Raw genomic sequence first — 139,744 nt, forward strand, 5'->3', positions numbered from 1 at the left:
TTCATCCTTTAGTATTCTTCATCCAGGAAATTGCTCATAAAAAAACGCTACACAACTAGTTTGTTAGTTATTTCATGCCCAGAACAATCTATTGTTAAAAAAGACTCTAACTTAAAAGAGAAATCCTGGAGAAAAACAAACTAATCCTTAGATGAGAAATATGAAGATTAAGCAAATGAAGTAGCAATAATTCTATAAAAATATACTTTCTTGTATATAAAATCCATTTTAGATATATAAATCCATATGCTAAAAAAACCCCACAAGCTAACTCCTTAGTCTATATACCAGAAAATTATAAATGTGTTATAGAACTACTCAACAATGATTTCTTTAGACACTTAAACTTTTGAATAGATCCATTAGGAGATGGCTTTGGCTAAAAACCTCAGAAACTTGACAGCTGAGATTGATCAAAGAAAATTATGTTAATCAATTTGAGAATAATAAATTTATTTTAACTGTTAAGGTGATCTTTTTTTGGAGCAACTAAATAAGATACTATAAGTAGACTGATGTCATATATGTATTAGTGAGGTTGGATCCCAGCCCAAAGCTACAATTTTGGCTGTTAGACATCAAAGCCTGAGCTGCTCATTGTAGATTCTTTTTATATTGATAAACAAATAAACATTTCAAGACATCAATCCTGAGAGAGTGTCTAAGTGCCATTAAATCACACTCTGGAGTTGCCTATTTACCTTCATTGATTGTTAAAGAAACCTCAGATGACTAACTCAGAGTAAGGGCATATTAGTGTTTTGGGTCAGGAGTGTGTTTCTAAAACAAATCTCCTGATTGGAAGTGGGGACAGTGCTTTCATCTGCATCACAGGGTCACCTTGCAGCATGTGAACTGAATTCCTTTGAGAAGAAAGTAAACCAGAAGATGCATTCCAGGATCACAACTGAATACTTCTTTGCTCATTATTTGACAGAATGAGACTAGAGTTAATCAGGAATAACCGCTCCAAAACTTGCATAGTGTAGATCTCCACTCCTCAGAATCAATTGTTTTGGTTCTACAGATTCATTCCTATTGCTTGCATCATTTTCTAATGAAGACATAGCCCATGACTGAATTTTAGACCAGTATGTTTAACAGATATTAATCTCGTTTTAGGAATCCAGTCACTTACAACTCATTCATGTTTAAGACTACTCATTTATTTCACTATGAGGGTACAGCTTACCTTGTATTTTCAGAATCGGATGTCACTGAAGCTCTCAATCAATTTCGTGATTTAGAATTTGTCTTCACTTATTGACTTAAAAGAAGAAACACTGACATAAACATTTTTATCTGTAAATATTACGGGATGTACAGAGGCCTTCTACTGACGTTTGGAAGGTTCCCATGAATGTCATATTAACGTGGGCTTTAAGAGACATTTGCTTCCCAGAGGGCCCTTGGGGAAGCAGTATTTTTTCTTTTTTCCCTCTCGAGTTTAGTTGTCCTGTCTCCCACTTTACAGGGAATTTGAAGCCAAAGTAACTTTCCTATGACTGACAACGCGGAATACTATGATCTTCTCTAGCTCCCCATGTTCTTCAGTGACATCCTGTCTTGTAGACATGATAATGATTCTAATAAACTATTAGACAGGTGATTAAGCTTCACTTCAGGGAGGACCAGTCAATCAGGCCTACCAGACTTGAAACAGAGTTTCAAAAGTCACAGACTCCTGGTATACAATTCAGATGAAAGTGAGTGATAAATGAAATGACTGAATCAAAATAATTTTACCTACTGGAAATCTCAATGGTGGATCACAGGAAACAGATGGGGGCAGAACTCACTGGTAATGGATTTAATAATTCATTTCCATATGACTTTTTTGTATGTTTATATTTAAATTATTGCTTATATTTTTGTTATTGTTTGCTTCATTTTTCAAGGTTTATTCAAGTTCTGGTGTTCCTTTTACCTTCACTGTAACATAAATTTGTATAATAAAACAAAATAACTCCACTTAATAAAGTTGTATGAGGTTTTGTCAGGTGACGTTATCATTTTAACCTGGCATGACACAATTTAAAAACGTTTTTTTTTGCTACTTTTAGTATCTAGTGGAAAGTATACACAGCAATGGTGCTAAACATTGTAAGAGTTTTTCTGTCGAACTACTAGGCCAGTGAGAAGGCTATGCAAAGTCCTGTGCCTTAGTAAAGTAAAACTTAAGTGACTTACATTTTCAGCTCAGTTATATACCAGGAATATGAAGAATAGCCATCAATTGCAACTTGCAAGATCCCCCAAGATCAACAAGTGACAAACACATCAGTCCTACATGGAACATTGCATTTTGAAATGCAGCCTTGAAACCAAGTTGAGATGATCAGTAAAAGTTATGAGTACCTTGTAATGGCACACCTTGCCACTATTCAAAAGATATTCTCTGGGGTCCTGAACCCCTCACAGACCAAATTAGGCAGCTGATCTAAGGGTTACAAGGCTTTCTTCCAGGCCACAAAACCCAGTCCTACCTACTGAACTTGGTATATAGCAAGGAAACGGCCAGGGGTAGACTGGAAGGAAAGGAAAGTAAATGTGTCAGACTTTATCTCAATACAGAGTCATGAAGTGTGGGGTAGCTGTGAAATTCCCCAAGTCTCACTGTTATATCATGATCAGAGAAGTTTCACTTATTGCCAGGAAACCCATTAATGGAATTCAGTGAATTAAAAAAAGAAATCAACCCAATCTGGAATTGGCAGGAATGCAGTGGACAAACAATTGTCCATTTCATGAAATGGAACTATAAAACAAAACAAAAACTGAGTTGGGCATTAAAAAGCTTCTGCAAGTTATTGTAAAGTGAGGTGTCTAATTTGTAGGAAGGGTGGAGACCATTTTCCAGCCACTGGTTAGGAGTGAAGTGAAACCATTCAGTTCTACTCTGAACAAGAAAAATGAAAGCTAGGAATTGAACATCATGATTTTGCATAGTGAAAAATAAAGTCCGTTAGGCAACTGGAACAATCTAAAGCATAAGAAATTAGAAAGTTTGCTATATAAAATGTTTTAGCTATGTATATATAGGAAGATTGTGTATAACTATCCATGTCACGCTAGTGACACTGCTTTCAAAGCCCTGGTAAAGCTGACTAAACATTTATTACACAGACATAAGTTTTTGTACTCAGAATTAAGGATTTTTTAAAAAACCTGGTAGCTTTTTCAGCCTTGTTTATTGGTTTTCTTACCAGCTTCAGGCTGTATTTATCAACAAGTTATGACTTAACAACTTTTAAGATCTCATTTTTCTCTGTAGTTCAAAAAAACCAATCACTATAAAAGTTTGATTTAAAAAATTATAACAAATGCCATTCTCAAATCTTCTTGCAAATTACTAATTTTTTCTGTATAGTAAATCAACAGTGCAACCAATATTTTTATGTATGTGTGTATATTTATATACATACACACCAGTTTAGAATATCTCGCAATTGTATATTTAGCATTTAAAATATCTTCCTGAATTCTGATAACAGCAAGAATGAAAATAAAAATATCTAATTTTATCTTCAATTAAGAGATGGGTAAATCTGCTACTTTACGCTACTTTGAAAGATTCTGGGATTTGGGGAAAACTATATTTGTAGTAAACTATGAAAATCATAAAGCTTTATAATATAATAATAATTAAATGCTATTTCAAATACCTCTTCTAAAAAACATGAACATCTCTGTGCTAAAAATTTAAACTCATTGAAAGTAGATTTGTTAAATATTTTCTATTCAGAAATAAAAGTTTCATACTTCTAACTTTCTAGGTTGTGTGAAAAGTCAGGTATAGATTTCTAAGGCCAGACTTTATAAAATGCCTTTATAATGATGGTGCTTTTTCCCATAAGTACCCTGTTTAAAAAAAAAAAAAAAAGACGACACTCAAACTTGTGATTGTTACTGCAAGTCAAGACAGAGCTCCTTAGTACTGACAATCTAAAAGATTAAGTAGACCACACATATCTTCTAAAAGTCCATTTCTGGGAACTGAAAATAAACTGGCTTTATTCTCTCCACATTTGTTACCTCCTCTTCCTCTTCATTTTGCACTGAAGTTAAGCTTTCCTAAAGTACAATGACTGGAAGGAAACAGAAACTGCAGAGTGCTTAATATATATAGCAATTTAAAAATTATCTTTTATAATTTTTCCATCTGCAAATGATTAACAACATTAATGTTTATGAAAATCTCATTAATTTAATTCAGTCTTGTTATACAATCAATGGGCATAGGTAGTCCAAAACCCTGTATTAACAGTTCCCACACTACCCTGGTTCACTTACCACATTGTGAAAAATCTGTTTTATTATACTAATGTGCTTGCCTTGTGTGCACCACTCCTCAATTTAAGCTTACCTGCAGAAGTGCCACAAACCTAAAATATTTTATTACAAATGAGGCTGGCACTGTCTGGATGATGAGGCCGCACTGTGTTAAGCAGAGCAGAGTTCTGACCTTAGGTCTCCTACATTCAGGCTGCAGGTTTATTCACTGGGTTTTACATAAGTATGAGTGACTTGCTATGAATTTTTAAAGAAATGAGTCCTCCTAAGTTTTCCAAAAAAAACAAAACAAAGGTGCTTAGTCTCTGGAGACTTTCAATTACACTGTATGGCAGAAAAAATGAGGCATTTGTTTTTTACCACACACTCAGCTAGTTTGTCAAATCTACAGATAAGAATGTAAAACAGAAGCAGCAGTCACTGTAACAGAAACTGTTTCAGATTTGTCCATATTATTCTGCTATATTTTTATAGATTAAAGAAAACTCATTTCTAGAGATGTACTTGAGAACTGAGGACATTAAATTTTGACTGGAAAAAAACTTTTCTCTTTGTATTGTATTATCCATTCTTCCTGGTTGACCCCTTTCATTTTTAATCCTCAAGCTTTTCCATGCAATAATTTTTAATTAACTACCGGCTTCTAAAAGGCTGAAAAGCCCCTGGACATTTCTAGTTTCATTCACTGTTTAAATGTCAGAACTCATGTAATGAAATTTTCCTGCAGGTGGGTGGAATCTTGTGAATAATAGAGTTTTTTCAAGTTACAGGTTAATGCATTTTGATCAGCTATTACAGTGTACGTTACATGTATATTTGGAGGGGGAAAAAAGGATCTATAACAGTAGGCAGTAATGTCTGCTTCTATAAAAAGGTTTCTTTTGGAACAATTCCAAAAAGGATTGAATTAATACTAGATTCATGCATTATACATGTATGTTCAGAACTTCAATTCTGGAAGCCTTAGAGATGCCTGAATTTAATAGAATCTCAGCTTTTTGACATTCATTTATTCCAGCCATTTAATGTTCTTCTTCAGCAGTCTATGAGCCTGTCCAGCATCTATCTCATGTTTAAGCATGGCATGGATCCAGTGTCTGAAACTCTCAAGGGAGCCAATCTAATACTTTGGGAAGACAAAATGGATGGGCTCTCTAGAGAAGTCAATGAAGTTTGCTTTTAAAGCAAATCTGGGGAAGAACAGTAGTGCCTTTTCCCTTTTGTATGATAATAAACGAAACACTTATTCTTGAACTGGAACACTATATGTCTCTCACATTGCCTGTAGCTGCCCTAGTAAGCAGTTGGGGCAGGTACAAGACTTAACTAAAAGTAACAGTTAACACAAGTTGGATGGTTATTATGTTCATGCCAAGTTGGTACAGCCTTCCTGATTCACCTGGTTATAGTGTAGTCTAAACTAAGGAACAAGACCCATGTTTCTGGCTGTTCCTCTGTACACATACATTTCTTTGGAATAGAGATATCAATTTAACATAACGGTTAGCATTTCTTTTTGGGTGAGGGTGAAGTTCTGTTATAGCATCTCCAACAGTTTTCTCCAGGTCAGGTTTTCCGAGTGTCCCTGCTGACTAACCGTCACAGGTGCTGGGCTGATCTACTACAGGGGAACATTCAGGAACACTGAGCCTTTCTAGCATTTGGCAAAGGGAGCTCATAAGCAATGCTGACAGCCCACTCTGTGAAGGACTCTGCCTTAGGTCTTCTTAATCCACCAAATCACATCCCACAGTTGTATGTAATGACTTAAGGCCCCACACTACATGCCAACCCTCATTGTCCTGTGCCCTACATACGACATGCTTCTGCAGGGCCCTCACTGCATAGGCACACAGAACAGCATTTATAACAATGAAACCACAATGAATGAGAGATGTCAATTAATGTGAACATGTCAACCAGCCAGCAGATGACACAGAACAAGTAATAAACCTTCACTCTCCTCTCCATGTGGATGTGGTAGTCTCAGGAGACGTCTGAGATCAGCACTAGCATGCACCAACAGAATACAAGTGTACCAATGATGAGTGAGAGAAGATGATGAAAGAGACAAATGATGCCTGCCCACATAGGCCTTTTAGGTTTATGACCTACACTGTAGAGCAAAATAATTGTTCTTTGCCCTTGTATCCAAACACAGAATCATAGAACGGTTGAGGTTGGAAGGGATTCTGGAGGTCACCTGGTCCAAACCCCTGCTCAAGCAGCATCACCTAGAGCTGGTTGCCCAGGACTGTGTCCAGATGGCTTTTGAATATCTCCAAGGATGGAGACTCCACAATCTCTCTGGGCAACCTGTCCCAGTGCTTGGTCACTTTCACAGTAAAAAAGTGTTTCCTGATGTTCAGAGGGAACCTCCTGTGTTTCAGTTTGTGTCCATTGCCTTTGGTCCTGCCACTGGGCACCACTGAAGAGATCCTGGCTCCATCCTCTTTGCACCCTCCCTTCAGCTATTTATATACGTTAATAAGATCCCCCCTGAGCCACCGTCTTCTCTAGGCTAAACCGTTCCAGCTCTCTCAGCCTTTCCTCATAGTAGCAATGCTCCAATCCCTTAATCATCTTAGTGGCCCTTTGCTGGACTCTCTCCAGTAAGTCCATGTCTCTCTTGTACTGGGGAGCCCAGCACTGGATACAGTACTCCAGCTGTGGCCTCACCAGTGCTGACTAAGACACCTCCTTTGACCTGCTGGCAGTACTGTTCCTAAGGCAGCCCAGGATACCGTTAGCCGCCTTTGCTGCAAGGGCACATTGCTGGCTCATGTTCAACTTGGTGTCCACCAGGACCCCCAGGTCCTTTTCTGCAAAGCTGCTTTCCAGCTGGGTGGCCCCTGGCATATACTCGTGCATGGGGTTGTTCCTCCCCAGATGCAGGACTTTGCACTTCCCCTTGCTGAACTTCACAAGGTCCCTGTTGGCCCATTTCTGCAGCCTGCTAAGGTCCCTTTGGATGGCAGCATGACCCTCTGGTGCATCAGTGCTCCTCCCAGGTTGGCGTCATCTGCAAACCTCTTGAGGGTACACTCTGTCCCATCATCCAGATCATTAAAAAAGATGTTGAACAGGACTGGAGCCAGTATTGACCCCTGGAGCACTCTGCTAGTTACTGGCCTATGACTAAACTTTGTGTCACTGATGAGCACCCTCTGGGCCTGGCCGTTCAGCCAGCTTTCAACCCACCTCACTGTCTGCTCATCCAGCCCATACATCAACAGCTTCTCTATGAGGATATTATGGGAGACGGTGTTGAAAGCCTAACTGAAGTTTAAGCAGACAAGATCTATTGCTCCCCTCCATCTACCAAGCCTTCACAATACTTCACACAGATTTTTAAAACTACTACTTTCAATTTATATTAACCTATTTCTTTCTTTATTCAATAGAAAGCAAGGGAACTTGCTGTGTGTCTGGGAATCTTGTTGCACATGCAAGCCACACCTGTCCTCCAGCTGCAGGAGTAAAAGCACAGCTCAGTAAGTAGCAGACACTATGCATCTCAAGGAAGAATGCACAAATTTCCTTTATAGCTTAGTCTCTCAGTGTACCTAGTGTTTCAAATCTGCTTTAAAGCAGCTGATTTTTCCAGTTAACATTTCTGGAACCTTTGTACCCAGCTCAGGAGACCAGACTTCACATTAGGAATCATGTAAAGATAAAGAATATGATGAGGCTTAAGAAGTTTGTGGAGATTTGAAAATTGGTAGAGTTTTCCTATTAATAGCTTTCCCTGGTTTACTTCTGTTTTTGTATTTTATTGGCCTTTCTGCTCTTTTATTAATTCTTTCCCAAAGCAGGAATTTCATCTGCCAATCACAAAACATGAGGTCTTCTGATGAGAATTTAGTGGTTTTCCACCATTTTTATACTCCTGTATGGAAGTATAGGTTTTTCATATATCTTGTCATAAATGTCAGTCATTTATGTTTGTTTTCAACATTGAAGGACATGGCTAAATCCATCCATGTTTTAATTGCATTTACCTTTAAACAAGTGAGAAATCCTATGGAATTTGATGGGAATTAAACAGTTAATTAATCACAATCTTAATTTTAAATTTTGAATGAACTGTCACACTCCACTGAACAGCTGAACTGTACAGCTAATTAACAGATTTTCCAAAAATATTTTTGTATTATTTTCTGACAGAATTGAGTTAATTAATAAAAATTAAGTGCTAGCAGGGCTTATATTCATGCATGTTTTCATAGAAACAGGGTGAGTTCAAAGTAAGTTTTAAGAAAAAGTGCAAGATTAGACATGGCCATGATATTCAAAATAGCTGATTTTTTTAATATTTTAATTATTAAAAGCATGATTTTCAGAGACTGGGTGATCATCACTTCCAGGAAGCCAGGCCTTTTGATAATGCCTCCATCTGGATGCCAAAATAATGGCAACTAAAAGGCTTCATATTACAATATTGGTAAAGAGATTATATAAACCACAAAGTTCTTCCAAACATGAACTCAGGAATATCTGGCACATAGAGCTTGGTCATTGCATGAAAAATTGTACACAGAAAGAAATGGGTGAGAATTCTAAAGCAGGTCCATAAACTTCAGGAATAGAAAGCAATGAGTATTAAATGCTATGGAAGGAAATGATACCAAAAGTGGTAAGGATTAACCATTCTTAAACGAGGTTCAGGCCCAACCAGAAACTCTGCCTGAGTTAAAACATTCTAAAGGATGTTTACTCTAGCCCACACCTTTAAAAAAAAAATGACAAAACTTCTAAAATCACCAAATCCACCCTCCAGCTCCGGCACATGTTGGATTACATTATACTTTTCACCAACTTAAAAAGCTTGTATGCTAATACAAAATATAGTTTATCACTACTCCAATTAGAAAGATGTTCCAGAATCCAAGAGCACCAGAGATTGGGAACTTTCAGAACAACCATTAAATATTAGTATGTTTAAAATGGTCCCTCTATAGTGGAGTATCTCTCAAAACAGCTGTGCTAAGTATCCTGGAAGACCTGGCCCTAATGAAATCAGGAAGCCATCAGTCCTCTGCTCTATTTCGCTAAATACAGGAAGGTTCCTTCAGCTTCCTACAAATATGAAGGCACCTAACTTGAGATCTGAGGAGTGACATCTTCAGGCCATCTCCATAACTGTCACTCTCCATAACCTACCCCTGTCACCTAGTGATGCCACGTACTCAGAGCTTCAGTATTCAAACAATACCTTGCTTTCAAAACAAATAAAACATTGGTATGCAGTGCAAATTTAATCACATTTGCTTTTTCCTCTATACTAAAACGTAGCATGCTGAATCAAGACAATACTAATGGTCAAATAAAATAGAATTAAAACCCTATAATTTTAATGGCAGGTTATTAAATCACCATTGGTCTCCTCCATTCATCCTCTGTATTCTTATATATTTAATGTCCTAATAGTCACAAAAATATAACAACTTGTTACAAAATTTCATTTAAGTTAAAAAGTGAGACAATTTAATAGGTTTTTTTTAAGCAATCCAAATTTATTACCCATGAAGCATCAGGGACCTATAGCTGTCACAAAATACTAGTATTCTCTCCCCCTCCTGGTAAATATTTTATTTTTAGTATTTGTCATTCTAAGCTGTGATGAATTTGCAGGACAATTACCTTATGGAAGCCAGAAAGAAAAATGTATACCATGTAAACATGTCCATGGTTTACATCATGCTGCAGCTCCCCCCACTAAGAATGGTACGAATGGTTAAATTATGATAGGAAAGAGTCTATCCATGTTCACATTGCTGAGTCTCCAGAGAGCTTGCTGTTCTTGGCTATGCTACGAATACAAGCTTTAGCCTAGGTTTTTCTGCCTTACTTTGTAACAATATTTAGGTCGCTTGCTGCAGACAGCAAGCCTTCTGTTAAGCTCTTCCAAGTCAACACAATCCTAAATTTCCCTGTGGACACTCTTCTAGAGATAAGAATTAAAGTACTAAAGAAAAAAGTGATTGCACAAAGGTCACCAAAATAAAAAGCCTGGATGTCCAGATCTTCCAAGTTCCATTTTGGTGCCTTAAAGATGATTTATAACCTATATTTATACCAGGCCTAACAAAGGTTAATAATTTTCTCACTATCCACCTTCTCAAACTAGTGAAAGTAAAGTTTTTTGAGAGCTACAATGCTATCATTTCATTTACAGGACTTTAGTCTGAAATTCTAAGCAGTGAGGTTAGATGTTTAATTTCCAAACTTTTTGGATTACTTTTCCTGATCAACAGGAAATTACTTTCTTCCAGGTGTGGCTTTCACTTTCTGCAGATACACTTTATACAGTAAGGTGTGCCTTTTCAAAAAAAACAGTTCACATCCACTTGAAAAAAAAAGGGGTCAGGGTGGAACGGAAACACCTCTCCCACACACATCAGTCCCAAACAGAACGGGATCTTCTAGCACAAGGAATTTTTATAGTTACGTAGCTATAATGACACTATTCAATTACCTCACTTTGAGAAAACGAGGTGCTGTTTCCTCTGGCAAACCAGTAGAAAGGGCCCAAAACCACAACAAAGACTACGGTTCTTATGTTCAATAAATATTCTGTGAAATATTTTTCTTTAGTTAATTCTGTTACAGGTCTTTTTGTTTGTTTGTTTGCAAATTTTTTAATTAGAAACACAGCAGAGCAAAAGTTTTACCACATTGCTGCTGAGCATATTGTATAAAGGAAAACCACAATAGAGGGAGAAAACAGTAAAGGAAAAAAGCTGAAGTATTTTAGATGCCTAGCCCTGGTAATTCACGGAGTTCCAATGCACAAAAGGAAATGACAACATTACGCTGAAGTGTGAAACCTAATGCTGAAAGCTAAGCAGGGTGGAAAAAATGAAGTGGCAAATTTCAAACACAGATATCTGTCAGTCATCTTTCAGACCAAGAAAAGTCTATCACTCTAACAACAAACAAGTAATATCTATGCTTTTCTCACTAAGATAGTCTAATTTTAAAGAGAAATAAATTTTTAAAAATCTGGTATTGAAAGATTTGTAGGGTCAAATAAGATTATTTACACAGCTAGGAAAAAAAATGATGTTTCCTCTCTTCATTTTTGTGTTGGTTTTTTTTCCTTCAAAAGAACATATTTGAATTCCTGTGTCAGACAAATGATTACAAACATTCAGAGGTGAATTGCAGGCTCACAACATGGTTACTTCATCAGTCTTCTGAGAAATAACCTCTATTAGCAAACATAACATAAAGAAATATCTTTTGAAAGCTGACTTCTTTTAGATGCAGCCCCGCTGCACTCCTTCTTTGAATATTCTCTCCGAAGTGGTCCAACCAAATTTTATTGTAGGTACAATAAAATTATAGAAAGAATAGTTATGATTTAGTCATGAGATACTACACAGCAATAATTGTGCATCTTCTATTCCGTAGTCTTGATCTCTCAAGAAGCCACAGTGGGAAAAGGAAGAAATGAGAAGACAAAGAGTATAGGCAATTTTCATGCAACTCTCCTCCTCCCCCCCCAAAATGCTTCTCTAAATTTTTCCTATGGAAAGTCCATTGAAGATGTACTATATAACGTATATTTTCCAATTTTTACTGACGTTGAATCAAAAGCAAACCTGAGACTAAATATCACATGAAAAATTTAGGGTACCACTGTTTAGAGATATTTATATTAACATACATAACATGCATGTTAGAACCTAAAGCTTAACCAGCATGGTTCCCTACATGCGGAGTAATATATATTTAGCACCATCCAGTCTACTTAAAACATTTTACAAAGTTACTTAGTTCAAAGGGAAACCAATATTTTCAATCTTAAAAACAGGATCCACCATTTTAGAATTTCAGAACTGTTCCTTTATATGGCTGGTTGTTGAAACTGAGTATCCAACTAGTACGCAATTTCCTGCGCTGAATGCTAAGAAATGCACAGTGAGGTTTGCATGCAACTTCAGTGGTCTAAAATTTCATCCTTGAAATTTAAATGACTAATCAGTAAATTATCACCTTTCTTACTTTTTGTTAGGCATTGACAAGTCAACACATCTGAACATAAATGAATCCCTAAGATTTAGGTCCACATCTGTAGCATCAAGTTAGGTAGCCAGGTGGCTCACACTGGAAGGTGTGATTACACTGAAATGGGCAATCAAGTCCAAAAATGCTCCAACTTCCAGCACAATACTGTTCCTGATGTCCTCTTTGCCCTATGAGCACTGCTCTCTATTCAATCCTGACATGGCATTATGCTAAGACAGCAGTACCCTGAATTTTACCCTTCCCTAGTGGCTTCATGTATCTTACGGCAAATATTTAAGTCCTGTATCCAGAATCCCCCGCTGAAAAGATGTTCATGAAACATCTCCAAGACAAGATAAAATGAGGCCTGTCTTACCACACCCATCTAGCTACTTATTCTCCGAAAAGTGGCAAAAATTGCCCTTAATTCCAGATGTTAGGTTTCTTATTACAATTCCTGCAGTTATGACTGGCACATAGAGAACAGACGTACACTAGCATTAGTAAAGTAAAATTATTAAAGATGGGGAGGTATTCTGTAAAGGGATAAATTGACAAAATGTTACAGATGAAAGATACAAATATGATCTTAATGAGCTTTACAGAAGTTGTATGTTAGCTATCTAAGGACATTTAAAACTACAAGCCAATCCATCTAAAAAACCCTTTTAAAACCTAGTGCAAAATCTTTCCTGTCTGCAAGTAATGCAGTGCTTAACATTTGGACAAACTATCACAGAGAAACTTTAGGAGCAAGATGAAGGGGCTCAGACTGGTATGAAATACTAAGAAGAACACATTTGGATGCTAGAGTTGCTTTGAGTTTTACTGGGATATAAAAGCCCCAGGGAGAAAATTTAATGAAAATATAATATTATTATTAAGAAGTTTTCTAATTTGGTAGGGATTAGCTCTCTTGGAAGTTAATTCTCTTCAGTACCTCCAACCTATAGTCAATGAAAAACTTACGCTGATTACTTCATAGTACTTGGTTTAACTTGGGGAAGTAACATATGTGTATATAAATGTATGTGTATGTGTGTGACATGTACGTATCTGTGTGTGCATATGATTTTGTATTTTACATTTGAAAGTAAACATAATACTTATAGAACTATAAAGTTAGATGTTCACATAGAATAAATATAGTTAAACTTTACTGTTATGTTCAATATTACTTATACAAGTATAAATCACATGAAGTTATATGAAATTCTACATTCATAATGTAAATACAGAAGACAGTATTTGTTCATATTGAAAAAGTGGTTTATATTTTATCACCTGTATGTGAATATTTACAAACTGTTAACTGTAAAGTTGTAAAATCAAGTAAAATAAACATCATCATTTTGTTCGACAGACTTCAGCCATCTAGGTTTTTTCTGTTTAAATAAAAACTGTAAAATGTGGTCTCTATGCCACCCACATATAGCCTCACTATTGCCTGGAAATCAGCATACCTGAAGAGATGGAATACTGAAAGAAGGAAGTTTCACTCTGCATCATCTGCTGAGTGGAGGTGGTCAGAGATTTGTAAAAGTGGGAGAAGAGCATTTAAAAGGGACTGAGATAGCTGACAGAATGGTACCTCAGGAGCCCTACAGAACTGCACAATCAGGAGCTCAATATTATCCACAAGGTAGGTTTCTTTGATTTTATTGCTGATTTTTCTAGATGGGATTAATTTACTCATTTCACTGTTCCTTTTTACTTTACTACTGTAATGCCAAATGAGTTTTATGAAAACAAAATCTGACTAAAATATAACCTCACATTTAGAAGCAATTGCTTTAAATAATGTTATGAGTTACAGGTAACAAGCTTACAGGTATTACTACACAGCAAACTGCTGGGGAAAAAAAAATATCTATTTTTTAATTCATGATTTAGTAGGCAATAGTTTACATTTAGTCAAATTTACTACAGCAAATAATGCCAGTTTTCTAGATACTGTATGTGGTTATCCATACAGAAACAGTGGGAAAATAAGTATTTCAGAAAATCAGAATAGGATATTTAAAAAACACATATAACCATTTACATATTATATGAACAGTATAAAAAAGGTTTTGTTATATGTTTATTTTTTCTCTTTATACATTGTATAAACATATTTAACTTTAAAATGTTCCACCCTAAAATCTGAAGTCATTTGGCCTATCACAGCACATCAGTAAACACAGAATAAAAGTAAACAAGCAGGACCAAATGATCAACTGTGCTTGTGTGACTTCACAAAACTGTAAAACTATCCTGATTCTATTAAGCCTTCTGTCTTCCTATTGTTCCAGAACGAGATAATGTATTGCCCCGGCAGATGCTTCTTCCTCTTAATTGTCTGCCTTACTGCTACATCCCTTGGTAATCACCAAAGCAACAGTCATCAGTGCTTTGAAAGCGTGCAGTGGAGTGAGCTCTTAAAGGAGATGGAGAAACTGGTAAGTCAAAGTATAAAATATTGTCACAATTTATAGATGTTGTTTTCAACCTTTCTTCACTTTGGGTGTAAGGAATTCTGAAATGTGTAATAATTGCCTGATTACAATTTTTTTTAGGTTTTTCAAAAATTATGAGCTACATGTTCATTCTCTACAAAGCCAAAAATCTTAAATTTAGAGTTTTTAATTCAAGCTCATTCTGTTGAATATATGATATTTGTGTGTCTTCCCAAGAAGAGCTCCACATCCTCCACACAGAAGTCACATATTTCAGAGTACACAGTCATCTGGGGTTCCTGCTAACTGGCATCACCTGAAACCATAACACCATAATTTACTTTACCATGATATAACCCCACTCAAAAAAAGGGCATCCACTGTCACAAAGTTTTTGGTACAAATACTGTCTGAAGGTGTTTTTGGAAATCAGCTATATAGAAAGCATGTTTCCTTTTCTAATTTGGTTTCTTTTGTGGCCTGCCCTTTCCTCAACACCATACAGACTGAGCTTTCTGGAACATTTGAGAAAAGGTGAAATAGGTAACAATCAGCTATTTCTTCCATTTTAGATAGGCTTGGGAACATATAAGCAAATGAATCTTCTTCACACAACCTCATGAGATATATAGTGTCCTCCACTGATGTAGTCATTCATACACTTCATTGTTAAGAGACCAACCAATAAGTGAACTCTTCTATGAATTGTTTCCATAATAAACCTGGTTTTGCACATGCTTAAAATTTCTACACTGATGTTTTCTTTAAGAACAAAAGAGGCTTTTCTTTGGAGTGTGAGGAAGTGAGCAACGAAGATTTGTGTTTCCCCGAGCAGCTGCTAAAAGCAGTAAGTAGAAAAAGATATGTACTTGACACTATCTCATTGTAAGAGCTCTACTTCATGCAGCATATGTACCCTGTCACGAGACTTTTATATTAGAATTTTGACATTCTAAATTACAGGTTTAAATGATAAATCTGACTGTTGACTTTTCAGTCCAAATTCTTTTCCCTGAGACATTACTTGTAGAAATCACCATTTTTTTTTGTTTTGTTTTTCCTATTATTTAAGTTACGATACCACTTTTACAAGAAAAAGGTTAGATGCTTTTTTCTGTTAGTCCTGCTGTTTAAAGTGGAAAATTAGTCAGAATCCGTCTGGTAGCCTGGATACTACCCGTATGGCATGCCGACTTCAGTTTCAGTCAGACCCCATAAAAGTAGCGCAGGGGTAATTTTATGTACTAGTCAGCACACGCATGAACTTCACGTGCACAGTTCACTCTCAGTCCGAGTCGGCAATGCCGCAAAATAAGAAGGTACTTGTTTGAGAGTGTGCTACTGCACCAAAGCGATTCATTCAGCCCACTTCCAGCTCATCTTCTTCAATGGAGTTTCTAAAATGCGACCAGGGAACAAAAGAGACAGACAGCATTCTCAGTCTCTCTTGTATTTCCATCTTCCCTGAGACAGAGGGAGCTCCCCTTCATCAGATCTGTACTGTGCTTGTGAGGAAAGAGCTGCATACTCTTAGTCTATTGTCCTGGGTCTGAATTCAGAAGATCCGCTTTTGACTCTTGGCCTCTTGCTGACTACTCCTCGTACATTGTATATATCCAAGAATATCAATGCAGTCCAAAAATGCAAGATATGTTTACATTACAAAATGGGGTCCACCTTATGAAAGGAAAAATTGCAACTGGGAATTACACGTACAATTCCCAATTTTCAAATAAATAGCATCTTTGCAATGCATATTACTTTCCATAACTTTTGTACTAAAAAATTTATAAGACACAAGGAAGTGGTGAAAATTGTTTAAGAACTTATGATAACCAGACTCAGGCAGCTGAAAAATGTACCATTAACTGAAACTTAAGTGCAAACTTCAAAACCCAAATTTGTCTATGTTTGGTTTTTGTCATCACAGGTTAAATATGATAATGCAGCCATTGTTCATATAGTGCATGAAATTGCTGAGTTTTTCAAGAGAGCAGACACTCCTTTTCAAAATAAGAACATTTTTCTAAGAGGAATGTATGAAACTCATGCTCAGCTCAAGACTTGTGTAAGTATAATTTTTTTTTTACACTGCATGATATTGAAGTCAGATATCAATGGTGAATAAAACTGATAATATGTATGCTGAAAATGCAATAGAAAACTTTAAAGACTACCTTTTCAATTAATGGCACCTAAAACATCTGTATGCAAGTAATGACAGGCACCTTCCAGCACTTTTACTAACCTGTACGATACAGGTAGTTTTAAATTCACACATATATATTTGTGGGCTTACTTTGAGATGTGATGCCTAATGAGAAGTGGCTAAGCCAGTATTTAACTTGCTTTTCCTTAAAAACCACACTAGTTCTACACAGTACTTACTATTCTCACTAAACATCAGTTTCATGTGCTTTTCTTCAACTACTTATGACTTCTGTCAAGACAAGCTAACATAAAGAGTTACATGCAAATTGTATGCAAAACACTTCAGGAAAATATTTCGATCTGCATTCAGCCTATTTCAGCTGAGTAAATTACTTAAACATATGCGCAAATGGTTCATTCAGTTGGGGTCAGCTTAAGAACTATTTAGAGAGGACAAATACTCATTTATTATAGCTTGCCTTGCAACTAACACCTACGCCAGGCACAAGATTTGCTAACAAACCTGCAGGAGAACAAACCTAGGCATACAAGGTACACCTCATATACCCTTCCGTGCTGTCGTGGAGGGAACCCACTGCACTTTTCTGCAGGACACACTAGAGATATGCCTGGGCAGTAGCATATAAACATTGAGCTCCAAAACCACACTGCTGCTTCTCATCAGGCCAGACCCCAGGACAAAACGTGTGTAACAAAGGATAATAACTACTGCTTACTTAAGCACTTCTTTTTTTTTAATGAATGAACATAATCACATATTACATCCATGACATGGTATGTCAAATGACCACCAGTTATTCTGAAATCAGTTTCCTTCAGAGACAGTATACAGAAACAAACCCAGTACTGTTACAGAACAAAAAAATCCATAGACCCCTTACCTTGCTTTGAACACCGATATATTAATTTCCTGATCTCTTTGTAGACATAGCAGTTGTGTGCTACACTACCTTTAATATTAACACATTCAGCAGGCTTGTGTACAACAGAAGCACTACAATGCTGTCAGTCATGACCATGTCTATCAGAGGGTACTGTTTTACTGAGTCATGTTGAACTTCTATTTACTTCTCACTGTTCAAACTAACAGTTTCTTTTCTTTTCCACTAAAATAACAGCTGAAGTCCAGACTTAACATTAGCCATGAGTCTATAGTGAAAGACTGCTTCCAAAAAATGGATAAATTTGTGGCCAAGGTAAGTAGGCTGTTTCTTTACTTCCAGCTTACTTTAAGTAATTTTAAAGATACAGAAGAGCTTCCTATACAAGCAGTCCCACTGCTGATCAAAGCTGTACAAATCTGTGGGATTGTGCGACATTACCAAGCACTATGGATTTTCACTCACACAAAATCTTTTGGCCCACATCCATTTCAAGGTCAATGTATCATCACGGGCTTTTAAAAACCATTTGATTTGAATTCAGCACCAAACCCCATAGCAGTATGTGCCTTTTTAGAAACACTTTACATGACATGGGTCAGGATTAGCTGTGCATCTGATGATATCAATTTCACCTAGAAAAGCCATGATCATTTTGTATACCAAAGAATGTTTGAATCTTAACTACACTTCCTAAAATTATTCATTTTTCCTTAAATTTCTTTGAAATAAATTTTTACATGCTTGTTCTCAATTGACATTTTGCTTGCCATAACATTGGATTTTTTATAAAACAGCGAATAAACACTTCTTAATAATCTTTTCTTCACAGTCAAATGATCACTGTACTTGGCAAGAGATCCATGCACAATCCAGAGAGATACTTCAAAGAATTGAAAACTACTCTTTCAGAAGAAGAGAAAGACATTAGCAAAGTAGTTTCCATCAAATACTTTGAGGATCTACTATCACGTCAAGATAAATTATCCTATTTTTCTAAAAATTAAAGGAAGTAGTACACACATAGTTCCTATTTAAAACTATAAATTGCTTAACTTATTTTTGTCAAGATATTTTTTCTGAACTACTATAATACATTTAGCCTTAATAAAAAGGATGCAAACCAGCATGTAAATATGTTCATGTTTATTTGTTTTTTTGTTTTTTTTTAAAAAAAAAAAGGGGGTGTGTGTCCATTTTTCATAAAATAGATATCATGGATACAGCCCTCCAAATCTTGCGTTCAGGCTAAAAAGCAAGCATATCAGTTACACTACTTGATTTCACAGTACATTCATCAAGTTATAGGTATATGAACCTTTGACAGCCTAATGCTTTTCCAATGCACATCTCATACCACACATTTGCACTGCTGCACTTTTACCACTGCAGTTACAAGGCTAACTAGCCATTCATGTGTGAAAAGATATGCCTGTTTCCACAATGCCATTCTGCTAGGCTTCCAGGTCATTCATGAAGAATTCTGAGATTTCAGTTTGATCATCCATATGTAAATTATGTATCTATAAAAACACAACAACAAACTAACCAAACAAAAACCTCTGCATTCCATTAGACAGACAAGACCCTAAATAGCGAAACACCTTTAAATGCTCACATAGTATTTAACAGGCATTGGCAGCACTGCATACTGGCACGTTTTTCCAAACAGCTCACTGATTATTTGAAATCCTATATAAGAAGATAACATCTATGAAACTGACAGTGTTGAAGAAGAGAAAGAGGGATACTGTGAATGAACAGTGTTTCGTAACATCTTGGGCAGTGAGATTTCTAGGCACTGGTTTTCAACCTGCCTCTTCAGAGAAACACAGATGTTACAACAAATCAGGAGACTTTGAAGAAGATTCTAATATTCATACTTAATTTAGATTGCACAAGGATGAAAAGGGTAAAAATATTTGTAATACCATATCCGTCTCATTTCCTTACCATTCTTGAACTTTTCTTTTTTTTAAATCTGGTGCAAGTCTTCACAGGCAGCCTCGCACCTCATTTCAGTATGACTTTCCCAAATCCCCAAGATCCCCTCAGAAATCCTTTCAAAAATGGCTTGGGAAAAAACCCTTATCTTTTACAAAGAAAATGAGAATAACCAGGTAACTAGTACTAACCCTTTTAGATCTACTACTTTGTCACCAAGTTTAAGAACAAACACAGCTCTGAGGTTTTGATCACCTTTTATGGCACATTCATTACACTGTCTTTTTCACGCTTCATCTGAATCAGAAGCTGTTCACTCAGCTGAGACCTGCGTCACAGGTCAATGTGCAGAGTGCAGACAGTGTTCCAGCAGAAAAAATAACCCCTTCAAGTCACACAGTTATCAATACAAGAATCAAACTTCTTCAATGAATGAATTCAACTAAGACAAATAATAAATTACTAAACAAAATTCCCACATCTTTGAACTGAGGAAGTGCTTTTGCATCTACCACATTCTAAGGCAGATATTGATATATATTACAGCAGTTTGGATATGGATGCAACCTTTCCATCATAAAATATACATTGCCAGTGTAAGCACATTATATATACTGATGGCATTAAATACTAAAAAGAAAATTAAAAAAAAATATAAATTCTCCTACCCTTACCTTTACAATGTGTTCCCTTCAATATAGTTCAAAACAATATATATATATATATTTATTCCTTAACATGTAGACATTTGTAAACTGAGTTATGGTAGCATTATTATGCCAATACATCTGAGTATTAACAACAGCCATTTTACCTCAACCTTCTATGATCTTATTAAACTGAACTTCCATTCTGAGTGTCATAGGGAAAAAGGAAATAAGAAATATTTTATAACTTTCAGGAACTACCTGTTATCTCATGCAAATGAAGTTTATTTTGAAGACCTAACCCACAACAGAGTGGAGCCTGTGCTGCAAGGATGACCATGTGTGAGAGACTGAAAGAGTTAATGTCTCAAACATCGTGGTGGGACAAGTTCTGCTTAAAGACAAACCCTGCACAGCCGGGAACCAAGGTGAAGAGCCCATCAGCTCAGGCATCAGCAACAGGAGGGGGAGGGTGTGCTGGAGGGTCCAGCTCCCTGTTCTGATCAGCTGTTCTGGTACAAAGATCAAACAATGGACACGTCTGCAGGGAAGGAGAGGTTACTCCACAGAAGACCCCCAAGCCCAAAGGCTCACAAACTGCTCATTAGCCTACTAAGTTTGAGTACCCATCCGAAGGAGAAGCAAGGATGATAAGAGGACACAAACTGAAGCCCCAGGTGCACAAGCCCACCAGGACTGGACCCCTCGGCTGACTGAACCAACGCTGGACCCAGGACCGGTGAAATCTTTCTCTCTTCCTTTTTCTCTCTCTGTCTTCTTCCCTCTTTTCTTTTCCACAATCCCTACACCTCATCCCTTTAAGACATAAAACCATTGACCAAGCCTGGGACTAATAGTGGATTCAGCCGCCCCTGGGCCCTTCTCTGAAGAGGAGTCTAGAAAGCAAGGGGGTCTGCTCTGAATCTCGTGACTCAATGGGAGGGATCTCCTTATTCCCTGAACTGATGTATATGGTTACCTTAGGTTACCTGGCTTACAGAAGTAGTCTTATGCCAGTTCCTGTTGTGAGAAACCCTGCCACATACTACCACAACTCCCCAGTTCGCTCTGCTTCTGTCATGAATAAAATCTTTAACTGATCCTTTGGTGTCATTTCACCTTAATTTGGCCCAAGGGAATTTCGAATTAAACACAACTCCCTGGTCTGTCCAGTCCGGGTCATGACACCATGCCAACTCATTACAAGGCTGGAATGGTTGTAAAACTGAATTAGCTCCAGTATAAAGAACAGAGTACAAATCTCTCCCCATATGCCCTCTTAATGTGAACCTTGTACTGGACATGTGTCAGTTGTCTCTCCCTCCAACACCCATATTACGTCCTTCCTATTAAGGACAGTCATTACACTTTCTCCAAGTGTTTGCTGACTGATGGCTGCTCGAGGGTACCATGTCAGGCACTGCTGCACCTGACTCTGCTGCCTGCTGTCAGCCCCACTCTGCAAGTTATCTTCACTTTCATTTTCACTGCTGCCCTGACTCTGTAGCAACATCCTATCACTTGATCATATCATCTACAGCAGCACAGACTGTGGCCTTTTGCCAGTGTGCGTGGCTTTTGGGGAAATTCTGGCCCTAACAATTACAAAGAAAATGACTGCAATTTCAGTTATTTTGGCCTCTTAATGCTTCTAACAATTCTTTAACTTGGATATCTAGGCACCCCCCCTGGGTTTGGCTCTCTTCAAACTATGAAGTGCTGCCTGTCTGCTCATTAATCACAATCTTGCACTGACTCATGCAACTCACCCTGTCAGCTGCACAGTAAGACTTTCCTCTCAGGATCCCAAGCTTCTAAAACTACATTGGTTCTTTCTTAAAACAAAAATATTTTCAGAGCAGCTGCAACTCAGCTGGCAGTCTAACCTTGCGTATAACCTCCTTCAGATGTTTTTAGCCTGTAATTGACACTCTTCTTTTCATGCAAGACACTATACCATACCCCAAAGTACTGTCACATCCTACACTGAGACACAGAGGAAGAGGTCAGTCACATGGACCTTCCAGTTCCCTGGAGAAAAGGTTGAATGTAGCTGTACCATAACACTTGTGAAAGCAATGTTATGAAACCTGTGCCAACCTTCCCTCATCAGAAAAAAAAAAAAATTAAATCAGAGCTTCACTACCCCAAATCTATGACACTGGTAGAGGACCAACCTCTTTCTGTGTTGTCGTAGAGGAGGTTTCTCTGTGCTACAGGGTTGTGGCACACGCCTTGATTCATGGCACTAGACATTACTGCTAAGGAAAACTACTAGAACCATGTTTCTGACTTTTACAGACACAAAGCAGTACTTAATTATCTTGTGTATAGGACTGGGGACTTTATTTATTTGCTTCTGACAATAAATTTCTATTTAAATTTTTCTGTGAAAGCATTGAGTCCAGTGATAGCTACAGACTGAAGCCCAGTGAAACAATAATAAAAGAAAACTATTTTCAGAAAGAAAGTACAAATGACAAGAAGTATAAGAACACAACTATGAGCAGTAGTTTTCTGCTTGTCTTGGAAAGAATTTTCTGCACCACTGTTTTTTTTACAGCTACTTCTTCATACTAGCATTTGGATACAATGAACTTTGGAAACAAGAAGAAAACAATAGCTTCTGAATATTTTAGTAACCAAAGCTTTTATCTTTCAAATTATTTGTAAAAGCACTTAAGGATATATGAATACTTGCCTGCTAACCCATATGGCTAAGAAGGTATTACACACATTCATCTTCTTAGTAATGTACAAAATTGTGTAAAATTTAGAATTATAGAATCATAGAACACTTTAGGTTGAAAGGGACCTCAAAAGACCTAAATTCAACCTCCTGCTCAAAGCAGGGCTAACACTGAATTCTGGGCTTTGTCCAGAATTTGAAACTTCCAAGGTAGAAATTGTAAGAAAAGTAAATATTCATCATAGCAGCTCACATTCTTTTGTGATTGTTGATAAATTATTTTTATTGGTGGCAATATGAAGGTTAAGAAGGCATTAAAATGTTTTCCCTAGCAGACATTATCTCTGCTGTCTCTGTTCCTGTCTTACTTATCCTTATGTGATTCATTTTGTCCTCTGTTCTGCTTATTTAACTTTCAGTAATCCACCCTAGTCTGGCCCTACATACTGGAAAGTATCAGGGTTTCCTAAGGCAGCCACTTGCTTTATATATATGGTACATGTGTCCTTAAGGACTTGCGGATCCCAAGATAAGGACAATGGCATTGCAGCAGAATTGTTTCCAGGGTGGGATGGGAACTCCTATCCCTCTCAGTCACCTAGAAAAATGGAAGCACTTTGCCACAGGAGTCTGGTTCAGGCTTGGTGAGCATCACCTTGTGCCACTAAAACAGAACGAAGCTTCACAGAAGCAGATCTTGACCTCATGGAGAAATTAGACTGGCTACGAACAAGTGTATCAGGGATGAAGACTAGAAGATCTACACCACTGATTCCCAGAAGTAGCTAAAATACTACTAACTCTGTGGGGCTCATCCTGCCTCGAATTCAGTGGATGCCCTTCTAGCTCACCACACATTATTTCCCAAACTCCCAATGACCTTTCCTACTGCCATCTACTCCTTTAGAATTCATTCCAGCATGTCACAAAACTGAGCTAGCTGCTGATGTGAGCTAACTTGCCTCTGGTTTTGATAGTAAAATCTAATTTGATGAAGTTCTGAACTCACAAAAGCAATAACAAAGAGTAAATACCATGACGGATAACCTCTTATATCATGTTAATTAATGAGTTAATTTTTCATCTGTGTAGAATATTCGTTCTCCTTTGTGGTAAGAAGGTTTTCCTTTTAATGTCTCCAGTGAGCTGTTGCTATTGTTCCTTTAGCAGTTGTTTACTTTTTTTTTTAAAGCAACTATTTAATACACAACATTTATATTTTAAAGACAAGATATTGTGTGAAGCATTCAGTCTCAGCAGCAAACAGAGACATTCAACACCAAAGAAACACTGCCTTCCTGGAATGGAAATGGTGAGCCTAAGATAACCGACTGTAAACATTAAACATGCTCCATCTATGTCTGATCACAACAATCACCATTCATATTATTCATAACATACCGATTATTTTCACATAATGATCCTAATGGTATTACTCAAACATATCACAAAAGGACTTTGGTCACGTGCATAAACAATCAAGAAATCAATTTTTCTTTATCAGAATTCTAAGGAATTCCAAGGAATTATAACGCAAGTCCAGAAAAAAACAAATATGTGAGAAGCCAGATATTTAATATGCTCTTAGCACTAGCACATACTCTTAAATACTACAGTCCATATAAGTTTACAACATTCTTAACTTTGTAAATAAAAGCAAAAACAATCTGGTGTTTTGTTTTAGTTTTTTTTTTCCTCAGCTCTGTTCCACAGTTTAATATGTTACTTAACTTCTCAGTTATGCCTGTCCAAGTATTTCTAAACTATAGGTTCTGGTATACGCAACATGTTTTTTGTTTGAGTTTGTTTGTTTGGGGAGGGTGGGGGTGTTGTGCTACAGAATGTGAGATAAGACTTTTTCTGGTGTCACTCTGAGCAAAGGATGCATACATATACATTTTTACAAGAAATCAATATTAAATATATATCTGCTAACTATTTAAATTTCACAGGCCAGGAGAAATGAGAAGATGTTATTAATTCACAGGAAGAAACCAGACCACATTGCTTAAGGCATCCAGACTGGCTTCTTGCAAATGAAAATGACTCTGCTAGTCATTAAAGGCTATTTTTTTTATTCCACAAATGGAAACATTCCATATTTTTCATCATCACTTATGATCTCAAATCAATGTCATAAAAAATATTTGGGAGCAAGAATATGAAATTTGTACCAGTTAACCACCATACTAAAACTATCAATGGGAGTGAAAAAACTCCTGACATTCTTCTTATCTTCAGCGTTAAGAAGAAAGGAAGAAAGAGATGGGAAGGAAACTGCAAGTAGTGAAAGCAAGGAAGAGCAAGGCAAAATAGACAGTAGAAAAATAACTGAAAGGATGAAAAAGAAGGCTGGAGTGGGGAGAAGAAAGAGTGAGAGAGTAAGCACATGCCAGGAAATAAGAGGTATTGACTGACCAGGAAAGAGTATAAGTAAAAATAAACATGTCCTCTTGAAGAAACAATCCTTGCTGTTATATATTATTCATGACACCATAACAGAATACAATAACAAAAAAATCAAAGGTAAAGACTGCTTCTTGAAGTGCAAATTCTTCAGACCAAATACCTAACTTTATTGCTTTCTCTAAGTACTTGTAATCTCTCTCAGAAACTGATGGCTGCTAACACACAAGCTCTAATGATGGCCCCACTATCTGCTTTACTAGCAAAATTGCTTTTCTAGTCTCCTCAGTCCTGCAGAAAGACAACTTTGTGGCACTGTACTCCCTAGATAGTTTGTGGAGGAGACAAAGATGGCTTGTACACTCTGCAATACATTCCATTTCGATCATTTATGCTCTCCTCCCCATCTCACTTCCCCCCAAAATTAACGTTTCTATTAGATTCAGGCCTTTTGAATACTGAATCCTCTTTCCATCCAGTAGTAAGACACCACACTGAATAACAAGAGCCTTTGAAGGACTAGGGTCATAGCAGCTACAATAAAAAGTCCAGTCATGTATCATTTTATCTGTCTGAGCAACCCATTGCTAATGGCTGCCTGAAGTCTCCACAACCACCTAGATTATTTAAGCATTGCTGAAGCTTCCATTTTCAGGCAAGCCACAAAACTGCAAAGAAAATATGTATAACCTCTATTGTAAAGAGTGAAATTTATCCTCAAAGGGAAAAGGATCCCATGAGAAATATGTATCAAATCCACTGTTTATCAGTATTAATAATATAAATACTATAACTTATGCAGAAACATACAGTAAGTGGGAAGTTGAGTATTTACAACGTAATGGAGAACAAGTTCACTTGTTTCTCTCATGTATTATAAAACATGTAAAAATTGCAAAACATAAACCACAGTTTTTTTATTTTACATAAACTAAAATTCTCCAGTGTCATGGGAACTGCTGCATATTTGGGAGAACTGCTGCATATACAAATATTTGGGGGCACTGCATTTTTAATTCATCATATCAGTAACTGTGTAACTACTTTTATATTACCTTAATTATACGTTCATGTTAAATCTGGATTATAAAATTCAAGACTTTGTGGAAGGGAACACCATTGTGATATTTGTAGAACATCAGAGCTTACATTTAGAAATAAAGTCACTTACCAAACCAATCGAATTATATTAGATTAGACCATTACTAGTGGTACCATTTCTTGAAGTATAATTAAGGATATATAATTTTAAGGAGAAAAACATTTCTGTGTTTTTTTTGTTGTTTTTCTTTTCCACATAAAAATGATCCCCAAGGTCATAAAATAGGGGAAGAGGTTACTTTTTTCTTAAGCAACCCTAAGTTACACAAATCATGTAAATTCTTCTTTATCTCTCCTAGTTCTTTCAGAATTTTTTCCCTTGCTGTGATTTCCATCACTTCTGCTGAGGGAAGAAATCAGAGACGGCCTCAGGCCAAATTGTCCATTTGGCCCCAATCCACATAAGCACTTAGTTTGATGTGTCCTGCATTCATGCCTTTTCGGAAACAAAAGACTAAGCATTATTCCAATCAAACTCTGATGAGGAATATGATACAAGGAATCTTCAGAGAACTCCTTAGTATCATCCACTCCTCAACAGAAGTGCCCTCCATGTAAAATTCCACAGTGCTCACCTTTTATACAATATAGCCTAACAATTACAGCATATGACCAGAAAGTGACACTCCTGAGATCAATTTTGCCCAGGTACATTGAAGCCTTCCTCCACAATCTACCCTATCAGTCAGGAGGGTATTTTTCTGGATGAGGACACTCCTGCTGAAGTTGTTACAAGGATTCACTAATCCAGAAGTACTGTACAAAGGATAACACCATCTAATAATCAAGTAGTTAGGGCACTCATCTACAAGAAAATTCTGTGTTCTAGACAATGTTCTAAGGTTATTGATCATATTTTTATACTGAGCATTAAACAAACATATTTCACATCACATAAATAGTAAGAATTCTCCTCAATATCTTAAGATTATTTGCACTGCTTAAGAGAAAGCTGCAGAAGTACTACATTCTGAGAATACCATGATTAGTCTATATCCTTTTAATGCAGACTATGAACATGCATACACGGCCCTACCCATTTCCCAACCAGACATATATACCTTTTGTGGCTCATAGTACAGCAAGGTTACAAATTATCCTGTGGCGCCAAATGACGGCTCACTGGGGAAGTTTTCTAGGTGAGAAAGAAAGGCTTAAGTATTCTTCTCCCCCAAACCAGGAGAAATAACTTGGTCAATTGTATGATTCATTAACCATTTAATTAGCACAAAGTTTCCTTTTAATGAAGTGTCTTAGGCAGTTTTTTCTGTTTCTGAGTTTTTTAAACCTCTGAGCAATTATGATACATGTATGACTAGCATGGCTCAATTATTCCAAACCTAGTATATCTGACACAACATATCTTTCACAATAACACAAATCCTCTTTGATCTGCAATATTTTTGGGTGGTGCTTAGCTCAGTCATGAATTTTCCTACCCAATAAAACAAGAAAAACATACTTTGAAATTAAGAAGTGGACTCCAGGTCATGTCAAACTACAGAAATACGCATTTTTAGGGGCTTAGAACTTTTTTTTTCTTTTTTCCCACAAATCAAAGTTTGAAAGTTAGATAACATAACAATACATAGCATGTTAATAATATTTGTTCAGTGGTGGCACTGAACACTGAAATTAGCAGCTAGCAGCAGGAGGAAGAAAAAACAATGCCACATAATGAACCTGCTGAGCACAAATTAGAAATTTTTGTACATGTCACTTAAGAAAAGACACATGAACTTACCATGGAAGAAATAACTATCAAGCCTAAAGATCACACTGACACATTTTTCACATAACTATTTCTAGAACATTCTCCATAAAAATGTGAAGGCTTCAAAGGTACGAAGAGCTGAACAATACTTCTTGGTTTTGAAGTTATATAACAACATACCCAGTCAAAATATTTTTGCTAGGAATTAATGTGCTATTGCTTAATCATTATTTACATTTAGATTCTGAGTTAAACAAAAATATTGTGGAGGAAATAACATCTAGAAAAATACTGCTCAATCATTGTCTTTTTCTTTTCTTTTTTTTAATATAGAACATTTATAGTTAAGTAAACTTAGGGATTAGATTTGCGCTTTTCTTTTATACATGGCCTGATTCAAGTACAATCAAAAAGTCTTGCCATTTGATTTTAGTGGGAATTTCATTAAAGCCTTAGATTAGTACCTAAACTCTCAATTGATGAGTCAGGTACAGCAAATTCAAAGCAACAGCCATTTAACATTAAAGTTGTAGCTGATGTTCAGTAAGTGATTTTCTTTCACAATGAACATGGTGACATTTTATACTATCATCCCTCACTGAAAATAATAAACATCCTTTATAGCTGACATACTTTCCCACTTCTTGCGCTGACTTGGGCAGTGTAAACAGCTTACACTTGCTACAGTACGTTACTAAGTATTTTTATCCCTGTGTAAGATGGGCATATTCACAGACCAGTGATACAACTCCCTCTCTTTTAAAAACTGATATTACAATGACTCAGGATATTATGCATCTTTACAGTGAAAATGATTTTGATGCATTTTATATGACTACTGGGGAGTAACAGATTAATATTTTGATCACCTTTTCCATAATGTCTGCACTGGCCAGAGTTTTAAGTAAATTCCTCTCCAAAGCTATGTTAATTGCTGCTCTCTCCCTAACAAAATCAATACCAACTGGAGATGAAAACAAGAAAAATACATCAGAAAACCTTGTTTGAATATTTACTAAAAGACTTAAGCTATTCTGGATACAATCGTGTCCCCTTCTCAAATCTGCGTGAGCTTTCCATTGCTCTCATCTCCCTTCCTCATCCAACCGTAATAGCAAGTCCCTTATTAAAATCTCCTGGAGATTTTCCTGTATCTCGTCTCATACTAGTTCTAGATTTCCTCTCATTTACACCCTATATTTCTAGCATAAAGAAAGCCTTGTGTATGTTAGTGTCACTAGGACTGTCATTATGCAAGAAAGAAATGAAAAAAAAAAAACCAAACCCATAGAATCCAGCCCCTGTACTACAAAATTTTTACTGTTAAAATGACACAATTGAAGGATGAAAACAAATAGGAGAGAGACCAAGTAGTACAAGAGTTTATATGCACCACATAGGGCCAGGGAATGTTGTAGTATTAACAGAAGAAAGCAGTCAGTTCTCTTAAAGAAACCACTGTCACCATCTGCCCAGAAATGATATCTCGATGACTTCTTTCCTTGTTTTCATGCTAATCTGTGCATTCCATGACTAAGCCTGTTTCATTTCAAAATGATGGAATTACTGTAAATCCTTCCATCTCATTCTCTGTTCTCTGCCTGTTTTTTAATAATAGTAAAAAGTTGAATATGGAAAAATTAATTGTCTTCATGATTCACAAGTCTCATGAAAAAACAACAGCTGGACAGAAGAAATGCCTCCTATAAGCACCTCAGACAAACTTGAAGCATAAGCTCAGGTACCACTAGATGCCAGAGAATTCACATATGAAAGAAAGGTCTAGCTGCAGTTTCACTTGGCTGGAAATCATTCATTCAGCTCTGTAACTTATGCAATGATCTCGTTCTTTTTGGACATGACTTGTTCTTCATAGTTTAACTTAATTTCAATGGAAGATGTGCCAAATGAAATACTGGATGCATTGGCGACATTATATCCATGATATGAACTGTTTTACAGTTTAAAGGCAGCATGTGTAACAATACTGGCACAGTAAGTTGAGGTGGGTAGCAATCCAAAGTATTTTTAAAGGGTCAATCAGGATTTCTTAGGTAGTGATAAGATTTAAAGATGGGCAGAAAGGCTTGATCTAGATGGCACAGGGAACAAACAGGCAATGTGAAAAGGATACAGCAGAGCATCTGCAATGGTCAGTATCAGGAAAGAGTCAAAACCCACCTGTTCTCTCCCTATCCCATGTAAACTGATTCTATTTAGTATTACAGTAAGAGGACAATTAGAGCACCTAATGTAGTGTGCAAATTACCTGCTGAGGTTTTATTCAGATATGCAGTTTCTTTATTATCAGTTTGCATATCTCAAAAAAGCCTATTCTCTTAGTGTCAGTATGATTTATACGCATGTACCTAGCTGCATTGCAACTAAATCCCACAAAGTTAAATAAGACTGTTTCCCCCAACAACCTTCAATACTTAAGCCAAGAGTTCACTCCTTTTAGGATTATAGGCAATTGTATTGCTGGAAGATATACAAGTATATCAAGACAGCCTCAGGAACAAACAGTTCCACATTCTTTCCTCTCCTCCCACCTCTACTTTAATGACTTGACACAGACAAAATACAATTCTTCCCCAAGAGCTCTGCTGAAGAACAATGAGTAGCTATAATAAATGATGAAAACAGTGAAATCATAGGCAGCTTCCTAGTTAGACAAGGGTGAAAAAAAAAGACATCACTTCTAAGTTCATTATGTACCATAAGGCAATTGGAGAAAAAATACCTTCAGAAAATAATAGCTCCTTAGCATCAATGCTGTATTTGGAAGCACAAGGGACAAGTCTACTTCCAGACAAAGCGTGAATGCTTTAGCTACACTGAATAAAACAAAGTAAGCCAATTCCAAAGAATGGCTAAGTACCTGCATCAAAGCAAACAACCAATGCAAAGCTTCCTCAAAAGTGTTACTCAGAGGACAAACTATCATTGGTCCACTATCTTAAAGTAGTCCTAATAGTTCATATTAGCCAAAGGCCTTCCTACTGATTTTACAGACTTTGGATCAAGCTCCAAATCACTCAAAGACCTTAATTTAGCTTTTGCAGAGCTACTCTCCAAGAAACTACTGTGGTTCTAACTCAAACCAGAACCCTTTGAACAGAGTGGGACTTTATGGCAATTTATACATTTCCGTAACAAAAGTTCACCTTTATTATAATCTGTGACTCAGAGCTCTCTTGAGATTCAGGAAAGAATACAGTAAATTCCCTGTAGAACCACTGTTGTTCATGGTACGCAAACAATTTGGCAATGTGTCTTTTCCATTTTCAAATCACACACTCATTCTAGCCTCTGAGCAGATTTGCAAACGCGAGCTGCCCACATACTAGGTATAGATATCTACTTGCAGGTATGGTTTCTTCGAACATTTATCTATGAGTAATTTTGACTGAACTACTCAAATGACTGTACTTCTGCGTGTGTCTGTGTGAAAGTTGACAAGATGATCACGTGTATTTTTACAATGTGAGTTAAGTCTAAGATGTGATGAAGACGTTGAATAAAACAATAATTATTAGAGCAATTAAAATATAAAACTTGAGTCAGCATTTTGCTGTTCCTGACTCTCCCTGACTTGCTTTATGATTTTGCACAAGTAGCTTAGCCTCCGTTTCTGCAAATGCTTTTACTTATACCAAGTAGCGCAAAGAACTGTATGGGGGATAATTCAGCTTTATTTACTTAAATTAACAAAACTGTGGTCTTAAGCTGTTTCTGTGACTACGCACACTGTTACGCTCAACAGAATTATTCTGTTGTACTCCAGTGCGGCATTACAATACAGCAAGTTTAAGAGGGTGCTTCTCTACCACTACTAAGCACTCCCCAAGAAAATGCATCAGTGCACAACAGAACAAAAGGGAAGGCAGAAAGACTGGGACTCCTGCCTAGAGTAATTTCTCTCACCTGCTTGGCCTCTGTTGGTCCCTCAGACTCAACTTTTGTCTCCAAGCTGTAAATACTTAGGGGAAGTAACTTCCTTTTCCTACATGCACCTGAACATCTGCTGCGGTTTCAGGATGCCAGAGCAGGAAGACATACCTGAGAAGGGATGAGAGAGGCAAAAAGAGAATGAACGGACCTCTAGGCCTTTGGGCTTCCCTACCTGGCAAGGCAGACCTGGACCAGACCCTGTGACACAAACCCTGCCGGACGAGAAACTCTTCGCTTACGCTGCGTTCTTCGCTCACTGATGCGAGTCTTCCGAGCAACAGCTGAGCGTGAGAGGGCAGGCCAAGCCGCCTTACAAGGAGCGGGCAGCGAGCACCCGACACGCTGGAGGCAGACTTCCCACTCGAGCCTCTGGCAGAGGCGGGTGGGCGCCCCCACTCCGGCTGCCCCAGCCGCCCGCCGGGGCCTGCAGCACCGCTCACACGGGACGGCCGGGCCGGACGCTCCCGACCGCCGCAAGGCACACCTAAGCTCACCCCGGAGAGACGAGCCCCGCAACCCGGGACCCCGACGGCCGCCCCGGCAAGGCTCTGACTGGCGGAGAGCTCCCGTGGAAGGGGGCTGCCCGGGCAGCCCGCTCCCGCGGCTCCACACGCGCGACGGGGGCTCAGTCGCTACCGCGGGGAGGATGCGTTCACGCCGGCCGACACAACTCCCTCCCACTCAGACGCCAGCCATGTTCCCCGCATCGCCCCCGCCTCAGGCGCCGGGGGGGGGGTGGTAAAGGGAAGGGAATGGCGCCGCGGGGACTCCCGCCCCCACCTGCAGCCCCTCCCCCGCCGCCGCCGCCCTCTCCCTCAGCCCCGCGCCACCCCCCGCCCCCACCTGCCAGCTCCCTCGGAACGTAACCGCCCCGCCCCGCCCGCCGCAAACGGCCGCCGCTCGAGGCGGCAGCTCGCTTTCTCATTGGCCCCCTGGCCCGCCGGTCAGCCGCCCCTCCTGAAGAGCCGTTGGAGGGCGGGGCCGCGCCGCGTAGGGCTGTCAGCGGGAGCGGGGAGAGGAAGCGGCGGCGGGTGCGGCCGGGGAAGAGGCGGGCGGCTGGCTGGCTGCGATGTGAGAGCTGCCTCTCTCCTCCGCTCTCTACTCACCTTTTTTTTTCTTTTTTTTCTCTTCCCCCTGGGCTTTCTTACACAGCCGCCCCCTCCCCTCATTTTTTTTTCTATAGAAATACACTTGTCTGCGAGTACACGCCTACACTGGGTTTTTTTTCGGGTTCTTTTTCCGCAGAGGCCAAATACTTGATCCATCGGAGCGTGCACCCCGGGTAGCAGGGCAGAGCCCCGCGGCCAAGGGGCTCCCTCAGCGACCTCGCTCCGTCTCGCCCGCCGGTGCCGCCCCCGCAGCGCCATGGATCACCAGCCGAAGTTCTTCGAGAACCTGTCGGGCACCGGGAAGGCCATCGGGGTGCTGACCAGCGGCGGCGATGCCCAAGGTAGCCGCTCACGCCGGGAGCGAAGGAAAGGAGAGGAAGAGGAGGGGCGGGCCTGCGGAGGCGGTGGGGACTGGGGCACCGGTGGGGAGCACCTCGGGGGAAGGTATGAGGGAGGGAGGCAGGCAGGAGCGCGAAGGGCCTCCCGGGCGGGCAGGGCGCCCATGCGGGAGGCCGGGGAAGGAGCCGGTGGGTGTAGCAGCGCCTACGAGGAGGGAGCAGGAAGCACGGGCTGCCTCGGGGGCGGCCGCGGCGGCAGGGGCACGTGGAGGTAGTGGAGAGCGAGGGGGGGGGTCTGGGAGCGGAGCACACGAGATTGCCGCGGCTCTCGGGTTCCTCTCTCCGTCCTGGCCTTCGAGCTGTGCCTCTTGCTAAGATCATTTAAAACAAAAATCACTTCTGCGCGGCCTGGGCGCCTGAGCTCGCCAACTATACCCTCACCCTGCCTCCTCCCTCCCCTTCCCATCACATTTCCTCTGAGCCTGCCTTGGCAGGGAAGAGGGTAGAAACGCGCCAGTAACTTTTACCAGCAAAACGTCTTCACCCCTCGGGAGGTGGTGGGGAGAGGAGAGCGAGGAGGGAGAGCGGATGGCTGATGTGAGCGGGGGAGGAGGTCGTGCCGCCTTGCACGGCGGGTGGGAGGCTGGCTGCGCTGCTGGGGCTCTGCCAGCCCTCGCCTCATCTGCTTTTCACTTCGTTTCGGCACCAGGAACAATTTTACGTTCCTGCCCACGGTTTAGAACGCTCCGATCTTAGTTTACTCTCTAGCCCCGTAGGAGCACGTTGGAAAACGTGTTTCACCTCCTGAATCTCCTAAGTGTAGAGCGAGTCCTAGCTACAGGACAGGGCGAACAAAAGACCTATAGACATTAAAAGGGAAGGGAAAGAAAAGAGGCTTGATCGCAATATACTTAGCCATGAAGTCGTTTTCCTACAGTTTCGTTTCCCCTTTTCTAGCAAATAATCTCATCTATATTAATAGTTTGAAGTTTCCGTTAATAAAGATTTCAAATGTGCAATGCTCCGTGCTATTTGAGAGGACTCTTGCTCCGCTTCTGCCGGGGGAGTTGTTTAGTGATGATTGCTTTTAGCTCCTTCCCTTAAATTACGGGATTTTTTTTGGATTTTTTTTTCCCGTGAGTGTTTCGAAAGTACTTTCGCTTAAAGAAGAAACGTTCGCATTCGTTTGCAAAGAGACTGGGGGGGAAAGCCTCTCTTTCCTTTTTTTTTTTTTTACGTGGGCTCGTTACTTTAATGACCAGTTTCCCCAGCTTTTTTCACAGGGGGACGTGCAGGGACCAGCCCGCCCCCGCGGCTGGGGCCTTCGGTCCCATTTCCCAAGAGGCGAGCGGCCGCAGGCAGCAGCCCACCCCCCTCCCCTCCCTCCCCGCGCGTCCACGAGGCGGTGGTGGCTCGCATGGACCAGCGTCTCCGCGCTCCCTCCCCGCCGCCGGTGTGTACGTGATCCGCTGCGAGTCGCTGCAGATTCCGCCTCTTTGCGTCATCTGGGCTGGGAGAAGCATCCTCCCTCCCTCTGCCCGCCGGAATAACGGGGAGCCCCCGGGTTTACCTGAAACTAATCAGGGCTGGAAGGGATTTGATACCGAAAGGAGAGGAAAATGTTGCAGTTTCCGGAGAAAAAGCAAATTGACGCCCTTAGTTGGTTTATCTTTTGCCCCTCGTGGGGTTACACTTGTTCAAGTTTTATCCACAGTTTGCTCTGTGCCATCAATTCCACTGCCACATGATTCTAGGAGGGACTGTGAATCAAGGCATCTCTGTTTTAATGGTCTGGTCGCCAAATCGCCATTTTAATTTTAAAGTGTGACGGGGCATTGCCTCAAGCAGCGGTAGCGTGTTCAGCGAGAGGCTGAGCCCTGCTACTTGCTTCCACTTGGCTGGAGATTATATAATGCAGCAGCAGATGTATCTCTCTTTATAAAAGCATTAATCTGCACTTGCTACTATGTGAATTAAAGCATTTAAAGGACTTGCAGAATCCATGGGTAATATCTAGACTTTATCTGGCAAATTGCAACTGTGGCATGTTTATGTGGAGGGATAAAGAGTAACAGCCTCTGAAAGTTGCTGTCTCAGGAGTGAGGTTGTCACAAAGACCAAAGTAAACCGGATGCCTTCCCAGTTTTGTAGGCAGTGTTGTTGTCCTAACTTAGAAGAACAAGGAGAAAAAAAAAATTAGAACTTGATAGTTTCAGCTGAGTCACACAACATATTTGAGGTTCATAATCCTTTTTATCTTGGTAGCAGTATAGAAGTGTAAAATATGCAACCTCAAGTCTGTTTGCATGCTAGTTTAGGGGTTAAACAAGGGACAGAATGAGTCATGCCCAGTCAAGGTCATTTGCCCTTTGTGGGGCAAATTTGCGAGAGAAGTGAAGTTGTGAAGTATAAGCAGAAGAAAATATGCTGCTATTACTACAGAGCTGTTTGAAAGTATATGTTTAAGCAAACTGTACATGAGGCAAAACTACTAACTCTGAATTAGGCAAAAAAATACTAATATAAATATATATTAAAAAAAAATAGTTCCAGTCTCTTGGTTGATTTTGGTTGGTTTTGGGTTTTTTTAGATTTGTTAGACACTGGAAATATTCAGAATATCTATAAAGCAAACTGAACTCATAGGAAATTGAGTGGAAAGGACACCCATTAGTGTTGCAGTAAACATGTAATCTTCATATCAATAGGTGCCTTGATTTAGATTGGGCTGTAACTCTTAGCCTAGAACAAAATATGCTTGAAATTATTTTAAAATAGAAGTTACTGCCTTTGCTGTTATTGTACTTTTTAATAATTTAGAAGTAGCATTAGGTAAATTACACAAGCCTTTCTATGTATAGGACATGTTAAGGTTTAAATTACTTCCCCACATTTGTGGTATTTCCTTGCAAGGTTTTTTTTGTTTGTCCTTTTTACTACCCATGCAACATTAAGGACTAGAGAATGTGTATATGTCATACTGGAGCTATTATGGTTTAGTCACCATATTTTAAACACAGGTATATTATTTTGTTTGGTGGAGTTAAAGAATTTATCAGCAATTTATTTCACAGAAAAAAAGATGTGTATTTTGTACACTTAAAGTTTGTAAGTACTAAACGTTGCAGTCCAGCACGTTAGCCAGCCAGCTGTTAAATTGTGAACTAAAACAAGTACTTTCCACCATAATCACAAGTACCTTGAGAGGTGAAAGAGGTTTCGACAACTGATTCTCAAAATTTAAGTGTTAGTTCTGTTTCTGGGCTATTTCTAAACTGTAGCGGTTGCAGTTCAAAGATGGACTAATAAATGATGGACTAATGACTAAGTCATGCTTCTGTCTTTGCTTTGTTCGACTCTCTAGCCATGGTCTGCTTCAGGTCATGAAGTACACTGGTTGTATTTTAGGCTGGTTGCCAGCAGCTGCCACAGACAATTTTGGCCGCCGTAGGTCACTTATGTTCGTACAACCTCCAATCTGGCTGCTTATTCTAGGACCATGATAGGTATGGCTCAGCAGCAGGAACAATGTCATCTGAAAGCTTCTGACAGAAGGTGATTGTGTACTGTTGGGGAATAATAAGTTTGTGGCTACTTAGAGCTGTTGCCCAATTTACTGGCTCAAGATTATTGTCTTTGAATATGACCATGTTATTTTTGAGATAAACTCAAAGATTTAGCGTTGTGGAAGGCAGCATAAGTAGAGGGATTTACGGATTATGTGGTAATGGTCTAGAATATTATAGACCAGGACTGCTGAAGTAAAGATCTACATATCTCTATGTTTGAAGCACTACAGGTTTTCCAACATTTTGAGGCTTATTTAATATAGTAGTCCAGATGTACTGCTCTTGTCCTGGTAATTTATATTGGAAGAAAAAATTCTTCCACTGAACAAATAAAAAAAACCTCCACTCCTTCAGCAAATACTGAATTTAGAAACAGCTAAAAAGAACCCTGTAGCCTCTTGGATTTCAGAGTTTTGGAATACCACAGACCATGACCGTAGAAGCAAAGATCTACGTATTTCTACTCTTGAAGCATTACAGGCTTCCAAGGAACATCACAAAACATATTTAATATGGTAGCACAGATGCACTGATCTTGTCCTGCTAGCATATGATGGAAAAAGAAATTCTGCCACTGAACAAATAAAATAAATTAAAAAAAAAAAAACAAACACAAAAAAAAACCCAAACTAAAACAACCTACACTCTTATGTTGTCCAAATTACAGAGTTTATTTGTTAACACTTAAGTAATTTGAAGACAGTCACAAGGAATTTTCAAATTCTAGCCCCCCAAAAAGGCACCTTTTCCAGCAAATAATAGTGTGTGTATAGACATGAATATAAGATACATACATATGTGTCCATCTATATAATATAAATATAATTTTTATATAAAATTAAGGAATGTAATTATTAATAGATGAGTGTAACTATGTCAATGCATTTAGTATTTTGGAGGAACTGCTTCATTAGTGGATTCTATGATTGAAACTAGTTTCTTAAGATTTTGTCTTAATTTTGAAGAAGGAGATATGTATGTAGTCTAGATGTTATGCTATTGTATCTATTTGAGCAGTAGAATGTTCTGATCTAATACAGTGTTACTGTTTAGAAAAATTGTACAGTATTTTCTTCAGGTATCCAGAATCATTATTGTGAATATATGCAATGAAACCTGTTGGGTAACTAAAAGTAAATGGAAGAAACCCAAATTGCTTTCTTAATCTTTTGTTCAGTTCTTGTATTTGACTGCTTCTTCTCATCTTTCCTTTTGGTGATTATAGGCTCTTGCATCATTACTGGTACATCCATTTCTATACTTGAATAAATTCTTTGTTTGGTAATATTTAGACATTTTCCTTAGTTTCTGTGCTTTGCTATATAGTCTATTAAGTATGGAACTTTATTCAGGGTAGCGCTTAAACATATGCACTAAGTCATTAAGCATGCATTAAGGCCAGTGTTTATCTTTAAAATTGGTGGTACTTAAGTGCTTGTCCAAGATGCATAGTTTTGATTTTTCATTCATATGGTTAGTATTACAGTTATTTATTTAAAGGCCTGTCTAGCTGACTAAAGTGAGGAAAACTTGGCTTAAACACAGAATAGTGTTTTAATTTTACTCAAACTCCTCTGTTGTAGTGGTGCATATGTATGTGGAACAGGATGTAGGCACGGGAGAGGAATATTCTTTTGGGGGAAGGGAGTGCCTTTAAAATAATTTAAAGATTTCTGTAGTACTGTTTGCAACCCTGCTATGAAAATTATTGCTTTCAAAGACAATTGAATAGACAATATCAAGAAGGACAGTAAATTATCAACTCTTAAATTATTTTCAGACATTATGTAAAGCCATGTAAGTGAGTCCAAAAGAGCAAAATAAATCTTTTGCTCTGTCAAAGGCTTTAATGCAAAAGCAAGTGGTAATTCAGAAAGATTTTGAATAATTCTTACATTATAAAAAAATACTGGTTTTACTTGTGGCTTTCTTTTGAAGCTGCTATTCTAATCCTATGTGTATCAGGCTATATTTATTATTCAGGACTAAATCCATGTTTAACCTGGTAAATCTTTTTCAGTAATAAGCATATAATTACATTTCATAGTTATTATGGTAATTCACAAATCCTATTGTAAGACTCCACAAATAATCAAATACAGCAACATTTTGTTAGACAAGTTCTACAGAGACTTCATGAAATTATCTGTATTTACATACTTGAATCACCGCGATTAGTGTGTTCAGATTTAGATAGCCAACATGTAAAAGTCTAAAGCTTCAGTGTTTTAACTGTATTTTGTAAATATCAAATTATAATATCCTTCAGTCCTCAGCCCTTCTGCAATGTAAGCCACTTCTTTAGGAGCTTGCTAATAAACACCCAAGTCCTTTTTCTGTATAAAGAGATAAAGTATACATCACCAAATAATAATAAAATGTATGTTGCATAAAATTATAAAGTTACAGTGGTGGTACTGAGAAGATGCTTTCTGTCTCTAATTTGTGGGTTTTTTTCCTGGGCTTTTGCCCTTTCTTGCAGCAGATAAATTATGAATTTTATCAATTTTTCATGTAAGACACATGGAAACTGGAAAATATTTGCTAAGAAAGTATGTGGCTGTATTATGAATATAGTCACATGGAAAGAATTAATTAATTTGTCATTTTGAGAAATAAATGCTTATATCTTATTCTGTTTTAGAAGGAGTATGAACATTAAGCCAAATCAACATTTGTAGGCTAATTTATACATAATGAAGGTATGGCAGATCTGGATCATTTGTAATTAGGCCAGAGTTACTACCCTTCATTAAAATACACTGGCTAAAAGAAGTACATGCTAAAGATAAAAAGCTAGGATACATGATCAATAAAGCAGAAATGTGAGCAAGAAACAGATAAAAGACAAGTATGTGTCTTTGGTAGACATGTGAATGTTTATATTTAATTTCTTCTTATTTTATTAAATATTTACTTTTGCTGACAAAACTATTCTGCTTTAGCCTGTTTGGATCACAGATGCTTTTTCTTTATTCTAATTAGGCACTTGGAATACAGAGACTACTGCAGAATGAGACACTAGAGCCTTTGTAAATGAACATATATTAGACACCTGTAACAGTGTTTCTTCTCAGATGCCAAATGGGAGAGGTGACAAAGTTGAACCTCAAAAACCAAAACAACAAACCCAAAGGCCAAGATACCAAAAAACCTTGCTACCAACCAACAAAAACAAAAAAAAAACCCCTTCCCACACATGTTGTGCATTGATAGAAGCAAGCTGTGGACTTCCATGAAAGGAGTAGCTTGTGCTTATGTCTTCCCTGTTTGAGGAAAATGGCAGTGCTGTGAAGAACTGTCAAGTATTATAAAGTTAAAGGTCTTTGTCTCTGCTTTCCAGGGAACCTTGTGTGTGAGGGGGGTGGGGTGGGTGGGTGTGTTCATTTTGTTATGAAAACCATTTCACTGAGGAGATAACTTTTCTCTGTGTAGAAGATCTGTTTTGATCTGAGGCTTAGCATGCTAACTTTCTTTTCAGTACAGCTTGTCAGATGAGATTCTCTGCTTTTTTTTGGCATCATCCAGTTCATCGTCCAAAGCTGTGCTTTTAGCTGTCTTGGCATTTAAGAACATTTTCCAGCTCTGCCGCTGGCTGACTCAGCCAGTCTCTCTGGCTGAGAGAATTCTTGCTATTATTTCCTAATACAGAATTGATGTGAAAACACTATTACTTGTGATTTTAATCTTAAGGCTAAGTGACATCTATATGAATGACAAAGCAACTTTTGATTTTGGCAAACTTAATTTTTTTGTTTTGCACTGGGAAACTTCAGGGACTTTCTGGTATGTTCCTAAGTAATAAATCTTTGAGAAAACCTCAGACTCATTCTTTATTCAGGCAGGTAAGCTTTTATAGCTCAGTATTTTGTCTAATAATGGTGGAGATTGTAGGAATAGATCTTTATGGCTTACTGTGTTGTGGATTTATATATTCTAGTGACTGACTTTTTATATCCCCAGATAGGTGAACACTTAACACCTATGTCAAATAGCAGAGGTGACCTACTACTTCGCTATTCTGATATTTAGTGCAACAGATTTGGAGAATCAGTGCCCAATATTTTGGATTGTCGTGTTTCTGGCATCCCTTTTCAACTGATGTGCTGAGGCTATTTCTTTCAGTGTAGCCTAACTACTTTTTCTGTCCTCATGCTTTGCATAATCTCTTGAGTCTGTTTAAGTGGTATGAAAGCAATTAGTTTATTACTTTTGGGAACTTACTGAATAATAAGTAAGGTAACACAATATGTGAAGAGTTGGGTTATAACAAATTCATTTGACCCATGTCAGGGGACCAGTGGAACTTTCACTGTTGCTCAGGGGGTTACGTATTTGATTGCTGGACTTAAATCGAAGATTTTACATTAGTATAATTTGTCAGATGTCTATGAGTAGAGAATCAATGTGAATTTGCAATTCTGGGAAGCAAAGTGGCATTTAGGCACTTTTCTGTCAAATGAGTCCATGCAGTGTTTCTTGTGTTAATTTAAAGCTACGTCTGTCTTTTTAAGTGGGCACCTGTCCATGTCAGGAGCTTTGGCTGTGGTCCCTAGAAAATACTGTGTATATGCCTGTGTTACTTTGGAAAGCTCAGGAACAAGAACTGTTACCATGTAATTTCTCCTTTGAAGAAGCTAAATTTTAACTGGCTGAATGTTTTACATTTCAGATAGAAAACTAATCATTGTGAAGTGAATTTACTTTCTGTTTCTGGTTTAGTAGCTGTTACTTTTACAATGGTGTTTTACAATCAGCAGCAATTTAATCTCCTATTAACACACATAACACGCATACTGGCATCCACATAATTATTATAACAAAGCAAATAGTTCTGCACCCTTCATATTCATGGGCTGATTGCACTGTCATTAAGCAAATTTCTGTTTTAATAGATGCTGATCATTGCCTTTCTTTAGGAATTAATTAATGTTCTGGGTTTTTTGGGTTTTTTTTTGTTTTTTTTTTTTTTTTGAAGACACTGAAAATTTATAGTATATAAAAAATACTGGATAACCTATAACAATGGGATTTTGCTTTTTTTTTCCCCAGGTATGAATGCTGCTGTGCGCGCAGTAGTACGCATGGGAATCTATGTAAAAGCCAAAGTGTATTTTGTTTATGAGGTTAGTTTTTGTTTTATTCATTCTGTATTTGTCTTCTGACTATACTTGAGTTTTTGCACAAACTTCATGGAGAGTGAATAGTATAAGTTAAAAAATGTTATAGATGTCATTCCCTTTCATCATATCAATGTTTTATTTCATATTTTTTTATTTTTGTGGAAAGTACTTTTTACAAGGTATATGCTAAAACTATTTCATTTAAAAGTAATTTTTAAAATATATGGAAATCTTCATGTATCACCAGGAGCTTGAAAATACTGAGAAAACCAGAGTTCGTTGTCACCTAGCAGTGAGCTATGTATTTGTGTACTTGTTAGATGTTTGGCCTCAAATATTGTACTTTATAAATACCTTTCTAAACCTAGTTAAACTACTAATTCTTAAACCTCTGACTTTCCCCCAGTCCATTTTCCTAGGGTATGATAAGGATGTGCCATCACTTTCATTTCACAGATTACACAACTTTTTTTTGGTCAAAAGTAATGTCAGGCTGTTGCCATCTTTCCTGGCTTATAGGTAGAAAGCTGTAACTGAAAAACCTCCAACCAACAAATGAAAAAGACCCCACCAAAAAACCCTGCACCATTAGTAGTGTGTCCAGACATCAGAATTTTGTGGTTGAAGCTTATGATGGCATGTGCATGAATACTGAAAACTTCTGTAACAATTATTTGATATGAAAAAATGATGAGACAAGTTTAATGTAAATGCTGTGTCTTACTGGAAGACTAGACTAAGTTATAGTTAGACTTCTGCCTGAAGGACACTTACATTTTTTTATAAAATTTGAGGATTAAACAATACAGTAAATAGATTTAGCAAGAAATCATTCTGGTTACAGTGGAATTCCTGTACAAATCCTTAGAAGTTTGAGATGATTACAAATCATAATAAACATTTGATATGGGGCAAAACTTGGTAGGCAATATTCCTAGCAAAATGTAGTTTTAATGTTTAATATAAAAATGTGTAGTACTAGAATTCATAGAAGTTCTAGGAAAGTACTTTGGTTTTAGTTTTCTGCATGCAAAATATACAATTTAGCTTTAAAGGGTAGCTATTTATCCATTTTCTTTCTGTCTGCTTATTCCTATAGCTCATTTACTAAAGAGATGTGAAGTATATTGAAATGCAAATAAGCAGAGCACTGTGCTCCAAAATTCTTTTGTACTACAGTGCTACAGCAAGTAGCTCTGAATACTTAGTGTGTGCTAATTACATGGCCAATCTCTAGAATTCCTTCAGTGTTCCGGCTGTTTTGCAGGCTTGCTGAAATGGGTCAGATACTTTTGTGGAAATGAGGGGTTTTTTGGCTGTCTTTAAAGGCCAGAACTTGGAATTATTTATTTTTTTTAAAAATTTATGTTTAACTTAAGAGTTACCATCTTTATAGTTCATTTTACACTATGTTTACTTTTGTCACCTTTTAAAAACTGTTTTGTATCACACAGTGTATTCAGTGATAAATTTCCAGAGAAATTTGGATATTTCTGTTTCTCTGAACTTGGCAAAATTACACTATTTAAATTATCGTGTTCCTCTGTTAATTGCTAGAGTTTGCCAATGTGAAGTCACAGATATTTCTGAATGAAAATCGATTGTAAAAATCAAGTCAGTGTTGGAGTTTTGAGTTTCCATAATATATTGTCATTCTATCTTCACTGTGACAGTGTAGTCTGGGAGAAAAATGTATATTTAACTGAAGGTATGGGTAATAGCTCTGAAAGAGATCTTTGCTTCTAGATTAGTCCATTCAGTTCTGTTTCAGGAAGTATTGAATGCTAAGGGTTTTTTTCCTCTCTGACTCTGTCAATTAAAATATGAAGTCAGTTTTCTTTCGCAATGCATATAAGTGCTTCAGAGAAACACTGTTGCAAGCTTTGAAATGAAACAACTAATTTCAGCACCTTGAAATAGGAAACAGGTACAGGTGACAAGTGTAGTGGAAAGTAAAAATCTTAGGGTAAGACTTGTTACTGATGATGCCTATTGTAAGCCTTTGCATAATGTATACACAGGAGATGTATTTTTGTATATTCTTGAAGTTATTTAATACTTTTAATAAGGTCCTTCTAAATTACAGTTTATCAAATGCAGACTTCAGTGTGTTAAGCAATGAGAATAGTATAATTTTAGCTTACATTTTTGAGTAGTCATTTTAACTAGATGCACATATGATGAGGTGAAGTGATACCTGTGTTGAAGCTGCTCTGAAAAAGTGAAGAAAAAAACTGAAGTGGCAACATCCGAAAGGTGAAAAATGTTTTCTTATTTGGAGCCAAAAATGGAGTTAAAGGTCTTAGCCTTTTCAAGCCTACTTAGCTCTAGTTATACACTCTTTTTCTCCTGTAACTTTCTCTGTCATAAGAACTTTCTTTGCACTATAAAACCACCTGTCTCTTACAGCTGTGGCCAAAATTAGTTCCATATTCTAAGTAAAACAGTAACCCTTTTTTCCTTTTATTTCCTAACTCCATTTTGCTTCATTTTGTGATGAGAGAGATTACCAAGATAGAAAAATAATAATTGGCAATGAACTAGATATAAGTAAATTTCTACCATTTTTTAAGTTGGATTTGCCAAAGCCCGAAGAAAGAAACAGTTAGATATTGGAATTCATGGGCTATTTGGACGTACTTTGGTTCCCCAAAGGAAAAAAAAAAACACACAAAACAACAAAAAACCAAGCCTCGTGACAATTTAAAACTATAAAATAGTTCATATAAAAACTATTATATGTATATATAATTTATATAGTTTATAAAAAAATATAATTTTATGGATATAAAATAAAAAAAGTTGTATCTTAATTCATTGAAATTAGCACATTTGAAAATTTTGCTATTAATTCTTGGAAGCAATGCTTAGTCTATACAGTTGCCCTAGTTTCATATTTTATTCATGTTAACATCTTTTAGTATTTAATTTTAGTATATAGACAGTCTGTATTTACCATTACTGACTAGTAACACATTATTCCTCAAGTCTACCCCAATCTGAATTAAAATTTGAATACCCATGGACTTACTTTACTCATGCTGTGAAAATCTAGGAGATGGAAGTAAATGTAAAAGTACCAGGCTGCTCTAAGAGGCTAGTTTAAATTTTTTCACTAATCAGAAGTGGTGTTGTGGTTTTGTGGTGTTTTTTGGGGGTTGTTTTTGTTTGTTTTTCTTCTTCTTTTTAATTGAGAATGAGAAGAGAAAGTGATGCCTCTCATTTATGGCAATTCATTTTAGAAACTGAGGTCTTAAATATTTATACAAATAACCTGCCCTTTTTCCAGGATTGAAGCACATAGTTCCCAGTGGATGCGTGTTCTTACTACTAAGCTATGGAACTTTTAGATTCTTCATCTTGATTAAGAGTCTTTTTCTCAAGAGGCCAGCATTGGAAATGCAATGGTACGGCAGTCACGGATTTCTGTGAGGAAAACTTCATGTCTTTTATGTGGTGGTTTGTGCACTCAGTGATGCTAGTATTTTACATTGTTGAGCAATAGCTAAAAAAGCTCACTAAGTAAACTTAAATAACTGTTAAAGCCCCAAATGTCTCATATGTAACCTATCAGAAGATGGCTTGTTTTTTTTTAAAAAGCTTTTGGTTTTATGGTTAAGACTGGAAGCAAGGTTTGCCGTCTCTGCCACTGTCTCCAGGAGTTACAGTGCATATGTGTGTACCCTGTGAACATATGACCCACAGGGAATTTCCTCTTGTTCATCTTTCAATATTCAGATTTTGGGTAGAGGAAGGAATAGACATAAAATGGGGTTGATTTTTCAAGTGTAGTGCTTGCTGTATTTTTTTTGACCATTTACTTTTTTCCATTGTTGCCCTATAGTTTTAGTATCTTAGAACTCAAGCTACTATTTTTAGAATCTAAATAAGTTTTTTTTTTAATGTAAATTGACAGGTTCCCACCCTCTTTTTATTAAGGTCTGTATCAGTAACCAGGCAATTGTAACAGTGTTGAATTATTTGATAAAATATTTCAAGTTAAATTCCACCTTTAAAATGGATTGCCCAGTCCCCAAATTAGCATCAGTGTTTAAATAACGAAAATGATAAATGGAAATCTTGATCATTATTAGTACTTCAATATAATTAGTCATCTTTTTTTCCACATAGCTTTTCTAGAAACCTGTTTTAAATCTATACCTTTTGTATTTCTTAATGGTATGGAATAACAGTGAGGAAATTTTAGCTACATTGTTCAGAGCTAGCTTACATACACTGTTTGGCAAGCAGAACTGAGTTAGGAAAAGCGAATATAACAGTTAAAATGGATCAGACCTGTTCAAAAAGCTCCCTATCTTACCTTGTAGTGGGAGGAATTGTTAATACAGCCTCTGTTCTTGCTTCTCTACACAGAGAAAGTAGAGCTGATGTGGACTCCAGACCAGAATGCATGAGTTCTTTCTACTTTAAAGATGCATGATGCAGGAGTCAGTCATAGCTCACCCTTAGCCTAACTATAAGGTCTTTAAAATCTTACAGACAATTTCAAATAGTAGTGTATCCATATGCTTTTCCCTGTGTTTTAGATTTGTTAATAAAATACGAATAGGGAATTTTCATCCATGAGTCTCATGATATGTATATAATTATGTGTATATTTACTGTATATAATAGTTTCTTGGCTGCACTTTATTTTTTCCTCTCAAGTAAAAATGGAGGGTGCATGTTTTTGTCAGCTTATAGTGCAGCTTACTATAGTCAGTGTTACAAAATGAGTAAGGATGCAATGTCAGGCTATTCTTTCAGGATTTGTTGCCTATGAATCTTTGTGTTATTGTAGTTGCCAATAGGAACACCAATAAGAAAAGCTTTCAGTCCATTACCAAGTGATATAAGGAACATCATGTTCTTTACTTTAAAAAAAACAACCAAACAACGAAACAAAACGGCAAGCCTGTGGTAAATGAACTTAGTAATTAGCCTTCATCAAGCTCAGTTGGATCCACTGGAATGTTTCTGTCTGAGGATCTTTGCACTTCATCTGAGAGGGTTTTTTTTTAAATTTGATATGTAGATTAATCATTATTTCTTTTCCAACTTGCTCTAATTTTGAAGGAATTGTGCAAATAAAGTCTTAGCTTCAAGACAGTATGTGTATACATTAGATACATTTCAAAGTTATCTGGACAGTGTACAAAATACGGAAAAGATCTGTTGAGTGACAGAAATTAGAGACATAGGTCGTTTTCCATCTAGTTGTTTCTTTACTATTTCTTGGTTACCTTATGTAAATTATTAGTCAAGTCTTACTGAGCAGAAACTTCTATGCTTTCACCTTGGAATCTGTACTAGAATCCTAGAAAGCTTAATTTGAGTAACTCATACTTTTGCCAAGTCCAGGTTATCTTTATATTGTTATCCTATCATGCGACTGAGGAATTCCAAGTATGATGTAATATACATAGCTTTTTAAGCCAGTGTAGGCTTAGTACATTTCCAAGTTATTGCTTACTGGATAAAGTCTACATATACTCTGGATTGTGCCAAAGTAAGCATCTCCAGTTTATAATGTCAGTTTTGCTGTCTTCTATTTCTAGTTCCACCTGACTTCTTATTAAGAACCCTAAAACTAAGTATGTACAGTCTTGCAAGAACTGCATACAGAAGAAAGATTAACTAATTGTTCCTCAGCATGATTATCCATATGTACACATTATTTAAGAATGGAGACATAAACATTGCCATTTTTATTTTTGCCTAGTGTTTTTTGTTTGTTTTCTTTAACATAGTGTGTTTGGGTTGTGTTTTTTTTTTTCCTTTGGATTTAAATAAATGTCAAAAATTTGAATGGTAACCCCAGTTTTATTCTGGTGTCTGTATTAAATTAGTTTTTTTCAGGTTAGAACTTTGCTGTGGTTTTTTGTTGTGTTTGTTTGGTTGGTTTTTTGTTTTTTTTTTTCCCCTTTTTTTTTGTTTTTGGTTTTTGTTTTTTTTTTTTTTTTTTTAATTTAGTTTTCACAATATCACCTAATGGAAAATAATCTGTAATTGTCAATATCTTTCTGCTAGTATTTATGCAGAGAGTTAATAAAGCCAGGCATAACAAAACCCTTCAGCTGCTCCCTGGATGGTTTCCTTCTTTCAAAGTGTAGTTCTTTCCATATTACAGCATGCATTGGCTTCTGAATACCGTTTGAGTTAAGGTATTAAGGTTTTCTTAAATGCATCACTAAAAATTGTATTTTTCTACTAAATTTCTTTCATCTATTTATTGTGTAACTGCCTCCAAAAAGAATAAAGATTATGTGACCTGATCTCTTCTTTGTTTATGAAAAATTTTTGGTTGTTGCTCTTTATTTTGTTTTGCTTATATCTACCTTGGGAGAAAAAGTGTACAAAGTGTTACAAAGGTAGATTTTTTTTTTCCTAAGGTCATGACTTCAGGCTGAGGTTGTGTTTTTAGGAAACGCGTTTTATAATGCTTTTCAAAGTTCTTCTTTGTAGTTTAAAAAAAAAAAAAACAAACTGAAAATTGCCATTCTAGTTCACAAGTTGTGTAATCTGTGTAAAGTATTATTTTATCTTGAAGTTGTCTTTGGAACTGATCTTTTAGGGAGAGGATTTGTTTTGTTCCTCCCCCCTCCCCCCCTCAATGTGATACCTGCTTGAATCTTGTTTCATTTAAATTGAGTATTTTTTTATTCAGTGTTTTTAATTACTTAAAGTTGCATTAAAATATACAAGGTGAGTATTACTGCAGTGCAAATATTACAGACTTTATCAAGTCAGACTTCTGAAATACTTTTTCTCTTTCAGGGTTACCAGGGAATGGTTGATGGAGGTGATAATATTGTAGAAGTTTCATGGGAAAGTGTTTCAAGTATCCTGCAAGTGGTAAGTGTTAGGGGGTGGGATCCAAACCCTCTCTCTTTAAACAGGGAACCAAAATTCTAGATCCAGGCAACCACTGTATTATGGATTCAAATTCTGTGATGAGTGAGTGACCAGCACACACCACTTTTAGCAGAGCCTCATTTCTATAGTGTGGACATTTGACACTTTCTAAAGATCTTTGTGTGGTCTTTTATTTGGTTCTCAGAAATAATCTTGAAAACCTTTGTCCTAGATTTTCAACATTATATGTCATTAGCTTCCTAAAGCCATATTGGCAAGGCTATGTTTAATAAAAAGACATTATAGGACCAAAATATGAAACAACTGTGTTTTGTAAGGCAAGAGTTTTCTTACGAAACCCTGTTGGCTTTCTGTATAAGTGGATTTAGAATTATAGTAATGGGTGTAATTACAGTACAGTTCTCTGGAGCTCAAATAATACCAGTGACTTTGCACATTTATATTACAATGTTCTGCAACGTGGCCATTTGGATCTCATGACACTTTTCCTCAGCATGGTAATATTGTTACCTCTTCCAGAACAGATGCTATGTTTGGCGAAGAGGCCTTACTGCTTGCCAAGCTTTCTGAAAACTACATCCAGGTGAAGCGTGGGTTTCTTTGGAGCTTTCTGTAAAGCTAATAGAAAAGCAGTCAGCAGAGACAAATAGATGATTATTTTTTTTTTTTAAACAAGCAAATACCCTGGAATACTGTTTAGATATTTTGTCCACATATGCTTAGGGGTTTTGTTGTGTTTTTTTTAATCCCCTCTCTATGTTGTAGAATCTGTAATTGTAGAATCATAGAATATCTCAAGTTGGAAGGTACCCATAAGGATCAAGTCCAACTCCCTGCTCCTCACAGGGCTACCTAAAAATAAACCATATGACTAAGAGCATCATCCAGACGCATCTTATGATTAAGAGAAAATTGAGATGTCATGGCCAAGCCACACAAGAGCATAGGCAGGAGCAGGATGTAGGCATCCTATACATGTACGTAGCATACATAGCGTAAGAAAAACACCTTTCTAAGCTTGATTGCTAGGAATTCAGCAGACCAACAGGGACGCTGAGAATGCATCTTAAAGAATGTGTTTAGTTGTTTTGATAAAAAGATTTTTCAGCCCAATGTATAGTTCTGCTTAATCAGAATAAGTTATAGTACATTGTTTCAAATACATAGTCTCTTCTCCACTTTCAATTATGTTTTTTGAAGTATGTAAATATCTAGTTTAGATATGTTTTTTAGTCTTGATTGTTATTTTTAGAACATCTCCATGCGTATACTCCTGCTTTTTTGCCTGTGGAGAAAGCTGAACTGCATCTATTCACTGTTTGTTTTTTTTTTCCTTCCACTAGCAGCTGTTGTGTATCGCAACATAAATGATAAAATAGTGCCTACGACTGGCTTGAGAGCTGAAACACCTATTGATAGGGCAAATCATATCAGTACAGCCTCTACAGATTTGAAGCTCAAATTTAGATTGGCATGACTGATTAATTATAAATTAAGGTGAAGGAAATGTTTGTGCAAAAGTGAGGTAATAGTCTCCAGATTTGTTTGCAGGGAGAAAAATTTTTGCAGTCTTAATTTCACTTTTTACTGTGACTATAAATAAGGCAAAAATTAGACTTTTCTTCAGCCACTGAACAACATAAACACAGAAGATGTGTAAATAACTTGTTTTCAGCAAGATGCCCAGCAACTTTCAGTGGCAGGATGCTTCAGTCTTTTTTTGAAAATAATGACTTCCATTTCTGGAGGAAGTTCCTTAAATCATATCACTAAATACAGTTGATAATTACAAAACCAGAAAATTTGGCATTAGACTGACCTATAAGGCACTAAATGTGGATGCAGTTCTTTCCATAATTCTGTAGAATGACAGTAAATGCTAGTTTTGAGCTTTAGGGATACATCTTTTCTGTTATTGTTTATATATTTCATGACATTAGCGGGAAAAACATCATGCTTTGAAGCAAATTTATCTACATACTTAACTACTTAGTTTTTACTATTTACACTTTTACTATTGTCATCACATGTAAGTAACAATTAGATAATTTGTTGGAATGCTACTGAAATTAAACCCAAATAATTTAACATTTTCCATCAAGAGTAGCTCTTTATCAGTCATTTTTGAGTGTTTTTTCACTGGTGTGTATATCTACTCTTGAGAACATAATTTCCCACAGGTTTGATAATTCTTGTTTTTCATTCCTTTTTACTCACTGTAAAATTAAAGATGGAGGTTATACTACAATATAACCATACATCAATAATTAGTCTTTAAAAAAATACAGTAAATTACTGGATTATAAATTAAAACTGTTATACTTCCTTTTTCTAGGGAGGTACAGTTATTGGTAGTGCACGCTGCAAATCCTTTCGTACTCGGGAGGGCCGCCTCCAGGCAGCCTACAACTTGGTTCAGAGAGGAATCACTAATCTTTGTGTGATTGGCGGAGATGGTAGCTTAACTGGTGCCAATCTGTTCCGTGAAGAATGGAGTGGACTTCTAGAAGAACTGGCACAGAAAGGTAAGTTTGTGTTTAGACCCTTTAAACTTCTAGTCCAATCTCCAGGGAAGCTATGTACCCTAACTATACATACACAAACTATATCCAGAGGATATTTCTTAAGTTTAAAAATCAAATGCATAAATTCTAGGAAATTGCATGGTTCTTTATAAGGTAATCGGTTTTGATTTCTGTACATCCTCTCTTATATACCATAAAGGTTCAAAAAGGCCAAATAAGTTACTGGGCAACAGTCTGTGTGGCTTTTTTCCCCCATTATGAATCATTTTCAGGGTCTGAACTTTGACCATTCTACTTGAAAAGCCCTTTGCCCTCATATCCATACTAAGATGATAATTCCTTCCCTACAGTGAGCTACACACTTGGTTGTTATTAAATCATGATGCTTTCCTGCCTCTATGTCACTGTTAAAGATCAGAACATTAAGTGGCTGTTGCTAAAAGTGCATCCAGCCCAGTAGTTGTCTTTGATAGCATTCAAGAGAATGTATAGGGAAGAGTAAAAGAAACAGAACAAGCCTAAATAATGCTGTGTTGATGCTATATTTTATTCATAATACAGAAATACTCTGATAGGTTCCATCCATTTCTGTCTTCAGGCTTCCTGAACCAGATGCTGTTAAGCAGTCCTTAATGAATTTCTCTTCCATGAATGTATACAGTCTCCTTGAAAGCATACAGATTTTTGCTGAAAACATTGTATAGCAAGGAGTTCTACAGCTTCACTGAATCATGAAGATTGTGAAGAATCTTCTGTTAATTTTGATCCTGCTGGCTTCTAGTATCATTTGATGTCCTATAATTTTTGTGTTAGAACAAACAGTGAATGATCAATCCTGCTTCCTCTCTGCATGCCACTTGAGATTTTACAGCTGTCTTATTTTCCCTTCATCATCTCTTTTTCTAGATGGAAGAGTCCTAGTTTGCTTAGTTGTTCCTTATATGTAAGTTCTATACCTTTGATCATCTTTGTTGCCCTTCTCTGAACCTTTTCCAGTTCTACCATGTCCTTTTTGAGGTGGGGAGGACCACAACTGCACCCAGTATTCAAGATGAGGGCAAACCATGGATCTACACAGTAGTATAATGAACTTTGTTTTGTTCTCTATTCTTTTCCTAATATTTTCTAATATTTTGATTTTTTTGATTGCTATTGAGCATTGAAGCTGATTTATTAATGAAAACAGCATTATATTATTATTATGCTGAAAATACCATTATTTTATTTGTGATGTTAGGGTACACTTTTCATGTGTATTAATTTACATTTATCTACAATGAATTCCATCTGATACTTTACTGCTCACTGTGTCTTGCTAGTCGTCTTCATTTCTTCTCAGACACTCCATACCTTTAGAACCCAAGTAATTCAGTTTGATCAGTAAACTTCGGCACCTTACTGCTGATTCCCTTTTCTAGGTTATTGCTGAGTATGTTGAACAATGCAGATCCCTGTAGAACTCCATTGGTTACCTTCCTCAGACACAAGAACTTGCATTTACTACTGCCCTCTGTTTCTTATTTTTTACTCTCTGTTTCACATTATTTATTCTATGCAAAAGCCTTCTCTCTTATGCTGTGGCTACTTAGTTTCCTCAAAATCCTTTGGCGACAGAACTTGTCAATGGCTTTTTGGAAATCTAAGTAAAATATGTCAACCAGATATCCATTATTCATGTGATTATTAAGTCACCTTTGGAACTCTAGGAAAGGTTTGTAAAGCATGGTATACATTCATAGAAAACATTTTGATTCTTCTTCAGAGTGGTGTATTTCTCTTTATGGACATTAGTTATATTTTTCATTGTGTTGTCTACTATTATCTCTAGTATAGACATTAAACACACTGTTATATAGTTCTTGAATCCCATATTAAAAATTTGGCATTGTATTTACTACCATCCCATCCACAGATACTAAGGTAGTTTTAAGCACTTAAGCAGCTATGGTATTTCATCCTTGAGATCCTTTAGCACTCTTGGATGATTCAGCATTTTCACTGATGTCTTGGAAGACACAGACTAAGACTTAGAATAGGAGCTTTTCCATTGTATTTGCTTATTAATCATGAAATCAGAGCCTTTCAGTGTTGCAGAAGAGAAGTCTTCAAAAGTTTAATGCTGTTTTTTGATTGTTTACATATGCCCATAATCACATCCAGTTGCATTCTTTTACTTCTTTATTGCACGTCATACACTGAGACTACAATTTGAATGCTATTGTTTAAATCCAAACCATCAATTTTAAGGTTGGTTACAAAACATGATGATCTGTTGACGCTTTGAAATGGACTGAAAAGCTCTTGTTTCCCTCCTTACTGTAAGGAGTTCTATGCAGGATTCTTTTGTTTGGTTGTTTGGCTTTTGTTTGTAGTTTTGACTAACCTTGTTACCTAAAATATCTAAACATAATTTAATGTTTGGATACATTTAATTTACAAAAGTAGAGCACCCAAGCAATATGTCTAAAATGTTTAAAAAGAAAAAAAAATCTTACAGGTCTTTCTCTGGATACTTCTTTACAGGAAAGATTGATGAAGAGGCTGTTAAGAAATATGCTTACCTTAACATTGTGGGAATGGTTGGATCCATAGACAATGACTTCTGTGGCACTGATATGACTATAGGCACTGACTCAGCCTTGCACAGAATCATTGAAGTTGTGGATGCCATCATGACTACTGCTCAAAGGTAAATTGTACATATTATAGAAAACTATAACAAATATACAGTTGTTTATGCTTCAGATCTTAAGTTTTCTATTGCCATACAATAGTGGAGGATATAAGTTAATTTTAAATAGAAGTTAGGTAACTGGTATTTGTAATTTCTAGAGTGGGAATAAAAGCTCTTTTTGGCTGCATCTTTCAAGTGTCTCGGTTTCTTTTTTTCTTAGTAATTGCTTTTCCATCATTCCTGTCATGGCAGGACTTCAAGCATCTGATTGTAGAGGCTGCATCAGCCTTAGGGGCAGGCTTTGTTTTTTTGTTTTTAGTCTTTCCCAGACATACTGTTCTAGAGAAGATCCAGACATACATTGAATAGTACGAAGTAGCATCTGCTTGTATATAAGCTTTCCCTAGGTAAAATCTAAGCAATTAAATGATTTTTTTTTTTAATACAGCTATATCATTACAGTTCTTAACTATGGCTCTGCGTCACTTACATTTCTAGTAAATGTTCACCTCCTCTCTCCTAACTGCCCTTACATGTTTTAGATGAAAGTAGTAGTGAAAATGAATTATGCGTTGGAAGATACGTAATTTTAAATACATTGTTTAATACAGCCTTCGTTTTGCTAATGAATTCTTTGTTTGGTAAGCATGGTAAACACAGGCTATTTCCTGATATCAGGTTCTGATTTCAAGAATTTGGACTGGATTTTTGAGTTGCAGTTTTACAGTTGTTTTCTTATTTTTGCAGCCATCAGAGGACATTTGTTCTGGAGGTTATGGGGAGACACTGTGGGTATGTATTGTCTTCTGAAGTTTGTGTCTCATACAGATGTAATTATGAAATATCAGGAAATCTGAAACATAAATGTCTAATCATTTGTTATGTTTATTAGGTATCTAGCTCTTGTAAGTGCCTTAGCCTGTGGTGCAGATTGGGTTTTTATTCCTGAATACCCACCAGAAGAAGGATGGGAAGATTCAATGTGTGTTAAGCTTTCAGAGGTAATCTATTACTATGTTTGGGATTCCCTAAAGTCTTTGCAGATGTTTGTCTGAAAACAGTGATTTAAAAACATGATCAGGGCTTTCAGCAAGTCTTTGCTTCTGGTGTCACAGATAGTGCTATATGATCTTAAAACAGCTTTTTTCCTGCATTCTGTGATTGTTTTGAAGAATTATTATGACCTACTCTAGTGATTACATAAAACTGTTCCTATACAAGCAGTGTGTGTACCTCTCCTTGTTAATTTGTTATAAGACATTTCACTTCATCCATGAGAAGACCTGTAGGAAGATAAAATGTGTGAGAACTCTGAAGTGATCAAGTATAAAAAATATTCCCTCAAATCCTAGCAGCTTAATGTATAGCAATTGATTATAAAATTGTGCTGTAGATTTTTTCTTTTTCTTCATTATATGGATGTGCTTTTATTTTTATTATAGAATCGTGCACGAAAGAAAAGGTTGAATATTATTATTGTAGCTGAAGGAGCTATTGACTGCCACAACAAACCTATAACATCAGAGAAGGTTAAGGATGTAAGTGTCAACATCCCTATGACACACTTGCTGTTTTTTTCTTAAGATGGGGCTTGTTACTAACAATAACATTCCTGTAAAATGAATCTGTTCCTGTAAAGTAGTTTATCACACAGTTTGTTGGTTGCGTTTTATATTTGTGCTTTATCTAAATCCATAGTCCACTTAAGGGGGAATTATTTCAGTGACTGTTAATTAGAACCTTTTCTCCTTGTAATAGAAGATAACAGCCCAAAGCACCTAGTTCATAGGTGCCTTAATTGATAGAGTCTGAAATCAGCTCAAATCAATGATGATAATCCTGTTCTACCTTATATTTCTTGTAAAATTTTAATAATGGTCTGTTTCATAGTGAAATAATACTGTCTACTTGGGACAAAGTCTTGCCACTTTTTTCTAAATGGTTGCTTTGCCAAAAATTTCATTGATGTCTAAGATCAAGAAAAACTTTTGAGCTGAAATTATTCTGCTTTTCTTGGAAAGGGTCCTGTTACAAAAGAAGCTGAAAAATAGTCATTGGCAGGACGGAGCTAAGACACTTTGACTTTACCTGGGGCTTATCTGTCCTGTGACTATGAAGTTTTGTTTTCCATAGCTGTCAGTTTGAGAATAATCTTTGACTCTTAATTCAGAATAGCAGTTTTACAAAGTAAAATTTAGCACCAAGCAGTGTTAAGTATACATGCTGCAGATAGCTATTATGCTTTTATGGAAGAAACACTACTTGCTTGCTACAAATTTCAGCCAGTTAAAACATTCAAAAACTATAAATACCAGGGATAGAAGATTTTGTATGTAACTTCTAAATTTTTTTTCTGCTTTATGGTATCCATTACTTATTCCTAACCTTACATGCTCACTGAAGATGTATTAATAAAACATGTCTTTCTGTGACTTCAGATTTGGTACGTAATAGGAAATGGAAAGAAAGCCTGACTGAATGAAATAGCTTTATTACTATAATTTTTACTGCAAGTTGTAAAAGCCTTGTCAATTAAGGTTAAAAGTAATCTTCACTAAAGTTTTACTCACAATCTTTTGGGATGTGTAATCTTGCATGTAGGTGAAATGTGGGCTGAATAAAACACTGTAACTAAACTTCTTTCAGGTATTCTAATTATAATATTTAGATCTGTTTTTTATAAGACTGGGGACTGTGCATAATGAAGCCATTGTAACTGTAGCTAAAGCATTGCAATCTAAGCCGCTGTTTTGCCATTATTAAATAAAATGTTCCTTTAGATTAGGAACGTGGAGTTTAGTTCTAGGTTAGGAATAAACTAAAGACTGGCTTAACTTTTATAGTATTTTCATTACTGTTGACATACTAATGTATAGCGTACATGGAATTATTCCAGTAGCACATAAAGCAGAGTAATGCTAACACATGCATATATAAAATAATGATGATAAAAAAATGATGATGATTAAAAAAAAAAGTAAATAAAATTTTGAAATTCTTTGTAGCTTGTGGTTCAGCGGCTCGGTTTTGACACCCGAGTAACTATCTTGGGTCATGTGCAAAGAGGTGGAACCCCTTCAGCTTTTGACAGAATTTTGGTGAGTGAACCTAAAATAATTACTTATGGCACTACATAGTACAACTACATTTTGATTATTTATTTGGGGGTGTGGTGGTTCTTTACCCGATTAACTTGACAAATTCAACTATTATCTCACATTAACTGTCTGAATAGCTCAAATTCAGAATAGTGAAGCACTTCATGTAAAGGAATCTATATTAGGATTAAAAAGGAAAGCTGCAAGAACAATTACCCATGCTTAAGGGTATTAAACAGCCCGCAACATTTTCACATACCAAGGAATAATTGGTTTCAGCTTGAATTACAGAGAAATCGTGACCATTTCTGTGATTGGAATCCTTGTGCTTTTATGTGCTTGCTTGAACATTCAAACGTTACCTATTTTCAGGCAAGTCGTATGGGTGTGGAAGCTGTGCTTGCCCTTTTAGAAGCTACTCCAGCTACTCCTGCCTGTGTTGTGTCCCTTTCTGGAAACCAGGCTGTCCGTCTGCCTTTGATGGAGTGTGTGCAGATGGTGAGTTTCTGGCAAAAAGCCAATTTATAGTAATTCATTAACTACAACAGACCACTGTGTACAATAATTGTCTGTTGTCATTAAAACACTGATGGGAATGTGTGCAGCACTTTCCCACATTTGGGAATAATTAATTTCATGTGTGTTTTCTATGTATTACTTTTTTGTGAACAATCAACAAACAAGAAAAATATATATATTTAATTTGTTTTAAAATTTCATCTCAGATCTTCTCTTTTTATTGCTACAACAAATTCTTCAGATGCCTGCATCTATTACACATCATACACGAGTCAGGTTTTGGTTCAGCTTAAATGGGGTGGGTGGGTGGGGGCAGATACATCGTTGGTTTTGTTTTGTTTTGTTTTGTTGTTGTGTCGTCCCCCCCCCCCGGAAGGTTTTAGTTGTCTGTTTCTACTTTGTTCTTCCCCTGTCCACTGTAATTTATGCTACGATAAGAGGTAGCTCATAAATTAATGAAATGTCAATATTTCTTTTTTCACTTTGGAAAGCTATTTCAGAATGATCTATTTACTGGAATACATTAAATAATCAATTTCCTGTGTTTTTTAAACATATTGAGTAATCAACTTGTTTTTTCAAGACTCAAGAAGTCCAGAAAGCCATGGATGAGGGAAGATTTGTTGAGGCTGTGAGGCTTCGTGGAAGGTATGGCCAATAACTTGTATCAATTTTTTTACTCTAGGAAAGCTGAATTGCTTTGCTATTCTGCTGGCACTTGACATTTTATTTTAGATAATTTAATATCCATATGTTTTTGTGTATTTGAGAATAATAGAGGAGACAGAAGAAGAGTTGCTTAAGTAGAATAATTGAAATTCTTATCTGCATAAAAACATGCAAAACAAAGAAAACTGTAATTCAGTACTGTGTCAGAATAGTGATGGGCACTAGTAGGCTACCTATTCACAAAGAAAAAGCTGCTGTGTTGTATGAGCTGACTGGTAGCAACCATATGTTTACTCAAGATTTTGAGGCCAATCCCGTGACCTTGTTTGTAAGTAGCTGGTAGTTTTCCAACAGTAATGTTGGAGGGAGACATTCGGCCCTCTTATTTGTCAACAGAGCATTTTCTGTTTCAAGTCACTTGATAATAAAATGCTTTATCCATGATCTGTAAAACTAACTTGCCAGCTATATCGTTATTTTATATTTTCTATTATCTTAAGGGATTGAGTATTTTCCAGTGTTCTCTCTTTTCCATTTTTTATTGTGTTTTGTATTTGTAATAACTTTGGTGCTAATATTGCATACCTGTTTTTAAAAGTTTCTGAAAAATTCAAGTGTTTCTTTAAAATAAGTTGAAAAGTTTACTATTTTACTTATGTTAGTTACTTATGTATTTAGGAGCTTTGAAAACAACCTTAACACCTACAAATTACTGTCGCACAAAAAACCAGATGCCGAGCTTCCAAAGGTAAAGGGGGTTTTTTTGAGTGTGCAATGCATGTCTGCTTTTGGGGTATCTTAACAAATAGTATTTATCTTCTTTTCTCCCCCTCATCCTGGCTTAATACTCTCTTCAAACCTATGTCATAGGATATTTTATAAAATCAGTTAAATATTATAATGGCAGAAAGATGCATGCAACACACAACTTTATTCTAATAATAACAACTAACTTTTTTAAAAGTGAAATACCTTTCTAACTAGAAAATTTCCTGCTAGACGGTTTCTTTCTCTCTTGGATGTATGTCTGGTCCCAATTGCTATAGTGTCTGGTCCTCATAGTTACTGTTATGCCCTCTGTTCCTTAACATGGAGAGAAGGAAAGGTGATGTAATCATGATTAAGAGGGTGGGGTTTTTATTGTGGTTGGTTTTGGTTTTGTTTCAAAAATAAGGACCTAAGTTTGACCTTCAAGAGATCAAAGAATTCATTATTTTTTTTGGTGGATAGTCAACATTTGCTTTGCCAGATCACATGTTTGTTTGTTTTGGGTGTTGTGGGGCTTGTTTGTTTGTTTGTTTTATATAGATATATATACACCAATGCAAATTTAGGACTGTTAGCACTGGGCTTTTGTATTTCGTTTTAAAATAGTTTTGCCATATCTTTTTGTGATGGATGGCATTAGAAGGAAATGTAGGCCACTTGTAATTATTAACTACTTGGATTTGACCACACTAGGTAAATCTTTGTGCTTCAATAAAAGGGGTTGCATGGGAATTAAAAACTGGATGAAATGTGCATGTCACAGGAATTGAGGAAGAGGTTAAGCTGATCAGGTCACTAGAGCCTACTGAATGCTCTCCTTCGACAGTGTTGCTGCACACGTGTTTTGCTGGTTGTGTTTCCTTTGCATTTTTCTACAATCCTTTGATTGTGCCAGAGCTAAAAAAGAAACCATACATGTTCTGTTTTGGGTCTCTTTTTTTGTTTTGTTTTGGTTTTTTGTTTTTTTTTTCTTTTGATTGAAAGAGATTCCATGATCATTACCTAACAACTGTTCTGTTTTTTTTGTTTTGTATTCCCATCTTCCAGGATAAAGCTAATAACCTCTAGCTCTTCTGCAGTACCAAATTGTTACACTTCTGTCTTGTTAATAGATATAAGCAATTTAAGGTTATCCAGCTGACCCTAAAGCATGATGAATTTTAGTGTGTAAGCTAAGGCTGTCAAATTTTATTGCATTTCACTTAGATAGTTTGCTATCATTTAAATTGTTTGCTAAATTCATACAGAGTGGTTAAACTTTAGCAAAGGTCAGGCATGTAAAGTTTTAATTCTTTACTTACATTTTGCTCTCAGTATTAATTTTGAAGCTGTAAAAATAAAACAAAATTAATAAAATGCAGTGTCTTAATTTTTTGGTAATGGATTATATTTTTATCTGTTGTAAAACAACACTTATTGATGTCAGTGAAACTGTATCAAGTTATACTAGCTGACCATTTCTTAATCAAAGACAGTGGCCTGTGACTTATCTGGAAATAAGCTTTCCATTTCAAGGAATACTTCATGAACAGAAGATCTGCATTTCATGCTCTGCAGTTAAAATTTAATCCAAAGATGCTTACTAGCATTCTACACACAGTAGCACTCTTGCTTTGTTTATCCTTACAGTGCACATTTTTTTCTATTACATTTTCCTTTTTAATACAAGTATTGGAAGTTTTTACCTCTGGGAAAGAATCCATGATCTGAATGATATTGGATTTATCAGTTTAAAGTAGTAATTCAGTTGAAGAAAGTATTCTTAATTTGAAAACTCTTGTGGTTTTAGAGTTGTGGCTGTTGTAACAAGACAAGTTTTTAATAGTATTTTGTAGCTAGATTGTGTGATTTTGGCCACTTGTGTTCAGTCTGTAATGCTTACATCCATTTAGATGTAGTTGTTTTATCTAGAGTACAATTGACAACAAAGCAATATAAATGGGGACTAAATGCATAGGTATGGAATACATATTATATACCAAATACTTATTATTTCATGTTATGTTTTAAATAGAACCTTCTCTCTTACATTGCCTGTGGTTTAAATTACAAAAGTATATTTGATATCTCAGACTTTTCCATTTGAGTAGATTAGTTGCCCACCTGGGATACTCATTAAACTTGGGGAGACACTGTATATAAGCACAGTTACTTTGAGTCATTCAGAAATGCTTTAAAAACTGCCATAATCTGAAAAATGTATGGTATTGAGAAAGATGCTGAGTGTTCCTGTTTACTACTATATTGTCAGCTGCTCTAAAAACCTGGACAATACTTTAAATTAAAAGTTGTCATCTGTTTCACTTTACGTGATACTGATGATATACACCTAACTGCTATGTGCTAGAATTGCTTCCTATTCTTTTCTTGGCTATTCTGGGTGGTTTTGCAAAATACTGCTTTGATAACATGAAACTGGTTTAGTAACGCAAGATATTTTATGTTTCTGGAACCTAGCTGAGCTATAATATAAAAACCTGAATAACTTAGTCTGAAAACCAAATAAAAATGTGAAAAAGTCTTATTTAAAAACAAACATTCTTTTTTAAACTGTTTATATGTGATCTTCTGCAAATGGGGAAATACATTTATGCACCTTCTAGTTAGCTTCAAATTTTGGATGGTTTTAGGGGCTTTGAAATTCCTTTCCTACATTCCAACATTTAGCAACTGTGTATGATGGAAAAATTAACCATGGTGTAGAAATTAAAGTGCTTATTAAATATTATTTTTCTCTTGCAGACTAATTTTAATGTGGCAGTTTTAAATGTTGGTGCCCCTGCAGCTGGAATGAATGCTGCAGTGAGGGCTGCAGTGAGAGTTGGCATAACTGAAGGCCATAAAATGTTTGCTGTCATTGATGGATTTGAAGGTTTTGCTAGAGGGAAGGTCAGTATTACATATGTGCATTACATAGTAGTATGTACCCCTTCCACACCACCACCTTTGTTTATGTTCTTAGAAGGTATGTTCTGTCATAACTGTGTGGGAACTGATTCTGTAACCTTTTTTATTTCATAAAGATATATAAAACCCAAATTGTTACTGTATTCCTCAACTATTCAAGTCTATAGAATCATTTATCTTAAGTATTGGTAATCACATGCTGCAGAGCTACAAAATTAGTCCAGATGAATCCTACCTTCAAATTTTGTTGATGTTTAGCATATGATAGATTTTCCACAGAATAACAGAAGAATCATTGATTCTGTGTCATGAGTTTTTGCATCTGTGTTTCTTTGCTATAAGAAACTTAGCAGTGGTGCTTGTTGAGGGAGAAAGCTTATCCCCAGGTGAGTTGGATTTTTCTGTTCCCCTGTTTTAAATATTAAGGATCAGTTGGTATACTGAGGAGAAACTGGATACAAAGTTATGATTTCTATGCCTAGCTGGAGCCTTAAGTCCCCAAACTAGCTTCAAAGACCTAGATTTAGATTTTTGTTTCACATTCAGTAGGAAAGGATGTGAAAATAGGATCATTATATGAAACAAAAAGGCAGAGTTGATCATGGTCTGAAGGAAGAAAGAACAAATAGAATGGAAAGGAATTGGTAAGAATTCAAGAGAAATTAAGTTAATGTCTTGATGCTATTTTCTTTCTTTGCCAACTTCATTTTTGGTGCTGTCAGTGCCCAACAACTTGTTTCAACAACTTTGCATTAAGTAGTACCTGGTGTTTGCTGCATGTCAAGAGGAGTAATTGGATAATTACTTAACAGGATCTCCATTTTTACTTTTATTCAAAGATAAAGGAAATCAGCTGGGGAGATGTCGGAGGCTGGACTGGTCAAGGAGGATCAATTCTTGGTACAAAACGGTAACATCAATATTTTGACAATTGATATGATGAGATGAATTCTAGTATTTCATATAACCGGTGTATGATTCCATGCTCTTTTCCTTCCACAGAGTGTTTTAAGTCCTCAATTTTATGTTGTGGTTTGGTTTTTTCTGTTTTGGTTTTTTTGTTTGTTTGTTTGTTTTTTTGTTTTTGTTTTTAAATTGTTATGTTCCAACTTGGATATCTTTATAGTACTGTACCAGCTCTGAAGAGAGAACATGGGAGTTGGGACCTCAACTTAAAAATTTCCTGGGGTCCTTACACTTAAAACGATTGCAAACCTGTAGTTTCTTTACAGTTGACATGATTCCTTAATGGATGTCAGGAAGAATTATTTGTATGGATAAAAATGTAAAATGAAAAATACTGCATTGCCTGCTTGGTTTACTGTTTCAGCTTAGTAATTGTTTTTTATTGCTGCAGAGTCTATAAATTTTTTTCATTTTTCTTTTGGTTTAATAATTTTTAGTACTCTTCCTGCAAAATATTTGGAGAAGATCGCTGACCAGATGCGCACTAACAACATTAATGCCCTTATGGTTATTGGTGGATTTGAGGTACACTAAAATGTCTAATTATATCTAAGTAGAGTAGAATTTCTAACAAAATGAATAGTCCACTTTAATTTTTACCCAATCTTCATGCAAAGTGCATTTGGTTACAACTATATTTGATACACAACATAAGTAGTGTTTAGGATCAGAAGTATTGTCAATCACTGATTCTGTGGAAAGCTGACATTCAAGACAGTGACTAGTAACTGCAAAATAGAATGTGCTAAGTGGATAAATAAGGTGAGATAGCATGATAGTATTTTTGTATTTAAAAAAAATAATTAATGACCTCAGTAGTGCAAGTTCCAGTCTATACTGTATCAATACTTAGAACATACTTCCAGAAGTTCTTAACTTTTAGTGGTAATTGCACTGTTAGTCCCTTATTGAAGCCACTCTTTCTCACATAGTGCATTTCAAAATCCGTAATTGATTTAGAGAAGTATTTTCTTTTTTTTCTGTATTTCATGTTCATTTCATTTTACCAAAACAATGAATTTTTGAAATCTTGATTCAGGAAAGTATTTTGCCAACTCTTCCCGAAGAAGAGCATGCTTATTGCTTCTTGATAATGAAAGAATCATTCAATTTTACCAACCTGTTAGGCATGGCCCTAGTTCAGAAATATTAAGATTTTAAATCAGGAGTAACAGTACCTGAAGATTGGGGAACTAGTTTGCAGTATGTTTTTGTTGTACAAAGCACTTTGTTATGTCTAAATTATATATCCCCTTGAAAATGACTGTTCTATTTATTGTGTTTTCAAATGTATACCTGTTTTTAATGCTTTCTTTTTTTGTGTGTTAGATTTTAGTGGTTCCTTAATGCTTTGACTTGCTGAAGTGTGCTGTGGTAGAAATGGCTCCCCCTGTGGCCCCTCCGTTTTATCACTCCAACTTTGCCCTTATTTTATTCATCCTAATTTTTCACCCAATGCCTGTGCCCAACAGGCGTACCTCGGACTTCTGGAATTGTCAGCTGCCCGAGAGAAATATGACGAATTCTGTGTTCCAATGGTTATGGTTCCTGCAACTGTATCCAACAATGTACCGGGTTCAGATTTCAGCATTGGTGCAGATACTGCTCTGAACACTATAACTGATGTAAGTCTATTCTGGTGTGTGCGCTTACTAACAAAGCAGTTCTGGTTTAAACTGACTAAATTGGCTAGAACTGGATATTTTTATAGACCAGAACTTTGGAAAATGATACAGTTACTTGATATAGCCACATTCATAATACCCATTTAAAAAAGAGAAGGTTTAGGATCCCAAATGCTTCCATTAGGTTTCCTCTGAAACTACAATGACCTGTAAACTTGTAAACTACAAAATAAGATGGCATATATCTCTTGTATATGGAAGAAAGAAACCTAAAGCTAAGACTTGACGATCATTTGATGCACTGCAGAGTAAAAAAATCCCCATTATGGGTAAACTATCAGTATACCTAGCTGTAACAAACACTGAGTGAATGTTGTTCTGTTCAGAAAGAGATCCTTATTTATGTAACATCTTTATTCCTCTAATACGTAATGTAAGATCCATATTTCTCTAAAAATAAGAATTGCATGTATTCTAGTAATAACAGATTTAACAAAAAGAGTTGAGACATAATATGAAGTATTTTTTAAAAAATCAAATCCAGTAATATGATTATAAATTAAAAATATATTGATTAATACTAAACTCAGTTGGACAGAAAGCATTGTCAAACACCTTTCAAATTAAATTCAGGCATGCACATTTACAGTTCATCTGAATCACTTAAGCATTAATTCATCACACCTCTGCTAAGAAAAGCAATTCTGTTTATATTCTGACATAATTTTGTCTGTGAAACAATAGCAGTAATGTTACACTTCCTTCAATTTTTTTATTTTCAGCATAATCTGCAGACACATACATATTGCAAATACAGTTGCAGAGTGTCCATAGTTTGTTCAAAACACAGCAAAGACCTAATAAAGCATTTGTCTTCAAAATTGAATTTACGTTTTTACTTACAAAGAAGAAATTGAATTATTTCATAACTTAGTGATTTACAATAAATTACCATATTTTATTACAAGTTCCACTTTCTGATTTTTGTCTCCAGCCACGTTGGAGCCAGAATGTAGAATTTTTCACTGATCGTACATATCAAGCTACATTTTAAAAAGTGAAAAATAACAAGCACAGTGCTCATGTAAACCAGGAAAAGAATTTCAAGTTGCTTTTGAAAATTAAATGTCACTTCTTCTATCACTTAGATACATTTGAAGATTTTAATCATGATATGATTTTCAGAAATTTGAAGGATTCCTCAAATGCTATCAACTTCAAAAGCACTAATATAAACTTCACCTGTTTTGTTTTATTTTACCATGGTAACATAAATATTTTTCTCTTCGGCAAAATAAACCCTTCAGTTAGCAAATTTCAGTTTCCTTAACTGTTGCCTCGAGCAAGACTGTAAGATAACTAAAATTTATCTTGAATGTATTCTTTATAGACAATGTAGGTTATAAATGTGGATGTTGTTTCCAGTTCTGGTAAATAAAAATATCTCTCCAAAATGATTGATCACAAATTAAGGTGAGTAAAATGATTGTGCATAACACCTACTTTTCTTCTTTTCTTTTCTTCATAAGCTTTGTTTGCCTAACTGACTTCTTTTTATAGGTTATTTCATGTAGAGGGGATATATTGTAGTCAGTCAGTCTCTCTCTCCTTGTTGCTGTGTTTTGCTTTATAGTTAGGTTTCTAGATATCATTTGCCTTCATTAGATAATAAAATGTCAGTATCTCCATATTTTCAATGCAGTAGTTGAATAATTCTCAAAATTATATTTTTTTACTCATAGCTTCTGTCTTGGTTTTGCATTTTATTTTGCCTAGATTTTTCTCTGAAATAAATATGAAATGTAATGGCTTTGCAAGATGTAGATTCAATTCAATGGAAAATTAAATTTTGTTCTCTTTTGGGGAAGGAGCAGACTTCTGTGTTGTGGCAACATTTCTGCTTGGTATCTTTTCAGTTTTCTGCTCTGATGGTTTGAGTATGATTCACTAAAACCGATAATGAAAAATGTATCCTTTCATTCCTGTGTCGTGTTCAGATCAGGTTTCATAATGATGATGCCCCCTCTTAAGTGTGACTGATAAGCTCAATACAAGTCATACAATTGACTGTGGTAAATGAAAGTAGCAGATGGACATGAATGTCCATTATATCTAGTTTATAGCATTTTTATTCCTATTGCCACTATTAGGTCAATAAATGTATCAGTTTTCAATGCTCTCAGATTAGTACCTCTTATGAACACCAAAATGTCATCACACTTAGTTTTTCTGTGGTACTTTTCTTTCTTCTGTGTTCTTGACAGTTTTTAGTAAGGTAAGTACATTTCTACTGGGTAATGAGGCCTTGATAGTGTTTGGCATTACTAGACACTTGTCAATGTTAGGTTGTTTAAAACTCGTCAAGGCATGTAAATGGTACCTGGAGACATTTGCACATAAAATGTGTTAAGATGCTGCATTTAAAAAGGAAAACAATGAAACCCAGACCAACAGATACATAACTTCTGAATGAGAGATTAGGTAAGAGCGTGCTTTTCCCTAAGTCATAGATAGTGGGTGGTACGTTTCCCAATAATTAGAAATTAGATTCTATAACAAATTCCGTAACCGTCTTGAAATGTTCCATTTTTGTTTTAAAATATAGGCTTGTAATCAGTTGAATAGTAGAATTTGGTTTGTTTTTTGAATAATGTTTTAAATTTATGATATGCTGTATTTTTCACTTCAGTTTTCAGAATATTAGAAAAATTGTCAATGAAAACTCCAATATAAAATACCTGGGGAAAGCTGGATGTTTCTGTACCTGAAAAGGGTATGCTTAAGGCTTGTATATCTAGATGTACAAAATAAATTGTTTAGGACTGCAGGATAAGAACCTGAACTTTTGAGTTTTCTGTGAAAAGAAGTATCAGTAAAATAACTACCGTAATAAAAATACCTATATTCTCAACTTCATGTTGCTAACCCAGTGAAGTGAATAGAATATTATTTCAGATAGCAGACCTCTGGAATGTGACACCGAAGAAGTGTTAGGTTTTTTTCTACATAATCATGAAGGATAGAAATTTCTTTTTAGATGAAAATTGGATTAATATTGATCAAAAAGTGGCATTAGCAATACATCTTGCAGATGGAACTAAAAAGCAGAAACCTACTGTGTAATTAAGTAGAATGAACAAGGAGTTAGACTCTTTCAGCTCCAGAACATGGAAAGAGAGTGGAAAGGATGAAAATTTAATTTGAAAACAAAGCCTCCTGATGGGCTAGAGGGAAGTGATGGAAAGAGGAATAAACCAGAACAAGGCATGGAAGAATATTCATTTGATTTAGGAGATGTAGAAGTAAATGGGGAGATGAAAAGAAAAAGGTATCAGCTAGAGATGGAGAAAAATAGAACCTGAGAAAGGGAGAGGCTAAAACTTGGTAATGTGTTTCTTTTGACAATCTGCCTATTCCCTTCATCAAAGGGAAGGGGGTACAGGTTGATCAATTAGTTTTGTGAGAAAAAGAATAGCAAGCAGCCACTGAGGAGCAAAGAAAGCTACAGTTACATTGCATTAATGGAGTCTCCATGCATTTCCCTTGAAAAACACAGATTCCTGTACCCTTCCAGTGCTGGTACTAGCATATATGGCTCCACATTAATCTGAACTAGGCAGCTGAAAATTAGCCTGGCCAAGCTGGCTAACCAGTTAAATTTTCATCCGCTTCAGCCCTAGCAACAGCTGGATGTGGAGGTAGAGCAGTAAATCCATCCCTTTCAATGGTCATTTGGATTTAGATCAACATAAAGACAACAAACCACAGTCTTTGCTTGACTGCGTGTATTTTTATAAAGCATCATTCGTTATGGCAATACTGTTTTTAAAAACACAAATACAATAAAAGGGTGTGAAATGATTAAACCATTTCATTGACATAGTACAGTATCCCTCTATGATCTTACTGTAGTACTTATTTTAAAAAAATAGTCGTAAAACATTATTAAAACCACCTATCACTTATTTATCCTTTATAATTATTAAGTGACCCTTTATTGAAAGCATTTTCATATTTTGCTACAGTGATGCAAAGATGTTGCATATAATCATCTAATGCTCGTGCTTGGTGAAGGTACAGTCTTCTGATATGTTTGCTGAAATCACTTGCATCAAATAAAATGGCAATATTTAATGCAAGTAAAACATATCTTAACTGCATCTTAACATATCATAAATGCAGACTAACCAATCGTGTTAGTTATTGCTCTAAATCTCCCTTCGACTTGGTTTCCCAAAAGTCTCAATATAAAACTTTTTAGAGAAACTCATGTTTTTCAGATCTTCATGAAGCCATGTGATTTTACCAAATCACTGTGACTCGGTGTACATCTTTATTTTTCAGTAGAAATAAAAATTCAAAGCAGCCTGACTGAGCTGAGTTGGGCTAGACAATTGCTGAAATTTTCTCAGTAAAGTCTTGTCCACTCAAAAAAAAAAAAAAAACAACCAAAAAAACCCCAACAAATTCCATTTGTTGCTCTTCTGGCTATACTGCTCCTCAGAGCTACAAGTCTGAAAGTGCAGTCTTTTAGACTGTGTTTCAGACTTAAACTGGAAATGCATTGTAGCACTGAGCTTAATTGAAAGTTGCACTTATGAAGTACATGAGTAGAGAGAGACTTTAGAAAGTCAGTTTGCACTTATGCACCTACTGCCACATGGCCTGTCCTCTCACTGAACAGGATCTGCTCTATCTAGGACAAAAACCTAGAAAGCAGAACTCTCACACATGAATATTTTTCCCATCATTTTGTCCTAAGTTATTGCTTAAATCAGTCACCGTATAGATATTTGTGGAGATAGCTTGATAGCTATCTAATTTTAATCTGCAATAGTTTGGTTCTCTTAGCTGATTGAGAAATTGAAAAGATGAGACTTCTGTGAAAATCAGTCCTTTCTGGGAGAAAGAGAAGAATGTAACGTACTATGTAATCAGGCTTTCTTGTGGAGAGTCATTACATAGGCAGTTTGAAAAATTGCCACACATCATAAGAGATGCTGATTAGATTAGAAAGAATTGGAATAATGTAACTAAAAATATGTTTACTCACTTAAAACAGCTGCAAAATCTTAACCTTTAAGTATTATTTTGACATCTATTAGGAACACCTAATCCTTTTCACACGATGATTTATTTAGTAGTGTTTGGAATCTTCCCAAGGACCTACAGCTGTTTTTCAAAGAAACCTTGAACTATACTTGTAAAGTTTTATTAACTCATCCATGTGCACATGTTCCTGGATTTTTCTGGGCCTAGGTCCAGTCTATGTGCATAGAGGCAGATGTGTGATGTTGATAGAGTCTTGGAAGTGATAGGCAAAACTTTTTTTCCTTTTTCTTGGTGGAAATCAATGTGTGTCTTGACTTTATAGGATAACATAGTTTTTAAAAAAGCAGCTTTCTTTAAGCATTTCCTTCAAGTTGTAGGTGGTTTACTAGTCAACTTTCTAAACTCCTTAACACGTATCAAACTTTGTTCTTTAAGTGGTTTCTTGTGGAATGGTTTCCAATAGATTTCCAGTCTACCTTTATGCTGTCTTTTTCTGCCCAACTGCTTCAGACCTCTATGCTGTGCACACTTGATGTTCACTCTGTATTAACTTGCGCTAATCTTCTGCCTTTCTTCAAAGAGCATTGTGCCAATGCAACCCCAGTGCACTGTTGTGGTATGTACAGGATATCCCCCCCACAAATAATCTCACCAATTTTATTTACTTGGGCCAATGGACAGCCAAATTTACCATCACATGCAAGGAGTCATTAGCAGAGCAATCCAAAGACAAGGAATGTATCACTCATACTTGTACCACTGCTTCAGGCCTATGAAAGTTGTCTGCAGCTACACGAGGCACGTTCCCGCTTTGAGGAGTTTTGCGTACCTATCTGTGTGTTGCCTGCTACTATTAGCAACAATGTGCCAGGCACAGACTTTAGCATTGGTGCTGACACTGCCTTGAATGCTATTGTGGAGGTAAGACTGCATATCTGTTAAAAGTTAAGACAATAAAATGCATAAGATGAGGCTACCTAAAGACCTTGAAATGTCTAGTTTTCTAAAATAATTTGGTTACTGTATTTTTTTTTTCTGGTTTATAGTTAAGAAGTTTTCCAAGACTGATTAAAGATTAAACTTATAAAAATTATGTTGTATGTTTAACTTCTGTTTTGTTATCCAAGACTGCTGCATTAGTTCTTAGGGCATTTACTTTTACCGAGAATAAAATATTTTGCTTGCTTTGATTTTTTTATTTTTTTTTTTTTTTATCTTATGTAGCTCCTCAGCATTACTTAGATGAAAGAAGAAAGCAGATATTTTATAAATAAATGCCACATTTATTGCATGAGCTAATGACTGAGCTCAGTGCAACAGGGCATTTAAAGTACATGGTTAACACTAAACACATGAATAATCCCATAGACTGCATTAGGCTTAACATATATTAAGTGCATATAAATGTATTCATAGTGTAGATAGTTAAGTCTGTCACTGATGGCGACTAAACAGTGTGAGGCCAGAACTTGCTATGAATGAGTTTCCCATTTCAGTCAGAACAGTCTGCCATAGCTTTTTCCCTTGGGTACAACTGCTATATGAACTCCTTAAGTTCTTTACTATCCTATTGAGTCTGCCGGAGCCACAGCAAAGGGAACTGAGTTGAGGTCTAATGCAAACAAATGAGTAAGCCTCTGAACAGCTCTGGGTTTTATCAAACCCCTCATTATCAATCCATCTAACTAATTGGGAAGTGATTGTCCAAGAAAGTCAGAATAGAGATGCAGGGATCTGAGAAATGCAGGTTTGTTTTCCTGCTTTGATATGGTGTTATTTATTTATAGAGTGAAAAAGCTCCAGTAGATAATTGAAAGAGCTGTGTCAGAATACACTATGGCCTGGTCTTTGGGAGATGCAATACAGCATCCTTGGGGTGAAGATGACCTAAGATGTAGTGTGGCTAAATTGTAGCAATACGTTCATAGGCAGGACACAGGTACTTTTACCAGTCCATGAGCTGCTTCCCCCTTACCTAGTTATATAAATCTCAGGCTAAGTCTGCTAATTATGACTGATATCACTTCAAATAGTGATGCACCTGTAAAAGTGAAAACATGAAAACAATGGGAGGAAAAATGATTGCATATATTGCTGCTTCCTCTTATTTCACTGTTTTTATTGTTAATTTTAATTGGAATTTGTACAGCTTTCAATAAAGCTCTCAATAGATACAGCTATTTTTAATTTTATTTTTTACTGAATTTCATGATGGTTAGAATGTTTAGTTTATGCTAAAAATAGAACACTGTTGATTTGATGAAGTTTTGAATATCAGATTTTTCATGAAGCTGACTCAGTTCATGTGAAAGCTCAACTAGCAATGAAATTCCAAAGAGTACTCCAGAAAGAGTCACCATGTCTTCATGTTTAAAACTTCTGAAATCTGCGTCAAGCATTTGAGCTTTGGCCTTTCCAGCCTATGGAGTAGTATGTGAATGAATGATTCTTTAAAATCTATCTATCTGTGCCATTTTTTTTATTTGGGTGTTTCTGTCACAGTCATTCTGAGAGCGCAAGAATAGTAGTAAGTTTCTACTTAACGTCTCTTGTATAGTCAAGGATAGAAATCCTTCTAAATAAATCTAAAGTGGGTAATCCCAAAAGCAACTAATGATTTACATCCTTGCTTAGAACTTGGAGCTTCTCAAAAGGCAGAAAATCTCATTCTACTACCAGCAGCTGGAAAACTTTTGGTAAACTCAAAGCTTTCTAAAAAAGTTTTAGGTCTCTCAAAATGAAAGAAATCTTTGCATGTGTATTTATTTATTCAGTGTCTAAAGCCAAGATTATTTTTTTTTTCAATAACACAAGCTAAACACATAGTATCCATCCAGTTCCAGGCAGCTTTTTTAAAATGAGTTAAAATTGGTTCAGTGCCGCACCTGTCACTATTAAGAAGTAATGGGGATTTTTTATAAATTTATTATTGTTTGCCATATGCCAGAAGACAGTATTCTGCAAAAATTCTTATGAAAGCACATCTGGAAGGGGAAAGTAAAGTGCTTGAGGACACTGTAGAATCCAAGACAGCTAAAAGTAATTGTCATTTTTAAAAACTATTTGAAGTTCAACATAGGCTTTTGTGACTCAGTTTGTCATGGAGATACTTTTCTGCTTAGGATAACAGAATGTCAATCCATATTCTGAATTGACATGTGAATTCTGCACTTGTATGTGTATACACATAATGTGCATATCTGGCAATATATAAAAATATTTGTATAAATGAAATTACATGTATCTTTTAGTAGCTGGACCTAAATAAATGCATACACTGATTTTAGTCCTTCCGTGCATTAAACCTTATGATGTTAGGAGTTCTAAGCTTTTATTATATTTATTTTTTTCATGTATCAATTCATTATTTGTTCTGTGGTCTGTTAGGTATATTTTTAAAAGCTGTATTGTTCACAATCTTTATTTCAGCTTGAAGTATTTTCAGTTAGCTGAATGAAGGTTCTGGTTGTAACTATCTGTGAAACAGAAATACCTCAAATATTACAGCATCTGCAGTTACTCATTCAGAAAAACAGTAAGGCGTGGGGATTTTTTTTAAATCATAATTTAGGTTTCAAGATGATGAACTTCACAGGTACTTTTATTTCTTGTTTTTACTAAACAGGACTGGTGTAGGGACAGAACATCAGTTTCACAAAATTCTTCTTGTCACCAAGTGTGGTATAACCTATTAATTTATTTATTTTTAAGACAAAGAAGGAAATAGTATCTTTCTTTCTCTTATTTGCTTTCTGAAAGGAAGATACATTATCTGATGACTTTAAAATAACTGAATGGTAGAAAAATTCATTCCAGGAAGTGAGTTTATCAAATAGCTTTTTGAGTATTATTAAAACCTGGAGATGCAATAAGAACCTAGTTCCTAGGTTTCTATGTTTTCCTAAGTTTCCTAGGTCCTACTACACTGGACATTTTCTCTGCTTTTTTATAAGTCTCTTAAGCAGCTCTAATGTTGATATTAATTGGTGGCATGTAAGCAACAAATCTCTTTGTAGAGAGCATTCTTTATGCTGGTGAATGCAAGTGGAGATTTTTATATTAAGTATGTATCTATTAATAAAAATACCAAAAACATTTTTAATAATGCTCTCCCAGTGCTTGAAAGAATGATGTTGATATGCTTATTGGAAAGTAAACAATAGAGCAATACATGCTCACAACTTGAATTTAAGGAATTGTAGCTGTTAAGTATGGTTGGGAATGCAATGAATTTTAATATCAATACTAAGAAGAAATAAACTCTTCAGTAATGAATAGAGTCAAAGCAGAGAAGAGAAACTTACTCATACAAGAATTGATTAAAAAGCTCCATTATTTCTATTTGTATCTCTGTTAGAAAACTATCACAACTTTTAAGTCCATGCACAAATGAAAATTAATTCTTGTTTTAGTATTTGCAGGAAGCAAATAAATAAGAGTTGATAGCAGCAAAACATTTTATTTTGACTGTGATGTTCAATGTATGATTTATAAGAATTGCTTTATTTGGTAATTATTATAGTTAAATGGGTTATGCTATTTTGGAACTTTTAAATATGTGGATTTTATATATTCTTTAATCCTTTTACCAGTAAGTGATGCAAAGTTGCATGGCATATAAAAGCATAAAAATTCAGATTTTTTTTATTTAAACTTACAATATCTTGTCTTTGATTAGACATGTGATCGCATCAAACAGTCAGCCAGCGGTACCAAGCGTCGTGTATTCATCATTGAGACCATGGGTGGTTATTGTGGTTATCTGGCTAATATGGGAGCCCTTGCGGCAGGAGCTGATGCTGCTTATATCTTTGAAGAACAGTTTGATATTCGAGAGCTCCAGGTATACAGCATTAGAAATATTTTCCTCATTTTTAAGTAGATGCTAAAATTGTTGTACATATATGGCATAATGTGTATATTTGAAGTAGATTGCTCACGTAACAAAAAAAATAAACAAAGTTTAGATGTTATCTAAAAGCTGCACCTGTCAGTAGCGCTTTGATATAATGCCAGTTCTTATGTTGTATTATATAAAGGAATATATACCCAGTTATTCTTGGCATCAGGTTCAGTTAAATGACAAAATTCTTGTATTATTGTATTAAACACTACTAGATGAATTGTTTTATTTTTATTCTTCCGACTGAAATTCAGATTACATGTAAATAAACAGACCTGGGCAGTTTTAAAAGAAAAAAAAAATAGGGGGTAGAAGAAAAAAAGGAATACTTTTTCCATTATGATATTGCTTCAGCTCATTGTGTTAGAAAGCCATTCAGGTCAGGAACTGAACAGTGTGTAAGATGTATTAAATACTCATTTGGATACCACAACTATTTAGACCGTATTTGGAGGTGTTACTAAAATAAAGATCTCAGACTTTACGGATTAGAGATTAGGGTGTAAGCTGATACAGAACTTGTCTACTGTGAGGATTTTACACTTCTGAGGTAGTTGGTGCTAGCTGTAGTCATGGACAACTACAAAGCTAAAAAGATAGAAATTTCCTGAAAGGAAGAGATGGGAAATGAATCATAATTCCTCCCCACTCATTTCTCAGTGGCATGTACTCTTCATGTCATATATGGGAGTACCAGCACAGCAGTACATCACTATCCATAACAGGACAGTTGCAAGGACTGGGAGTAAGGGCAAGCTGTGATCTTTTGTGGCAAGTTCTATATTTTTATGTATATCAAGGTTATCCAACTTTGGTGCTGTACCAGTATAGCATACAAAAAACAACTTTGTGTTGCTTTTAAAATCAATTATTTGTGATGTAGAGGAAGAAGTTAGTTTTAACCCAAGATGAATAAATACCCATACATGGTATATTATCCTGGATCTCCAAAAACCTGTTGATTTTTTGAATTTGCACATAATACTTTATGTGGAGTACTTTACAGAAGTTCTTAGGATATGTAGGCTCATTAAAGTTGGTTTAGAGTTCTGTATGGTGCGTTAAGAATACTTTTGTTGTTTCTAGGCTAATGTGGAACACTTGACTGAAAAAATGAAAACCAGTATCCAGCGTGGTCTAGTGCTGAGGTAAGCAGAAGTAGGTTTAATAGATGGCATCAGTGATGCTCAGCACTTCCAGCCAGGTAGACTGTTTGGCCACTTGCAAAGACACTCCAAGTATATATTCCTTGATTATTCCTTTAGCATGTGATTTTTAGTAAAGCTGTTGCTCCGGAAGGCAATTCTGGGAGCTGTCAGGAAGCTCGAGTCCAAAGCTTCCGTCTTTCTACATAAATATATTTGCTCTATAATCTAATATTTTATCCTTTTTTCAGCCTATTTTTTCATCGGCTTTTTCTTTTATTGTAGATTCTGTCTTACCAAAGATAGTGTGAAAACTAGCATACATGTGTACACATATAGTATGGCCTTTACCAGAAAAATCCTACTTAGATTTTAGGAGATAACACAGAATAAAATACCTTTCAAAAATCAAAACATTTAAAATATGTTGATTAACATGTTTTAAAATTATACCTTCTTAGGCAGCCTGAATCAGGCTGTAGCTTCTCTCTTGAGCATTTATTTTCAGTCTGCCAAATAGTGAAGGGCTGAAAAATGAATACCCCAATAAGCTGTATGAGGATACCATTGTCTTTGTTCAGGTTCTACTAGTTATATGACTAGGGTGAAAAAAGAAGGAACAGCCTAAGGTACTGTTCATTATCCATGCTTTTATACAGGGCAAAATGATGACATTGGATGTCAATGACTTTTTTTTGCAGTTTTAATGACTTTGTTTTAGTGCAGTTTTTCCTCTGCATAACCAACTTGTCAGACCTAAAATGGTATTTTTCACTACCTTATTCAATAATGGATTCCAAGTGACCTGCCAGTGATGTCAGTGTAGTAGCAGACTTCAAAATCATGAGCATGTTATGTGGACGTAAACGTATGTGATTAGATGAAAATACCTGGGCCGTGATTACTCGTATCAAGAAAATGGGAAAACATTTGTCATTCAGTAGTTGTAAAGACATCCACTACTTAATAGTAAATTTCCTAACTGTATCTGGCCTTAATTGTTACAGAAATGAGAACTGCAATGAGAACTACACAACTGACTTCATTTATCAGCTGTATTCTGAAGAAGGAAAAGGAGTGTTTGACTGTCGAAAAAATGTATTGGGCCACATGCAGCAGGTAAAAATGACCTTAAAGTTACAGACAAGCTTAAATTTGTATGAACAGAGAACATACAGAGAACACTATTCAAGCATTTCAAACAAGTCCGATTCAGGATTAAAGAAAAAAAGCGTGCGGATTTTTGTTTATAGGTAACTCAGAAGTTTTTGTTAGCGTTACATTTTACTGCAACTCCTTCTTAAAAATCCAGGAAAAAAATGCATTAGATTCTTAATGATTTTCATTTTCATTCCTCTCCTGTCTGTATTAATAAATAATTACACTTTTTTAATAGATAATACAGCTATCTTACTATTACTGTAATATATCCTTAGAACAAACTTATCTGCCCATCTGTAATGTATCTGGCTTCTGAACCCTGGGAGAGATGAGATTTCATTAAGAAAATATGTGCAGATGAATTGTTCTTGTAGAAGAGACAGTAGTGAACTACTCCCTGTGGTCTTTGTACCTTGCATCTCTTTATCTCACTATAGTGCTTATTAGTGGGCAAATAGTAAGTTTCTAATTTGGCTACGCTAATCACCAAGACTGAGGTAGAGTAAAAAATACAAGTACAGCCAAATTTCTCAAGTACTAGTAGTGAAATGACTCTTTCCTTTTAAGTCATTTCAGGTTGTATGTATATTCCCCTTACTCGTATATTTTTAGATTATTCAATGCTGAGGTTGGCACTTTGTGTAAAATTTAGCAAAGTTTATTTTGAAGGTCAAGACCAGTATTAGTCAACCAATCTGAAACTACTTCACCTATGATTTCAGTCCCATCTGCTGCATTGAAAACAGACAGAGAATTTAGACATTATATAATATAGAGAGAGGGTTTTAAAAAAAACACCCTAAACAACACAACACTAGTCTAGGAAGTCCTAACATGGTTTTTTCATCCTAGTATTACATACAGTATTCCTTGTTGTAGCTGCAATAGAGCGCTATGCTTCCCAGACTTCCTAGATTACAGAGTCAGCACTTAGGTTTCTGAGGCTCCTCCTGACGCCTCTCCTTCAACAGTTTCCTGGTCTGTGCTGAAACCAGGTTGCCCTGTGGAAGTGTGACAGCTGGGCAGTGCTTAATGATCGCACTGTGGAGAAGTGGAAGAAAGGGAAAACAGTGAAATTTATCTAAGTGAAAAGTATTATTGATTCAGTGAGAATTCTACTGGTGTTTAACACAAATTTTAAATGTTTAACTTGATTTGTGTGGTGGGGTTTTTGGTTTGTTTATTTGTTTTTCTAAGTGGGGGAAATGGAAATAAGGGATAGAGCAGGCCATGAACAGAGGTGACTGATCAAATAAGATGACACAAATGCGGGTTCAATAACTACACTAACCCACGCTTAAACTTTCACACAGGGTGGTGCACCTTCACCATTTGATAGAAACTTCGGGACAAAAATTTCTGCAAAAGCTATGCAGTGGATTTCCAAAAAACTGAAAGAAACCTACCGAAAAGGTGCAGAAATATTTGGTGCTATCTCTTGTTACTGTCTTTGATTAGCTATCGGTATAAGACTACTCTACTATGCAAACATGGGAATGTGTATTAGTTTACTAGTCAACATACTTCTTTCCCTCTGGGTTACGTTTTTATTACTCCGTAGTGCCTTGCTTTGCTTCCTTCTGTAAGATTTCCCCTCAAGTGAGGTCAATAATTCAGATTGCTCTTTTCTTATCTTTTTTTAAAAAAATGCTAGTGTGATTACAGTTTTTCATGCATGAAGGAATTGATGGTTATATAGTTACATCTGTTCTTCCTTTTTGTTTCATGGTGGCTACATGGGAGACAGAAGAAGGTAATATGTCTTCTTTGGGAATTTTTGTAAAGTACTATTTACTAAAATCTAATTTAAAACTGGATGTTAAAATTCAGTCTTATTGTTGCTTAATTACACTGTATTTTCATTGCTAATCACCAAAGCTACATTAAAAAAGTGAAGATCTCCTAACCCTATTAAAGTACTAATTGATGTTTTGTCATTACATTAAATATTCAGTTAACTGGAATTAAGCTACTGTAAGCTTCCTATTCAGTTTAATTACAGAAAAAGGGTATTTGCCCTTACAAGTGTGAATAAGAAAGATACTGAATTATTTCATTCTTTTTAGGAAAAGTATTTGCCAATACTGATGACTCAGTTTGTTTGCTGGGAATGCGTAGACGCAACCTTGTTTTCCAACCTGTGGCTGAGCTTAAGACTGAAACAGACTTTGTGTACGTATACGCTGCTTACATTTTAAACACCTCAACACAGGCTTCCTTTCACCACATCAAATGAACAACTTCTCTGCAGTGCTGACACACAGCGTTTGTCAACCGTTTTACTCCACTTTCATCGTTAGCCTGCATTCAGCCAGTGATTCACGCCGATTGTTCACTTGTCTTTTCTAACAACTCCCTTCATGCTTTCTCTTCATCCTCCTTATACTTGGAAGCCTCTTGTGAATTCTGGAACTCCACTGTTCTTTTAAATAACTTTCTTGTAATGCCTTTGCTCTAATGCCCAGAATTGCTTTACATTCTGGTACAGTTCAGTGGAGCAGCATTTTTGCGCCAAATTTGGCATTATGCTTACCTATAATGAACATTTTCCAGTAAAATCTGTTCATTTCTTCATATTCTGTCCTTAATTCTCTCCATTTTGGGTCAGTGTTTACATCCCACCATAAATGTCAATATCTGATCCTATTTCTGAGGAAGGCCATTACTGTTAGTATTGTCAAATGTGTTTGTCTTGGCCACTGAGTGAATCACCTTATCTTTTTCCTCCCCCACCCCCAACTGTTACACAGACACAGGATTCCCAAGGAGCAATGGTGGCTGAAGTTGCGACCACTGATGAAAATCCTGGCCAAGTACAAGACTAGTTATGATGTTTCAGATTCAGGCCAGCTGGAGCATGTTGCTATGCACAGCCCAAAGGAAGCAGAAACCGGAGCCATCTAAAGACAACACTTTTAGATTATTGTAATAGATGCACATTGTGAGTAACAATGCTTTAGAATCATTACAGCTTTGTTTTGTAACATTTAAGTTATTGTACCAGCACTTTATGTGAAACAAGATGTTCAGATGTCACAGATTTTGTCCTGTATTTGTGTTATGTTTGAAACAAACCCTAGCATCTAATGGACAAGCACCATTTACTGATACTACCCTTTAACAATCAGTGCAACGCTGTTCTATGCACTCTGTAAGTTACTCATCTACTGCACTTTGTTTCAGAGTACTTACACCCAAAAAATAAGTGTAGATGGCTAGCTTTGTGTTGAGTTACAGAATGTGCTTAATGTATCTGAAGTGAAATAAAATACTGTTGCAAACATCATGAGTTGTCATAAACTGTATTCACCTGCTTTTAAACAAGGGGGGGGGAATAATGCTTCATGAAGGATTCTCTATACACTCTGGTGAAGGAGAAAAGCAATGATGGCCCTTTTCCTTCCCTAACCATGCAGGTAGTAGTCACAGCAAGGCAAGTTGGTTTTCGCTGCTTCTTCAGGATTAGGCTGGAACATGGAATTCCTTATCCTTGTACAGGGATGATAAAACTATTGGGGGGGGAGGGGAGGGGTGGGCAGGCCAGGCAGGGGAAGCTTTAAAAACTTGAGGTTCAGAAGGGTGTAATCACGTGCTTCATGCTTCCTTTCTCCCAGCTTCTTCAAGACTATTTAAAAAAAAAACCAAACTAATAATGAAAAAGGGTAAAATTGATTTTTGAAATTAGGCTGACAAACATGTTTCCTCTGGCCAGCTTCTCTGTTAACTAGACCTGGACAAAAAGCTAAATACTAGACTGTCATAGGAAAATATGACTGAACGTTGCTCAAATTGGCAAGATAGGCTGAACTTAAAATACACTGTACACTGCCTCATTACTGATTTGCCCACTACACTGCAATTCACTACAAGGTGGAATGTACTGTCAAAAGCTCCTCTACCTGTAGGTAGCTTATGTAAAGGCATTATCACACCAAAGAATAAAATCTCTCAGTATGGGAGACAGTTCTCTATATATCCAACAGCAGACATGATTTCAAACAAACACCACTTAAAACTCAAGAGTTTTACATATACAAAAATATTTAATTTATATAGTATTCATATGGCAATGGGAGAAGTGAGTCTTCCATAAAATATTAAGGTCTGTCTTTGCCATACAGAGCATATAATTCTTGCTCTCAAATACTGTATGGTTAGAAAATTTTTCACATAATTATTTCAAGGACAGCTTTTCACTGGTTTGTTGGATACTGTTGAAAGCAGCAATGAATATTTAAGTTGGACCATAGCACTGTCAAAAGTTACTAAAAAACCCTAATTATATAGTCACACAGATTGGCTTGTTTTATATTAGCTCAGATGTTCAGCAGCAACTCATCGTTTGACCCACGAGGGATCTTTGGTGATATCTGCATTTTCTGGGCCTAGTACAGCTTGACTACGCGTGCTCTTCCCAACTGCAAGATACCTGCAAGAAAAAAAACAGAAAGAAATGAGAAGCTGCTGCATTCTGTTATCTGTAACTCTGCTATACAAGTTAAAAATATTCCCATCTCAGGAAAAAGTGCTCTTTGATACATACCTCTTGTTTGCATTTACTGTTTTTTCCCCCAGTCATCACAACACAACAGTCTCCTAAGACACAGCCCTAACTAGCCTATCTCCTTAACCTTGTATTCTTCAGTAGTGGAATTCTTAAGCCTAAAAGTGAATTCACAAGTCTAAAGAAGCACAAAATGTTACAAGTCTAGAAGAACCAGCTCATAGAGCCAGGAGCTGGATGTCTGAGTGTACTCTCTCTCCAGACAGTTTCTGGACCCTTCTAAAGTAAAACAATCACCACCCACAAATTCAGAATGTAGGAGGGAGTTACATCTGCTAAAATGCAATAAGCAGGACATAATTAACATCTCTCTTTCTAGGTTACAAAAGCAAATACTGAAAGTAGTGCAAAAGGCCAAGGGAAAATATCCAAGAACTTTATTATGGCAACTTTCACAAACTGTTTTCTTCTTCAAATAAGGTTTTTGTTCTATTTTTCAAGTAAATATTTTCCTAAATTGAGCACAGACTTACTTGTTTGATACATCAACCAAGTTATCACTGTTGACAGCAAAAAGTTGTTCTCTGTGCGCCTGCTTCATTTCATCTGAAATCCCATATAAGAAATGATCCATTCCTAGGAAAAAACAAAACAAAACCATGCTCTGCAATGGTGCACTGGAATCTCAGCTACAACTAAGCACATGAACGAGTGCAAACTAAGACAGGTACGTGTGCTGGAGGGGAAGAACAGAGACTACCATTAAGGCCATTTGTTGTTCTGGGACAATAACTAACTGTAAATCAAACATTAAAGGTTAGAACTGGGGAATTAATTTTCTGAGATAGTAAGAGTTTCCTATTTAAGAAAAAAAAAAGATTCATATTCTATTCTGGCAAGTGATTTAGTTTGTCAAAAACCTAAACGTAATGGTGGTTCAGAAAACCTAAAAATGATTAATTCTGAAGAGTCTCAGTACTTTCTAACAACATTTTAGCCAAACTGCGTTTCATGAGGCTTCTATTTTTATTGTGGTTTGTAACAACAAACTCCTAAAATTTGCAATCAGTTGTAATATATGTGCAATGCAAAGGTTTGATCACCTTTTCGTACTACACATAGAAATCTGCATACAAATGCTTTAATGCTTTTGTTGGAATACTTGCCTACAGTATTTTAATATTAATATTATAAGTCCATGAACAACCAGAGAGCTCCAAAATAATCACAGAAAAGCTTTTTGTCATGCAAATAATCATATGGAAAAAAACGTGGCTTGGGAGGACATCTGTTGACTAGTCCAACCTCCTGCCCAAAGCAGGGCTGACTTCTAAGTTAGATAAGGTTGTTCGAGTTCTTATCCAGGGCCAATGATCAAAATAACAGTAGTATGAAGGGACAGGTATTTCTGCAACAGCCTCTAGGCTTGTTGAACAATATTCTTCTATTCAGTGTTCCACTAAATTTGCCATAGCTCCGTTAAGACACGTGTTCAAATATCAAAGAATGTAAGTCACTGCTCTCACAAATACCAATGGTCAATATGCATGTATTTCACTTGTATGCACCTAAAATTGATTACTTTTTTTTTTAATTGCCCAGACCAAAACCAAGTTCCATCAGCTGAAAGTCAGCTTCATTAAGTTTTCTTGTTTAATAAGTTAGCGTTAATACACATCATATTAAAATAACGCTAATTTTAACCTTATCATTCCTTTTGTATAGGAAAGGAACGTATTCTAACTCAGCAAGTTTTGGACTGAAATTAAGCTGAGAATGGGGGAGGGAGGGAAAAGTGAGGAAAGCAAAGCAACAAGTGAGCAACTTGAAAAGATGTGAAGATACTACCAAGCCATCACAAGTATGCAGATATGTAGAGAAGATAACATGCTCCACCGTAGCAGACAGACTTTTATGCTTTAACTTCTTCAAAAAAAGTATGCACAAAAGGTTAGAGACATTCATAGTCAGTATGCATACTTGTGTCAGGAAAATAATCCTTCAGGTTTTTTTGAATCAGAAGACCAATATTTCTTTTTATTTGCTTGCATTTAATGCCCTTTCCAAGCCTAAAGTTGTTTCTTTAATCTGCCTCCATCTCCTGGCTGTATTCACCTGACATCAAGGAGCAGTATGAATATGAAAACTTCAGTAGAGAGACTGAATGCATGCGGCGTTTCGGAAAGGGAGCAACAGGAATTGACTGCTTTGTTGAAACTGCAATTGTCTTACATCTGCCAAGTAGAAATTTTATCATACGATACAGTTTAGCAAACTATTTTCTTCCCTGTAAACTTAAAAAAAATAATATTGGCAGCACTGTGAGGCTGCTGAGAGTATACCTTTATCTGAAGGAGCTATTGGTGCATCTACAGCAGCAAATACTGCTAGCTTAGCTTCGTCGATATCTTGTTGTGTGAATTCTCCAGATTTGGCCCATTTGATTGCTTTTTCAAATGTTTTTAAGGTGGCTAATGAATTCGGGTCTCTTAGAAGAAAAAAAAATAAAATTAATTACTTCAAGTCTTACAAAATGAAAACCTAATTGCTTTGTTCTCATTTCCTTCATAGTTTACTATGCATCACACAAGCATACATACATGGGGATTAAACCAAATGATAAACTTCCTTTTAATGTACAAAAAGAAGTTTTGGACTTGGGTTTTTTTAGTTGCCTAAAAGTAGTTCTAAGACAGCATGCAGAAAACTGGTATTAAAAAAGATGCTAAACCAGCACTGTTTACAATGCCCTATCAATTTGCTGCACCAGCTTAGTAAGCATAACTGCCATAAATATCAACACCAGTAATATTTATGATATGCCATATCTTCTCTGAGTTGCTTTTCCTGCTACACCTGTTTTTGCTCTCTGTAAAACAGGTACAACAGGTTAACAACTACTGAAATACTAACCAGGACAAGTCCTACCACGTTGAAGCTTCATAGCGAGGCAAGGCTGCTCAAATTTTAGCTAGGAATCCTGACCAAGTACTGTGCTAGGCTGCCTTTGGTCTAGAAAAATTATTTAAGCCAGGACTCTAGCCACATGACATTTTTAGTGGGGATTACAACTAGTCTTTAATACCTCCAGTTCGCAAGTGCTTTGGTAAGATCAATGCAAGGTAAAGCACCAATGCAAGGTAACTGTTCTGGACTGGGGGAAGAAAAAAAAAAAAGGGGGGGGGGGGGGGGAAAGAAGGCGAAAGCAGTACTAGCTCATCACCAGCAATGATTTCTGCTGAATCTCTGATTATTCCAGCCAGTCACCAAAGGAAGCTGTGTATTTTCAAACTCGGGGACATAGGGAAAAACATCATTCTACTTCCTGGTCTCAAATTTAGAATAGTCTTGAATTCTCTTTTTTAGGGCCTCCTCAACCCAGGAAGAAACAAGTGAAAGCCAGTTTTACATAAACCTGGTACTGAGACAGTTAACATCTAGGTACAGAGACACAATTGTGGTTGCTACCAGCAGAGGTAAGTTAGGCTTTCCCAAGGACAGAAACCAGAGAAAGCAAGGAGGGGTTTATCATATACCTTAAGCAATTAATCTTAACTTCATCAGCACTGAATCACTTTCTTGTTATTTCATTCTTTTCATTTTACTTAATCTTGAAAGACAACTACAACTAAGTCAAAAATAAGACACATGCAAGTGCAGTCAGTGGTCCCCTTAGACATGTACAGGAAAGAATGAACCTACTGTTACCTGTAGGAGTAGAAAGTGAATATGCCATTGTGACCAAGTTTAGCACCTCCACCATAAGCCCCTCCTTTCTCTCTGATTTCTCTATGTAGGAATTTAGCTGTCATCAACCGTGCAAGAATTCGAAGGCTGTAACGAGAGAAATATCAACAGCAAAGATGTTAAATGAATTGGACAACAGTAATATTCTCAACTTCCTCTGAAGTTCACAAAGATCCCTATTTGCAACGCATTGCTTCTTGTAATCTACACCAGTAACGATAACAATACTCAATATTTAATAATAGCTGAATAATGTGATGTTATTTTAAGAGCGGCATTGCCTTGGAACATTCTTTGACTATTTCCATTTATTTCATTTTAATGAAATACAAGAGCAGCCTCCTAAACTTTGTTGCACGCAATAGGATTGTCAACTCCGACACATCCAAGCTGGCAGGGCTGTTTATTCAGAAGTTAGGGGATAGCAGCCCCCCATCACTTCATCTCAGCATTTACTAAAACAGGGCATTTCTGGACCTAGCAATATAAAGGATGTTCCATAAAGATTTTGTGACAAACGGACTGCAAAGCGTTTTCTATTGATACTCCATTTTCTGTGGTCAGCCTAGCACCTTCCATTTTGTTTTGTGCTGTGCAACATATGCTGAAGCTCCCTGCTGGTTCTGCTTTCCCACCTTGCATAGTCTGCAGCTGTGTAGGGAACTGTTCGAATGCATTCCCCAATATAGTTCACTGGGAACGGAAGCACAAAGTGGGTCTTCATTTGGCATGGTTTGAAAGTAGGATCCTAAGAGAAAAATGCATTATTGTCACAGTTAGCAGAGATTAGACAATTCACCCATTTGAGAACTCTGGCTTTTTTGAGAACTGTGAAATTCTGCCAAACATACAGACACACAAATACTAAAGCTGCCACTTGACCTACACTGCAATCAGTGACATTTCGCTTGTGCCCATATTAGCAATCCAGTACACAGGATTACCTTGGGAAACTGAAGTGCATGGACACCATCCATCAGCTACCCATCCTTGCACACCAGCTTCTCAGTTGTGCAGATCTTGTATTATTACCAAAGAGTTTTGAGTGGCATGCTTCCTCTGCCATGTCTTTACTTTGATTGAAGCAAGTGTTAATAACTCTCCACTTCTATGTCCACATAAGTACATGGTCACCACATTATATTTCAATCCATCTACTCAATTTTAAATATTGAAAACAAATTCAGAAACTGAAACCCACAAAAAAATGCAAACTATTTTTGAACAGTAGCAGCTGTATGAATTTCTACTCAAACATCCCCTACAATAAACTCAAGTCTTCCTTACAACCCCACTTCAAAACTTGCAGCCCTCTTCACATCTCCAGGTCTCTGTAGCACTCACTTCTTCACCTCTTTCACACGTACACCTGCTTGTGCGCTTGCTTAAGCATGAGCAGAGCCTTACACACCTCCAGTAGCTTTTATGACCCCGTTTCAATACTCTCAAGGCTTTCTTAACTTCAGAGAGCTGTTCTCCAGCCCCTCACACAACCCTGGCTGGTTGGGCCAAGCACAGCAGCATATACATCACTGGTCAGCAAGCAAAACCGCGGGCTGAGCTCTCCCTGCCACCTTCTCAGAGGAGAGCCCAGGGTATGCTAAGCTGTTTTTCTCTCCTGTAGCTAAATGCAGATTCTCATTTTTACTTAATTGTCACTGATGCTCTTCTGTCAGGTGTCACTCACATTCAGAATCATTTAGGGAGAAGAGGAAGTGACACCACAGGAGCCTGGTTTTGAAAGAAACCAGGTTAAAAATAAAATAAGCATCACTTACAAGAGACAGCACAAGCGAGTATTTGCCTGCATGCACAGACATGGAGTTAGCTAAATGGTCTTCACGCCAGAACCAAAGAGAAGATAACAAAAAGGATGACACAGAGGGATTGATAAATTTGACGGCTAGTTTAAGGAAACAATCCAGTCAGAGGGTGGAACTGAAGGGCACGTTATGTTTCAGTGGTGTTCTGCTAAATACTAAAAGAATCTGTAACAGCTTAAGATGGACCATTAGTATCAGTAACAGCCCTGTAATACCAATATTGCCAACCAATACTGTACTTACGTTGACTAGTTTCCTTGTGATCTGCAAACCAGTAAGCATTTCACTTCCCACAGGTCTGACTTCTGAAGATTTCTACAAGAGACCCAGACCTCATATTAAAAGATGATTTAACAATTTAGACCAAGAATACTATAAATGCAACCCCTACCACTCAAACGTCACTGAAACTATCATCAGACTGTGTCTCCACAAACATAAGCAAGCTACTCAATTACTTCTTTATATTTGAATTTCTAAGCAAATGTCAAATAAATTTCCATTCAAGAGTAATTTGGCAGTGAAAGACACTAAGACAGATTAAATGAGGCCCCAGAAGTTTCAGACTATCATTTTCCTCATGGGTAAGGAACTGGGAGTTTATTCCAGTCTCGTCAGAAATTAAGACGGAGCTGTGTATTGGCAGAGCAAATCCTTTGTCAACTCTATTGAATCAAGCACATTTTGTGCCAAATGTCCTGAACAGCCAGATAACAAAACAAATTTCTATGCAACTGAGGAACTGCACGTCATGCCCTATTTCCTTTAGCCAACATTTCAAGTAAAGCTCAGCTAAAAAAGAAATTACAGTTTTATGCAACAGAGAAAGGAAGAATTTCTTTTTCCACTTCCCACACAAAAGCGGTAACCTCAGGGCAAGGCTTGACAGCTGATCTACAGGATTACTATTGTCTATTTTATTGCGGTAAAGAACAGCCTCTGTGGCAAAACACACAGCAGCTTGTTACAGAGCTGACTCTTGCAAATTTCTTCAGACATCTCTGTATGGACATAGTACCTGAGTTCAGATGATCTTCTAATTGTACAGTGGTCTTTACACAAGATCAAGTCAACTGTATTTGATGCCCTAGTCACAAATGAAGTAATTTCTTACCTCAATCACATGGGGACGAACAGGTTTTCTCTCTTTTTTACTCCTAGCTATGCCCTTTATAAATTTCTCTACTTCTTTAGATGCTTCTGGTATCTGTTGAGGTGCTGCATTCACTGAACACCTGTTAAAAGTACATACCAAGTTTTTACTTTTGTGGTTTTGGACAGTCCTTTATAATTTGCACCACTTTGTCTTCCTTAACATTTTCTATTATATCATCAGAATGTTAGATCTGCACTCAAATGACAATTATTATCACAGAAAAAAGCAAAATACTCATAATCCAGCATTTGATATGCCCCCCCCAAAAAAGGCAAGGTCCAATCACTTTTCTTTTGGCTCTAAACTTTAGCAGTAGCTGTCACAGGACTACATCAGTTTCACAAACTACAAATGTCTCACAAAGAAACTGATGCACTGTGTGTTCTCTCTTTACAGGCAGACTTACCATGGTTTTGAACAGTAGATATTTCCATAATTTCATTCATCATTTCATGTTTTGCAAAACAAAACTTTGCAACTTATGTCACTTCAAATGGATCTGGTTTTGGAACTAATGTGTCTGACACTAAACGCCTTAAAGTGCCCTCTTACTTTTTCTAATATATGCATAAAGCAGATTTCAGAATGTCACTATTTTCCTCTTAGGAGAAAAACATCCAAAACAAACTGTATTCTACTGTTACAATACAACAGTATTTATCTCATGGGCGCCTTCAAGGAAAAAAAAAAAGGCAGAACTTTGAGTATATCTGTAAAATCCCACAGGCGATTAACACACTTCTGGTACAACAGTTACATATTAAATTTGCTGTAACTTTCTCATACCTGTTAAAATTGAACAAAATAAGCCATAGCTACCACTTTGTAAGCAAGGAGAATTTAAACTAATAATATCTTTGTAGTTTTTTTACAGATCTCCCATTTCATAAAACCCCAGTATTCCATGAAGTGCACCGAGAAATGCACAGGCCATGGCCTCTCTAACGAAAATGCCCCTTTTCTTTTCTTTTTAGCTGGAACTCACCTGATGTTGTCACTATTTAATAAATACTTCTTAATGCGTGGTAATTTGCGTAGTATTGGTTTAATATCAGACATTTCTGCTATTCTCTTCATCAACTTCACCTGTGTGGGAAGGGAAGGCAGAAAGACTACAGATTAATTAAGCCAATAGAAAGAATTAGCAAAAACGAGCACTGTAATTCCAAAGTTGAGGATTTTGGCCACACTGAAGGATGCCGTTAACTTTTCACCTGATCCATCCCACTGAACATTTCTTGCAGTTCTCCAGAAGGCGTAAGGTTTTTGCTGGCTCTAATAGAGGCATATAAATGCCCACAATCCGGAATTCCATTTGACAGCTCCTGCGCAGTCTTCTTAACCAGCACTCTGAAATGTTCTTCCTCCTCAAATCGGGGGCTGAAAAAGAGTAGAAGCAGGTCTCTAGGTCTCATGCAAAAGCACACCAACGGAATTTATAATACTGAATCATTCACCATATCAAGTTCAACAAAGAGCTTTTAAACTGTTGGTTCTCCATTTAATCCACTATATAGTCATGCAAATGATGGACTACTTAGGTTTAAAAACTGAGAGCTACTAAAGATACAGTTATAAAAAGAAACCCCAAAGTAGGATCTCTAAGAAGGGAATGGTTGGGGGAAGAGGGAAAAAGAGAAACCCAAAACACATGCAAAACCACAAATGAACAAAACCCAATGTACTGTACTTGTTAAATATTTCACTCCATAAATGCATCATGTCTGGCAGATTTCTATCCAAGCATAGAGATGAAAAGAGCACACCCTGAAGGAAAAAATAAAAACAAAACACAAAAAAAAAACCCTTCACACGAGACAACCAAAGCAATGGCCGGAGAAATGCACAATAACTTTTTATGAAAGTGATGCAATGATGCCAACCTAATGCTACACATCACAAAACCACTTTAATGCAGGCTATGCTACTAAAATCAGAGCAGACATGAAACGTAACTGTTCTTCACACAAGGCAAGCCCGTTGATTCCTCCTTCTCAATAGTAAGTAGCAGTTCAGAAACAGAATTTCTTATTTTTCACGTAAAGTACAGATAAAACTGTTCTGGGGATGCACCTTTCTGCAAAGGATTCCCCTAATTCAAATCCAGGATCCATGGGGAGCCGGCCACAGCAACAGACACCAGCAAGTCTGAAAAAATCTTAAGAAATATTGCTAGGACTGTTATGCCCAATACTAACATTTAACAATCTTGCAAACATTCCATGTTTCTGAACCACAGTAACAGTGACATACGCACGTTAACAGTAAACTTTATCTATAACATGATACCATTCTGTCCTCTACCCTCTGCTTCCAAAATTTTTTGCAGCACTCAAAAATATGGTGACAGATGCTAGTGAGGCACTGCCTTAAAATGGATAACCACATCATGCACTCCCATTAAGAAAAAATACTAAGTTATTGTAATTGTCAAATTTATATCTTGCACAAAAAGGCACAAGTCCTTTTATACACAAAGTTTTCAATGCACACTAGCTGACCCTCTACCTGGAAGCCCTGACTGACCCTTAACTACACAGCTCTTATTGCAAGAGTAACATCTTGAAATTTATGATTAATTTACCTGTTCATACACATCCAGGTGTGAATCATCTGGAATGATATGTGGGCTGACAGACATCCCACCTGTTTTCAGTTCTATTTTCTGGGCTTGTTCCCTGTAATCAAGGGCTCCACATCCCAGCCTGCAAAAAACAAGAGAGATTTATTTCCCATTTTCACTGTATGCCAAAACCACGATCCATATGGCATTTGCAAAGTAGACTGTTTAGGACAATACTAATTTAGCAACTAAACAGTTTGGGGCATTACCAAGCAAACACAATACTTCACACCTTATAAAAGTGTCACACCAAGCTTTTCAATTAAAGCATCCTGTTAATTCAAAATGGTGTATTAAAAAGTGAGCTTTCTGCACAGGCTTGCTACCAGCATCCACATGGAACATCACGTAAGTTGTTACCGCCAATAAAAACAATAGATTCCTCCCAGCCCAGGTCACTTGTTCTGTTCTATGCCACTCTTTCCCCTATGATGGGGTCAGTGTTTCTGTGACCACATAGTGAAATTAGACCAAAAATCTATCCAAGTGAAAACTTTAATTTCTGCTAGGCTATTTTTCATTTATATGAATTTTCCAATCTGTTCATAGAGTGCTTGTGTTGATGATGGGGAACAAAGCAATGCAGAGACTGAAGGACAAGGGGAAAGGAGTTGGCAAGTCTGTGGGGAAGAGGGAAAACCACTGTTTCTGCAGAACACCAACGTATCAGCATTTCCTTTCTATAATAAGAACAGATGCTGAAATTATTAAAAGCAGTATTATTTCAGTAAGGTGTATTACAGCCTGTTGCTTCAGCTTCTAAGAAAGTAAACCTCTCTCTCACTTTGTAATGACGTTGCAGAAGAGCGGCACATATGGTTTGAGCTCCTCAGGAAGTGTGTTCAAGCTGGAAACGGCTCTGAAATAAACCACCCCATTGGTTGGCTGAGCACAGTACTGGACAGGAATTTCATCAGCTAGGGATAAAAAAACAAAAGCAAAGAACAACTAACAGCTTCCTACTATAAACACATAAAAGCAAAACAATTTCTTACAAGTTCTTCCCATTAAGAGTTATTTTCTGTTGGCACTTCAGAGCCACTTCTTGTTTAAACTTTGCACATTGCACTGAATACTGGACTGAAGGGGTTTTATTGCTTCTGTCCATGGTAAGGTAATGGGTACCCGGACAATGTGAAGAGAGAATTCTGTTGACAGAGGTCACATTTTAGAGGTAACTTTCAAATAAAGGAATGGTAATTTGGTTTTGAACAAGTCAAGTTTTTCTCCCATATTTTTTGCATTCATGACCTCAAAAGTTGAGGAAAACAGGTTCCTGCACTGTACATTCTCTCTTAAGCTAGGGCATTAGAATATACACATTAGAATCTTCACAAAACCAGGTCATCTTAGCATCAAAATTATACAGTACTTGACATTTGCTGGCAATTTTTGCAGGGAAGTGTATGTTAGAAATATACTACAGAGCAGTATTACCTGCAAGATTTTGGCAGAACTGTAACAAAATTGAGATCTACAATTTATTGTTTCCTATCAATCCATGGGGCAGCCACCGGCAAAACAGGGAGAAACTTGCACTGAAGTTAAAAAGAATGACAGTATTATTTTTTTTCTTCCCCCCATGGCTCCTGTATGTCATATTCTGTAGAAAATGGGTAGGGAGGGAAAGCTGTAAGGAAGGCTTGCTGTACAAGCTGCCAGTAGTGCAGCACCCTGGCTAAGTCTCTGGAAAACAGGGAGATTGCTCAAGAGCAGTGGAGCACACTACCTGGAGACTCCTCTGACTGCAGGGCAGGGGGGGAGTAAGCAGGCGGCAGGGAACTTGCATCAGGAGTGCTACTGCCAGACCCCTGGGAAGGGTGGGTGGCTGGCTGGAGCTGAGAAGAGCCCCACATTGCCCCTCAGAGGCGACGGCAAGAAGCATCTGCAAATCCACTGCAAACTCTACTGCAGAGGTGGCGGACTAGAGGAAAAGGACCGTAACTATGGACAACAAACAGTGAGTACATATGTTTTGCAAAGAGCAAAAAAGAGCAACAGCTGGGCATCAGCTAGGTAACAATCTGAACAGTGGTTACACCAACCTGTAAGTGTTGTCTCCAGCACAGTGAATGGGATTTTGGGCTCAATGTCAGACACTTTTAGAGCTGGGAGACAAGAGGTATCCTGAGGTTTGCTTTGAAGAGCAATTAATTCCAAACCTAGTAAGGAGAGCAGAATACCAGTTTGATCATTTTCAGTTTTTAGTGAAAGTGCTGTCAAAACCTACCGAGGTGATACAGATCAGAAAAACACAAGAGTCTGAGTTTAGGATTTTCTATCAACAATTCTTTCAATTATTGTACTGAAACAAATTCTGTAGATTATCACGTCGCAACAGCAAACAGAACACTATCTTTGTAAACTCTTTCCAATTCCCCCTTCACAATCTGTTTACAGTAACATGCAATTTAAGCCCTGAAGAAGCGACATCTGACAGCCTGTCCTGTCACACAGCTCTGCTAACACCAACACAGGCAACCCAGACCTTACAGGTAAGAAGCTTATTTCTAAGCCATTCTCCCCAGTTCTTACTCAAGTGCTCTGTCAGTACACTGATGCAACTAAATGATTGTGTTTAATTTTATATTTCAGCCTTTCAAATTCTAGGTGGTCATCTCTAAGCACTCTCCAATTTACCTCTGTAAGTAGCAAGCCTCATCTGATTTTCTGCTCCCCTATCCCCTTCTAGTACCAAAGCTTCAGAAGTTTAACACCACTTTTTTTGGAGGATTTCTGCAACTAGATCACTGTTTTCACAAAGTTAGATGGCTGCCCATGGTTTCCAAGTTATTGCCCAGAATAAGTTAAACACAACATTATTTTTATAGTTGGCTTTTTAAGCAGAAAAGATTAGAAATAAAATTACAAATTCTAAGTTTTATAGGAGCATGGGGCAGACCTCAAAAATAAAGAGCTTCAAGGTAAATGGTGGAATTCATTTGGTACTTACTGCAAGTTACCATGGGAAAGAATAAGCAGATTGATATGTTAAAACAATTTCCTTTCTTCTGCCCTACTGGAGACATTGATCTTTCTATTTTTGAGTGTTAAAACTAATGGAATATACCAATCATACATAGTAGTGTAAAGACCATACTGCATAGCCCCATAACACATACACACAAACTTCCAACAAAAAAAATCATCCCTTTCGGAGCAAATGCTGGAGAGTGCCAGAGAATTTGAGATATTCTATAGAACACCAGCTGTGTTTTTAAGCAGTAACACAAATAAAAATATGAAAAAGCATGTTAACCTTTTTCAAAGATTTGGGTTTTTTCTTCTTCAGAAAGAGCATTGACCTTTTTTTCCAGCTTTTCTGCTTCCATTTTTGCTTGTTTATTATGGTAGTCTTCCTCTGGACTCATTGACAGAGTCAATCTATGTGGATTATCCTGCAGAAATATATCCGAAAACAAAGCATTATTAATTTTGAGGGCAACTGCCTCCTGTTTTGCTTCAGATTATTGCTTCATCAGCAGTAGATAAAAACCAGTCTGTGCATCATTTGGCCTGCATATTATCAAAAGTATCACAAATGGGCAATTTGAACTCTTCATTTCACACAGAACAGTCTGCTGCAAGGGTGGGGAAGAGAGGCAGCTCACCGCAAGAACAAGCATGAACAACCTTCTGTGAAATTTTAGTATAGAGTCAGAATCCCTCAACAGCACACAGTACTCATTAGTTTAATTAAATCAAGGTTAAACAACTGTACATAATGCTATAGAGCAGCAGGCCACAAGTTTTATCTGGAGAATGTTTTAAGATGAGGAATCTGGTTACATGCAGGAGGGTTTTGTTAAATACCTCTTTCAACCTGCCCAAGCTTGAGCACACAGAGATCCCATATGAAGTAAAATGTGCATGCCTTATCCTGCTCAGAAATGCTTTACATCAGTCTTGCTGCCAGAGAACTCCATGCATTATGCAAGTGTCACAACTGCTGTTGTGACACGACTATGCTGTTGTGACACAGCTGCTCTTCGTTTATACAGGACTATGGAATTTTAATAACAAAATTACTCAAGCAGCTTCCATTTCATATAATACTGGGAGGCTAGTCAAAAGATAGTGACCTCAAAAAATTGCCCATTTCAAAGTAGGAGTCAAACAGCAACATCTGTCACTGACAGGCACTGACAATAATTTGCGACAATGTAATCGGATTCCGTTTTATTAGTTTATCTCCCCTGTGCTTATGTGGAAAGACTATGGAAACCTGATTGACTACAGAGTTGAAGAGGGAAATGCAGAATTAATCAGGCATAGTAAAATGGACAGGATGAACAGCATTCTCTTCCTTGCTCCTGGCCTTCCAGCTTTATTATCTCCAGGCACGAGGTACAACAATGCATAATCTTCTGATATAAGAACATCCAACTATTCTCATTACTTCCTACTGAGTCATGTTTTTGCCTTAGCCCCCTCAGCAGAACTGCATAGTAAAGGACATTCTCAAAAATACTGCACCTCTATTTCTTCCCTAAAAAAGCCAAAACCTTAACAGCTCCTTACTACTTCAAGACACTAATAATGCCTTTAGGAAAACAGATTTCAGCTGATGCCACTGTCTCTTGTTGCCTTTGAGTATATAAGAACCAGCATTTACTCACTATTAAATCAGGTTGGCAGTTACCTATAATAGATCTGCCCTTCAAAACAACTTGAATAATTTGATTGGAAAAACCCCCACCAACAAAACAAACACCAAAAACCACCCCAAAACCACTTTTGCATTGCTATCACTGGATTTTTTCTTTCTGGCATTGCTAATTCAGGGCTTCAGAACTATTCAATGTTATAATGCCTTTACTGTTTTTATTTCTTCAAGAACTCCAGTAGAATGTATGGAGAGGAAAACAAGAAAAAGAGCAGAAAGCAACTGGTGCTGACAGCAAAATTCAGACAGCAGTTCAGTGAACAGGAGGAGCACCAGAATGATCTTTCTTACAAGCGAAGTCTTTTCAAGGGAAAAGAGATACATCTTGCTATGCCAATGCTAAAGAACACATAACTAGGTCTACAATTCTCTATTCACATCTGAGCTTCTCATTAGGAAAGACCCAGAGTGCCCTTCTATAGCATCAGGCATCACAGTTCAGTACATCATTAGCATTTTATCAATGTTCTAATATGTGTATTTCCAAATGTCCAATCAGACAATTTTTTCCATTTTGAAAAGTTTTCACTTCAACTATTTAAAACTAACATGCTTCATTCAAAAGTGCTGCTGTTCATCTACGCCTAAAAATAGGCAGTATGGTTATAAAAAAATTAGCCTTCAGTTGAATTTTAAATACAAAATTGTGATTTAAAAATTGATACTGAAGATATTTTTCCATAAGTTTGCCTACCTTAAAATATGTTTTAACTTTTTCCTGAAGAAATGTGGGATTTTCTTTAAGGCACTGCCTGAACCGAGAGACTTTATCTGCAATCTTCAGAAGCTCCACTGGATCCCCATCTTGATTCCAGCAAGACGCTATATACTGAATGGGAAAGAATAATTAGGTAAGCAGGACAATCCATCTGCATTTCTACTACTGACAGCAGCATCTGTATTCCAAAACCATCTTATCACTTATATTTGAATAGCAGATATATGTGAGTTCTAATATATTTGGAGTGGAAAAAAACAGCTGAAAACTTTCGTCAGGTTAAAGGACTATTCCATCATCATCTGTCCACTGTTCTCTCTATTGTCTCCTCTAATTTTATCATACCAAACTACTTTTTTTTTTTTGCATAGCTGCGTATATCTGTATTCTGAAAATCTACTGTAATATTCTTTCCTCCTTCTCATTTAAAATAAATTCAATTTTCAGCCCAAGAAAGAAGGAAAAAAAGAAACAGATGGTAGAGACAAAGTAGTAGATAAATATTACAGTCTACCCAATTATTCTATCAAGTCAGATGAAATGATTAACAATAAGGTAACTCAAACATGTAACATAGATGGTACTTTGGAGAAAGAAGATACTAAATAACCAGCAGTACCCACAGGGTATTTCTTTTGGAAGGATTTTTATTCTAGTTTTATTCTCTAGTTTGAGACTATTAAGTTTGCTCGAGTTGCTATTGAAAATTCTTCCAATACACCACAGAGCAAGATATCAAAATTTCCTCCACTTCTAGTCTTTGTGAATGGGGAAAAAATGCAACAGAGGAAAATAAAAAAATCCCAAGACATATGAAAGAAAAAGCTCTTAAAAGCATACAGAAAACAAATGCATTGGAACTGCCAAAACCACCTTCTCTTGTCTTACCTCTTTAATTACAAGCAGGTATTACAAGCCTTCCAGACTTTTTCAGTAATAACTATTATTATCTATTCTGTAGAAATTCCCTAGTGTGTTTTAAAGAATAGTATTCTTTTAGAATATGCTCAAGATAATTCTCTTGAAATAAAATTAGTCACTCCTTATTTGACGCTTCCATGGGTTCATTACAACAACTCAGTGCTGGTTCTCAGTAAGCAACCTAGACATTCAACCATGTATCTACCAGCATTGTCCAAATGCTTCCTGACCCTGACAGGCTTGGGGCCATGACCACTTCTTTGGTGTCATGGTTTAACCCGCGCCAGCAGCTCAGCCCCACGCAGCCACTCGCTCACTGCCCTCTCAGCAGGACGCAGGGGGAGAATCGGAAGAGTAAAAGTGAGAAAACTGGGTTGAGATAAAGACAGTTTAATAGGTAAAGCAAAAGCTGCACGCAAGCAGAGCAAAACAAGGAATTCGTACACCACTTCCCATGGCAGGCAGGTGTTCAGCCATCTCCAGGACAGCAGGGCTCCATCACGCCTAACGGTGGCTTGGGAAGACAAACGCCATCACTCCCAAAGTCCCCCCTTCCTTCTTCTTCTTCCCCCAGCTTTATATACTGAGCATGACGCCATATGGTCTGGGATATCCCTGTGGTCAGTGGGGTCAGCTGTCTCGGCTGTGTCCCCTCCCAACTCCTTGTGTCCCCCCAGCCTCCTCGCTGGTGGGGTGGGGTGAGAAACTGAAAATGCCTTGGCTCTGTGTAAACACTGCTCAGCAATAACCAAAACATCCCTGTATCATCAACAGTTCCCAGCACAAATCCAAAACACAGGCCCACACTAGTTACTATGAAGAGATTTAACTCTATCCCAGCCAAAACCAGCACACTTGGGGAGCTTGTTCCAGTGCTTGACCACCCTCTCCTTGAGGAACTTTTTCCTAATACCAAATCTGTACTTCCATGACACAGCTGGAAGCCATTTCCTCATGTCCTATCACCGGACACCAGAGAGAAGAGACCAGCACCTCCTGCTCTGCTCCCCATCATGAGGGAGTTGTAGCAGCAATGAGGTCACCCTTCAGTCTCAACTTTTCTAAACTGAACAAACCTGTTATCCTCAGCAGCTCCTCATAAGTCATGCCCTCTAGTCCCTTCAGCTCTCTGTTGCCCTCCTTTGGACATGTTCTAATATTATTATGTCCTTATATTGTGGAGCCCAAAACTGCACACAGTATTCGAGGTGAGGCTGCACCAATGCTGAGTGTAGTGGGACAATCACTTCTTCTGATCAGTTAGCTATACTGTCCTTAATGCAACCCAGGATATGCTTGGCCGTTTTTGGCTTTATGTGACTCATACTGAACTCATGAAAACCCTCAGATCCCTTGAATCATAGAGTAGTTTGGGCTGGAAGGGACCTTTAAAGCTCACCTAGTCCAACCCCCCTGCAATGAGCAAGGACATCTTCAACTAGATCAGGTTGCTCAGAGCCCAGTCCAACCTGACCTTGAATGTTTCCAGGTTTCCAGGCCCTTTCTGCAGGGCTGCACTCCAGCCTTTTCCCCCAGTCTACAAGTACATGCAGGATTATACCGTCCCAGGTGCAGAATCCATATTTGTCCTTGTTAAATTTCACAGTTTGTGATTGCTCAGCACTCCAATCTGTGAAGACCTCTCTGTAAGGCCTCTTTATCCTCAAGGGAATCAACAACTCCTCCTAATTTAGTATCATCAGCAAACATACTTGAGTATGCACACAACTCCTATGTCCAGGTCACTGATAAAAACATTGAAGAGAACTGGCCCTAAAATTGAGCCCTGGGGAACACCACTAGTGACTGGCCACCAGCCAGATGTTACCTCATTTACTAAAACTCTTTGAGCCCCACTCTTCAGACAGTGGTTCACCTATCGTACTGCATTTTAAATAAATACATCCCACAGAGGAAAGCCCTCCTAACTGTAAAGCTAGCACAGCACTGGACTACAGCATGGAAGTTAGAGAATCCTTACCACACGACATTTAAAATTACACAGGCTGTCATCTGTGATAGCCAACATGGCTTCACAGGCAAATCATGCCTAATATGGTGGCATTCTACAATGGAGTGACTGCATTGATGGATAAGGGAAGAGAAACTGATGTCATCTATCCTGACTTCTGTAAGGCCTTTGACACAGTCCCACACAACATCCTTGTCACTAAATTGGAGAGATAAGAGTTCGACGGATCGACTATTCGATGGATAAGGGATTGGCTGGATGGCTGCATGCAAACAGTTGCATTCAATGGCTCAAGATCCAAATGGACATCAGTAACAAGTGATGTCTGTCCCTCAGGGATCCGTATGGGGACCAATACTGTTCAATACCTTTATTAATGACATAGACAGTGGGATTGAGTGCACGCTCAGCAAGTTTGCAGATGACACTAAGCTGAGCGGTGTAGTTGATACACTTGAAGGAGGGGATGCCATCCAGAAGGACTGGGACAGGCTTGAGGAGTGGACCCACATGATTCTCATGAAATTCAATAAGGCCAAGTGCAAGATCTTGCACATGGGCTGGGGCAATAATGAGCAATCAGTACAAGTTGGTGATGAATGGTTTGAAAGCAGCCCTGCAGAGAAGGGCTTGGGGATACTGGTAAATGAAAAATTGGCTATGAGGCCGCAATGTGCGTTTGCAGCCCAGAAAGCTAATCGTATCCCAGGCTGCATAAAAAGAAGCATGGTCAGCACGTTGAGAGAGGTGATTCTCCCTCTCTACTCTGCTCTCATGAGACCCCACCTGAAGTACTGCATCCAGCTCTGGGGCCCAGAGTACAAGACAGACATTGACCTGTTAGAGCAGATCTTGAGGAGGGCCACAAAAATGATCAGAGGGCTGGAACACCTCTCCTATGAGGAAAGGCTAAGAGAGTTGGGGTTGTTCAGCCTGGAGAAGAGAAGGCTTCAGGAGGACATTTCAATATATGAAGGGGGCTTATAAGAAACACAAGAGAGACTTTTTACCATGGCCTGTACTAACAGGACAAGAGGCAATGGTTTTAAACTGAAAGAGGGTATATTTAGATTGGACATAAGGAAGAAATTCTTTACAATGAGGGTGGTGAGACACTGGAACAGCTTGCCCAGAGAAGCTGTGGATGCCCCATCATTAGAAGTGTTCAAGGTCAGGTTGGATAGGGCTTTGAGCAACTTGATCTAGTGAAAGATGGCCCTGCCCAGAGCAGGGAGGTTGGAACTAGATGATCTTTAAAGGTCCCTTCCAATACAAACCATTCTATGATTACTTTAGTTATAACTAGGTCCCTTTCAGACCTTTTTCAAGGTCAACTTCTAAAACATGACCTCAGGGAAATGAACTGAAATATAATCCTCCTCTATGGGAGTATTAACACCAAATGCCACGACTGCTCTTTAAAAGCAAGAATTGTTTAAGAGCTTTCTGTTCTAGAATTAAGTCCTAACAGTTGAATCAACTTCAAGACTTAAGAATGTTGAAAGATAAAGTATATGCGTAAATATTTCACCAGACAGAATTACTCACACAATCTGAAGACACGCTAGAAAGTACTGGCTATCAAAGTCAGGCACATTTTGCCAGATTCTACTATTAAACATGACAGGCAATTAAACATCCACAATTTGTCTGTTTCACTGTATGGCAATCTGATTTGAAACAGCTCTTGGCTGTGGCTCTCCCATTTGCAAGTCTCATGTTAATCCAGGGCTCTGCTTCTTTACCTAACTTTGTATGCCAAAGGAATGAACTCCTGTTCATGCGGAAGAAGATAAAACACTTGAGAGATAGAAAGTGGAAGAGCTGTGAAGCAACTGAAGTTGCTGCAGAGCAGAAAAAAAAACAGAGGAAGGACACAGGAGGACAAGTGGCAGCAGGAGGCCCTGATTTCCAAACTGACTGCAAATACTGCAGCTAACTTGTTCCCAAATTTACAACAACTTGCAAACTTCTCAAAGACACCACATTCTGCTGTGGAACATGTTTTCTGTAACAGCTTTGGATCAAAACTTTGATACAGCTTTGGTATCAAAATTTGAGGCCAAGAATTGAATTAGTGTACATTTTCACTTGTGAATCTTGAAATTAAATTACAGCAATACAACCCTAAATTCCATAGAAAAATATAGTCCCTCTAATTTTTAAAAATACATAGGCATCTAGCCAAAACATACAGTTCCAAGAGTCAGTACATCATGCCTCTCTTACAGAAGTAGTCAGTGCTACTGCAGTCAAAGCTACTATTCAGGCAAAGACAACAGGCTCACTGCCTGATTAAGTCATACAGTATAGAGTCCAGCAATAGTTTGAAGGCTACCGAAAAGAAGGAAGATGTATATGAGATGACAAAAGAAAAGCCCCGAAGTGAAAAGTTTTACGTATCAAGAGCCTACAAAATGACCTCAAATTTCATAAGGACGCAGACAGTAGATTCCTTATCCATTCCTAAAAAAACACCACTCATGAGCACACATACAGACTTACAGATGTCAGGGCAAGTCCAAAACTCGTAGTCTGATGCTTCAGCTGGATTTCAATTTTGTGAAGTAGAGCTTCAATCCTATCTTCCTCAAATCCTTTCCTTTGGGAAGGGGTGATGAGAGAAGGAAATCATATCCATCAACACTAATCACTTTCAGTGAAGTTATGAAAATGAATTATAACATCGATAAAGGAAGCATTACAACATAATGTCTTCCACACTGAATTAAATTTGATATGAAATAATCTTATCATGCTGTGTCATTCAGTGAAACTGCACTAATATCATTAAACTCCTGAAGGTTATGCTGATGAATATGCTACAATAGAGGAAGTAGCAGATACAAGTTTTAGGAGTATTGAACAATATTACTGCTTCCTTGGCATATTTATTTTAATATAACTAAATTTTTAAGGCATATTATTATATATATGTCTGTATTATTATACGTCTATATATTATTATATTATTAATATTTAACTGTAAGACTGTATTAAGGAACTAACAGTATTCTCAAAAATTTAGCATTACTCACGCAATAACTTCATCAACTGTTCTGGCAATTATCTGTTTCACAGTATCAATGTCTCTTTCGGCAATACCCTGTAGACCAACACTGAAATAAGCTTCTCTTGTTGAGCCATTAAACCTAGAATAAAACATATTCAACTCAGTGACAAGTACTAGAACTTAAGCATTAAACCTGCCAGCAAAGGCAGAAGGGGAAAAAACATCCATCATTTCCACATACAATGGTTTTTAAAAGCTAGATAGAAAGAAAAATAATTACCAAAGAGGCAAAAACCAGAACTTAAAAGCATTTCTTTGTTCAATTTCAGTAGTAGTAGCCACTGTTAAGAAAACATATGGCATATGATATTAGAGAAAGAAAAACAGTTATAGAAGAAAAGCTGGTCTTTTCTGTTCATCTTCCCATTCATCTGTAAGTACTTTCAGGCAAAGAAGTCTCTTTTTTTAAGGTAAAAATTTTAGCTGCCTCTTAGGCCAAACACATACATTCTACTTAAGCAAGTGACTGGAATGGTACTTTTAAATTTGTAGTTTTAAAGCAGTATTTGTAAAGTAAGTGGTGAAGATGAAGTGTTCCATGTTTGTTGCAATTATTTTCAATGGTACTTAAAAAAAAAAAAGTAAAGATATTTTTGTCCAAGCTGTCAGGTAGGGTTAACCATAAGAACTCATCTTTAGAGAGACAAATTGACACTTGCAGAAATACAGAACACCTAGCAGTTCCAACTAAAGACAACAAACAAAAAGCAATAGGTGCTCATCAACTCTAAACATCCACTATTCCATGTCTAAAAACCACAGAAGGAATTCAATGACAGACTCAGGTATTGAATTCTGGAATACTGATTTCTGGATTCAAACTTATTCTTCTAGACTGATTCATCAGCACAGTCACTAAAGCAAATTAAAGCCATCTCACTGTATGGCTCAACACCGTATTAATATAGTCAACCTGGAAAAGGTTCAGTTGACAAAACATACAACTGAATCACTACTTCAGTGTCTAAAGATGGATTTCTGCTGACATGCTCTGTAATATCAAGATGTCTGCATGGCACTGGCAATGCATAACACAGGACTTGCAGGAAGCCCATGACTTCACATAGAGTACTCTGCCTGGCTTGAACTGTCTCTAAGACGACTTTAAAATCATAAATGAGTATATTAAGGTTTCCCACTCAAATATCCAAGACAGTCAGTGGAGACAAAGGCATGATTTTCGTCATCCTCAAGTCTAAAAATCACTCAGATGAATTATGCCCTGAAAGCGCTTCTTTCTTTCTGCTGACAATAAAGGCAAACTATGATGAGCAGCTGAGCCTGTAGTTAGGTGAAGACAATCCATGCATCCTTAGTCTGCAGCACTGAGCGAGCTCAGAAGACTGGCTGCAAGAGCTACAGTTTGATTAAGTAAGTGTTGGCAGAAATATCCTTTTGTACTGAGGCAATAGTAAGTTAATGGCACCTAATTGCACAAAAGTACATTTGTGACAAACCTACCTATTACTAAATCACAGAATTAAAGCAAAAAACCAAAGGTAACAGTATAGAGAAGAGCTAGCAAACTCTTCTGAGTAATACTAAATGGCCAAGATGAAAACCCCAAGTAAATTAGGGCACTGAAGGTATACCATGTTTTTATCTACCCATTTTTCTTGTTCATAAGCTTTAAACAGTACAGCTTTGTATAAACTAACATATCAAGTTATTTTGACAAGCCAAAAATTACACTTGAGAATGCTTTATAGTTCATCAGTAGAAACTCTTAATATGTTCTAGTATTAAAATAAGCTTATTCTGTGTAAATAGCCAGTATGAGAGATGACTTCTCCCAACTTAATAGTGGTTTGTAACTTTTCTAATATTGTTTATAGTGATGAAATGTAAATTGCAACACTTACCCAACATCAGGAGAAAAATCTGTACCAACACCAGACTCAATTAAGGCTTTGTAAAAAGGAGAATTCGGCCCCTCAACCAACAGTGAAGACAACAGGCTTAGTGTGAATGTTTCAAAAGTGTCTGTAATACTGAAGAAAAATTAATAGTTCTTAAAAAACATCAAGCTACAAATATATGACACCCAGCATCACTGAGTTAATTTCAGAAGAATTACTTCCACAAAAAAATGTTGAGGGAGCAAGGGAGAAATAATTGTCAGTTATGAACACTGTACCAAACCTTTGGGAACTAAGAGAGTTCTGCATCTTTCACTTGTTATAACTAGCAGTAAAGCAAGTTAAATTAGGCTGCAAGGGTAGATAAAGTTAGTAGTAGGGTCATACAGAAAAGCTTGCACATGGCACAAAATTGAAAGACAGGAAGTCAGTGTTCCCAGGAGTCTAATCAACTGAACAGTTCTGTAAGGTAATGCCTAATTTTCCTTATGCCTATCTGCTAAAAAAAAAAAAAAAATAAAGACAGGAAAAATTCTGCTTAGCAATTAAATTTTCATCTACTAAAGCAGGATTTGTCTAGCTTTTCCATGGCATTATTTACCTTAAAGATGACATTTATGAAGAGGGATTGGGGGACATGAAATATGCCTGCATCTTGCTTGAAGTTCTAAAATGAGCCTTTGATTCAGAATTTCATTTTGATACACTTACTCTGTCAACAAGTAGCTGACGCTGACAGTTGTCTGCTTGGAAGGATCGGCAGCAAACGAGTCTAAGCCACATGTTACACTGTGTTCTCTCTGTAAAGTATAATAAATACATTTGATGCAGACTAAACTCAGATACAAATAAAAAAAATGACTGCTTGCATCTTCGTAGCATCTTCCAAAGATTTCAAATAATTTTACAGATACTCATGAGCAAGTTCAATATTCATGAGTAAATACACAAACACGGGATATCTTCAAAAATATGAGTGGTATCTCAATTTTTACAAGTGGACAATAGAGGAGAGGATCAAGAAAATCTGGCCATAATTAATGTTCTGAGCTGTGTTTCAAAGAAATGCTTACACTTCGGGACAAGCCAGGGAGGAAAAGGGGGAGGAGGGAGGGAGAGAATGGAAAAAAATATTTTTGACACAAATGTTTGGAAGTTTAGGTACCATTAGAGGGCATATTCCTGACACTAAGTATCAATATTTCTATCAGTAGCACTAAATGCTTTCCATTAATAAATGTTTCAGTGCTTCAAATGATGAGGGACTTGAAAACTGGAAAATAAGAAAAATAAACAACTGCACGCAATCATTACATTACTGAAACTCAAAAGTAAATGTAGTTTTTCAGCACTGTAACCAAATATAAAAATACTTCAGCTCATTTACACACAAAAACACTTCTAAACAAAAAAATAACTCCAGCAGGCTGGCCTAAAACATTAACGTGTTATATTTGGTTTCTGCAAGTCCAAGATTGGATGTGCACTGTTTCTTTTTGTTTGTTTCATTTTAATTTTTTTTTTTTTTTTTTTTTTTTTACTTACAGGCTTTTCCCAGAGTTTCTGTTTCGGGATTTCAGTATTTGATTCAATTCTTTCAAATTTTATCAATGCTTCCTCATGTATTTGTTTCAGGTGTTGCTCCAGTGGAAAATTACCATAAGTGAAAAATCTGCATTTCAAATGAAAGACTGAGGTTAAGCATCAGATTTTACATGAAATTTACAGTAACAGCTTTTATTATACTCTGAATTTCGTGTGGTTTTTCAGCGATTCAGTTGCATCTAGAATGGAACATGCTTTGTAGGGCCCTTAGGTTAAAGGCCCACGAGTTTGCCACATACATAAAACTCACAGATCTGGTAAAATTCCACATTTTTCAGCTTCTGGTTTATGCTTCGGAGGCCACGAAAAGCCAGAATTCGTTTAGTTGCAGCAATATACAAGGCTCCAAGAAAAAACATTAGTAATTGAAGCCAGAATCCCAGTGCTCTAAAGTTTCAGAGGACAAAATTCTTATGGTCCTCACACACTAAGTATAAAATACAATGATCTATGTCTTAACTGATCTGTAAAACATGGCTGGGTTCTGGGGGTCAGGCTACCAAGCACATTCCCACACCTGGATTAAATATGAGCATGAGGTATGTCTCAGGTAAATCTTATTCCCCAATTAAAATCTAAACACAGGTACAATAGAATACTTGGGATGATGAGAAAAACAAAGGATGGTAAATTCACTATCATGACACAAGCTGATGTTTCGTATGTGAATTAATCAGACTAACAGATTGACCACAAAATCAGTACAGAAGAAACAACAATACTATAGATTTCCCTCCATATCACTTTCAAATTGACTTTTAGCTTGCATACCTTATTAGTACTGACAGAATTAGTATCCCACTCAAATGAATATCCATTATTTAGAACCTGATACAGTACTGTGTGATTCAGGATCAAATGAACAGCCGTTCATTTGGAATTTTATTTTATAACTTCATCTGTGTTGACTTCAAGGAGGATAGGAACCCCTAGACTCATCTACACTATTTGTATCATAACTCCCTAATAGTATCACCAAGTACTTATTAGTATGTTCCATTTCCCACCAACCCATATAAGTTCAAGGTGAAACATCTGTGAAATCCTCAAAACAAATCGTCATAATCAAGCAGGCAGATGCACTCTAGAAAATCAGCCATCTCTCCTTCCTGCCTCCAATTCACCCTCCACTGCTCTTCCTAGAGCAAATTCCTTGCTTCAATGCTGTCCTAGGTGCTGTAGGGCACAGGTTATCTAAGTTGCTGGCCATGTGAATGGAAACACTGTATTGCTGGTTTTCCCTTCACAAAAATATGAACAGAGTGCTAACGCACTATATAACCTAAAAAGTTAGTCACAGATTTCAGATACCTGGAATTGCTTGGATGATAATGTGTGGCATGGAACTGTTTAAGCTGTTCCCATGTAAGATCAGGAATACATAATGGATCTCCACCAGATACTACACCGTAAGTGTGATCAGGGAGAATTTTATTCTGCAGGTGCTGTGCAAATATCCTCTCATTATCTGTCTTAAGAGGAAAATACCACATTTCAGTAAAAATCATCAAAACACATATTTTTAAAATAAAAGGTGCTCAATAATAAGACCTCAGAGCTCTAACTTACACAAAAACTCCTCCTCACATAAGCATTTTGTTCTGTAGTCCCACATACTTTAATAAAACTAGCTACGTTACCGTGTCAATTTAAAAGAAAATTCTACAATACAATCCATTAACAAGGTGCTTTTTTATATGTAAACAAACTTTTGACAGCTGAACTTTAAGAATAACCATGTAACAGATTGTTGACTTTACTGAGGACTTAAATTTCACAGAGGAATGGAAATCTCTGGTGCAGTAACACCACTGATAACCTGCAGCTTAAGCCACTTTACCACGTATAAGATCTTAAACCAAACATTCACAAAACTTACAAACGCCCCTTTCATTTCATTAAAAACAACTCCTTTGAAGACTAGAGGTGTCTGAGGATCAGCTGGGTTTTCATGTTCTAACCTCCAACCTTCTTGCCTGAAAAAAATTAATAACAGGAAGTGTTGGGAGTTTTAAGGTTTTATTTTGTTATGGTTTTTTTTCTTTTTAATTTGAGGTTTCCATACATCTCAAGCTGTCCACATCTTACCAGAAATCTAGTTGCCGCAAACACGGAAAGAAAGCTGCATCCAAGTACACCGACAGGAGATTCTGAAAATCCTTCGGATTTTGTGTTGAGAATGGATAGAGCGTGTAATCACTAGCTGCATATAAAGAAACATAAAAAGATCAGAATTTAGAAAGTCTAAGATGCATTTTGCCCTCATTTATTTTTAAGTTCTCATCCATATAAAGTAACTGGAAGAGAAGAAACTTACTAAATGAAATAGGCTTTTGCAGAGGAATACATAGAAGTTTAACACTGCCATTATTTTACCATGAAAACTTTGCTTTTGCCATATATATATAAATAATTAAGTGTACTGTTGTGTACTATAAAGATCTAGCTCTATCAGGACTTTGTAACTGCCAAATGAACAAGATCTATTTTGTTGCCTTGCCTTGTTAGTTTTGTAATATCTCACTCACAACATTCACACTTAACAATAATGGCTCTCCAAAGGGAAATTAGGGAGAGCTGACAGACAGCTCTACTGCAATAAAACCTCAAGCATTTTAAGTGGTATTACTTACTGTGGGCTCACCTGTGAATGCATTCATAAAAGTGGACAGTGACCTGTTTAACATTTTAAAGAATGGATCTCTGCAAGGATACTTTTGAGAACCACATAACACAGTGTGCTCCAGAACATGTGGGACCCCAGTGCTGTCCATTGGAGTGGTTCGGAATTGTATACTGCAAGACAGAGAGCACAGAAAGGAATGTGGTTATTTGTGATGAGAAGTCCACCCACCTCTTAACTGCAGCTGTGATTTATGGGAACATTATCAGTGTCCAGTAACTAACATGACATACAGCAGGATGCAGAGTTACTGAGTTCTTAAAGACTCTTGAGTGCTCAGTCACCTCTTCAGAGGGTGTACAACCTCTGCACTTCTACTTCTGGAGGTGGTACATAAGTTTTCAGCATGTAACTAAACACATTTCTTTTTTACCCAAAAGGCTCAGAAAAAAACCTTCATGGAACCTTATGGAAAAAAAGAACTGGTTTACAACTTGCAACCAGAAGGCAGTTTATTGGAAAGTCCAGTTTTCGGTTCACCAATACAGAAGAGATGATAATAAATTTGAAGTAGTTTAGTGGAGAGCCATTAAGATGGCTGGAACCACGCCCTGTGAAAAGAGGCTGAGGAAATTGGGCTCATTTAGCCTGAAGAAGGAAAGGCATCAGGGGAGTCAATAGCTGCCTTCCAATACCTACAAGGAGGTTACGATGAAGACAGGTTCCTTGCATAGAGACGCATGAGGGAAGGACAAGAGACCGCGTTCATAACTTGAAGCAAGGCAGGTTCCAACTTGATATTAAGGAAGAAACCACCCCACCATATGGACAGTCAAACACCGGGAACAGGTTGCCCAGAGAGGTTTCATAATCTCCGTCTTTGGAAGTTTTCAAGGCCCACCTGGATAAATGTCTGAGGAACTGCACCTGAATTAAGTGCTGACCCCGCTTTGAGCAGCAGACTGAACAACAGACCTCATGACATCTGTTCCAACCTGAAAAACTTTAAGGAAGTCCCACAAAGGAAGTACTATCCTCTTTGTTATCACATAAAAATCCAGTTATGAAGCTGGATTACAGTTTAGAAACCCCAAGGTGATGCTGAGATGGAATGTGCTATACATAGATTAATGTTTACCTGAACAGATTATTGGAGTCCTCCCGAGCCACATGTAAATACCTGGCTCCTGTACCATCATGACTAAGCTTCACTGCAGTCAGGAACAGCTCAGGAACAGCTGTCACCTGCATTGGAAGGAAACATCCGTATTACAGTGTGACTGCAACTAGGTCAAATAAATAATGGATGATATAGCAATGATCAGTTTATTGATCTGTATATAATACTGCCATATACAGCATTAAATAAATTCTTTGTTCCTATGGTTTGTGAGGGAAAAAAAAGAGAAGTACGCAAATGGAAAATAAAGTTTAAAAAAACATTTAAAATACACTACAACCAAATAAATATACTCTTCTGTTATAGATATCAAGACCAGAACAATTCGAGCAGAAGTACAAAGAAAAGACATATATTCAAAAGCCAGCGGTGAGGGCAGCAAAAGAAAAATCAGGGAAACCAGTTCTACCACTAGCTCTGTCACTAGCAATCACTTTTTTGCAAATTACCTTTACTCTCTGCTTCTGCTTTTTTCTTTAAAAAAATGAGAAGAAATTCGACATATTAGTTCCATTGCAGGTTCTTAACAAAGTTATTAAAGGCAGCTGAGGAGACAAAATATTACTTGAACGTATTTCATAAAGCAGCACGCAGTGAAGTTCAGTTATCTGTCAGGACTTTTAGAGGAGCGAACACTCAACCTCTGCAGCAGGCACACAAACTCCCGGGGTGCGTTATTTACTGGAGAAGAGCCAGCTCCCTAGGGGAACACGTGTTCACGTTACCTAGAGAATCTGGTTGCAGAGAAGTAACTACGAGGAACCACCGTATCGTTTTTTAACTGACCACCCAGAGCATCTACACCAAGCGTTCAGACTCCTGGCCTCCCCTAGGCGCCTTCCCGCCAAGGGACACTTGATCCATACGTGGAACCTGAGGAAAGGCAGGCGAAGGGCGATGCTTACCTGCTCTACAGTGAACCCGTGGATTTGCTCGCCCGCCCTGTACCGCAGCGCTCTTTCGTTAGCGGGAACGCTCTTCCACCTCCACGAATTCCGAGTCAGAGACCTGAAACGAACACGTCCCTCTGGAACAAACGCGCTCCCACCAGCGGGAGACCGTCCCTCGCACCGGCCCTGAGGAAGGGAGGCGGGGGGGGGGGGGGGACGACGAGGATCACGCCACCGCCCAGCGCCGGGGCCCCGCCGGCCTCCAGCCGGGACCTGGCCTCCGGCGGGGGGACTCCCCGCCTGCCCGCACCGGGGCCGCCTGGCTGTCGGACAGGGACGGGGCCCGCCGTTCCCCGTCCTTCGGCGGAGCGCCAAGGAGCCGGCTGCAGCGCGGAGCCCGCCCAGGCCCGCGGCGGGGCCCGGGGCAGCGGCGGGCGGGCCGCCTCCCCCCGCGACGCGCCGGCAGAGGGGCTGCCCAAGGCGGGGAAAGGACCCGCTTCCCCCCATCTCCCTCCCCGTCCTCACCGGCCGCGGCTCAGCAGCCCCCCGGCCGCCCGGTAACGGCTCCACATGGCTGGGCGCCTCGGCACAGCGGGACAGGCCGCACGGCCCGGCCGGCGCAGGCGCTGCGGCCCCCGCCCGCATTGGCGGCGGCGGGAGGCTCCGCCCGCTCCGCCCGCCCCGCCCCGCGCTGAGGCGGCCACCGGCGACGGGATCGGTCCGGGCTGGGGGGGCCGCGGCCGAATCCGGCTGCCGGGCTCCGGGGGGGGCGGTCGGGAGGCGGCGGGTGCTCGGCCCCCGGCAGGGAGCGGCCTTAGGGGTGGTGGGTCCCGACGGGGGACGGCGGGGGTGGCGCGGAACGCAGCCCCAAAACTTGAGCCTTTTTGGGGAGGATTGACCTTGGCGGGGAAATCTCGTGGAAAAGTCTTCGCCTGTGCGGGGAGTTCTCAGGAGAGTCAAAAGCTGCGTTGGTCGTAAGGGGAGCGACCTTTGAGTAGAGCCTGTTGTTTGCTTTTTCAACTTAAAAAAAACAAACCAAAACACCCGAGATAAATGTGTTCCAGGGGCTGAATCTCTCCTTGCCCATGTCTTGCCAATGCATCTCAGTATTTTTATGCGAAGGTTTTGTGAGGAAAATGAGCCAAGTGAACAGGAGTGAGTGGGAAACTGAGCCGGGGTTTAATCCTGCCGTTGTGTCTGTATCTGCTGCGCAAGGGCTTGTGCGCGAGGAGGGCACGGTTCAGGTCGGCGAGCGGAGAGGTAGGTGTACGACGGGGACCTCAGTGAAGGTTCACAGGATGTCGTCGTACCCACCAGGAAAGTGCTGCTACATGCCTAGGCTTTTGTTCCTTCTATTTTGTAAGCTAATAGGATTTTTAGATAGTAACTTGATAATCAGTTTCTCATCGCGTGTTCATGAGGTTTCCCAGAAGGCCAGCATCTGTGAATTACAGCCACCAAATTACCAATCCCTCGTTCCTGAACGTAACAGCCCAATTATCTGTTGGGACATAAGAGGCCTGATGCCAGAAGAGGAGACTACGTGGGATTTTAAGCAAAACCAGAGTGAACAACAGGTGCTCGGCACATCCCACGCTGCTTGTCTTCAGTTCTTTGGCTATGATGTTAACTGAAAAAATTGGAGTTTAAAGTATCCTGGGAATTTTTATCTCTACCTCATCCTCCTCTTCACTGTCTGGCATGCAGTTGTCTGCCTCCCGCTGCTGCCTGTGATAGTCTTTTTGGGGATTTTGTCATCCTTGCGTGACTCGGCCCTCTCGCTGCCCTTCTGCCCTCCCCAGCCCTGCTGCCGGGCGCACTGCCCTGAAGCACATCCTCCATCTCCCCGCTAGCTGCGTGGCTCCTCATTGCTCCAGCACCATTCATTTCCTCTGTTTTTCTCATTTGTGTTTTCCATGTAATTTTCCCATTTCATTAATTTTTAAATTAAATAAAAAAGCCAATAACTGGCTGTAGTTAAAGTCTGGATTTTGTGCATTAACCTGTGTAACCTGTCATCTATCTTAATTACATATCTTTTTCAATCTTTTTTAAGGCTAGTGAAAAGATCCAGTAACTTTCATGTAAAGCTTAGATGCTGGGTACTAGTGAATGCAATTTGTTTGCTCCCTATTTTTGTTATACCTGATTTCCTCCCTGCCTTCTACCATTTCGCCTCCTCTGTTTTTTGTCCTTTTTTTCTGTATTTGTTTCAGATTAGATTCAAGTCACACCACTTTGATAGGAGCTGCTTCCCATATATGTTTCTTTTCAGTATATGCTTCCAGAAACTATATGTTTCTAACACCATGAAGAAACAGTCCTGATGGGAACTTCTACATTCTTTCAAGGTGAAAACAAACAATGACAAACATATAATGAACAAAGAACAATACACATATGAAAAAAGTACTTCTGAGACTCACATAGAACCATGAGTTTACACTGCATGGTTCAATTTTCAAGTATTTCTAAATATTTTCATATACTAATGGTTTATTATTAGTCACAACAATGTTAACTTGCAGCAATTTTTATTTTGAAAGATTGTACTGTTTTTTCTGTTGACTGTTCAGTTCCTTAGTTTTACTAACAGTTTCCTAATTTGACCATAAGCTACTGTCTCTTCTTACAGATCTGTTGTCATCAATATTTAGTTTGCTTCATGGTTTATAACATTCATCTTAATGGAACATCAGGCTGGCATTCTGCTGCAGACATTTATTTATTTTTAGTTGATGTTTATATTGGAAGGATGATTTACTGGCTGTCTGTTTTCATATCAGTGACATGGCATTTGACAGGCAGCCTTTCACAAACTTAACCAATCTGAGTGAGCAGAGTTTCAAAAGACATCAAACATCATTCCTAAACTTAAATTTAATCACAAAATGGAAGTCTTTTATACTACCCCTTAGACAACTTTAAAATATTCTTTCTTTCTCCTGCTATTGTCTGATGTATTTTGTACATCAGAGCTTTTCTTCTGGGAAACAGAACAGAAAGTGATATGTTACAGTATTTTTTCATTTTCTTGCTGTGTAAGATTACTGCTGCACTGGTAAGAGTAGTACATTATATTCTTTGTGAATGTACAGGCACAGACGTGTGTATATATATAATTTCATAAACATGATTTCTGCATCTTAAGGGTAATTCAGAAAAAGCTCACTGCCATGTAAAAGCATAACAGGTATAAAATTCTCTTGGTCAACTTGTCTTGATAAATAGCATTAAACTGTTTGGATTACCATGATCAGATTTTGCTTTCAGTTAATTAGCGACAAATTCAGTGTAACTGCAATTACTTCAAAGTGCTTTTCCACTGGCAAAAATGAGATGACAATTTAATCCTTAGTGTTTGACCAGAAAGATACCTTTACTTGGTGTTATTTTCCTTCAAAAGTTTTTGTTTTCAATCACTTAAAAGTTTATCTGAATTAAATATTCGGGCTAAAGAGTCCCATGCCTGCACAAGCTGTTTATTTCAAAAAATTAAATCAAAACTTTTCAGGAATGAAAATGCTATTTTGTGTTTATCTAAGAAGTTTCATTCTTTATCCTCTGCAGCAGAGGTTGGTCCCTCCCACTTGTCAAGTGCGTCTTTTCTTATCTTCATGGACAATAAGGCCCAAATTTTGCCAAGTTAAAATCTCTGAAAAATACTTAGTAGATGCTGGTTACAGCTGGAAAACTATATTTTCTGTGGTGACCCCTAGCAAGCATGCTTCGATTTCAGTATTTTTCCCTGCACACAGCATAGACTGTGCCTGCACCTTTCTTCTAGGGTTTTCTCAGGGCTAAAGTTATTAAAAATTATTTCCTCTGTGACTGCTTCACTCTCCCAGGAGAGAGACCAGTGATTTTCTGCACAGCCCTGTATTACATGTTGTCAGAAGCAACATAAAACTCCTTATGAAAGTCAGCAAAAGTTAAAGGAAAAAAGGCTACGCTCAAGGTCTACTGAAAGATAGAAATTCAAAGGGGATACAGTTGGTATGTCAGAAGTTGTGCTTTGTCAGTGGACAAAATAATGAGGAGACTATCTGCCTGTCAACCCTTTTCTGAAGGCCACGAGTAAAGACTCTGTGAGGGGAGTTCATGACAACGGTGTGGCGGCTGGTGAGTTGAGAATAATGAACTTTCGCATCCCAGATGCCAGCCCTTCTCTTCCCTGTTTCCCTGTGATCACCACCCATAATCTTCCTGAGGGGGGATCTGGTAAGAATAGGTCTTTGACAGGACATAAGCACGACCTCAGCTTCAGCTGTATCTTGAACATCACTGAACCCTACTAGTACCCTTTGCTTGTGTATCAATTTTGTTTCCAAAATTATTTATGTGCATTCCTATTTTTAAGTGTATTCTCTTCAATAACAAAACATTAGCAAGCCAAGTGTTTTGCACCATGGGTGTCAGACAGTGTTCAGCAGGGCACTGAAATCAGTATTTTACAAAGCCGCATGGAGAGAAAAGTTTCCCAGGCCGCAGCAGACCTCCTAATTTACTCTGTCTGTGTTTTCTTCCAGACAAGATTGCAAGTAAGAGGCAGAGACAGAAGCCGATGGCTGTACTGCTCCTGGTTTTCTGCTTCCTTCCTACCTTCACAAGCGTCTGTTTAGCCCAAAACTTAGGATTTGGGGGTATCCCAGAGATTGTCTGTCCATTAGCAGGACTCCTGCCCGTGGCAGCTGGAAGTTTATTAAAGGGGTATGTGGTAGCATGGAAGAGAGGGAAATGTTTCCCGCAAAGATTTTATAGTAGAAAATGGAATAAAAACCGAGCGCAATGTTCAGTGTGGTCATTTTTGCACAGTTTGTCGCAAAGAGATCCCACAAGGTGGAAGTAGACTTTCCACCAGGCTATGCGACCCCACGCAGGACTGAGGCTGGCATGTGCAGACCCTGCTTTGTATTGTACTGTCAGAGAACAGGATACCTCCCACTGGTACAGTGCTAGGAGCAGGTTTGCTCCCAACCAGTGATATGAGAGAAGGAGAAAAGGAAAATCATGTGTCTTGCTAAAAGCCTGGGATGATGTAGTGTATCAGAAGTGCTTCTGTGTTTTAGGATTATCTTAAGCAGACCAGAATACCTGGGTACAGTCAACATGAAAATCTTGCTTAATAGTTTACATTTCAAATAATTTTACTGGCCTCCTTGACATTTTTTCCTGCATCTTTATTAAAAGATTTAAATACTTTGATTGCTTCCCTTGCTAACAAACAGTGTGACAGAGAGGAATTCAGGGACAGGAAGGAGAGAGGAAGGTAAAGGGGAGGGGAGGGGTTGGGTCAAGGTTGACAAAAATTGCATAATATTATGCATACACGTAAGTGAGGAAAGCTAAAGTCACATCAATATTATTTGTATGAAACAGGATATTACAAAGGATTGTCACTAACTGAAAAGTGTTGCTATAGAATATCACAAATGTAGGAGTGGAAAGTTGCTCAACACCTCAGCTTCTCAGGCGTTAAGCAGAACTTCATGCACAACTTGTTGTGTGCTGCCTCCAAATTGCAATTTAATTATTCAACCTCTGTACGAGTCACTTGTTAACAATAACAGCTAAAGGAGTATGAATCCCAGGGATAGCAAAAACAGTGAATTAGCAAAGTGACAGCATTTTATTCCATAGAGTATGGCTTAAGTTTGTAACATGCTTATTTTCTAAGGTGATTCTGTTTGGAAGGACCTTTGCTGGTTGCTTACAATACCCAGAAATATTCAGCTGTGTGGCTTACATATTCTTATTGGTCTTTTCATTCATCTTTTTGCAAACACTTTGGAAATATCTCCACTTCAGCCATTAGTAATGTTACTTGCTGTAGGAAGATAGCTGTAACATAGGTCATCATGAGTTACGTCAGAGTCCATTTTTTGCCAACAGAAGAAAAAGAAAAGCCTCACTGCTGAGAAATTCCACTGTTGTTGTCTCAGACCCATTCATAAACTATAGCCCACAACACCAAGAAGAGGATAAACAAGTTCTTGATACTGCAGTCATCCACATTTTATGAATTTATTTCTCGCCTTAGTTGGGTTATATTTCATTTGTCGCACCAGAGTGAGACAAGCCGGAATAGAGATTAATGCTGTGCAGATGTGGTCTCTCACATAGCTCTAACAAGGTACCTCAGTCTTGCTCCTGTCACCCTGTTGACAGAGAGCCTTTAATAAGTCCTTAACAGTGCAGATACACGTATAGCACAGATATAGGCCAAAGCGTACTGTTTGTGTGGGGGAAGAACAATGTCTGCATAAAGGGGTTGTGGAGTTTACGCGGAGTTAAAGATTTCATTTAAGTGAGCTCACTGCCCATATCTGCAAAACCACATGCTAGATCCCATGGAGCTGCAGTAATGGAAAAAACATGGAATGTATGCCTTGGTTTAGTACAAGTGAAACATATTTTGAGAAGGGGTGGGATCTAGTCCATTTCTGACGCTGTCCGGAGTAGTTGGAAAATCGCTCTGCATCTGTTTACGTTTCAGCTGCTACACGCTGGAAAGAATTTTTTTTTGTTATCTCTTACCTTTCATTTTGTGGGGAGAGGGAAAGGGAGAGAAAAATTATTTAACCCTCAGATTTTTTGCATTTTTTTACATACTTGTGTCAGGGTAGCAGGGTATCCCTATGATAAAAAACATCATCTAACTGCAAAGCAAAAGAAGGTTCATAAAAATTAAGGTCCACACTTGGCCCTTGGTCTCCTCTGGTCCCTATGTGGCCCTAAGACATAGCTGAGGGGAAGGGAATTTCAGTTTAAATTACCTGAAGTAGTGAGAGAGCCATAATACAGCTTACTGGGGCAGTGATTTTATGTTATGAAACTGTGCAGCATCCCTCCGTGTGCGGGAAGAGGGCCTTGAAGAAATCTGAGGTGCAAAGCCCCAGGATTAAGTCGGAGGGTTGTGTAAGGTGATGGCAGCCTAACCCAGTAAAGTCTTGTTCCAATTGCCTTTTAGAAGAGGTCTTTGAGCAAACTGTCTCCATAATCTTACCAGATTTTGTTTCAGGACTAGGTTATTCACTCCAAAAGAGAGCCTGAGAGTGAATTAATATTTATGTGATCTGAACCATCAGGGGATGGTGTAGCCAGGGTCTGTACTCCAATAGCCAGAGGAGCAATTCTCTACTAATCTTCAGCTTTCCTTATCTGAATGCTTGTTTGAACACTTAGTGTACTCAGCTGGGTGTGTTCTGACATGGTGAAGTAGCAGTGACAGTACAAATGCCATATTTGCATCTGTGACTACTTCAGGCATTGGATGTTTGTTATGTGAAGAGGTAGTTGTTTAGACAAGTTCTTCCACGACCAGCAGGTATAACCAAATATTGTTTCTTGTTGGCTACATCTATTACACTGAAGTAAAGCAATTCCCCATTATCTGTCCCCGTATTGCAATGCCCTCAGGATGCTCTCTTCCCTACTGTGATTTTGCATTGCCCTTGCCAGCAGTGTAAAATCATACGCTGTAGCTGATTTGGAGTGATGCACGGACAGATTGCTCAGCAAACTGAACATATAATGGATGGGCTCTTCCTGCTTTTCCCTCATCTGAGCACTTAAGTTTTTCTGCTGCTCATCTGTCTCTTTTAACAAAACATGGAATTTAATATCCCTGGGACTTCTGCTGTCATCAGGTTCCATTGCAATTAGTCAGTTGGTGGAGGAGAGGGGAACTCAATGATAGACAGCAAAAGCATGAGCTGCAAATCTAATTTTCTTAGAAAACAAAGATGTACACACGATACCAAGTTAAAGTAATCAAAACATTCTCCAGATCACTGACTGTTTCTGAGAAAAGCAAAGCAGTGTTATATTTTAAGTCATACTTGGTTTTAGATTTTGTACTGGCTCTTACACAGCTGTTTAAAATGCAGCACAAAATGCAACTTAACTTACACTTTATTATTACAAACAAATGCTAAGCAGAAACCATCTGTATCTTCCACTGTTAATGTCTACACGGTGCTGCAGTTGGCCAACTCTTATAATCACATTCTAGACATGAGACCCAATTGTAAGTCTTGTTAAATGTCTGCATTTCGTGCCATCATTTTGTACCGCTGAAGTTAAACTTTAAAACGCGGGTCATTGTTCTGAAGATTCAGAGTCAAAACACTTCAGAAATGTTGAAGACAGTGCATAATTTTTTAATTTGCTCAACAACCTTGTTTTCAGTTAATCTTTTAAGTCTCATGGGTCAAGCAATTTCTGCTAACTTACATATGGTGTAGTCAGTCATACTGAAGGAAACAGCATTTCATGAAGTAAACACCAGTGAAGTATTGCCCCATGGCTTTTGTTCTTTGTGGTGCTTCCTACTTATCTGTAGCTATAACGATAGCTGTCTGGAAGCCGGGGTGCACAGGTACCATTACCACCACCCTGCACTCACAGAAAGGCAGAAAAGCACACCTGCTGACGGACCGCTGCAGCTCGTGTAACCCTCGCATTTCGGCCAGGGTACATGCAGCTCTCATTCCTGCAGCAGTGGCTTTCTGCTGTGTGTCCCTGGGAGATCTGCCTAAGTCAGACTGCAGAACTGAGCCAGGGTTTTTATCATGCACGTTTTACTTTTGCTTACAGTTTTCAGGACATGTAAGTCTTTCTCCTTTGAATAATCCATAAAGTCTTCAAATAGGCAGCGTGACCTAATCTGCTGAATGATCTCATGCTTTGTCAGATGTAAAATATTATCCAAAGTGAATGAAATGCGATGGTTTGAAGTTTTGAAAAGATGTCTTTGGAATGTATGAACATATTTGTTTCATCTTCCACATGTAACCCAAATAAAGAGCCCATTATGATGTACTCCACATAGTATACAGTTCATTATGTTCAGCAACATGTCTCTCCCTTCTTGTATTAAAGCAAAGTATTCTCTTTCATCTCTGTTCCTGATAAAGACCTGCCACCTTTTACTGCTTAATAATTGAAGGCAACCTACTACAGAAGCTTAGTGTTGGATGACTGCCTGCACCAATAATATGAAAAAGAATCGAGTTATTATTTTTGATGGTTTTAGCAGTTATTAAAACTGAAGACTGTACATCATGACTCCAGGAATCTTTTAACTCTGCCACTGACTTACAAAAAGAAACCCTGGCCTTGCTAAGGTTAATAGTGACTTCTGTATCACTGTAATATCTGCTTCGGTCATCAAGTCTCTCAGTTTCACAGTTTCTCAAAGAAATAATGAGTTAAGATTGCTATTATTACCTATTTTACAGATAAGCTGATAGAATTTCATTAATTAATCAATGGGACCCTGGAACAAGATTCATTTCTTTGTCAGAATCACGTAGCACCTATGTGTTGACATATATGGGTGAAACTTCCTCTGGAGTTCCTGCAGAATTGGCATGCTTTTTACAGATGTGCAAATTTATTTGTATATATTTGAAATTCGAATATGTGTTTATCTTAATCCTTCATTATGAATTTCAAAACAAGGTAATTTTCAGAAATACTTGTTTTGCATAAATGGATTTTCTGAACAAATGGATCTAGTTTGAACAAAGACTTCTCAGACACCTCTGTGGTGGTTTTATACATTTTGGCAGTTTTTCTTTTTTCTTAAAGTTAGTTTTCTTGGGAGCATGGAAGCTAATTCAGGGGTGAATCTTTCACAGGACCAGCAAATTCTCTAAAGCTTGCTTTTGCTCATTTTGACCAAAATCATAGCAAAACCAGTGTAAAAAGGACTCGTGAAATTAGCATTGTAGCTTCAGTCTCCTACACTGTTAAAAAACAAACAAACGAACAATATTTCAGGATGGCTTGCATCCATACATATGTGGAATGTATGTGTCACTCAGCTTTTTATCTGTTGGAAGGTCATTTCACAGGTCTTCCACAAACAAACAGAGAATGAAGAGGATGTGAAAATTGCTGATCAAATCAAGGACCACTCTGCAAATAAGATCAGCACAGCAAGGTTTCGTATGTGGGCTTGTCCTTTCATTTTATCAGGAGAAGTGATACCCAGAAAGGGACTGCACTATGACTATGGGGTACATAGTCACAAATAGAAAAATTCCAGCATGCAGTTGTGAGGCTATGACAAAAGGGAATTAAAAAGAAATTGGAAGTCTAGTTGAAAATGTGTAGCTGTGAAAAGTAAACACTTGAAGCTGTCAACACTTATTGTCAATAAAATATGTATAATATTTTTCATTTTACCCATACTATATACTTCACATTTCTGTGCTTAGCAAGTCTGAAAGAGGCATTCTGTTTCTGGAGCATCAAATACCATTTTCCAATTCACCCTGTAAAATGAATACCTAATACAAACACTAGAGATAGGCAGCGTGTAAGTGGCGGAAGACTGTATCCCTAGAGCAACAGCTGAGCATAAAAGTGAACATGATAATAACTTTGACTTATTCAACTCTTAAACGTAACTTAGGGTGCAATTGCATTCGGATGAGACAATGTCTAACCTTGGCATACAGAAGCGCTGCTATGGGCCAAAGCTTTTGCCCTCTTGCAGTTTGTGTGCCATTATTATGATAAGCTTTTCCATTGTGATAACTCAAGCATATGCAGTTTGCCATTCAAAACAGAACCAACAAAGCTTTCAATAAATGGAATAATGTATACACTGAATGTCAGATACAACATCAATCATTAGCGAAATCACCATACATGCAAAAATCATTGAACATGCATGCCCCAGGGGTGCTTACAGATACCTTTCTTTCGATAGTTTATCTATTGATAATAGAGCTCATCAAACACACATTTTTGCCTTCAAATAACCGTTTGGCTAAGATAAAATATTTGCCTGTGTGCTATGTAATGTATCAAGCACCCATGTATGTGTCATACATGTGCAAATGATTTAAATAAAATACCAAACATGCAAAGAATACATCCAGTTTGAGATTATAGATTCTGCTCTCCTAATGTTGGCCCCAAACCTTCTTCTGGTACATCGACAGTTTTCAGAGGGAGGCTTGTTGTAATTAAATCACAAGAAGGGCTGCATTTATTTGCAAAACTGGACAGTTACATTTTCTGACCCTGCTTAACACATTGTTCAAAATAGGAGATATTAACTCCAGCTAGGAAATCAAATACACTTTCATTTTCAAAAATAACAATTTTACACAAATAGGCTTTGGAATAATATCTCATGGGTAAGCTTGTTTTGAGAGAAGATTAATTGGAGAATTACATAATGTTGTTAATAAGCAATTAAAATTCAACTGAGCCTTAAAATTTACACCTTAGGGAACCCTAGTCAAATTTACACATATTTCAAAAATAAAAGTACAAACTGCTTCCAAAGTGCCATTACATGCCATGCATATTTAAGAGTTTTTCTCTTAAATGATCCGTTTAGCCTTGCTTAAAGGATCTCGGGAATGCTGTTTTAGATTACTGACTTTGGAACTGTCAAAAAATGCTTTGTCCTCCATGACCAAACTCAGGTTTTATAAAACCCAGTGCATTCCTCAGGATGGCAAATTTTGCTCTTTTCACATGTATTAATGGCTCAGTTTTTAGGGAACTGATATTGGCAGCGGAGAATTTTCGGTCTGCATGATGGTAGGTGTTGGATTAGTGAAAAGTTAAAAAAATTCCCCATGTTCCATGCCTTTTGAGACTGTGGAGGAGATAGAAGGAAAACTATAGAGTGCAACAGAAAGCTGGTGGAGACTTGTGCCACGTGCGGGGAAGTCAAAGCTGGGCAGGGAAGGGGCGATAGAAGAGGAGGAAAGCTGAGGTTATGCCATGGGAAGGGGTGATAACACCAGTTTTTAAGTGAGATTGAGGAGCGTGGCAGAGTTGTTGCTCAAGAAACGGTATTGGAAAGTGACACCTGCTCTGATTTGTTCCAGGAAAGTCACGATCTACAAGTTTATAGCTCCAGAATCTTCTGAATCACCTTCCAGACAGCTTTAGTGATTAGACCAACAGCGGTTTTTCCCGTGACAGCTTCTGGGCGAGCGCGCGGTGTTTAGCCACCTCCTCTCCGGCTTCCCCAGGGCCTGGGCAGCGCGGCAGGGCTGATGCCGGTGGGAGGAAGGGCTGCGGGGGCAATTTCGGTGGCTCGAACCGTTTCGCACCCCTCAGGAGCTGCGATAAAGGACCCGTGAGGTTGGAAGAGCACGAGCTGGCCGGTGGCCACTAATCCTCTAGAGGGCGAGTGCTCCCTGTTGTATCTTACAACCTCCTGGAAGCAGGATTTTGTCCTGTGTTAGGGTATTGCTTCTACCCTTGTCTCATTTAAAACCGATGTTATCACCCTTTCTTATGGCAAAACCTCAGCTTAACCCTTGCTTTCCTGCCGGTCACACTGCTGGTTTTAGCTTCCTTCCTTTCACCGGTCAGACCACCTTATTGATTGTGCTGCCGGCCAAAAGGAGCTTTCGGTTGACACAGTTGGCAGCGAGACAAGCCGTGCACTTAGAGCTCATTAGATAGGCAGGATTATATTCTAAAGCTAAAATCTGACACTGCAGCAAAAATGATAAAACTCCTCCAACGCTATTCACTATCTTCTCTGAGAATTGAGTGCGGTTATTGCACGTGCAATTTATAATTTGCTTTTTAAACCCTCTGGGTTGAGATGTGGATTTCCACTGAAATAATGCGAAATTCGTAATATGGGGTCTAGGCTGGGGTTTTATTGTTTACCTTTCTACAAAACTGGCCATGCCGTGACAGAGCTTTGAAATGAGATTACTTTAACTTGAAACTGAAAGCAAAATCTGGCCAGTTTGCAAATGGAGCCAAAAGGAACTATACATTAAAGTGCCATAAAACCACTGACTGCTCTGAAAAATCAAGCTGAAGATATTTCAAGATGGGAACAAAAGTGGATAGTCTTTTTCCTAAAACAGGAAGAACGATACCTACTTTTTCACAGCATAGTGAAGGTAAGTCCATGTTTGTGTGATACAAGACAACACCGCGTTCCAGATTCCTCTGCTAGTGTCAAGTAGTTGGGTATGGCTAAACAGCAAAGTGCATTCCCGTGCAGCGATACTTGTCTGAGTTACAGAAACAGTGTGATTCTCATACCGTGGCAGAAACATCTCCCTAAGACGAGATGCAATGTGACACTGATGCATTTAAAATGCTTCTAGTTTTGTCACTAGCCTGTCCAGCATGCCACTGCTCGCTGTGGACACACCTAGAGTTAATGAATATTTGTGAAAAACTGAGCTATGACTATGAAGAATACCATGCAAAGGACCATGAAGAGGTAAAATATCCCATGTACCCTTATAGCTTTCAACAGCACACAGTAAATAAAATTGCAACGCTGAGTGTCCTGAGGATTACTAGCAATACCAGTTTACTGTGTACTATCCATTCCTGGCACTGAACAACACTGTGGAAAAAATAGTATGTGATCAAAGACAGTATTTGTTAATTAACAATTAGCTAATGATCCTCCGTCTCATATTTTCTGTGTTCTTGGTTTTGTATACCAGTTAAAAAATCTCTTATCTTACTTTTGTGAAATATAATGCAAAGATAGGTATCTAGCGAGTATTTCTCTAAAGGAGACAGGACCTCTGAGAAATGCCCTACTTGGCAGTCTGGGAAAGAGGTAATTCAGAAGGGAAATGACTGAATTATGAAGAAACTACCTGAAGAGTCAAAGCCAAGACTGCGGAGGCTTTGTAAAGCTTCCTGGCTGTTACAGATCTGAAGGGAACAACAAATGAGAAAAGCGGAGGCCTCCTAGCTTCAGATGTAAGAAAACAAAGTTTGGGCACTCGCTGATCAGTGAATACTGCCCAGTGCAAAAAATCATTCTTTAATTAAAACTATTCCTATCTGCAAAGGGAGAGGGCACCATGTGGTTGAGCTGGCAGCTAACTTTAACAAGTAGATCGTAGGATTCTCTATATACAAGATTTTTTTAAAGAACTGGAACATTGCGGTTGAAAGGAATGAATGTTCCTGCCCTTTGCACCCTTCAACAGAGGGAAGCACTAACTATCCTATGAGGCAACGGCCAGCTAGGTTTTCCCATGTCCATTCAAGCTCTTGCACATCTGCACAGAGTTAAAAGTTATAATTTACAGCTAAACATATATATGTATATAAACTACATATTAATTAATTGTAGTTGTGTTTAAAGGCCATGATTAAAGATCAAAATCTTCTTGCCTGAAGGACTTCACATGAAAATGAAAGGACAGTCTTTGTCCCCAGACTGGCCGAGCGAAATCCAATTAAAATATTTCCCCATCATGAACTATAAGTATGATTAAGAAATGCCTTGAAATAAACATAATGAAAATGTTATCCGTCATTTTCAGTTGTGGTTTTCCAATTAAATCAGGGCATAACCTCTTTGACAATTAGCATGCAATGAAGTCTGTCCCTAGTGGTAAATAAATATCAGTTTGACTTTGGTATGATGAAAGCTTTTATTTTTTTACTGTTGAGGCACGTACATGTTTGGAACCAGGCTGATATGAAATATGTCCAACTGGAATATATATCCCACTCACTGAATGGAAATCTAGTGTGGGGTGTTTTCTGTGGGTGAAGTGCAATACAAAGGAAGGGGAAAAGGGGCCAATATTGTAAGGGATTTTGAGCTGCACAGAAAATACTCCATGTGTTACCAACTGAAATTGCAAGGCAGAGCGCTGAATGACACAGGGTGGCAGCACAGATCAGCAATACTGGCTTCTGCCCATTAAAAGGATTATAACCCCCCCCCCGCGTCCTCCTTGCAGAAATTTGTGATTTTTATTGGGTCTATTTTTTTCATGCCTTATTGTCACCGTATGGTCGTTTTCCTTAAAGATTGTTCACCTTTGACTGGATTGAAGTCAAGCTCATCTCTATGGCTTGGTCTAGCTCCGAACAAAATCATTAGTGGGTGAAGAAACAAGCTCCTAGAGAATGCTTGTTCTGGAGTGGGTGAAGTGAAATGTCCCAGGTGAAATCCAGACATTGTTGAAATCAAATGAGTGGTTTGTTATTGACTTTAATGGGACCCAGATTTCAATGCTAGTCTAGGATTTTCAGGAGATCAAAGGAAAGGCCAGTAAGATTCAGACATTTAAATAATTTAGTCACTTAGGTTTGAAGACAGTGTTGCAGAGGAGTGATCTGACTTGTTTGAAAATCCTAATCCCAAATCCACATTCAGTCACTTGCCTAAGTGACCTGGTTCATAGGGGTTTTACACATTTGCGCTCCCTGTTGACTGAATGCAAATACGTTGAGGAAGTGTGTAACGTTACCTTTAGGCAACATTTTTACTGGAATTTCTATACTTTAAAGGGTTTGAGTTTGCAAATTTAATATATTGTTTTAATCTCCTTGTATTCCTATTGTGTAACGATATCCACAAGGTAAAATTAAGCTATCATTTCCAGCAGAAGTAATTTTATTATTTATTTCTCCATAGCTAATACACAGAAATTTGGGTTAATTTCTGTATTCATATCAGCTGCCTTGTACGTCTGGGTTTCCATCCCACCAAGGCTTATGCAGCTTCTTAACTTTAAGCATGCCAGTTTTCCCATTGCAGTCACATGAAATTACTTCCATGTTTAAAGTGCATGTTAGCAGGATCAAGGACTTTAGGTGAGGTTGTGAGATAGTGCACGTTCTCTAAATTCTGTGACTCAGTGGGGTGTAATAAATGAATAATGACCTTGCATTTTCATGTCACAATGTCAGCATTGCTTTAATTTAATCCATTGTATTTATTTTCTCAGGAACAAAAATCTCATTTAATAGTAATCTTGAAAAAGAAAAAAAATGGGGTTTTCTTTTGTTCGCTTAGTCATTTGTTCTTCTTTTATGTGCATTCAGCTCTTGTCCATCCTGAAAGACGCTATGGTAACTGGAGATACAATGAAATTATGACATCTCAAGAGAAAAGAGGCTGAAATCTGAACAAATGAGAGAAGAAAGGATTTTTAGCCACTCTTTTCACTCATTTTGACTGACATCTATTGAGCAGCAGTGTCTACTAAACGTTATATGAGAAAATAGGTTTTACTTTCTTGATATAGTTAAGACTGAAAATAGGTGCTTTTTTACACATTTTATTTCTTGTCTTTTGAATTAAAAAACAAAACACTTCACCCGTCCTTTAAATGCAGCACTGAAGATAAAGGTCAAGTGCTTTATCTTCATATAAAGATGATTACAATAATCTTCTTACACATTCCCTTCAAAAAGCTGACTTTTCAGTGCCCTCCATATCTTTCTTGCAGTCCTTCTTTGCTTCTGGACATCCTTGTTTCATTCCCTTTTACTGGGGATGCATATAAGCACACTGCTTTGGTCCAAATGACTGCACATTGCACCCACTATCATTAGATACAGTGAAGATAATAAACAAAAAAGAAGTCAGCTATAAGCAGGAAGAATTCTGCGACGAGTTGTGGCAATCTGTGTCAATGTCAAAAGGAGGAAGGACATTTGCACAGCATACATTATGCAGCTCTAAACACTTTCTTGAATATATATTCTGAGCACATAGTCCTTATGATAGAGGTTGTAAGGGGATTTTTAACTTTTATTCCTCAGGGCTCCATCCTGCAATGTGGTGTTGAAAAGCTGCAACTCCTTCTGAAATCATGAAAGTGGTGGCATAATATTAGCTGTTTTAAATTATTGTAGATCCATTGAAGTCTTTCTCCTTATTTCAGTAACAGTTTATACCAGCAAAAATCCTAGGCCTTAGAAGAAAGAACTTAACAATTCCAGAAGTTGTTCAGCCCTTTACAGGATCAGATCAGCAGACATCAACGGCACCATGAAACGTATTCCCAAGGGACAGCTGGGATTTCATACATCTTGGGCATCTGTAGGAATTCTGGTGCTAAGAAGGCAAGCTGCATAATTCAAAGAGGGAGAAAAACCTGAGCAGTAACTACTTTGGTAGTAATAATAAAGTGGCATCTGATATTTGAAGGCCTAATCCTGTCATATTCTGATGTTCTCAGATTAGTAAATGAATTTTTAAAATAGCCAAGATGGCTAGGGATAATTACAACCAAATTGTCCTCAGTATTTTTTTTTAAAGAATGGTTGATGGTTAAAAAATTGCCCCAAATAGGTCCAGATATATTATCTCACCTCCAAGTAAAAGTACCCAAGATGATTCCAACAGCACATCGGAGCACTGAGAATTTTTATGGAGATGTGAGGTGTAATGGATAATCTGACAAATGTAACTATTATGGTTTGAGCACACCACCAAAATAGCTCCCTGCCTTCTGGAAAGTAACAGTACGTTTTAGAATAGACCAGACTCAATTCATATTGATCCACATAAAGAATAATGACCAACCACACTCTTTCAGTAGAATTAATCCAATCTCTTTCCCTACTTCCCTTGTTGAACCCTCAAGAGAGAATTATAGATTTCTTTTACTGTTATGCTCATTCACATACTATGTGGCAATGACCTACTTTCTGTTTAACACAGTGAATGCGGGACTCTGAATGTATGAACATACAGCATTAGGCTTATACATGTAGTGTTGTGATTGTCAGAGATAAAATCTGACATCCAATAAATCTTTGATCTTGAAAGGAAATGGTGCCTATTTGCATCTAAGGACTTGCAAGCAATTGCAGGTAATCCAAATGGAGAATCAAAGCCAGAGAAGCTTTCTGTGGATAATTCACATTTTAAAATTCTAGGCAAAAAGCAGTTTATGTTTGATTTGCTCAGAGAAGCATGGGCGCTGAATTTGCACAAGTTTGCAAAAACAACTTCTTTCCAACTCCCTATGACCTTGCCTTTGGTCATTGCAAAAGAAATGCTAATTAATGGAGCATAAAGTGGTATTTATTTGTTCCTTGTAAGTCTCCTACTTGAGAAGGATGCAACCTGGAGGGGATGTAGATATCCGTTATTATAAAAAGCAAATAACATGTCTCCTCAAATGCTACAATCTTGCACATGGACTGGAAAGAATGGAAAGCCAGGTAATGAATAACAGAAAGGTTTGGCTCAAAGGCTTGTGAACTGCAATGTAAACATCATACCTCAGAATTACAGGCACATAAGCAATATGGTTGACACATGTTATGCTGGGCTTTATGTCATGACTGCTTTGGTACAGGGCAAAGTTGTGATAATCCTGCATGTTTTTATGCCAAGAAGAAAATTGATTTGCTTGAAGTGTGGAAAATTAGATGATCCCACTGTCAATGAGTGACATCCTTCATGTGAAGGCAGGAAGGATCAAAAAACCCAAAAAGGATTTTTAAGATTTGAAAATTTGGCTTGAACAGAAGAAAACTTCACCTGCAAAAATTCTCTGCAAATGGAATTTTCACCAGATTTTTTTTGGTTTGTTTTAATGACAGTCTGACTTTTTGTAGGAAAGTAATTTTAAAATAAAAATCAGTATTTTGCTCAGAAGCACTGGACAATACTTTGTGACATGTATAAGACTTTCTTTCAGTTTTCTTCTAATTTAGATTCCTCAAAATGAATGCAGTCTGTGGTACATACAGATTTTGATTGAATTCATATTGCAAGGCAGAGTTTCATATTTTTCTTTTCAGTCAGCATTTCTCCAGTGTCTTCATAAGATTTCTGGTGAGGCTGGGTGTTGCTCACCATAGATAAAGTTATCAGGCTGGCTGTAGGTGAGCAATTAGGATTTATCTACATGAGAACATTTAGCCAAAGATAGATTTTAGCTACTTGTCCTAGTGTGCATGTCCTAGTTTTCTACTATTGTAAGCTTGTGAATCATGGCTGCTTGACAGTGGATGTATATAAAAATTGTATAAATCAGAAGTTCCTTTATTTTCTACTGTAATTGTTTGAGAAATGTAGCTTGTTTTCACCTACACAAAAAGAAAGGAACTACAAAAATGAAAAAAAATCATCACTTTATTTTTTATAAAATCTCATGATAAACTTAAAATATCAACAAAAACATGTTTGTAATTTCAGGAATCTTTTAAAAATTAATTTTATTTTCTTTAAATTGCTCCCTTTCTCATGTTTAACAAAAATGAAGTTTTCTCTTGAAAATGAAAATGAAAAATACTCCATAACAAATGAAAAGCGATACTGGCATTTTCAGTCGCAGATCCTTAAATTTACTTTTAATGTGTATGTATGACAACACATTTTTAAAAGGTCAGAGCTATGCCTTCGTAGCTGCTACTTGGCCTGTATTATTTGACAACCAAATCTTTTACAGTGCATCAAAGACCACGATCACTAGTCATTACTGACATGCCAAGTTTCAAATACAAGTTTATCTGGATTTTCAATGATCTCTCTGGGGAAAAAGTGCTCATATCACTATTTTTCACAGTTCAGAAGTATGGTTTTTCACCTTCTCGTAATTCAAAATTCCTAACCAACTTTACTCACTCTGTAAAAGTTAATTAGCAGCTATTATAACATTCCTTTTACTTTCTGACAAGCCGTATGTATATAATTATAGTTTTACATCCTTTCATTCAGTGCATTGCATCATCTGAACCTGCATGGTAAATGAGAATTATTGTCTCTCTGTTTTCTAGCGATATTAATGTTCAAAGTCACAGCGAAATGTCCTTCATATAAAGAAGTTTAATCCTAGAGTAATTAGGTTCTTCTTTTATCTTCACTCACAAGATGGAAAAGGGGGGAAAAAAAATCCGAACCACTAAAAACATACAGTCATTGAATAAGTCTTTCCATGATGACTGTAAGCGAACAGATAGACCGCAAACTTTTTGAAACAGTCAAAAGAAATCCTTTCATGTGGTCTGGATCTCAGAAACCATGTTTGAAAATATGTCATGTATGAAATGAATAATGTTGGAAGTAAGACTGCTACACTCCAGCAGCTTTGTTCACAGTGCTTTCTAGGTTGATTGAAAACAATCAGCTGGAAAGACCTGCATACACAGGGAAATGACACAAGTGGCCCTTACTAAGATATGTAATTTTCCTCTTATTATGCTAATTAAAGAAAATTGCCTTCAATAATACAAAATGATATATCTGTATTGGTTCAATTTAACTAATGTTCCATAGCTGCATAGGCAATCCATGAAAGCAAATAAAAAGATATTCAGCTAGAATTTATGGAGAGTGTTCATGCAACTCTCCAAAAGGAGGGCTGAGATTTACAGTTTCCCCACTACAGATTCTGCTTTATGCTGTTCAAGAGATTTTCTACCTTCTTTTTCTAATTTTATCATATAACAATTACTGACTCTCCTGATAAATCTGATTCAATGGAGACAATATTGCAAAGTGACAAATGCTGTCTTTCTCCTTTGACAGAGAGAAAGCCCATATTTTTTGTCAGAATTATGTTATTTCACTTCCAAAAAACAAGAACAAATAAAAGAAAAATCTCTTTTAGGTTTGTCCCAAGCTACTCAAGATTCAATGTGTATCTTTTGTTAACATGAGTAGAATTTCAATCTAAGCTGCCTTTACCCTGATTTAAAGTGAGCAAAATGAGTTATGCTGCAACTACATTATGCAATGTGGAAAATATAACGGCTGTGGTCAGAACCATAGTTTTATATTTCCTGATTCATTTCCAAAGTCTTATTATATCTTTGTGATATACTTTCATGTAAGCTCCATTTGTTTTAGGAGATTAGAAAACAGAGCAAAACGTATGGTTATTGAAGTGTTCCCATTTATTTTGAGCACAGAATCATTCTTTAAATCAGATGTAACTTTATTGATTGAAATGATTGCAGTTTATGTTCCAACGGTAAGTATGACAAATCAACATTTTCCAAATGCAACTGCAGAATACTATCTTTTTTTTTCTAAATGTGGGGCATCATGAACTTACATAAAAAAGGGTGCAGTACTTTAAGTTTGTTGATGCTATATGGTGACCTGGTAACTATTGCAGTATAATTTGGCTATCTACAGGTGCGTTAAGTTTAGGTCTGTTAAGTTTGGCAACCATAAAGCTTATGCCATTTGAGAGAGGGTCCATTTCTGTACTACGTTAGGGTTTTCCTAGCCCTATGTGCAGGAGCCTTAAAACACACCTACCACCAGCTAATAAACTACAATGGTAAAGTAATGACACTATTATTGTTAACAGTCCCAGAGCAACTGCTGAGAAAAGTTAGAGTTAAGCCTTAACTTGTGAACTGAAGCCTGTGTGGGAAGCGGAAGGACTCCCAGCGATTCCAGCTTGGGAGCTGAGCCCGTCATCTACAGCAGCAGGACCTTCTGCACTCATCGACACTTGGAAAAAATTCAATTTCCAAACCTCTTAAATCTTAACTTGTTCTGCTTAGATTGCCAACAAGTCAGACAGTAAGTGTCAGTTACAAAGTGGTTTCCTGTTCAAGGAATGAGGTGCAAGGTGTCAATGAATTTCATAACCAGCCCGTGAGAGGTTACACTTTGATTAGGTTTTAAGTGGTAATCAAAGTTGAAAGATTCTGCCCAGTTGCTAGTTTCCTAAATCATTAAAACTCCCACCTCCAGGCTAAACTTATCAGCAGCAGCTTGTATTTTAAGTTAAATGAATATTCGGAAACTTAATTTAAAGCAAAGTGGCAGCACGATGAATGAATTAATTTATTTTGTAGCGTTGGCAGAAAAACTGGACAAAGTAAAATATTTCAGCTTTGCTGGCAAGACATTCGTAAAGGAAGACTGTGTTTTTAAGTAGTCTGGCTTTTAAATAATGCATGTAAACTGTACATTGGGTTCCAGTCAGTTCACCTGTTTTTTCAAGTGACAAGGCTTCTTGCAAAGTCTCCTATTTCTCAGAAGTAGCCGGAATTCACACTTTGTCTTCTGACTGTACTCTTGTCGAAGCATTATCTGTCTACATTTCTACACCAGCATTTATGTTTTTTTTGTGACCATACCTTCTAAGCACCTCACGGGATTTAATTTGGATTTAATTTTACACTTAGAGTACTCCTATTAGGATGTTTTTTCAGAATTTTACAAATATATTATCTCAATACAGAATAAAAGTTCTCCAAGGTCACCCATGTTGTGAAACCATAAATTTCAAAGGGATTATATCACCTGCCACTCCCTACCTACATCATTCCTACATCAAATCAGAGATTATATCACCTGCCACTCCCTGCCTACGTCATCCCTACATCAAATAATTTTTTGATTGTGATTCTTCTTTTATTCCTTCTGCTGTGCAACATTAAAAACCTTTTAGAAATTAGCAATGGACTAACAGCTTCTCTTTCCTGCCCTGTTTGCTTATAAGCAGAAGAGAGAAGAAGAGGGCAGAAAAGCCAAATACCAGAACCAAGAAGACTGCTGGCAAGTTTTCTAAGCTCAGGGGAGGGGAGGATCAAGGCAGGTTTCAGATGCACAGTAAAAAGGAAAGGACTGGAAGGCAGACAATGGGGAATCAACTTTGTGCCCAGATGTTCAGCAGAGCTTTCAAGATCGGCTTAGATTGCAGTGTGCTTTTGGTATACAGAAGGATAAGTACGGGCTGAAGGCGTGTACTTTGGATCCCAAGAGTGGATCCGAACTGCTGTTATGAATACACGCCCTGTCCAGTCAAGTCTACAAGCCAGTAATAGATGCTGTTCTCTTTCGGGAACAAACCACTGTGCTGTTCTCCAATATCTCCAGTGTGCTTAGCCCCGTCTCTGCTTGATCCATTCAGACTGCCTGGGGGAAACATTTTGCACCGTGTGTATTCATGTTTTCTCCTTTTGCAGGACATGAGGCATCCAGTTCATCTCATGTGTCGATGGGTAGCGAACAGATGAGTCTGGGTCTGACGCGGGGCTGAGGCCGTGCTCATCTGACCGTATTATGGCTAAGGAGGGACAGGATGCATAAACTGGAGCCACCGAAATGCTGTGTGGCTCTTCGGGAGAGAAAGCTAAGCCCTGGGGACAGGTGGAACATACACAGTTTTGCAAAACCTCAAAAGGGAGTGTGCTTACATGTGTATTTGTCTGGGGCAAACCATGGCCTTTGCACATGGTCACAGCTGTAAGGCACAAACAGACCCGGGGATCCAAACAAGGCTGTGAGCGTGCAGCTTTCCCAACTACAAATTGAAGGGAATCTGTGAGAAAAAAAATTGCAGTCATGAGATACAGCATAGTAATACCATTTATCCATAATCCGTGGAGTTGATTCTATTCCTCATATTGTAAATTTTGCCAAAAATCCACTGCTCTGATGAGAGAAAAAAACCCCAAGGTATACAGAAATTAAAAGCAAGGCAACAAAGATTTGCAAGAGTTCATTTTGTGCTGAAAGAAGTAAAAGATCTTACAGTGACTTTTAGGTCAAATTGTGCAAGCTTACTGATGTTTCCCCCAGAAGAGATCCACCTAACTCTTACAAAATCTGTTAAGATTTCTTATGTTACCTCTCTTGAACTTCATTTGGTGTAAAAACTAGTTCTGATAATACCAGGAAGACAAAGAGATATCAAGAGAGAAAAACCTGTGCTCTTTAGTGAGACGATAGAAATTCATTATTCACAGCTGCATACACACGATTTTGAGTTCTAACAGCTAGCAATTAGTTTAAACAGTAATACCACCAAGGGAAGCATAACTTAGTTAAAATTTACATTTAAATGAGATCATTTGGAGAAATCAAATGCAGAACAATCTGTTATTTTTATATAACATTTCATAGTAGATTTTCTTAGTAAGGTATTCCTCACAATATAGTTTTATTACTTGCTGGTCTGAAATTACCATGATACATTTGTACGTGTAGGGAAAAAAAAAAGTCTCACTTACCATTTGTTCATTAACAACCTGATGCAGAAAATTATCTCTGTTCAGGAAAGCATATTAACCAAATTTAACTTAACACTCGTGCTTGGCCCTGCTGAAAGCTAAGCACGTACTTAAGTGTTTTTCTGAACATGAATTGAAATTCTAAATGCATTTACTTGCTTTCTTCAATCATGTTCTCAACCTACAGTGATAGAAACTGTTTCTGTTATGAAGCTCTTTGAATTTGTCAGCTATTTTTAATTCTTGTAACCAGTTAAAAACCAATGATACATCATCCTGTAGTAGACTTTGTTGAGATTTTTATGCCAGACAGGAATCTCTTGAGATTTAATTGTGAACTTTGAAATTAGAAGAAAATGAAAATTAGACCTTTCTTCTTCTGGGAAGCTCCTGCATTTCAGCCTTATTTTAAATCTGCATTTTTCACCATTATTATAGTTAAAATTTTCCACAGAATAAAAAGTTTCTAAATAAACATTCTTGACATTCCCAAGTTAAAATAAGTCCATTCAGTTTTGGTTTGATGCTAAGCATTAAACTGCATCTGCCAATGAAGGGAGAATATTTTATAGAGTTTCTGGAATCTCTTTTTCCCATTTTCTTCCATAGCTGGACCTCCTGTCTGGATTTTGTAACATAAAATATGTAATTTTTAAGAACTCTGGAGAATAACGGGCTCTCCTCTGTGACAAAACAAAATTTCCAGCTATTAGCTTAAATAGGATCCGGGCAAGGAGCAGGGGAAAGCTTTAGGGGCACAGCACTCTGGAAAAGTACCTCCAAAAAGATTGACAGAATAGGACCCTAAACTCCAAACTAGGTGGCGAGCACTGCCATCCCACCTGGGGAAATAAGCTGGTTTTTGTTCTGGGGCTGTTTCTTGGAGTGCCTGCGTAATTCTTTGCCTGAGCTGGCCGGTAGCGAGGGCAGCCTGCGGGCAGCCTGCAGAAGCACCTACAGGAACACGGCTTGTGCAGTTTATTGTTAAAAATATCATCAGCCCGGACTGTATCTCCTACTGGAAGGGCTGCAAGAGTGTCATGTCTATGACCACAGCCACTTTTCTGCCAAATAAACAGTAACTCTGTGACAGAGTAGACCAGAAGCCTGTAATGGATGACTTCATTATCCATTCAGCACCTAGAATGAGCAAGTGTTTCATATAAGACACAGAGTAAGATGGGTCCCTGACAGAAAGCATTTATATAAAGACATGATGGAACAGCTAATAATTAAAAACAGTTGCGTACGCAGAGTAAGAAGGTCCAGAACACAAAGGTATCTGAACTGAATTTATATTAATAGTGCAGAGCTCTGTAATCTATTAATTATGGAAGAATCTTGCCTTTAATTTCTTATTTTTATCACTATTATTTCTTATTTTCCTCCCTTCTTGTTCCATTGACTTACTGCAGTGGTTTTTAATACATCATCAGCATGGCATTTTCTGACTAAAAGCTAAACTGGGCTCTTTGAGCTTTCCTCTCACCACTAGACAATGCTAATAAAACCTCCCTTGAAAAGCATGAGGTAAACCTATTTTGAGATGGGTGGTTGGAAGGGGATCAATAAGGCCTGTGCCAGCAAAAAAGTTAAAAAACATAACAGTGAATGGTCAAGGCCAAAAATGATGTAAATTAATGAAAACTTGGCCATCCTCAAACCCGAAACCCAGACTCATCACTCATTCCTGATCACTGCTGCAAGCTCCAGTGTAATAAAACAGAGTTTTAAACAGTCTCGTTTTGACATGTTTATGCATTTGTGATGCACTCTTGTCTCTATCTGAAAACGACCCTCTGGCAATGTCAGCAGACAGAGAGACCAGGAGTGGGACAGGCATGGAGGCTCTTATCTCTAATGGTCATCTGTCTGCCCTGGTCAAGAGGGAGCAGGGCATTCGAGGGAGCCGGCTCTGGTGCCGCTGGTGCTGGCCTCCTACTTTGGTCTCCTGTGTACCCAGCCATGCCACTTACGGAAAGCACTAAAATTCATGGTTAAAAATGTCCCTCTGAGGAATTTTAACAGCTGACGACAAAGCTCAAAGTGATATCATCTGTTGAACTGAGAAATTTCTTTTAATTACCAAGTTACTCTTTGTTGCCACCTCTTAAATGTGTGGTTTCAGTGTTTGTTTTCTTTCTTTCGGACAGGTCCTTGTGTAGAACCACAGCTTTTCTCTCTTCGTTGTAGGCAGAGTGACATCTCGTCAGGTTTTATTATAACAGTTGCCAACAGTTTTAGCTCAGAGTTAGCGGAAACCTGAGTTCGAATAACTTCTGAGGCTTTGGCATTTTCTTTATGCAGCACAGACATGTTACACAACCAGGCGGTCAGGCTGGGTGGAGTTATGTGTGATAAATATTTGGCCGCTTCTCTTGACCACTTGATACCAACTGAGCAAACTCCTAAGTGTGAAGATGCTGCGGGATGAATGATTCATGCTGGTTTGAGGCCTGACAGCCTCCCCGCTTTAATACGCTTTGGATCAGACCCTGAGCTTCCAGCAGACCTTGGGGTAGCCCTTCTGCTGAGCGTCTGTGGAAGGGAGTGGGTGAGTTAAATTCAAATTAGCTCCTTGCCGTGAGGGAATTTTACTGCAGATTGTTCATGTGAAAAAAATAATCTGAAATAACTACACAAGTACTGGCTTTTTAGAGTTGAGCTTTCTTTCTTATGTCATAAAATAGGCTTTCTGCTACGCTGTTGCAGCTGGCAATCCCCTTGCCAGTGGATCCAAATGTAACTTGAATTTGCAGTCCCCAAATCTACAAGCAGGGATACATCTGATTATCTTCAGCTTCTCCCATACTGAAGTTGACACAACCTGGCTTCAAGAGAAAACTGATCTTTGTAGGATGTGCATACACTCGTTTCCTTGCACACAAACATCTCCCTTCCTTGCACAAGCAGAAGTATTTGGCCTTACAAGAACAGTGGATGAGGTGAATATAGGCTAGATCTGTAGTTTCAAGAATTCACACCCATCAAAGTTGGTATGATACAAAGGTCTATTTGAAACACTGCACTTGAATTTTGATAATATGACCATTGTTGTCTGTAAGGGTTAAATCAATCTTCCCATCTCCAGAATTGGACTTGAATTTTTCAGCATTTTTTAAAGAATTAGAACTGAAACTGCAGAAGGAATCACTTTCAGGCTATTTCCCATTTTGAAGAACTTTCAAAAATAAAAGTACCCTGCTGTAATATTTTTAAAACAAAATGAACCAGCTTGATTCTTAAAAATTGCCAAAATTTTGACTTTCTGTTCTGTCATGGAAAGGAAAATTTTCAGGTCTCAATCAGAAGTCTTCAGAATTCATATAGCATTGACTTTTTTTTTTTCTTTTCAGCACTCTCGCTTCTTAGATCTTCAATAATCATGGAGTGAAACTCAGTATGCATTACATCAGACTTTGGAAAATGAGCTATATATGTCAAGGAAATGCCGATGTAATGCAGAAAGGTACGAGTTTTCCACTGTTCTTCACTAGCAGTTTTAAGAAATTGGCCCTATCTCCACTGTCACTGGACATGAAAAGATCATGTTTGTCTTTTCCCAGTCAAAGCTATTGTACTGCATTGCTGCCTGGACAGACGCTGGGTAGATACTGCTAACTAATCCAACTGGGCCGACTGTAGTGCAGGTGAACAGAGCAGGAGAGAAAAGATCTTTCCTTTTCAGGGAAATGATGCCCTGACTTCATCAGATTACATGAGTATTCATGGCTGGGTCAAGGGGGGGATGTCCAAATGATTCCGAAGTGAGCAGGGGCAGGCAGAAGCCATTGATCTGTCCTTTGGTTTAGACGAGATGGTGAATAAATGCAAATATGGTCTTCACTTTCCTTCTTTAAGGGAGTTTTGTGCCTCCTGAACTCTCCCAGGTTTGTGTGGAAACACCATGATCAATGCCAGGCTGTGTACTCACGGTGGTTCCCGAGCTCATTTCTGCTTCAGCAAAGAAGAATTTGATGCAACGCGGCGGATGGTCTGACACCAAGTGTGTTGCTGAATGGTAATTGAAACTGAGAGTAACTCGCTTGAGATTATGTTTCTCACTCCCGATTTTGCTTCTATCTATTTGAAGTGTAAAATAAACTGGACATGTTCATAAAAAGTTTCAGCAAATGTTGGTTATATCTTGGCTCTCGTTTTGTGTGTGCGTTGATCAAATATAGACAGATGGAAGCTATTGGTGATTTAAGACATTAATGCAGCCAAGGATTGTGCTGTCACTGTAAACCATATTATAATCCATGTTTCATACGGAAGCTGAGATTCTAGACTGAATTACAGTTTTACTGTTCAAATACAATGCATTCACTGTCATTTGTAATGTAAAAGGACAACTGCAGAGTAAGAAAATAAATAAATATTTGGCGTTACTTGCAGGAAACTAGAATATTTATCTAGTTCAGCTCAAAAAGGTGTCTCAGGCTGTGATTTAAGAGGGAAATGATTACAATAAATCAAATGAAGCAGGGACCTAGATTAAAGATGAGAAAGCTAACATAGCCACGATAAATGCATTTGAGTAAAGTTACTTATTTGTGATATTTGCAAGACTGGGTTCAGCAGCTGGTGTAAGACCCATCTTTAATTTCCCTGCTAACAGAACAGGTTTATAGGCACCGTGTTGCTTGCTCTATAATACCGTGAACATTTTATTTTAACTAGAATTCTGTCATATTAATGTCTGTTCTCTTAAAACAATCTGGCAAATCAATTTCGGTGTCTGGAACATGCTGAGGTATAGCATGAACTGGCAAATACTTGTAGCCACAATTCTAACTCAACTCTTTCATTGACCTATGGCCATAGGACTCATAATGTCCCCAGGTAAGTCAAATGTATTCTATGTACACATGCACATTTATATAGTTAGATCTGTGTATTTGCGTAAGTGGTTTTGTATATTTATCTGTATTTATATATATATAATAACAACAATATATTTTTTTTAACCTATTAATTTTCTTTACTGGAGCCTTTGTCTCAAAGAACATATTTTGTTACTAATATTTTCTGTCCTTGGTCTCACTGAAGAGTTTTTTTTTAAAAAAAAAAACAAACACAAAAGTTTATAATTTTATTTTTTGTAAGCTTCAGCCATTTTATCTGATTTAAGTATTTTAAAATGATTTCATTTTTCATTGTCAGGTATACAATGAATAGAGCAGTGGAGAAACTCATAACAGAAATTGAAAACACTGGGATAAAAAAGACAAATAAGGGAATGTGATAAAAATATGCAAAATAATAAACGGTATAGAAGAGGTAGATCAGGAGCATCTGTTTTCCCTGTCTCATAACACAAGAATGTGGGGACTTTTGTGAAATTAAAAGGTGGTAAATTCAAAGTAGGTATAAAGAAATATATTCTTCTA

General features: G+C 37.6%; 2 protein-coding genes across 6 annotated transcripts; one reads left to right on the forward strand and one right to left on the reverse strand.

Moving 5' to 3' along the window:
- The first annotated feature begins 33,215 nt into the window (after window positions 1–33,215).
- Window positions 33,216–80,691, forward strand: PFKP (phosphofructokinase, platelet). Of its 5 annotated transcripts, none has more exons than XM_075045800.1 (23): window positions 33,216–33,323; window positions 33,498–33,702; window positions 42,321–42,394; window positions 49,169–49,246; window positions 51,603–51,792; window positions 54,316–54,481; window positions 55,214–55,258; window positions 55,359–55,467; window positions 55,909–56,004; window positions 57,472–57,564; window positions 57,937–58,062; window positions 58,667–58,731; window positions 59,431–59,500; window positions 62,263–62,409; window positions 63,267–63,337; window positions 63,831–63,918; window positions 64,866–65,018; window positions 74,749–74,913; window positions 76,060–76,121; window positions 77,126–77,237; window positions 78,593–78,692; window positions 79,346–79,451; window positions 80,030–80,689. In XM_075045800.1, the coding sequence occupies exons 2-23, from the start codon at window positions 33,618–33,620 to the stop codon at window positions 80,181–80,183; spliced, it is 2,355 nt and encodes a 784-aa protein (XP_074901901.1). In that variant the 5' UTR covers window positions 33,216–33,323; window positions 33,498–33,617; the 3' UTR covers window positions 80,184–80,689. The 5 variants fall into 5 exon arrangements, 4 of the variants coding, with proteins under 4 accessions (XP_074901901.1, XP_074901904.1, XP_074901902.1 ...); XM_075045803.1 differs by adding an exon at window positions 70,839–70,991 and having other exon boundaries at window positions 33,225–33,702; window positions 80,030–80,691; XM_075045801.1 differs by lacking the exon at window positions 64,866–65,018 and adding an exon at window positions 70,839–70,991 and having other exon boundaries at window positions 33,227–33,702.
- Window positions 80,692–81,302: 611 nt separating this feature from the next.
- PITRM1 (pitrilysin metallopeptidase 1) lies at window positions 81,303–111,290 on the reverse strand. The gene is made up of 27 exons (XM_075045799.1): window positions 111,165–111,290; window positions 110,655–110,757; window positions 109,708–109,814; window positions 108,591–108,742; window positions 108,035–108,149; window positions 107,826–107,922; window positions 107,258–107,418; window positions 105,887–106,013; window positions 105,053–105,141; window positions 104,345–104,473; window positions 102,448–102,561; window positions 101,915–102,011; window positions 96,493–96,627; window positions 94,392–94,530; window positions 93,178–93,294; window positions 91,917–92,049; window positions 91,094–91,214; window positions 90,200–90,276; window positions 89,724–89,889; window positions 89,495–89,595; window positions 88,468–88,588; window positions 87,597–87,668; window positions 86,166–86,278; window positions 85,492–85,617; window positions 84,126–84,271; window positions 82,317–82,419; window positions 81,303–81,708 (listed from the first exon to the last, which is right to left on the reverse strand). Exons 1-27 carry the CDS (start codon window positions 111,209–111,211, stop codon window positions 81,615–81,617), a joined length of 3,102 nt encoding a protein of 1,033 aa, XP_074901900.1. The 5' UTR covers window positions 111,212–111,290; the 3' UTR covers window positions 81,303–81,614.
- Window positions 111,291–139,744: the final 28,454 nt, after the last annotated feature.

The sequence above is a fragment of the Buteo buteo genome, chromosome 2 (genome assembly GCF_964188355.1).
Source record: "Buteo buteo chromosome 2, bButBut1.hap1.1, whole genome shotgun sequence".
Lineage (NCBI taxonomy): Eukaryota > Metazoa > Chordata > Aves > Accipitriformes > Accipitridae > Buteo > Buteo buteo.

Coding starts and splice junctions, on each gene's coding strand:
- PITRM1 (XM_075045799.1), bottom strand. CDS start 111,211: ATGTGGAGCCGTTACCGGGCGGCCGGGGGGCTGCTGAGCCGCGGCCG. Junction 93,295..94,391: donor AACCCAAATCTTTGAAAAAG/GTTAACATGCTT, acceptor TCTCCTTACTAG/GTTTGGAATTAATTGCTCTT. Junction 92,050..93,177: donor GCTGGAGACAACACTTACAG/GTTGGTGTAACC, acceptor TTTTATCCCTAG/CTGATGAAATTCCTGTCCAG.
- PFKP (XM_075045803.1), top strand. CDS start 33,618: ATGGATCACCAGCCGAAGTTCTTCGAGAACCTGTCGGGCACCGGGAAG. Junction 57,565..57,936: donor CAGCTTTTGACAGAATTTTG/GTGAGTGAACCT, acceptor ACCTATTTTCAG/GCAAGTCGTATGGGTGTGGA. Junction 63,919..64,865: donor TGGTTATTGGTGGATTTGAG/GTACACTAAAAT, acceptor TGTGCCCAACAG/GCGTACCTCGGACTTCTGGA.